This window comes from Cottoperca gobio, chromosome 9, assembly GCF_900634415.1.
Source record: "Cottoperca gobio chromosome 9, fCotGob3.1, whole genome shotgun sequence".
Classification (NCBI taxonomy): domain Eukaryota; kingdom Metazoa; phylum Chordata; class Actinopteri; order Perciformes; family Bovichtidae; genus Cottoperca; species Cottoperca gobio.
In genome coordinates, this window is record NC_041363.1 from 29633458 (window position 1) to 29777636 (window position 144179).

Consider the following 144179-nt stretch of genomic DNA (forward strand, 5'->3'; position numbering starts at 1 on the left):
CAGAAATGTGTATTACCTGATCCTTCCCATGCAACTCTACTGTATAAATGACGTGTGTTTCATTATACTCAGGGTCAGATACTTGTAGCACACGTTGCTGCAGGTTATCTGTCCTTTCAGCTGAAATTGATTTGATTCTGTTGAATACTTTTGACTTTTTCATTAAATAACAACAAAGTTCTTATTTCTATATTTGTTCCTTTCTTAAGGGGATTCGTTTTTGAATTGCCACCACAGTTATCAGTTCATAAACTGCAGAGGACAGGGTGTTAACAACAAAAACATCTCCTACTGCAGAAGAGATTTAATTCAATTCTGTTTTAACTCCCCCGATTATTATCATCTTTTGTCAGTTGGCTGATTTTGTTACAGGTTAATTACAAGTGATCTTGCATCAGATATGTAACAAACACAAATAGTTATCATTATCCTTTTCTCTAATATGTTCAAAGTTTTGTAAACATCCTGAGAAAAGATTGTTGGGTTTGTTTTGTTGTTGTTTTTTTTACAAAGGAGTACAACTGTCAGAACATTTGATGAAATCTACAACTGTCTGTCCTCTCTGTGTTTTCAGCAGGAAACTAAGTTCTGCTTCTGCTCGATGTTTTTTTCTTTTTTAGGATTTCGTCATAAGTATTGCACTTATTGTAACTGCTCAAAAAAAGGAATTTTAAAAGTTTAAACTTCAAATTGAACAGTTTGCTAATCGGCAAATAATTAAAACAGGTGAAAGTACTGAACTACTAAAGTACTAAAGAATAAACATTTATCTGCACGTTTTATAAAAATAAGTCACTTTCTGATAAGAATATTCAAATAGCTAACTTGTGTGGGTTGATGTTGAAGCATCTTTTAAAATAAAACTGAAAGAGGATTTCTGAAGAATGCGCACACTGATAGCTGAGTACACCACAAACTCAACTTCAGTTTAAGAACAGAACATTTTAAGAGAGAAAAAATAATTCAATAAAAATCCATGTAAGACCTTATTTTAGTTTCCATCACCCTGAAGACAAATAGCATTCTGTAAACTATCTGTATTGAATTAAATCTGTAGTAAAAAGTTAGATTTCAGCAGGAGGATTTGAATGAAATACAAATGAGGTTGGTAGAGTTGTTGGCACTTACCTGCTAACATATATGCTGTCTGCTGCCCGTACAGCTACTCAATACATCCTTGAAGATAAAGGCATCCTGCCCCCCTCAAACTTTTGACTCATCTCTTGCTTGACAAACACACCACTTTGCGCTGGCAGGGTGTGACAGTTGATGTATAATCTCAATCAGTGTAAGCAGAAAGAAAGGAGCAGCAGCAAACTGTTCATTCATCAATGCATCCATCCATCCAGCCATCGTCTACCGCTTATCCGGGATCGGGTCGCGGGGGCAGCAGCTCCAGTAAGGAACCCCAATCTTCCCTTCTCCGGGCCACATCCTCCAGCTCCGACTGGGGGATCCTGAGGCGTTCCCAGGCCAGAGAGGAGATATAATCTCTCCACCGAGTCCTGGGTCTTCCCCGGGGTCTCCTTCCAGCTGGACGTGCCTGGAACACCTCCCTAGGGAGGCGCCCAGGTGGCATCCTTACTAGATGCCCGAACCACCTCAACTGGCTCCTTTCAACGTAAAGGAGCAGCGGCTCTACTCCGAGTCTCTCACGGATGGCTGAGCTTCTCACCCTATCTCTAAGGGAGACGCCAGTCACCCGTCTGAGAAAACCCATTTCGGCCGCTTGTACCCGTGATCTCGTTCTTTCGGTCATGACCCAGCCTTCATGACCATAGGTGAGGGTAGGAACGAAGATCGACCGGTAGATTGAAAGCTTTGCCTTCTGGCTCAGCTCTCTTTTCGTCACAACGGTGCGGTAAAGTGACTGTAATACCGCCCCCGCTGCTCCGATTCTCCGGCCAATCTCTCGCTCCATTGTCCCCTCACTCACAAATAAGACCCCGAGGTACTTGAACTCCTTCACTTGGGGTAATGGCTCATTCCCTACCCGGAGTAGGCAATCCACCGGTTTCCTGCTGAGAGCCATGGCCTCAGATTTGGAGGTGCTGATCCTCATCCCAACCGCTTCACACTCGGCTGCGAACCGATCCAGTGACTGTTGAAGGTCACAGACCGATGATGCCATAAGGACCACATCATCTGCAAAGAGCAGCGATGAGATCCTCAGGTCACCGAACTGCAACCCCTCTCCTCCACGACTACGCCTTGATATCCTATCCATGAAAATCTTGAACAGGATTGGTGATAAAGCGCAGCCCTGGCGGAGGCCAACATTCACTGGAAACGAGTCCGACTTACTGCCGAGTATCCGGACACAACTCTCGCTTTGGGCGTACAGGGATTGGATGGCCCTCAAAAGTGACCCCCTCACCCCATACTCCCGCAGCACCTCCCACAGTATCACCCGGGGGACCCGGTCATACGCCTTCTCCAGATCCACAAAACACATGTAGACCGGATGGGCGTACTCCCAGGCCCCCTCCAGGTTCCTTGCGAGAGTGAAGAGTTGGTCCGTTGTTCCACGACCAGGACGGAATCCGCATTGTTCCTCTTCAATCAGAGGTTCGACTACCGGCCGAACCCTCCTTTCCAGTACCTTGGAGTAGACTTTACCAGGGAGGCTGAGAAGTGTGATACCCCTGTAGTTGGCACACACTCTCTGGTCCCCCTTTTTAAATAGGGGAACCACCACCCCGGTCTGCCAACCCCTAGGCACTGTCCTAGACTTCCACGCAATGTTGACGAGGCGTGTCAACCAAGACAGCCCCTCAACACCCAAAGCCTTCAGCATTTCTGGACGGATCTCATCAACCCCTGCAGCTTTGCCACTGTGGAGTTGTTTGACTACCTCAGTGACTTCCATCAGGGAAATTGACGATGATCCCCCATCAGCTTCCAGCTCTGCCTCAACCATAGAGGGCGTGTTAGTCGGATTCAGGAGTTCCTCAAAGTGCTCCTTCCACCGGCCGATAACCTTCTCAGTTGAAGTCAGCAGGGTCCCACCCTTGCTGTACACAGCTTGGATGGTTCCTCGCTTCCCCCTCCTGAGGTGCCGGATGGTTTTCCAGAAGCACCTTGGTGCCGACCGAAAGTCCTTCTCCATAGCTTCTCCGAACTTCTCCCACACCCGCTGCTTTGCCTCTGACACGGCAGAAGCTGCCGCCCTTCTAGTCCTTCGATACCCTGCAACTGTTTCCGGAGTCCTCCCGGATAACATAACCCGGAAGGACTCCTTCTTCAGTCGGACGGCTTCCCTGACCACCGGGGTCCACCACGGTGTTCGAGGGTTACCGCCCCTTGAGGCACCTAAGACCTTGAGACCACAGCTCATCACCGCAGCTTCAGCAATAGAAGTTTTGAACATCGCCCACTCAGGTTCAATGCCCCCAACCTCCACAGGGATGGCTGAAAAGCTCCGCCGGAGGTGTGAGTTAAAGATCCCCAGGACAGGGGCTTCCTCCAGACGTTCCCAGTTCACCCGTTTGGGTTTACCAGGTCTGTCCAGAGTCTTCCCCCACCCCTTGATCCAACTCACCACCAGATGGTGATCAGTCGACAGCTCCGCCCCTCTCTTCACCCGAGTGTCCAAAACATGCGGCCTCAGGTCAGATGATACGATTACGAAATCGATCATTGACCTTTGGCCTAGGGTGCTCTGGTACCACGTGCACTTATGAGCATCCTTATGTTCGAACATGGTGTTTGTTATGGCCATTCCATGGCTAGCACAGAAGTCCAATAACAAACGACCGTTCGGGTTTAGATCAGGGAGGCCCTTCCTCCCAATCACGCCTCTCCAGGTGTCTCCATCGTTTCCCACGTGTGCGTTGAAGTCTCCCAGCAAGACTACGGAGTCCCCTACTGGAGCCCCCTGCAGGGCTCCATTCAGGGTCTCCAAGAAGGCCGAATACTCAGAACTGCGGTTTGGGGCATAGGCACAAACAACAGTCAGAGTTTTCCCCCCCATAACCTGAAGGCGTAGGGAGGCGACCCTCTCGTCCACCGGGATAAACTCCAACATAGCGGTGCTCAGCCGGGGGCTAGTGAGTATCCCCACCCCGGCCCGACGCCTCACACCTTGGGCAACTCCGGAGAAGAATAGAGTCCAACCCCTATCCAGGAGTACGGTTCCAGAGCCAAGACTGTGCGTGGAGGTAAGCCCCACCAGATCCAACTGGTAGCGCTCCACCTCCCGCACTAGTTCCGGCTCCTTCCCCCACAGAGAGGTGACGTTCCACGTCCCCAGAGCCAGCCTCTGCTGCCCGGGTCTGGTCCGTCGAGGTCCCTGACCATCACTGCCACCCATGTGACAGCGCACCTGACCCCAGCGGTTTTTCCCATGAGTGGTGGGCCCACAGGATGGATGGATGGGAGGCACCACGTAGCTTCTTCGGGCTGTGCCCGACTGGGCTCCGTGGCAAACCCGGCCACCAGGCGCTCGCTGTCGGGCCCTCCCTCTGGGCCTGGCTCCAGACGGGGGCCCCGGGCTTCCTCCGGGCAGGGTCTCTCCTTTCCTTTTCCTTTCTTTCATGAAGTCGTTTTTGAACCATTCTTAGTCTGGCCCCTCACCTGAGACCAATTTGCCTTGGGAGACCCTACCAGGAGCACTAGGCTCCAGACAACACAGCTCTCAGGTTCATAGGGACACACAAACCTCTCCACCACGATAAGGTGATGGTTCCCAGAGAGGCACTTACTTCATCAATGCAGTCATTTTGAATGGGTGAGTTTTTATGTTGGTTTTTTCATACAAACTGAACTTGGAATTAATATCATACATTTTAATTTAAGCCTATTAGTGGGAAGAATTAAAACAGCAAGCACCCAGGCACAGTCAAAAACATTAACATTTCTGTTCTTGCTGGTCTTCCTCTTCCTGTTCTTGCAGCTCTACAGAGGAAAGGGGCACAGGGTGACAGAGTTCTTGTAGGCACCAACCACATCACGAGTGATTCATCAAGCTGCTTCGCCCTCAGCCTCCCACTTTACATTTAGTTTTTTAAAGCCGAACTTGCGCCCTCTCTTTACTCCCACACCTTTCCGGTTGATTTACCCTAATGCACTGCTCAGACTTACAGTTGTAATTTCATTTGTTTTGTACGTTTCTAAACCAACAGTTATCAGTACTGTCATAACCCGGCTCTAAAGAAATAACTACACATGTGGAGTTTGTCTACAGTGTGAATGTATGAGCATAATGAAATGTAAGGTGTTGTAATGCTGAGGGGAAACAAAAAGCAGCAAGAAGAGCAAGAAGAGGGACGCTGGGCGGCTGGACAGACTGGTGAGGAGTGCTGGCTCTGTAGTGGGCACAGAGCTGGACTCCCTTGTGACAGTAGCAGAGAGAAGGATCCTTGATAAACTGTCATCCATCCTGGACAACGCCCACCACCCTCTGCACAGCACATTCACCCGGCAGAGGAACGTGTTCAGTGGCAGACTGCTGTCCCTGTCTTGCTCCACAGACAGGCTCAACAACTCTTTTATCCCCCTGGCTATAAGACTGTACAACTCCTCTTGGTGATGGCAGGGGATTCAGATTCAGTACTTTTGAAAATGTTTAATGTCATTTTCTGGCGACGTGAACAATTCCAATGGTCCCTTCCCAGCTTCCTACCCCCCTACTTCCCCTACCCTCCAATTAAACTTAGTTTTACTTAAGGCAAGACACTACAGGGGAAAACTTAATTTTTTCATGCACTGGTCAATTTAGAAAGTTTGGGCTATTCTGCCTCCATTACATGTCTTCTTATAGACTAGTGCAGGGGTCGACAACCTTTACTATCAAAAGAGCCATTTTGCCCTTCTACCACCAAATAAGATTTGTCTGGAGTCGCAAAACATATTTGATAACTCTGCTTATAAGTTTTATATATAGTTATACTATATTTGTTGCATTTATAATATGAGATAATGCCTCATGTGCATATTAAAATATAAAAACCTAACTACAATACAAACAAATGTAAGTAATCAACTGGGGAAGTTTCATGGTGATATCTATTAGTTCAAAATGTTACTGTATGTAAATGTTACCCTATTTACCTGTAGTGTTTTGCAAAAGGATTTTACAGATGGGTTTGTTCATATATCATTAATAACCTGATTTTAATCAAATTTTATAACTGAAAACATGTCAATTTTTATTTTATTTTATGGCTTTCGATGAGCAGCAGATATTTCAGGTGAGAAGTAATAAAATACTGCTCAATGCTAGCAATAATGAGTGGCTTGTTGTAAAAGGAAGTTTGCCCGTGTAGTTTTAACACATGGAACATGCTTATTTATGATTACACACAAGATACCACTTCTGCTTTTTTGTACAACACACAACCAACCGCTAAAGATCAGTTTCTGAGGTCTGCCCACTCTCACTGTTTACCGAAACTGCACAGCTGACTAACACACATGAAATCATACGTCAAATTGTCACTGTATGGTATTTCACATTTGCATGTGGTAACCCATTAACATTGGCAGTCCCAATAATAAAAAAAATTAAAAAACAGCTCAGTGACCTGAAACCATGAAGAGATAAAGTTTTAACTGTTAACCCAGCTCTCCAGGTCCTGATACACTCTGTTGGCTGGTAAACTGGGGAACTGAACACAGATTTGACACAGCCTTTCTCTCCAGTCAGTGTAGGTTTTTATTCTGTGAGTGTGGTGCCACTGGAAGTACTCCTCATAGGCCCACCTGTCTGCAGCCACATGCTTCAGATGGGCAGCCAGGTCTGCTGTGCTCTTGAAATCAGCCACATGGATAAAGGAACCAGGGGGAGCCAGCGCCTCGTAGTCCGCCCTGCTGGGGCCGAGAACAACTGGTATGGCCCCTGCTTGGAAAGCGTTCCTCCAGAGCTTCTCACTGATATAGTCCTTTGCCTCAGAGTTCTCAAAAGACAAGTAAAATATACACTTTGAAATTGTGGGCAACAGCTTCTTGTTTGACAGGGGTTTCTTGTTCCACTTGCCGTACACCTCTATTGGGATATACTTCTTTAGACTTTGGTAAACACCAGCCCGAGCCTGGTGAGGCTGGTATCTGCTGACCACCCAGCTGACAAGGCACGAGCGATTTGGAACAGCCTTGAAACTGAGCTCATCACCTCTGAGCATGGTCTTTCCATAAGGGATGGATATGTCAGCATCACGTCTGTAGCTCATTGTCCAGTTGAAGAGGCCAGTGAGCGGTGTGAGGTTTGCATTGTTGACAGGAGGCTCCATGGACAGCCACACCCAGTGCTGGGAGGCCGGACGATCCAGGTGCAGGGGCAGTGAGGACAGACCTCCTCTCAACTCCTGATGGTGGAAGACAACCACATCAGCAGTGGAGAAGGCGGAGATGTTATCAGTGAGGAAACAGCGACGGATGTTATACATTTCGAGGCATTTGTCTCCATCGAGCCTGTAAGAATGGCCAAATGGCCAGTGCCACAGCAGGATGCTGATGTTTCTCTGAGGAACAGCTGGGTGGTATTTCTGCAGATAGAGAGTCTGGTCCAAGAAGATGTAATAAAGCAGGGATGAGAGGAAGATGAGGAGAAGGAGGAGAAGGAGGAATGCTTGGGATCCAGAAGTCCTCATGACTGCTGAGCATATTCCAGGTCAAAAGGGTACAGATCACTGGTATGGAACTCTTAGAAAGGAAGGAAGGGTAGATCAGAGATATTATTACGCTTCCATATGTTCTTATTGTCGTAGACATTTATCATATAATCTTCTTATACTTTATCTCTATAAAGTTGTTTGGCCTTGCAGTCACTAAGCCTGTGTTTTCTCGCAGTTGTCCTTACACAAGTCTAATATCCCTGTCTGTTAGCATTTGTAAGGCAATCAGCAGATGGATGTTAACAGTTGTAATTAACATGTGTGATGTCTCTGTGCCTTTTGTTTCCATTTGGTAGACAGAAATGTGTATTACCTGATCCTTCCCATGCAACTCTACTGTATAAATGACTTGTGTTTCATTATACTCAGGGTCAGATACTTGTAGCACACGTTGCTGCAGGTTATCTGTCCTTTCAGCTGAAATTGATTTGATTCTGTTGAATACTTTTGACTTTTTCATTAAATAACAACAAAGTTCTTATTTCTATATTTGTTCCTTTCTTAAGGGGATTCGTTTTTGAATTGCCACCACAGTTATCAGTTCATAAACTGCAGAGGACAGGGTGTTAACAACAAAAACATCTCCTACTGCAGAAGAGATTTAATTCAATTCTGTTTTAACTCCCCCGATTATTATCATCTTTTGTCAGTTGGCTGATTTTGTTACAGGTTAATTACAAGTGATCTTGCATCAGATATGTAACAAACGCAAATAGTTATCATTATCCTTTTCTCTAATATGTTCAAAGTTTTGTAAACATCCTGAGAAAAGATTGTTGGGTTTGTTTTGTTGTTGTTTTTTTTACAAAGGAGTACAACTGTCAGAACATTTGATGAAATCTACAACTGTCTGTCCTCTCTGTGTTTTCAGCAGGAAACTAAGTTCTGCTTCTGCTCGATGTTTTTTTCTTTTTTAGGATTTCGTCATAAGTATTGCACTTATTGTAACTGCTCAAAAAAAGGAATTTTAAAAGTTTAAACTTCAAATTGAACAGTTTGCTAATCGGCAAATAATTAAAACAGGTGAAAGTACTGAACTACTAAAGTACTAAAGAATAAACATTTATCTGCACGTTTTATAAAAATAAGTCACTTTCTGATAAGAATATTCAAATAGCTAACTTGTGTGGGTTGATGTTGAAGCATCTTTTAAAATAAAACTGAAAGAGGATTTCTGAAGAATGCGCACACTGATAGCTGAGTACACCACAAACTCAACTTCAGTTTAAGAACAGAACATTTTAAGAGAGAAAAAAATAATTCAATAAAAATCCATGTAAGACCTTATTTTAGTTTCCATCACCCTGAAGACAAGTAGCATTCTGTAAACTATCTGTATTGAATTAAATCTGTAGTAAAAAGTTAGATTTCAGCAGGAGGATTTGAATGAAATACAAATGAGGTTGGTAGAGTTGTTGGCACTTACCTGCTAACATATATGCTGTCTGCTGCCCGTACAGCTACTCAATACATCCTTGAAGATAAAGGAAATCCTGCCCCCCTCAAACTTTTGACTCATCTCTTGCTTGACAAACACACCACTTTGCGCTGGCAGGGTGTGACAGTTGATGTATAATCTCAATCAGTGTAAGCAGAAAGAAAGGAGCAGCAGCAAACTGTTCATTCATCAATGCAGTCATTTTGAATGGGTGAGTTTTTATGTTGGTTTTTTCATACAAACTGAACTTGGAATTAATATCATACATTTTAATTTAAGCCTATTAGTGGGAAGAATTAAAACAGCAAGCACCCAGGCACAGTCAAAAACTTGCTGGTCTTCCTCTTCCTGTTCTTGCAGCTCTACAGAGGAAAGGGGCACAGGGTGACAGAGTTCTTGTGGGCACCAACCACATCACGAGTGATTCATCAAGCTGCTTCGCCCTCAGCCTCCCACTTTACATTTAGTTTTTTAAAGCCGAACTTGCGCCCTCTCTTTACTCCCACACCTTTCCGGTTGATTTACCCTAATGCACTGCTCAGACTTACAGTTGTAATTTCATTTGTTTTGTACGTTTCTAAACCAACAGTTATCAGTACTGTCATAACCCGGCTCTAAAGAAATAACTACACATGTGGAGTTTGTCTACAGTGTGAATGTATGAGCATAATGAAATGTAAGGTGTTGTAATGCTGAGGGGAAACAAAAAGCAAACAAAGGCAAACATGGACACTATTCAAAAGAAAGGGTCCTTCAAAATCTGCAAAAAACTGCTGTTGATGTTCTACCAGTCTGTGGTGGCCAGCGCTCTCTTCTGTGCTGTGGTGTGTTGGAGAGGAAGCAGCAAGAAGAGGGACGCTGGGCGGCTGGACAGACTGGTGAGGAGTGCTGGCTCTGTAGTGGGCACAGAGCTGGACTCCCTGGTGACAGTAGCAGAGAGAAGGACCCTTGATAAACTGTCATCCATCCTGGACAACGCCCCCCACCCTCTGCACAGCACTTTCACCCGGCAGAGGAACGTGTTCAGTGGCAGACTGCTGTCCCTGTCCTGCTCCACAGACAGGCTCAACAACTCTTTTATCCCCCTGGCTATAAGACTGTACAACTCCTCTCAGTGATGGCAGGGGGATTCAGATTCAATTCAATTCAATTTCAAATAACATAACAGCCTGTATTTCTACTTTCACTTTGTATTTATAACAGTTTTATTGTATTTATAACACTTATCACTTTATCACTTATTTATTTTACTTTTTATTTTATTTTAAATCTTATTTGTACTTTACATTTGTAATGGCGGGAGGGGGGGGGGGGGTTAGATGGGTAATGTTGTATTTCATGTTTTAAGCTACTGGATGCCTGAATAAAGTATCTATCTATATATCTATCTAGAAGCGTGCAGATGGCGGATGGGGCAGTGAGAGAGTAGGAGCTGGGTTTTTGTCCTATAGGAGCACAGGCCCAGGTGCTCCGAATCTTGCTGGCTGCCACAAAGCTTTTTTCTGGTAGACCAACACATAGACATATAGGAAAACACAGCAACTCGTACACCACACCTGTATACCAGTAGGTTTGACAGGGGCCATCACAATACACAGTTAAAATGTGTCAACGTTAGATGAACGTTCTTATGGAAGCCAGGTATTCATGTTAAACGCTGTTTTACCTACTATTAGACCCTGCAGTTTGTATCAAGCTGTGCTGTCATAAATCTTCTGAGCCCCATTCTATAACCACTACCAAAATGTACCTTTAACTGCCTTTAAATCCTAATTTCACCTGTAAACTGTAAAATAAGTGGATGTAGAAACCCTGACGTCAGCGTTGGCATCCCTCTAACCATTTCTCTAGCATAATTTCTATCAATTAATATCATATATAAACATTTAATCTTTCCTCATTTCCATTTGCTTTTATAACAATGTGGTAATTTATGTATTTTTTCACCACATTGCATTTACTGGGTTTTAATGAGGTTTATTTTGTAAATAATGTTTTTTGTGGGCCCGCAAAGAATGAGGAATTAAAGGTGATGTAAACCAAACCACATATACAGTAGAGCAGTGGTTCCCAAAAATACATTTATTTAGCCTAGTCCTTGTAAACTAGCTATTATCCTTCACACTAGCAGTGAGCCTTTGATGTGTAAACGCTCTAATATTTCCCACTATGCGTAAATGGCTAAAACGATTGTTTTATTTATATTTAGGACAAAGCATATAAGACCTATTGTTTCTATATTGTGAAATAAGTGTGTGGGACAAAGTACCGATAAAGTACAGTGTTTCCCAACCAATAGAAATTTTGAAAAAACAAATATATAAAAAATAAAAGGGAATTCACATCTCATGCTCCTTCTTGTGTGGAAAGGGGTTAACGCTATACAGATATTTTAAAATATTGTTTCCAAATCGCCCCAAAACTCCCTTTCATACTTTACAATGTAATCTACCGGGCACTAAGAACCTGGGGAAAAGGGTGCCGCCATAGACTGTATGGGTGTAGCACAGCTTTGATATCATGATAGATATCTGTAACTTCTGACGAGTCATGCTGGAAATGAGAGGTTGACATTTTGGAAGATGCACTGTGTGAAATTGTACGAAGTTATTAATATGTGTTAGCTCCTTAACTTTTAATAACTCTAGGAAAGGAAAAGGTGTAGTAACATTAGGTCTTCTATGTTTGTTGGTGTACTGTCAGTAGTCAATAATAACTAGCTAGCTACAGAACAGCTAACGTTTGTTCACTATGGAAAACAATTGTAAGCCGGAAAGGGTGAATAGCTATTCTAACTATCATAATCTGCCAATGTTCATTGATCAGATGGATATAAGAAGAGTCCTAAGGAAAGGTGGCAGCTCTGCCACAGGGAAGCAGCAGCAAAGAACAAGTGATTTTGGAGCCAACAGTGTGATGGAGGTTAGTTCAGGTCTAGGAGTAAATGAGCAATTTTTGAATTAAATTCCTGTAATAGGCCACAGTACTTAATGAAAACACATAGCCCGAAGTTCTAGAGAATAATGCATTTGTTTAAGTGACAGTGAACACACTTACACCATACATGTCACCAGTTTGCATTTTGAACATGATGTTTGGATGTCATGAAATTTACTTTAGTGTCTCGATCAGTTAATAAATCATTGTTTAAATTTATTTTAAAGGGTCATGCAGAAGGAGAGGCAGATATATTTTTCATATTAGTGTTGAGAGTTGTGCCCCCTCCCCTTACCATGACCACAAAGTTCTATTCTAGCATCTTCATTTTGTGCACCAGATGCATACAATTCACTTTAAAATGTTAAAAGAATTTTGCCCGGGGGAGCATGCCCCCGGACCTCCCTAGAGGATGTGAAGTCCACACTACTCCTAAGACATGTCAACATGACTAAGGCCAGGTAACATGGACCTGGTTAACATGACTAATATATTGATGACGCAACCAGCACAAAACACTATGTGTGTGTAGTGGCTTTGCTCAGTGCAAAACTCCCAGACTTACTTCTCCATCATCATGCCATCTGAATTCCTTTAATGGTAAGTGTACTACCGTGCAGGTGCACACAGCTCCACCTCACCTCTGGGCTAAGCCCACCCAAACTTGAAAACCAAGCTACGCCCCTGCTTGACCCCATGACATACTTTTAATAACAGCCCTGTCATTTTCACAATCAAGCAGAAATGCATAAAGAAATTAAAGGGAAATGTAAAAAGAAATGTATGAAGAAAATAATACAGACATAAATAATTTTGGTGTAATATATAAGGTGAGAAATGCAAAAAATTAATAATGCAGAAATAAACAAATAAATACATAAAGACATACATAAATGTAATGATGAATACAAAAGCTACATTTAAAATTAAATGTATAATACATTGAAAAAATGAATGCCAGCTCACATTATTGTATTGTATTATTATAACAGTTAAGACTATCATCAATGTTGAGTCATTTAAATGGGTTGTTTTATTGTTTGTTTTTAAAAGCTTTGCTGTTGTTGGATTCATGTTACTGTAATGTGTCTTTTTCATATTTGAATTTTTTAAAGACTTTCAAAACAGTATCAAACAATAATTTGTTCAGACACAATTATACAAATACTATTACAAAATGTTCTGGATTCTGCCTCACTCGTCCCCATAGCACAAGTCTTCACATCATCAAGGAATGAAAATAGGTGCTCAGAGTATGTCTCAATTAGGAGTTTATGTATTTTAAAACAGCAGAGTGCAGCAAATTGCAGTCCAATTTACAGTAATGTTGTGTTAGATGTTGAATGTAGATTTAGATTGGTAGGTTTTACAATAGACATATTCAAAGCTGACTGCAGATGTGTGGTTGGGCTTGAGTGAGAACACTGTTCATGAAATTTGAAAAATGTGGTAATTGAAAAAGAAAAGTAGCGATACATATTTTAGTCTGTTGTTATGACTGTGTGAAAAGTTTTGAAAAAGTGATCTTGTGAAGGCAAAAACTATAATCAATATTGAGAAAGTCAGAAACAGTCACTAAATATGAAAAATACAAATAATATAGTCAAATAAATTGAGACCTTTTGCCGTCTGAAGGTCTAATCAGTGTATTAGGGGGACTTGGAGTCGAGTTGTTTCAAATATCCTGGGGAAGGCTCTGATCACTGACACAACAGCTTTCTTCATAGAAAGTATTCTGTATCAAGTGCGAATGCTTTTGTTTTTAGAGGCCAGGCCGGAAGTGCACCGTTTCATTACTGTGGTTAGCTTCATCTCAGCTGTCTCCACTTGTTTCCTGCTCAGACTAGTGCGCTACTAAACTGAACGGATGCCGCAGCATCAGCTAGCCGAGGCTCCACCAGAGGATGACAGACGGAACACAAACAGACACGTTTCCACTTGTAACGCTAGTCACTAGCAAATAAGCATTTTTCAACAAACCGAGTAGCTTAATATTATTCATTATTAGCCAAGGTCGACACATTCCAGCACTATTACAGGTTCGGACGGGATGCCTGGGAACGGGATAGGAATTCCCCGGTTATTTAGAACCAGTCATAGGCCACCGACGGTAACGTTAAGCTAATTTGGTCAATTGAATGGCATACTGAAGCAGAAGTGGGAGGCAAAATGGGTTTCCTGCACCAGCTCCATCTTCTTCTGTGGAAGAACATCTCGCTGAAGAGGAGGGGACCGGTAAGACTACACGTTTGTTCACATGACAGTTTGACAGTGACATGATATTAAAAAAGGACAGAACAGCGGTGTCTGGTTGTTCGTGTGTTTGGAAAGCAGACGGGCGTTGATTCTTCTCCCACAGCCAGCACCTGTCTGTGTGTGTGTCTGTCTGTGTGTGTCTGTGTGTGTCTGTGTGTTTATGTCTGTGTGTTTGTGCGTCTGTGTGTTTATGCGTCTGTGTCTGTGCAAATGTTACCATGAGGCATTAGAATAACACCGCAGTGAGCTTAATGTGGAGCACGATGATGATGATGTGCACGCAGCTTCACTGCCAGATGTTGTTGGGTGTTCTCTGTATGTTCTCATAATGTCAAACAGGTTGTTGTTTGTCGATGTACAACAGTTGTGTAATCCCAGTCTATGTTTTAAAAAAGGCCTACATGCACAGGGGGTGTTGTCATGAGGTAATCAAGGTTTTATTTCATCATATACACAACATGCACAAATGGCCTCAATAATGTTGTCATTTCAGGATTACAAGATAAGATATTATCATATGGAATTATCCATGTTATCCTCAAGACATGTGCAACAACCTTTACTGTCAAACTCCACTTTAACTATCACCTGATTAAAGATATTATGGAAACTGCATATGAATACCCTGTAATATTTATGGGAATAGGAACATTATACAACCTTTTATTGTTGCGACTTTAGTTATGACTATGATTTAGGTTATTATCAGAAAGCATAATAATATATTGTTTTTATGGTGTACTCCACTGATTCAGTTTTGCGATTCCATAAAGTTTGGGGACTTTTAAGATACAGATGTAACAGAAATGGTCAGAATTGGAGGCCTAGGTAGTCTGACGTGTAGTTCCTAATATGTGACAAACTCTAAGACCACTGGATCCTACATTTCCCATAATGGAACTTGATAGCGTATTTTCATGAGACCATACCTGTCTCGTATACACCTGTAACTTTCAAGCTCAACACATTCAGTTTGACAAAAAAATTGATTTTCCCGGTCTATTCAACTGCTTCCAGAGAGTGGTGTGAAAGTTTTCAACACGATATAACAGGTGGTGAGTAGGAAGCACTGCTGTTGAAAGCTCTTGAAAAACTGTAGTTGAACTTGAGTAAATATTTTGGCAAACTTCTGTTTCGTGGGTCCAGAACATAGACTGTATATCAGAAGTGGCGTCACCCACTGGTTTGTGAGTGGGTGGTGCTGATTTGAAGCCTCGAGTTTGGCATTTTGACCGTTACCAGCTTGTTTTTTTATAACCAGAACCCAAACACAGAAGTGTACAGTAAAAAAGGGGTTGGCATTTGATTGGGTTTGTTATGGCTGATACTCAGTGTTTCCCCTACCATTGTCTTGGCAGGGCGCTGTGCCCTGTCAACGGAGCCCAGCGCCCTGCCTAAAATTCAAGGTGTTTTTGTTTGTTTTTTTCAAATAAAAAAAATTAATATATTTTCATTATTCACAACTCACTTGTCACATTGACAGGTGCTCTTTTATTAAATTAACTAAACGCTTATGCTATTGATCTAATTTATGTGCACGTTTCAGTTTGTACTGTCTACTTTGCGCATTCACATTCTCTCCTCCGCTCTGTTTTGCGAAGGGCGGGGCTTCGCAGCTGACACACACACGTGCACACACACTTACAGAGTGGAAGAAAGGAGACGGGAGAAATAAATAGAAACAGCGCCACGCACGCGCACGCAATCACGTGCACGGTGAGCGCCCCTCCAAAGCCGTAAACCTAGGGCAAACACTGATACTGATATTAAAAAGAAACCGGATTTACAATTTACACCCTTGTGTATACAAATGGAGTGAACTGCACAACTGTTGAGTAAGGTTATGTGCATGGGCTAGATTTTATGCATTATTCAAAATGTCAATGTGGTTTTGGACTTTTGTTTTTTACAGAATTGGAAAGTTGACTTCAACACTCTGTACTGACATCTTTTTATGTAAATGATTTGCTGATGAAGTTTGAGTGGTGGACACAGGTGTTTCACTGTGTTGGCTATCAATCCTCATCTCAACTACTAACTTTTGCATCTTTTAATAGAAATCAAACCAGAAATTATAAAACCCATCTCTACATGCAGAGCTTGAAATTAGCTTTGTTCTCCAGTGTCTCACTCCTGTTACAAATTCTAATTCCAACTATCCCAGAGTTGTTGTTGTTTCATCCTATACATAATAATTTAATTATAGACAATTTATTAAAAACTTGCCACTCTAGTCCGCCGTGGAAGTTCAGCTAGTGAGTCCCTGCACTTATGTCTGAATAAAAAAATGTAATCCCCCTCTGTGTTTGGCCACAGTCAGTCTCATTATTATTTTAGTCATTAGTTGAGTTACTGTTTCTTGCTTACTTCTAACTGTTTGATCAATAAATGCATCACTGTTAACTGCAGTGCAAAAATATACAGTGTATATAGTATTCTCTCTCTCTCTCTCTCTCTCTCTCTCTCTCTCTCTCTCTCTCTCTCTCTCTCTCTCTCTCTCTCTCTCTCTCTCTCTCTCTCTCTCTCTCTCTATAATATCCCTGTGTCTTTGTGTCCCAGGTGCTATTTATATTGTTCCACGTAAGAGGCGACTTTCTTAATTTCAAGCGCTGACTACATGATCTGCGTACATATCTCATCATTATCGAACCACAGCATCACCATCATAATTCAGAAAAAAAACAGGCAGGCGAATATGCTGAGACTAACGTGATGACCTCCACAACCATGCCATGTGAGTATGCATATGTAATGCCTTTAATCCACCGGGTCTATTATAAGCCATCAGAAATCCTAATGCCTGTCAGCTGCTTTATTTTAGTGATGTCTGTGTTGTTTTTTAAAACCTGAGGCTGGATCTATCCTCCCGTAGCCTGATCTTTATCATCGCCTGATGCCTCTGCGGGTGTCCTGATGGAGGGGTTGGTGTAAGGAGGGTTTGTGTTTGTGGGGGTGGGGTGCAGCTATTTTTAGCCCATCTACCTTTACACAGCAAACTCTGAGGAGGCCAGAGAGATGCATTGGGGAGCCTCTGTAATAATATTAGTAACAGCTGCGTCATTTCTGCCTCTGGATTTCGAATGACGCTGTCCTGGTTTGGCCTCACTAAAGCTGTCCATACGATTGATGATTAGAGCCAAATGATCTAGTCAGCTCTCAGCTGAGATAGCATCAATCCCACATGTTGGTCCCGACTGACTGAGACAAGCTCATGCATAATTTATAGTAGCATCGTGACCAAGTTGCATAAAGTATATATGGATTTTCTTATAAAAAATATAGCACATGATTTCTTTGAATAATGTTTAACATGTACTGTACATAAGGCCATTAAAACTGGCATTTGAGGTACATACCATTTTATGGTGCTTTATGTTTACTAAGTCCAATAGAGGAAGAAATGGTAATTATTGGTACTCCACTTCTTTTATCTGACCAATACTATGCAGATACAGATTGTTGGCACAAAATATGATAAAAGGATCAAATATGATGCATTGTTATAGATTAAACTACCCCGCTGTATATAAAGTAGTTAAAATTAACTGCACCGGCCAGGAAGCGTCGCACAGCATATGGAACTGCTGCATTGGGAAAAAAACACAGTCTATAATTCTTTGTCAACGAAAAGGTTTTTATAAAAAGAATTCAAATCAAATGTATTTATTTATACAGCCCAATATCACAAATGACACATTTGTCTCAGTGTGCTTTACAGACTGTACAGAACACCCTCTGTCTTTAGACCCACGCACCACACAAGGAAAAACTCCCTAAAAGAAACCCACAATTAAAGGGGGAAAATGAGACTGAGGAGGGATCCCTCTCCCAGGACGGACAGACTGTAATAGATGTCGTGTGTACAGGATAAACAATATAGTACAAATACAACATCCATTTGAGAGAAATGATGGTGAAAAAAGAAAGGATGAATCCAGAATGATGCCAAAAAGGCTTGCCGGTGTCAGGCAGGACCAGGGCAGCAGGCGCAGCAGGCGCAGCAGGCGCAGCAGGCGCAGCAGGCGCAGCAGGCGCAGCCACGATTCATGATCCATATGTAAACTTTAACAGTGGCAACCTGCCACATGAGAGACACAGAAACTCCGGGGATGCTGAGTTAGTAACTACATTTACATAAATGCATACAGATAGAGAGGGAGAGGAGGGGGAGGGGAGGAGAGAGGCGTCCCCCGGCAGTCTAAGCCTATAGCAGCATAACTTGGGGCTGGTCCTAGGCAAGCCTGAGACAAATTAATGCCATCCAGAGCTTCTGTGTCATTAGGAAATGCATTTCCGAGGCGTTTGGGGCCAAGTATTATATTATATTATATGCACTTTATATGCTCGTGTTGGATGGTCTTCCCTGACCACCCGTAGCCTGAAACACTGGCACATCCTTATTTATAAAGCTATTCTGGGTACTCTTCCACAATACCTAAGGATCTACATTAGTAGGAAATGTAGTGGACCATATCGGCTTCGCTCCGAGGACTTGTTTCTTTTAACTGTGCCAAAAGTCCGTACAGAACTTGGGAAAAGGGCTTTTAGTTACGCTGCTCCGGCTGCCTGGAACCAGCTGTAGAATGAGCTGAAACTCAGAGAGCTGGTCTCTCTGAACAGACTTAAAGCAACTCTTAAAGACATTGAAGCAGACCGCTGTGTCTCTAAATGTTTAAATGAATGTTGTGATTGTGATTGTGATTGTTTTTTTTTGTCTGTAACTGTGCTGCTGCCTATCTTGGCCAGGACACTCTTGAAAAAGAGATTTTTAATCTCAATGAGATTTAATCTCAATAATTTCGCCCAAAATTTAAATAAACTTTACATGCAAAAAACAACAAACTAATCAAAAATGAGAACCATATTGCATTACCAAAAAGTCACAGTTAGTGTTTAATGACGTCAGTGCCATCCTGTTATCATCTCGTCTTCGTCATGGAAGAAAAGGTCATATTAAGTCATAGTTATCGTTAATGAAACTACGCAGTGTTTGTTTAACTTCTTTGCTCAATCATTCTCAATGCAGATTATACTCAGTCCACTCGGTAAGTAAGTAAGTAAGCTCCCTCCTAATCTTCTTGCGGTGGGTATTTACACACCAACTACCGCTGGATCAGGGTGCTGACTAGCAAGCTAGCAACCCTCCCTGGAACCACGGACATGCTCCCAAGCAAAGCTTCAACCACGTTTTCCACAACACTACAAGAAATCCCCCCGACAAACCCAAGGGGAATGCCGCTACAGCCTACCAGGGAACATCCGCACCACTTTACCAACACTACGCACTGGGAAACATACACCTGTAACCTGGCCCACCTGCTACCAGCATAAACAATAGCTGGCACTAAGACTACAATTATCCACAGTCCAAATAAGAATAACCTACAGCACTTATACATCAAACATAGTCATACCCAAAACAGATCATCCAATTTACCCTGTTCAGCCAAATACAAGCACAGTGTTCATTCCCTTTACACTCACCACCGAACAAACCAATGGTTACCGCAACCAGCAACAGCAAAACAACAGAATCAGCCGGGTCATTAAATCGAGATTCAATACGCCACCGGACTATTCACGATTCGTAACCAAACAACGCTAAACGCGCAACTAGTTATTAAATGCCAGAGAGCTACCCCCTACATTTGAACCACTCATAAATGTTTTTAACTAGATTGCTTGGCAAGCTGACACCTTAAAGATATTCAACACAGTGACTGACACAAGACATTTTAAGCAGGTTAGGCAGGGCCGTCACACCCATGATAAAGACACTCTCAATAAAAACTACATTAAAAAGACTAAAGACCAATGTTAAAAGAGAGAAGAAACGTGTGAGTCTCTTACACTCAGAAAAACATGGAAGACAGTCTCACGTAGATTACAAAACGGACAATTATTAAAAACAGCAGGATTAATAACAGAGATAAAAGCGTTAGAAGCGATAGCACCATGTAAAATCCTCCACTGAAGGTCGGCAGTTCACCTTTTGGGGGGAGGTTTGTATAAAATCCTCCACTTTGGGCGCAGTCCGCTTCCTCCACCCAGTCTGTTGCTCCACACATTGGAGGATCTGCTGCACAGGCCTTGTCTGTTGATGCTTTTTACACAGTTCGCATAAAAAGTTGTTTTGTCTGCTCTGTGCAGCGACAGTTTTGCCGGGTTGAGCAGGGGGCTGGTCAGTTCTCCCAGCCCTGGGCTCAGATAGATTTCTGGAAACGGGTCTGGATCAGTCTTTCCCTGGCTGTATTTGATGAGGAGGCTCCTCTCTTCTCCAGAGAGTCTCTGGTTCCGGAGCTACAGGATCCTCTGAGCCACCCGGATACAGGTTAGACCCAGCAGAGAACCCAGGGCCCGGGCATCGTTCAGTGAAGGCCCCACTGCATCCACCAGATGTTGTAAGCACAGGGTCCTGGACCTGCACAGCGCCACCATAATGGCCGGGTGTGTTGCTGCTGCTGATGTCCAGCCTGGCTCTGTGAATTAGAGGCTCATTTAACAACCAGTGCAGAGATTCAGACTTTGGACACCTTTTTTGGCTATGTTATCCAAAATAAGCCATAAGAAATATACTCTCCTGAATGTACCACAGTTTAATCATACAATCCTTTTACATCATCAGAAGGAATGTTGCAGGCACCAACAAGACAAACAATAACAGCATTCCACATATTCACACACACAGCTGACAGATGCAACAGCATCATTAATTAAGCATATGCTTTGTAAGATTAAAGAGCCTACCTATTGTTATTACTTGGCACTTGTTGAGGAGAAACTTGCACAGGACAAAGTGACTTTCAGCCGAATGCAACCGTAGCAACTTATGTAAATGTTAAGGTGTCAAGATATTTGATTCTTAATTATTTTCCTCCAACCCTGCCTACTTGCACACATCCAAAGAAATATAAACAACACTTAAAACGACGAAGTGCAGCTTACCGGACTGCAACTCAAACACAACATAACACAGTTTGTGTTTGTGTTGGAGGAAAATGTCCGTGTTTGGGCCAAAGAAAATTTAAGACTTCTCTCTTGTGTATTATTAGGTGATGTAACTGCAAGTTGTGCAGCTATTCACTGTAAGTGTTGTCTACTTTTCCAATTAATTGTGACGTGGTGATTCCTGAATGCATTATTTCTGATGAAAAACAAGCTGGACTCGGCTAGTTGTGGAACCTGGCGGCACACACCGCAATACATTACGTCCTTGGATGTGTCATAATATATCCACTTAACTCCTGCTTCCATTCACTCCTACATTTGTGTTGGCATTTCATTCTTTTATTGTCTGCCTTATGTGTTTCTGATTCTTCTGTGAGTAGGGTTAATGAAGCCATACTTCAGTGGCACTGACATATTGGTAGCTAGCCTTCAACAAGTACTGTATTTGTATTCTATTGTTTCTGTATGTTGCACTTGCTTATTTGAAGCTATTGTTCTGCACTTAAATGATTTCACCTATTTGAAGCTAATGTACTTACAAGATTCTTGCTGTTCGTAGTTGTATTCTCATGATTGCTTGCACTTATTGTAAGTCACTTTGGACAAAAGCATCAGCTAAATGAACTGTAATGTAATGTAAAAGCATTAACCATAGTGGTGTTGGATAAGAAAACTAATTATTTGTAATGGTTGTGGAAGGCACTCGTAAACAATGTCCTGCTAATAGCAGCATCAGATCAGAATTTGTTCTTCTGGAGGAACATTTAAAACAATGTTTACTGTCATTTGAATAGAAACGTGACCAGGCTGACACAAAGCAGGCTGGCAGAAAACCTAAAATACCACAGCCTAAATTAATCAACTGAAGCAACACCAACAAATAAAGCATGCAGAGTGCAAGCACTTACATTCTTAAATACCAGCAATTAGACCTATCCCCAGGTTCAAGACACTCAGAGAAACAAAGCAAACTGTAACATCTACTTTTTCCAGCATTAATATAGACATGTCTTGTATCCTGTTACTTGTTCTAATGGTCGAAATATTGATCAAATTCTGTAGCCTGCAAATGCATTGTCTTTGGTCGTTTGTTGTAACAACAGTGAGAACTGTTTAGTGTTTTCTCAGCGGTCAGTTCAGATCATGTCACTAGTGACTCAAGAAGAGACTGGTCAGACAGAAAGCTTCTCTCCCTGTTTTTCTTTTTGTTTGTGCATTGGAGAGCCTTTGCTTGTAAGTTTTGTTACTTTTTCTGTGTTTTGTGCAAATGTCCATCCATCCATCCATCGTCTACCGCTTATCCGGGGTCGGGTCGCGGGGGCAGCAGCTCCAGTAAGGAACCCCAATCTTCCCTTCTCCGGGCCACATCCTCCAGCTCCGACTGGGGGACTGGGTCTTCCCCGGGGTCTCCTCCCAACTGCCTGGAACACCTCCCTAGGGAGGTGCCCAGGTGGCATCCTTACTAGATGCCCGAACCACCTCAACTGGCTCCTTTCAACGTAAAGTAGCAGCGGCTCTACTCCGAGTCTCTAAGGGAGACGCTAGCCACCCGTCTGAGTGTGCATATAAATATTTGGACTACTTAAAAACTACTTTATGATAATTGAATTTGCTAAAAAGAAAGGAAAGAAGAGAAAAAGAGAACTCAGTAAAACATCTTAACTTTACAACTGTGTTCAACTTTCTCTGAATCCTGTTGTTAGCTATCTGTCAGTTTGTGAGTAGATAGGACACGCATCAGGGACAGAATAGTAAAAAAAAAAAAAGCAGCCTCACAGCGGGCACTTAATTTCAAGCAATCCTCGCTCATCCTCACGCTTCATACGCCTAGACAGCATAAGCAATACATGATAGCAGAGAAACACCTAAGATTGAAGATGGAGCAGAGCAAAGCCAAACATTGGAGATAAGATCAATCGTCTCCATTTCAGGAAGTGCATCAAGAAGCTCATCCGCTACCATAGAGTTAGGGATCACGCCAAGCTGGAGGCCGCCCGAGTCAGGGCTGAATTCCTCAAGAAGGAATCTGAAGTTATGATTGAAAATGCTCAATTAATAGTGACAGAGGCACGTATGGAAGCAACTCTAGCATCTCTAAAGCATGAAAGTGAGATAGATGCAGCCATTGCAGAAACAAAAGTCCTGGAGGCAGCAGCAGAAAATGAGCATGGAGAGAAGAACTGGTACGGAGTCATGTGAGGAGTATTCAAGTCGTGCATGTAAGTAATCCTGTTACTGGCCTAGGAAAGGTTTGGGAATGCCTGGAAGACTGCTATGGATCCCTCCCAGGAGGTTGTTGAAAAGTCTCACTTTGACAGGATTGACAACTTTTCAAGGATCGGTAACAGAGATGCCGTAAAACTTTAGGGGCTCGGAGATCTCTTACAGAAGGTTGAGCCTGCTAAATGTGAAGGTTTACCTGGACTTACCTATCTCGACACTGCTTGTGGTGTAGCACCCATTGTAGACAAGTTACCTTACGCTCTGCAGGAGAAGTGGATGGCTCAAGGTTCCCGGTACAAAGCTGTACATCATGAGGCAAGGACACGCAATGATCCAAGCTTTGCTCTATCATCAGGGAACCAAGGTTTGTTGGAACTGGAGCAGCCATCTAAGAGGCAAAGGAAAAGCTCAGTCTTCACCCACAAGACAAAAGTCTTGCCAGATACTGCCAGTCAGGAAAACCATTTAGGTAGTGATTTGGATGATGTTGACAAGAAATGTCCACTTCATAAGAAGCCCCATCCTCTCAAGCGCTGCATGGGTTTTTTGATTGATACAAGCATAGAGACCGCTTTTTTCTAATTCCCTCTGTTCATAGGGAATTTGCTCATATCTTGCAAATGTTCATCATTTCTAATTATGTCCACTTCATAGGGTATGCTCATATCTAGTAAAGTAAAAATGTTATTCTCCAATTAGCTATTGTGTAACACATGTGCCTTCAACACGACACTTTATGCATCATTTACGAAAACAATCTAAGAAGAAGCCCTCTTGCGGTTCACTTTTATTGTGAAACATTCCAACAACATGTGTAATATTTGTGACTTACATTGCTTCATACGGTACCCTTGTAATGTAGTGTCTCCATCTGTGGCATTTGTATGATACTACAACTCAGCTGGCTGAGACATTAACACTCCCAGAGATCAATATATTCAATAATAATTTGAAGGAACATTCAGAAACTCATAATGTTATAAAGCAATATTTTGTTAAATTAACTGATGAAGCAATAAGGAGGCTATACTTATGCCAGCCAGGCATTCATGATATGCACAGGGGTTATTAACCTATTTCTCCAACATTGGGGCTGGCCTTCACTCGAGACGTGGTTCATTTCATCACCATCTCCTGTTGAGAAATGGGTGGTCCAATCACACATCTAGAGTCACAGGTATCTCATTCTACTTCATTCATACGTGACCTAGAATAAATAAAGAAATAAAAAGTTTCTTACAAGATGAGCCGGTACATTTCTCTGTCACAAGTTTCTCACGGATTCTTAGCATCCGTGGGTTCTGGGGAGAAAACGCATATCTTTCTGTCTAGCATTCTTCCCAGTTATTACGGTCCTTGCCCAACAAAGTGGGGAGGAAAAGTAACTGAAATCTTTTGTTTTAAGAAAGCGGGGTCGATTGTGTCCTGGGTAAGACGTTAAACTGCATCCTATTGTGGGCGGATGGGGCTCATAGCCATGTAAGGCAACCTATGTAGGAGAAGGACACTCCGAACAAAAACCAAGGGTGCTGTTCACATCCGGTTCCGAGCCGTATACCATCTGGAGGCATCGGAGTGAAGGGCGGATAAGGGCTTATGCCCAAAACGGCCAGAGTAGGACTGTGAGGAGCTTCGCCCCACAGTTGTTATATTTGCGCATTGTAAGGCCTAAATTATGGAGAACAAAGACATTCCGAATCCTATACTTCCAGCGGCGGGAGTCCGCAGGAACCAAGCAGCGGACGGTGGAGCTGGTCCTCTCCCCGAGGGACAGTATGACGATAGGGCCTCAAACCCAGAAGGGAGGGTTCTATCTGACCACAACTCACGGTCCAAAGCACTCCTGCGTTGCCGGAGACCATTCACCATGGGAACCTTCAACGCAAACACAGTTAGAGAAGAAGGGAGGCTGGAGGAGCTGGCACACTGTGCCGAGGAAAGGGGAGAGGAGATCCTGGGAATCCAAGAGCATAGAAGAGTGCATGCTGAGGATCAGATCGTGTATCACAGAGTGGAGAAATGCTGGTTCATCACCTCATCAGCGTGGCGAAATAAGGAACAAGCACCCACTGGCGGAGTGGGGTTACTAATGAGTTCTCGGGCGCGTAAGGCTCTCCTTAGGGTACACTATCACACCAACAGGATCCTTAGTGCTGACTTTGATGGCAACCCAGTCACAACTGTCATAGTCGTGTACTCACCCATCAATGTGGCAGAAGCTGAGGAGGTGGAGAAGTTCTATGAAGACCTTGCAACAGCGGCCCGTGATATCTCGGCTCACAACTTCCTTGCAATCCTGGGTGACTTCAATGCAAGGCTCGTACCGGAGGACGCACCTCTCACATACCACAACTACACTAATCGCAATGGCAAACATCTTGCAGCCCTACTTATGGAGCATGAGCTACTAGCTGCAAACACCATGTTCCAGAAAAGAATGGGCAAGAGATGGACCTTTCAGGATCGGGCTACCGGTATGCAACGTCAACTGGACTACATACTAATAAGTTGAAGGTGGAGAAACTCCATCTTGAACGCTGAACCTTACAGCACGTTCAACTCTGTGGGCTCTGATCATCGAGTGGTCTCCATAAGGGTGAGACTGAGCCTCAGGGTCCCCAAACCAAGCCTGAAGACCCGGTATAACTGGAAGGCATTCTCGGACAGCCCTGGCCTTCAAACCAGGTATGCAGTGGAGGTGATGAATCGCTTCCAGCTGCTGGGCGAGGACGAGGAGCCTAATGCCAAGTACAGGCGGTTCGTTGCAGCGAACGTGGAGGTGACCAGTATGTGTGTTCCAGTGATGGAGAGGAATGGAGTATCCCAGAGGTCCAGGCATCTGGAGGTCATGGTGGCGCGTGAGGGAGTTGAGGAAGCACACTGAGGCTTTGGGCACGAGCTGACTGCAGAGAATCGTATGGTATTGAATATGGCCAAACAGCTTCTTTTCGATACCTACGATAAGATCAGGGGGGTGGAGCTGATGGAGAAGGTGCAGAGAGTGGAGGCAGCGCATGGTGAACAGCAGTACGGGGAGGCATAGAGGGTCATCAATGAGATGAGTGGGGCGACAGCCCAGAAGAGAGGGTGACCTCCTGGTTCACTCACTTCCGAAATCTCCTGGGAACACACCTGACAGTGGATGGACCTGAGGAAGTGATACCTGTCGTCCTCACGAATCTCGCTATTGACGATGGTTCCTTTACAGTCAGGGAGTTTGCCAAAGTGAAATCCAGAGAGGAGAAAGGTGTAAGTCCCCCGGCAGTCTAAGCCTATAGCAGCATAACTAGGGGCCCGTCCAATTCAAGCCTCAGCCAGCCCTAACTATATAAGCTTTATCAAAAAGGAAAGTCTTAAGCCTGCTCTTAAATTTGGAGAGGGTGTCTGCCTCCCGAACACAAACTGGAAGCTGGTTCCACAGGACAGGAGCTTGATAGCTGAAGCCTCTGGCTCCCATTGTACTTTTAGAGACTTGTACTTTTCATAGTCATCTTATTATTCCTACTATTATTGCTACATTCAATTGCTTACATTCATTGTAACTACTATATTAACATTGCTTCTGCACTTCTCACATTCATTGTATTTTGTAGGTGGCATCATATCCATTTTATCCCGTTAAGTGCTGCAATATGTGCTCATTCAAATCTACGATGATTTACTTCAATTATCCAATCACTATTTATCCCCTGCTACACCTCCTACATTTGCCCTGATATCGGAGCTGTTCTTGCAAATCAAGCTCTTTGAATATCCATTTTCTGATAAATCATGCATATGGTGGTGGTGTTTGTGTTATGGGTGTCACATTTCACCAATTCTGGTCATGCCGACATGAGCATTGCCACATCTATTTCATTTATTCACCATTTCTGGCCATTATTATATATAATATATATATATATATTATATATAATGGCACCACCCTCATTGGGCTCTGTTGGGAGTTTGACCGTCTGGTGACCTGGTGCCAGCACAACAATTTAGCCAGCCTAAATGTGATTTATGAATTTCCAGTTTTGGCAGTGTACTGTGTGTCCAGTTGATACGCTGGCTAATGGAATTCTTAGCTACTGACTGATATTTCCATCACCAGGAATAAGAATGAGAGAGGAAGCCATTTCGACGGCTGTGGCTCAGGAGGTAGAGTGTGTGTCCAGTGGTCGGAGGGTCGGTGGTTCGAGGGCAAGATATTGAACCCCAAATTGCTCCCGATGGCCAATGTGCCATGGTGTGTGAGTGCGTGTGAATGGTTATCACTACCGACGAGCTGATGTGCACCTTGTATGGTAGCCTATGAATGTGTGTGGATGGGTGAATGCTGACATGTGTTGTAAAGCGCTTTGAGTGATCACAAACATCGGATAACCACTATATAAATTCAGTCCATTTACAATTTATGTTTAAATTCACTTTGTGGTATTAAAACCTCATGACCAGGCCCAGTGAGGAGGTGTGTGTATTAGGATGGAAGGTACTGCAAATCAGTGTTAGTTTATGTGAGTGTCTTATATGCTTCATTAATGCTTACTAAGGAGTCAACGGCACACATTTCAAACAGTATAAGATGTGCACTACACATCCTGTTTAAAAAATAAAACAATCTATGCTTTGCAGACTTCTTTTCACACTCCCTCCCAGTTAGTATATTGATATGTGACAGCAGGCATACTCAATCTATGCAACAGTGTGATTCATGAGCAGGAAGATGGGATCTGACAAAGTTTTCATGGTAAAGAACCATGACTGAGGTCCACCTTGCAGGATCACTGTGCTGAAACTGCACTTGTCTTTGGCCAGGTTTCAATGGAAATGCAGCGCAAATAAACTTGTCAATTTTGTCCTTTTCCCCTCCAGTGGGTGCTGGCCTTTGAGATCTTCATCCCGCTGGTGCTCTTCTTCATACTCCTGGGTCTGAGGCAGAAGAAGCCAGCGATTCCTGTCAAGGAAGGTAGGTAGACATAGTAGAACATGGACAGATACAGCAGGGGGATAGATCATATTTATAAAATCTAAGGATAAAAGGATGCCCCAAAAAATTCACTTTTTCCTTGTGGTTGCTGAAAAGCTGAAAACAGGGCTCATGAAAAGTGGACTTTTTAGAGATACAAGGTACTGACATGGCATAGATTATAGATTATGATGCATTTATGTGCTACCCAACAGTATATAAGTATTTAATACAGTTAAAGTTTAATTAGAACAATCTTAAACATTTACACCATCCATCCATCCATCATCTACCGCTTATCCAGGGTCGGGTCGCGGGGGCTCCAGTAAGGAACCCCAAACTTCCCTTCTCTGGGCCACTTCTGCCAGCTCCGATTGGGAATCCCGAGGCGTTCCCAGGCCAGTGAGGAGATATAATCTCTCCACCGAGTCCTGGGTCTTCCCCGGGGTCTCCTCCCAGCTGGAACACCTCCCTAGGGAGGCGCCCAGATGGTATCCGTACTAGATGCCCGAACCACCTCAACTGGCTCCTTTCAACGTAAAGGAGCAGCGGCTCTACTCCGAGTCTCTCACGGATGGCTGAACTTCTCACCCTATCTGAGAAAACCCATTTTGGCCGCTTGCACCCGTGATCTCGTTCTTTCGATCATGACCCAGCCTTCATGACCATAGGTGAGGGTAGGAACGAAGATCGACCGGTAGATCGAGAGCTTCTGGCTCAGCTCTCTTTTCGTCACACCAGTGCGGTAAAGCGACTGCAGTACCGCCTTCTCCAGATCCACAAAACACATGTAGACCGGATGGGCGTACTCCCAGGCCTCCTCCAGGATCCTTGCGAGAGTTGGTTCGTTGTTCCATGACCAGGACGGAATCCGCATTGTTCCTCTTCAATCAGAGGTTCGACTATCAGCCGAACCCTCCTTTCCAGTACCTTGGAGTAGACTTTACCAGGGAGGCTGAGAAATGTGATACCCCTGTAGTTGACACACACTCTCTGGTCCACCTTTTTGAATAGGGGAACATCCACCCCGGTCTGCCCCTGCGGCTTTGCCTCTGTGGAGTTGTTTGACTATCTCAGTGACTTCCATCAGGGAAATTGACGATGATCCCCCATGAGCTTCCTGCTTTGCCTCTACCATAGAGGGCGTGTCAGTCGGATTCAAGAGTACATCAAAGTGCCTTCCACCGCCCGATAACCTTCTCAGTCGAAGTCAGCAGGGTCCCACCCTTACTGTACACAGTTTGGATGGTTCACTGCTTCCCCCTCCTGAGGTGCCGGATGGTTTTCCAGAAGCACCTTGGTGCCGACCGAAAGTCCTCCATAGCTTCTCCGAACTTCTCCCACACCCGCTGCTTTGCCTCTGCCACGGCTGCCGCTCTTCTAGTCCTTTGGTACCCTGCAACTGTTTCCGGAGTCCTCCCGGTTAACATAACTCCTTCTTCAGTCGGAAGGCTTCCCTGACCACCGGGGTCCACCACGGTGTTCAAGGGTTACCGCCCCTTGAGGCACCTAAGACCTTGAGACCACAGCGCATCACCGCAGCTTCAGCAATAGAGGATTTGAACATCGCCCACTCAGGTTCAATGCCCCCAACCTCCACAGGGATGTCTGAAAAGCTCCGCCGGAGGTGTGAGTTGAAGATCTCCAGGACAGGGGCTTCCTCCAGACGTTCCCAGTTCACCTGCACTACCCGTTTGGGCTTACATGGTCTGTCCAGAGTCTTCCCCCACCCCTTGATCCAACTCACCACCAGATGGTGATCAGTTAACAGCTCCGCCCCTCTCTTCACCCGAGTGTCCAAAACATGCAGCCTCAGATCAGATGATACGATCACAAAATCGATCATTGACCTTTGGCCTAGGGTGCTCTGGTACCACGTACACTTATGAGCATCCTTATGTTCGAAGATGGTGTTTGTTATGGCCATTCCATGACTAGCACAGAAGTCCAACAACAAACGACCTTTCATGTTTAGATTAGGGAGGCCGTTCCTCCAGGTGTCTCCATCGTTTCCCATGTGTCGGTTGAAGTCTCCCAGCAAGACTACAGAGTCCCCTACTGGAGCCCCCTGCAGGACTCCATTCAGGGTGTCAAAGAAGGCAGAATACTTCAAACTGGTGGCGACCCTCTCGTCCAACGGGCTGAACTCCAACGTAGCGGCGCTCAGCCGGGGACTTGTGAGTATCCCCACACCCGCCGACGCCTCACACCATGAGTCCAATCCCTATCCAGGAGTACAGTTCCAGAGCCTACTGTGCGTAGATGTAAGCCCCACCAGATCCAACTGGTAGCGCTCCACCTCCCGCACTAGTTCCGGCTCCTTCCCCTACAGAGACGTGACGTTCCACGTCCCCAGAGTCAGTCTCTGCTGCCCGTGTCTAGTCTGTCGAGGTCCCTGATCATCACTGTCACCCTATGTGACAGCGCACTCAACCCCAGCAGTTTTTCCCATGAGTGGTGGGCCCACAGGATGGATGGATGGGAGTTACCACGTAGCTTCTTCGGGCAGGGTCTCTCCTTTTGTTTCCCTCTGTTTCAAGAGGTCGTTTTTCAACCATTCTTAGTCTGGCCCCTCGTCTGAGACCAATTTGTCTTGGGAGACCCTACCAGGAGGACTAGGCTCCAGACAACACAGCTCTTAGGTTCATAGGGACACACAAACCTCTCCACCACGATAAGGTGATGGTTCCCAGAGAGGATTTACACCAGTAAAATGCAACATACACATAACGGCAGCAATAATATTTATCCAAAAACATCATAAGTAATGGTAAAACTCTTTAAATTTAAGTAAATTTAGCCTATAATTATTCCATACCTCTAGAGTATTTTCAGAGTGTGGTATTGCTACTTTTACCTAGGTAAATATATAAATACTTCTTCAACCACTAGCACAAGTGGAAGATATTCACGATTATCCTGTAAAAAGATGAAGGGGTCTATTTTAATTGCACAAGTACAATGACAAACACAAAGTAGTCAGAGCAAGCTCATCTGCTGTTCCTGAGTCGTATGTGTAGCAGCATAAAGGGCAACATTTCTGGGTGAATACGGATACAGGCCACAGGTTGTGGTTATTATTAAAGCTCAGCCAACCAGATAAATCACTGGTCCCGTAGCTCTTTCAGAGTAATAATAATAATAATATATTTCATTTATTGACTCTGGAAACCTCATGTATTTAGAAAAGAACATTTTAAGGTTCAATTAATCAATCTGGTGCAATTTGAGAGCAAAATAAAAATATCTATATAAAACAAGAATAATTGTTAAATCTTGGTTATCTTGTTGATGGAAGCTAAAAACATAATTGAAATTAAAATGACATAATTGCCCAACCCTAATTCAACACCATAGTCCCCGCCAGGCTCATTACCAAGCCCATGCACCTTGGACCCACCTTGTGCAATTGGGTCATGGACTTCTGACAGGCAGATCAATCAACAAGGGAGCACCGCAACAACACCAAACTGACATTAAAGAACTAGTGGCGACAGAGCTGACTGTTGCATCGCATCACGTTGACTGCGTTTTGCCCAAAAAGTTGCAATTGGACACACCGCAAAGACTCCAGCCAATGGCCAGCTGGCGCGTATGTTCTGCGCCTGCCATCCATAACAGCTGATGGCGGTAGTCTGTATTTGTCTTTAGAAAAGGTCAACCGGAAGACCTGACTTTAAATATACAAGCCGTTGTTATGACACACAATAAAACAAAGCAGCATTTGCCGACCATTTTCAAATCACTCTTTATCACCACTTAGCTTCATTCCAGATTACCATGTTGTTCTGAAAATATCCACTTGTGTGAATGATCAGATGAAACAAAGATGAAAAATCTAAAGAGCCTCTCTGTGTGCCCTCTTCATTTTAGTTGTTTTGTTTTCCTCACGTACGTTTCTCTTCTCGTGCACTGATTTGCAGAAGCTGAACAGCCAATCAGAGTGATTTATTTTGCCGACAGTCTCCGCTGCCAATTAACATGCTGAATTGGCGGCAGTGACTGTTGGCAGAGCCTAAAGGTGCGGGACAACAACGGCCCGATATTGACTGATGGCGGATAATCGGCTTGGTGTTACACGGTCTTTACTTTCTGTACATTCATTCATCAAGTTTGCTGACGACACCGCTACAGTATGTTAGGCCGGATGAGGCCTACTGAGTCGAGGTGTAAAATCTGACACGGTGGTGTTATGACAAGTTCTCTTCACTGAATGTCTGCTAAACTAAGGAGCTGATTGCGGATTTTGGGAAGCAGCAGGAGAGAAACTACTCCCCTCTTAAGATCGAAGGAACCAGAGCGGACAGGGGAACCACTTTAAGTACCTCCGGATCCACATCACTGAGGACCTGACATGGTCAGTCCACAAAAACATCCTGGAAAAAGTCCCAGTCACATCCGACTGCTGCAGATATTTAAGACAATCAAAACATTCTAAACCTTCACAGTGGAGAGTATAGCATATTGTCAGGAAACATCTCCGCCTGCTATGTCAGCAGCACCTAGCAGAACCCAAAGGCTCTGCAGAGAGTGGTACGATCGGCCGATTAGGGTTACGGATACCCCTATCACGGTAGTTGACGGTTATCATACCATCTACATTTGCGTATTGGCGGTATTGAAAAGAAAATGCAACCTCAGACCTCAGACTCATCAACTTCCCGCACACATTGCAGCGGAGACGGAGAAATGGCCGTGACACAGAGAGCAGTGAGGCTGATACCAATCTTCATCCCCCGCCAAAAAAGAAATTAAAATCAGCAGTGTGGGACTACTTTGGATATTCCAAAAAACGAACGGGGGGATATCCGACGATAGACATCCGGTTTGCAAAACATATAGCAAAGTAGCTGCCTAAAGATAAAACCCATCAAATACGTTCTCCTATCTTCTGGAACACCATCAGATCAAGATATATGTCCCGTTTATAACTTTGATCCGTATGCGTTTAAAACATAATGTCAATCATAAATTTTGCTCATGAAATTATTTTCCATCAAAATACCACACAGACAGTCAAAGCTCATTTTTGGGTCAGGAAAACAAAAAACTGTCAACAGTGTTTCTTCAGCTGGTGGTTGCACCGCCACAAAGATAGGTCATTTGTTAAGTTTGCTTTTAAGGTACATTATGCTAAGAAGATTGGTACCAATATCCTCTCAGTATCTCCAACAGCGAGGGTCTCAAAAAAGTTATGAGGAAAAGAGTAAATATGTGTTATATGAACAGCTGTTTGAAGGAGTGAGGGGAGGTAGGGTTGAGGGGTTGAATGGTGGCGTACTGCACAGGTATACTGATGTTAGAAAGATGTCTTCTGTCCTTGCATCCACATTAACTTACATTATGTTGTAAATATACAGTAGAAAGTGAACACTAATGCTGACTCAAATTTGCCTAGATCTGCTTGCACACACATACACATAAACACATATTTCTAATCTGCTGCTCTTACAAATATGTGATTTGCCTCTCACCATGAGCTGTAACTTTTGTGTCCTTTCTTCACTTTTTAATATTGTGTTGTTCTGTCCTTAGTTGATTTCTCATATTTTAGTTTGTTGTCGGTCCGCTTACTTTTGCTTGCAGCCATTGTTGCAGACATTTTAAATGTATGCTTTTTGTCTTTGTTTTTCCACCTTTTTCCACCTTGTTTTTTGCTGTTCTGTCTTTGTTTCTCTTTTCCGTCTGTGATTCTATCTGTCCTGTGCATTTGTTGGATGGACCAGTGTGTAAGTTTCATCATTACTTCATTCTATCCTCACAACTGGGCTCTGTACTACGAAGTGAGCTCAACATACTCAGGATATCTTTGTGTCATCTGGCTTCACTAACCCTAACAAACGCGATCCCGCTAAGCGGTTCTACGACAGTGGTTATCACCTCGGTGAGTGAGGGTCTCTCAGTCTGGCTAGTCAGGCTATGAGCGTGTTCACATGAAAGGGCCGGGGTTTGCAGCGTATGACTAATTGCAAACATGGACAAATGTACAATCGGCAGAAAAACATATTTCACAAATGAAGAGCAACCTACAATATTAAGGCCCTGTCACACATATCCATATGGCAAAAACGTAACGTGACTTAACTTCAATCTCCGGAATTTCAAAAACATCTGTAACTCCTGAAATATATCTAGACTGTTTTACTCCAATCAACCTTAACCAACTAACTTCAACAATCTCATCGTCTAAGCCATCAACCTGTCTTTGAGACCCGATTCCAACTAAACTGTTTAAAGAAGTTTTACCCTTAATTAACACCTCGTTATTAAATATGAGCAACCTGTCTCCATACCACAATCCTTTAAAGTAGCTGTAATAAAACCACTTCTTAAAAAGCCTAGTCTTGATTCAGAGGTGTTAGCCAACTATAGACCCATATCTAACCTTCCCTTTCTCACTAAGATCCTTAAGAAAGCAGTTGCAAAACAGTTGTGTAATGTTTTACATAATAATAGTTTATTTGAGGTTTTTCAATCTGGATTTAGAGTTCATCATAGCACAGAGACGGCACTGGTGAAAGTTACCAATGACCTTCTAATGGCATCAGACAAAGGACTTGTCTCTGTTCTTGTCTTGTTAGACCTCAGTGCTGCTTTCGACACTCTTGATCATGACATTCTACTACAGAGACTGGAACATTATATTGGCGCACTACGCTAGTTCAAGTCCTATTTATCTGAGCGATCTCAATTTGTATGTGTTAACGATAAATCCTCCATGACAGCCAAAGTCAGTCTTGGAGTTCCGCAGGGTTCTGTACTTGGACTGATTCTATTCCCCTTATATATGCTTCCTTTGGGCAATATTATAAGGAACCACTCTATAAACTTTCATTGTTATGCGGATGATACCCAATTATATCTATCAATTAAACCAGACGAACCCAATCAATTGTCTAAACTTCAAGCATGCCTTAAGGACATAAAAACTCCGATGTCCTGCAACTTTTTGATGTTAAACACAGACAAAACTGAAGTTATTATACTTGGCCCTAAACACCTCCGAAATGCATTTTTTAATGACACAGAAGCTCTGGATGGCATTAGTTTGGCCTCCAGCACCACAGTAAGGAATCTTGGCGTTATCTTTGATCAGGAACTGGCTTTTAACTCAAATAAATATCAAGGACTGCCTTCTTTCATCTACGTGACATTGCACATCCTGTCTCAAAATGATGCAGAAAAACTAGTCAATGTATTTGTTACTTGAAGGCTGGATTACTGCAAGTCATTGTTATCAGGTTGTCCCAAATAGTCGCTTAAGACTCTTCAGTTGATCCAAAATGCAGCGGCATCATATTACTCCTGTATTAGCTGCTCTGCACTGGCTCCCGGTAAAATACAGAATATAATTCAAAATCCTTCTCCTGATTTACAAAGCAATTAATGGTCAGGCTCCAGCATATCTTAAAGATCTCATAGTACCTTATAAACCAACTAGAGCATTGCGCTCCCAGACTGCAGCGTTACTTGTAGAGTCTCTAAGAGTACAATGGGAGCCAGAGCCTTCAGCTATCAAGCTCCTCTCCAGTGGAACCAGCTTCCAGTTAGCGTTTGGGAGGCAGACACCCACATGAGCAGGCTAAAGACTTTCCTTTTTGATAAAGTTTATAGTTAGGGCTGGCTCAGGTTTGCCTTGGATCAGCCCCTAGTTATGCTGCTATAGGCTTAGACTGCCGGGGGACACCTCCCTGCTCTCCTTCTCTTCCTCTCTCCTCCCCTCCCTCTTCTTCTCCCTCTCTATCTGTATGCATTTATGTAAATGTATGTTACTAACACAGCATCAGGGTTATCATCCTCGGAGTTTCTTTTGTATACGCCATATTTTTGTATACGTTATGCATTCGTTGGGTATTCGTCTGATACATTTTGTATAAATAAGTGATACCCTATCAATAAGTTAGACATGCGTATCTGTATATTATATTTGGACTTATTTTCATATACTCCAGCATACGTTTCTGCCATACAGATATGTGTGACAGGGCCTTTAGACAAATACGAATAAGTTCAACACATAATTTAGCTAAAAGTAACACATATGCAACTGCCAAGTACAGGAAGGACAGCTGTGTATTAAATTAACATTTGTGTTTTATATTATTAATGTGTTGCTTAGATTTACTCTGATGGAATAAGAATATAAGATATTTTATTCATCATTCAAACATGCCGTGAATGTGCAGCAACCTCGATGGTAGGAAACGGATTTAGGAGCAAATAAAAAAAACATTTAAAAAACAAAATTCAAAGCGGTAAACAGGCTTACTTTCATATCTTATAATCAGCTACAGTATACATCACAGTCTCTGTGACTGTAAGCGCACAAATCCGACTTGGAACGGCAACGAACAGCTCAAGAAGTTGTTGCAAATAAGTGAATATTTATTATATGATACGTCGGAGTCGTGTGCTAACAGAGCCACACACTGTATACATTTGCCCTGTGTTACTTTGCTCAGTGTATTTTTATGTATGCTGTGGGTGATATAAGATAGGAAAGTCAACCTATTTACTGCTTTGAATTATGATTTATATTTAGCTTCACACTGCCAGGGCTGCAGCTGAAAGAACAAGGCTAAATATTGTCATACAAGCCATAATTTCCCCAAGGAGGTGAATAAAGTATCTCATATTCTTATTCCATAAGAGTACATCAAAGCAACACATTAACTTAATGGGATACACAAATGTAATTATAGTCAGATCTACTTGTGCCCAGTGGGGCAGTGATATATATAATAAGCCTGTTTATTTGGGTGCTTTTATTGGCGTTGATCTCTTTTCTACCCCGGCAGGAAGTGAACCACCGTCGTAAGACTGAAGACAGGGTTAAATCTAAAGTTACCTTGTAACCCCAAGTCCTGCTTCGTAGTACAATCCTCTGACATGATACACATTTAGATTCCTTAGTTAAATGAATCAGGGTGTGTTTCTCTGTCTGTGTGTTTACTATATGTTCACCTAATACTGAGCCCTAACACATCTAGTCTTTAATATTTATTTTAGCATTTTTTCACAAAAGGCCTTCACTGAATTCTGAATGTGCTGAATTATACAAGGCACTTCTATGGTTGTTGTGACTTTGTCTGTGAAAACAACTGTCTTAATGTAATGAATTGCTGTTCATTCCATGTAATTATTGTTAATTCCATGTAGTTATTGTTCAATACAGCGGCTTGTGCAGCTAATGCTGTCTCTTAAATGAATGATGGATAACCTGTATTCAACACCTTGGCTTGGTGACCTTTATTCGCAGCTTGCTGGTCAGAGAGGACAGATTTCAATGAACTGAATACATTTACCTACTTCATGTCAATAGTTCCCAGTACCTCACAGAGCCACCTCCGTTCCAACACACTGTGAGGTTATATATCATTGAATTATCACTTTGTAATTGATTGCTTGACCACTTTATTGCTATAAAACAACACTGTATTAAAAGCCTAAACCCCAATCTGGGTTTGGATTTGACTAAAGATGAAGGTGTCTCTAACTTCTGCTATACTAACACTCTCTTTAGTCCTCCTGAGGTTTAACAGCAGATGTGTGAGTGCAGCTTCTGTGAGCCATTATTTTACATTGCTCAACTTTAATAACTTGAATGTTGAAACCAACCTGTCACAATGGACTTGAGAGGCAACGGAAAACAGCAGCTCAGTATGGATCAGGTAACTCAGGTAATACAAGGTGCTGTCTGATGCATTGCATCGCTTGTATCTAGGCAACACAGTATGTCTTTAGAGGTACATTTCACAATTTCAACTTTTACAACATGAACAAATCCGCACATGCTGTCTTCAACACGTATGAAAAGCTTGAAGGACAAATATGTCTTAACTAAAGGTCCACTTACTCAATTTCTGCAGGAGCTTTCAACATCGCCATGTCTATTTATATAAAACATAAAGACATACCGTATATCATTACAACTGTGTTTTATACTACTGTCAATCATTAGTTAGTTCTTTATACACCTGTTACGTTTGTAGATGTATTTGTGCACCCGCCTTCCATTTCTCAGAAATGAATAGGTGGATAATATGGATGATATGAGAGAGAGAGTATCCTGGAGGATAATAAGAAGTGTTTATGTGGCCAAATGTACAGGATCCACACACCCAGACAAGCTTCAGCAGCACAGTAACCATGGAAACATTGGGCTACTGGCAAGAGCTGAAGTTTCTCTTTTTTTCTCAGGTTGAGAGCTTGTCCAGCCAGCATTTATAGACTGATGAGGGAAAATGTCATGGGCCATTATTGTGGAAGAAAGTGCTGAAAGGCCTATGTATTCAGAATTGACATGTAGGAGCCTCTCTGGCCAGAAGCTGCTCATCTGACATCTTTCTTTCTTTCCGACTCTAACACAGAATCTCTTCCACTGCTTTTTCATCCTCATTGTCCTGTTTGGTCCTCATTCTCCTATTTTTTTACACCTGTATCCTCTGTATTTTATTGTATACCTCTGACACCTCCTCTTCCTTTGTCTCTGGTTTTGTCTATTCTCTTTTTGTCCGTTCTACCCTGTTATTCTTCCCTCATATCCAGCCTTTTACAGCGCAGCCCCACTCACCTCAGCTGGCATCATTCCCATCATGCAGTCGCTGTGCCCAGATGGACAAAGGGATGAATTTGGTTTCCTGCAGTACAAGAACTCCACGTGAGTAGATTTTTGACAGCAATCACTTATCAGTCTCAACTACTCTCGGAGGGATCGTTGGTTATTCTGGGTGGAATGGCATTGTATGTTGTTCTCTTGCTTTCCAGTGTCGTGCCAGGCTCTTGAGCCCTTAATTGTGTCTCCAGCGACCATGGGAGAGGCTCACTTTGCACCCAGTGAGAATATGCTTAGTCAGTTTTTAGTGTCCACCTAGAAACTTGTTTTTTGTTATCACTTTGTTTTGTATAGGATTATGCATTGTCTCTGCATTTTTATTTCTTTGTGATGAGGATTGTTAGCCATGCTAGCGGAATGGCTTTACGGATGGCAATTTCAGTCTATTGAACGTCCATTAATTCAGTCGAGACAATTCACAACAATCACAACAATTATAATATGGATTCCCATTGAATTAAATGAAATTCCCATGACATTTGTGATCCCCAGAAGATGAATCGTAAATATTTTGATGATCATCATCAGGCCAATTGATGATTGATCAATTCTGGAAACTCATCTCAACATGTACTGCATGGGTAAATATTCCCATTGTGAGACTAATAAAGGATTTCTGATTCTGATTCTGAGAAGAGGTGGAACGTTTCTCCAAATCCACAATTCAATTTGACTTTCGATTTTAAGGTCACGATTCAAATTTTGATTCCATTCAAACGTTTCTTTCCAGCACTGACGGCTCTGCTATTGTTTGTGCCCTGACAACTATCTGTGGGAATGTACCACACTAACACCATATGGTCAAATTTAAATAATTTATTTAAAATGCAATAACAATAAGTTATTTAAACAGGGAACAAACTAAACACAAAAACAAAACAAAAACACGAGATGGCTGAAGGGGTATTTTACAACAACAGCTGGAGTTTCCTCACCTTCCAAACACCACGAGGTCCTGAACTGTAGTTTTTCTGTCAACGTCACTTTGTTTACATAATTCATGGTGAAGGCAAAGTGTTCCCACACGGTGACTTCAGGGAAGCAGGAGGATTCTCCACTTCTGTTGTTCCTCCATCATCTCCAGCAGTGGCCGTGGTAAGCTACACTGTGGTGTCTTTGAGCTGCATGCTCCGGTAAACTGGGTTGTGTTGCTGTGAGTATTGTGTTTTCTTTGAACGCACAAAACTAGGCAGGGTGGAGAGAAATAAATACTGGGAAACTCGAAGATCCTGGTTTTAATTCCGATGATCAAAATTGAAAGCTCATTTTGATACATTTTTATTTAGTATCTAAATCGTGACACCCTTACTAATTTATTAACTTTGGAGGTGCTGATGGATTGTATTCATTTTGTCTATATGCTAAATACTGGTTTTAGTTGTAGTTTAACTTTCAATGTGATTCCTAGGAGGAATTCTGAGAAGCTTCATAAATACATTCATAAATTTTTTCTCCTGTCACACTATTAATATCCTGCCTATCCTCTCTTCTTCCTTTTGCCACCACGTCACTCACTGTGTCACTCCCTCTTTCCTCCGTTAGTGTGACCCAGCTGCTGGCGCGGATCAGTGAAGTGGTTGAACAGAACCGCCTCTTCATGTCTGACCGGCCTGGTTTAGGTCAAGAACTTGAGACCCTGCAGCAGCACCTGGAGAGTCTCAGCTCAACCCCTTTTCCACCGGACCACAACTTCAACACCAGTCAAGGTTTGATATATAGCCACGCTTTACCTAATGTGTTTGTAAGATGTCTACCTCTTCCAGGTTCCTGTCATCTAATGATCATCGGCACAAAAGTGAAATCACTGCTGAAGTGTTGAGAAAATCTGCAATCTGTGGTACACAGTTATACATCACTGGTTTTGCAGCGGTTTGCAATTATTTTTTTTATTATTATTTTTCTGAAGACTATATTTCCCTCTAATGCTGTGCAAAGTGTTGATACAGTCTTTAGGTGAGGTCGGACAAGAATTGGCACTGTTGAAATGTGAGTGGCCCAGGAATTACTACTTTATCATTTTAAGTCATGCATCATATTCCTAAAATATGTTGGGACATAGAACATATCTGCTTTAGTGACCGACGTTATGACTCCTAACTGACCTAATTTCAGTCATGTTGGTTTGTTAAATAAATGGTTTGTATTCCTTTATACAGAGGAGAGTTGGTGGAGAGCTGGTACAGAAGAAAATGCCATTTCATTGGTCCTTCTGCTCTTAAAAATGTCACTCTTTCTTTTTAAATTCTTTTTGAAGAAGTGTTCTTATTGTAAACAAACTCAAACGCTGCACATTTTTTTTTAGATTTAGAAAATGTAGAAAAAAATAGTGAAGTTTGTTATGCAGTATTTAGACATATGGTGTAACAACAGGCTGTGTATTTAAAGGGACAACACAAATAATACATAGATAAAAAACACAAATGTATTCAGGCACAGATGTACATAATGCCCAGAAAAGAATGCATTAAATGTTGTAAGATGTTGTAGTTAGAATCCCAATTGGAACTACAAACCCCGATCTCAGTGCTGCTATGATAAAGGCAGAGTAAAACACCCGGTAGTAGTAAAACTTAGTTTTGTTACTTACTCATCTAGCTTAGTAGAAATAACTGTTTTTATCACTCTCCCTCTTTGCCTTCTTTGCCTCCTCCGTCAACGGGGCATGTACTTTAAGATAAAGCCAAAATGTTGTGTATTGCCACTTTAAGATTATCTTTAAGATAAATGGAAAAGAAGAACATCTATCTCTATGCTCCCTTTCTAATCATCCACTTAAGGGCATATCCAGACTCTAAAACAAAACAGAGATGATAATCCTAATATCCTTCATGAAAGAAACACTTATTTAGACATTTATTTCCAAATATTAAATCAATGGCTACCATATACATTCAATTACTTCAATCTGATCATTCTGAATGTATCGTGTTCCCATTGAACTGAGCAGATCTGTGAGCCACATCAAAGGATAGGTTCACTTTTTTTTTTAAGTCTGTTTTACAGCAATACTCTTATGTCTATGGGGCGGTTTCACAGACAGAGCTTAGTTTAATCCATGAATAGACCTTAATGCGGACTAGTTAATCTAAAACATTCAAGTCTCTTGCATAAAAGAACCACAATACAATGAAATGAAACCACAATACAAACCAAGGATCCAGACACAACCTACATCCACACGTTCCTTTAGGAAGTGGTCTCCGGAGGCAGAGGAGGCTCTGAGAGACTGTTTTGAGTCTACTGACTGGAGCGTCCTGCAAGAGCCACATGGTGAGGACATTGAGGGAGTGTCGCACTGTATCACTGACTACCTGAACTTCTGTATGGATGTTGTGGTTCCCATAAAAACTGTACGCTGCTTCCCTAACAACAAACCTTGGATCACCAGCAATGTCAAGGACATTCTTAACAGGAAGAAGAGTGTGTCCAAGGATGCTAAAGGCCTGTTCTGCTGAACTCGGGAAGCCCCATCAGTGTATGTTCAACCTGAGCTTGCGGCTGGGGAGGGTCCCAGTTCTCTGGAAGACTTCATGTTTCATCCCTGTCCCCAAAAAGAAACACCCTAGGGAACCAGATGACTTGCACTGACTTCACACATGATGAAGACCATGCAGCGGCTGTTGCTCCATCACCTCAGACCCCAGGTCCGCCATGCACAAGATCCTCTGCAGTTCGTTTACCAGGCGAAGGTGGGTGTGGATGACTCCATCCTCAATCTGTTGCACAGTGCTTACTCTCATCTGGACAAGGGGAGTGGCGCGGTGAGAATGATGTTCTTTGATTTCTCCAGCGCCTTTAACACCATCCAGCCCCTACTCCAGAGAGCTAAGCTAACAGAGATGAGGGTGGACTCACATCTGGTGAGATGGATCACAGACTACCTCACAGAGAGACCACAGTACGTCAGGCTGAAAGGCTGCACGTCCGACACTGTGGTCAGCAGCACTCGAGCGTCACAGGGGACGGTACTCTCCCCTGTCTTGTTCACCATCTACACCTCTGACTTCCAGCACAACTCTGAGCTCTGCCACATGCAGAAATACTCAGATGACACTGTGATCTTTGGCTGTGTCAGGAATGGACAAGAGGGGGAGTACAGGAGCCTGGTGGAGGATTTTGTGAGGTGGTCCAAGTCGAACCATCTGCAGCTGAACACCTCCAAGACCAAGGAGATGATGGTAGATTTCCGAAGGATCAGGCCACACCTGCAACCTGTGTCCATCGAGGGGGTCGACGTGGAGGTGGTCAGGTCCTACAAATATCTGGGCCTGCAGCTGGATGACAAGCTCGACTGGACGGCAAATATGGACACTCTTCATAAGAAAGGGCAGAGTCGTCTGTACTTCCTGAGAAGGCTGAGGTCCTTCAAAATCTGCAAAAAACTACTGTTGATATTCTACCAGTCTGTGGTGGCCAGCGCTCTCTTCTATGCTGTGGTGTGTTGGGGAGGAAGCAGTAAGAAGAGTGATGCTGGGCGGCTGGACAGACTAGTGAGGAGGGCTGGCTCTGTAGTGGGCACAGAGCTGGACTCCCTAGTGACAGTAGCAGAGAGAAGGACCCTTGATAAACTGTCATCCATCCTGGACAACGCCCACCACCCTCTGCACAGCACATTCACCCAGCAGAGGAGCGTGTTCAGCGGCAGACTGCTGTCCCTATCCTGCTCCACAGACAGGCTCACAAACTCTTTTGTCCCCCTGGCCATAAGACTATACAACTCCTCTCAGTGATGGCCGGGGGATTCAGATTCAGATTCAGATTCAATTCAATTTCAAATCACAACAGCCTGTACTTTCACTTTCACTTTGTATTTATAACCGTTTTATTTCTAACAGTTTTATTGTATTTCTAGCATTTATCACTTTATCACTTAATTTTACTTTTTATTTTATCTTAAGTCTTATTTGAAATGTACATTTGTAATGGCGGGAGGGGGGGGGGGTAGATGGGTAATTGTTTAATTGTGTAAATGTTTTAAGCTACTGGATGCCTGAATTTCCCGCAGACTATAGAGTCTGTTGGTGTAATGGTGCTCATGAAAACCCGGAATGGATTCAAAAACATCAATTCTGATGTAACAGAAGACTGGCAGATGCAAAAAGAATACGTTCCAAAAACTACTAAAGCAAATTGTGTCCAACCATCCAACTATAGAAAGTAAAAACCATACTATAATTATTTCATATTTTTCAAATTTATATTTTCCAAAATCACATGTAGAATTATATCTGCCATTATAGACTCTGGAAGAACCTTAAACTGGCTTTAAAAAGCTTGAACTCAGAGGCCAGAAGAGAGCGATGTAAGACTGGTGGAGGACCACCAGGAACTAACAAAACCAATGAATTCAGTGACTTGCTGTCTGGAATTATAGAGCACCAGAACCTCTAGGTGGTAAACCAGACGATGACCATGTAGAACGTTCAGATGAAGACCTGAGCACTAATGGTAAATACACCACAGAAAGTGAATTAGTTACGTTGTCAGGTAATTATAGTCCCCTGTCAGTCTATCTTTTCCCACAGCTTTCATGTTGCTGATCTGTGAAGCACAGTGGCTGGCGCTGTTCTATTCCCAGAGGAAAGGAATCTGAACAGGCTGGAAGAGCCAGGGCACAGGGAGTGTGTGCCATCCACATCTGCTGGAGAATCGCTGAGAGAAGATGATGCCATCACCTATCAGCAGAGAACAACAAAGATGACCATGCAAGAAAAGTTTAAATGAAACTCTAAATTAGGATTGTATACACCCTGGACCTTGATGGAAAACCAGTTATTACGGTTCCTGTACTCCTCAGCATCAGGAGTTGATGGACACTTGATGGGAACATGACATCCATCTATGCAGCCAGTCACTCCTGGGAAGTGGCCATATTCATAGAACTGCACTTTATAGTTGGCTTGGGCAGCAGCATTAGGGAACTTTATATAAATACTCCTCAATTCGCAAATGGCCTTGCAGACTTTGTGAACTATTCTACAAACAGTTGCTTCACTGACGCCACACAAATCACCAGTTTCCCCATGAAAAGTTCCAGTTGCCAAAAACCTGAAAGTGAGCAAAACTTGGTGCGAAGTGGGTAAAGGCCTTCCTCTTTGAGACGAGGAGGAAAGGCTAGGCTTAAGCAAAGATATTATTTTGTACATTCTAAAGCGGTCTCAAAAGGTTATTTCATCATAGTAATTTAATGGATTAAATGCTGCCCATAAAGGTCCATGCTGCCTCACAAACAAACAGTTGGATTAATTTAAGATTCAATTTAGTCCTAGAGTAGCTCTAATCCTCCCTCTTGCAACCAGTTTAGTTTAATCCAGAACAAGCTAAATCCAGAACTATTTTAAAATGAGTCTGTGCAGGTCGCTTAGAGCTAGAACAGCCTAAATGGGCATTTTAGTCTGGGATTAGGCTTAAACCTTGAACGTGAAACCGCCCCTATATGTTCACTGAAATACTTCTGGTTGTTCTTCTGCATACTGACCATGAGATCCCTTCATACACAGTTCTCCTCCTCTGTAAAAAATACATGCTTAAATTCTGACTTAGAATTTGTGAACCTATCCTTTTATGTTATTTTCTTTCCTAAAATCATAGCAAATGTTTTTAGCAGATGTAAGACTGACCATTGTTAGAGGTTGTTTAGTGAATAAAGTATGTTTACTTTCAGAAAACTGAATTTGTGTGTGTGTGTGTGTGTATTTGTGTGTGTGTGTTTGTGTGTGTGTGTGTGTGTGTGTGTGTGTGTGTGTGTGTGTGTGTGTGTGTGTGTGTAGGCTTCACCCTGGCCAGTGTGTTGAAGAATCAGTCTGTTTTCCAGCAGTTCCTGGTCACAAACCTTTCCCTGTCCAGCTCCACGTCGGGCCTGCTGCTCAACACTCCAGTCAGCCTCAAACAGGTGATTCACTCGTACTTTACTTTAGTAGTCGGCGCTTATGGAAAGCTGATCAGAAAAGTGACACTCTCTCGCTGCTTATCAAATCAAATCAAATCAAATGTATTTGTATAGCCCAATATCACAAATTATACATTTGTCTCAGTGTGCTTTACAGACTGTACAGGTTACGACACCCTCTGTCCTTAGACCCTCGCATCGCACAAGGAAAAACTTCCTAAAAGAAACCCCAAAATTAAAGGGGGAAAAATGGAAGAAACCTCAGGGAGAGCAACTGAGGAGGGATCCCTCTCCCAGGACGGGCAGACGTGCAATAGATGTCGTGTGTACAGGATAAACAACATAGTACAAATACAACATTTGACAGAAATGATGTTGTGTTGAAAAAAAAAAGAGAAAGTATGGATGAATCCAGGAAAATGTCAAAAAGGCTTCCCGGTGTCCAGCAGGACCAGGGCAGCAGGCGCAGCCACAATTCATGATCCTGACGTAAACTTTATCAGTGGTAACCTGCCACATGAGAGACAGACACTCCGGGGATGATACCCCGGATGATGAGTTAGTAACATACATTTACATAAATGCATACAGATAGAGAGGGAGAAGAAGAGAGGGGAGGGAGGGGAGGAGAGAGGAAGAGAAGTAAGAGAGCAGGGAGGTGTCCCCCGGCAGTCTAAGCCTATAGCAGCATAACTAGGGGCTGATCCAGGGCAAACCTGAGCCAGCCCTAACTATAAGCTTTATCAAAAAGGAAAGTCTTTAGCCTACTCTTAAATGTGGAGAGTGTGTCTGCCTCCCGAACACAAACTGGAAGCTGGTTCCACTGGAGAGGAGCTTGATAGCTGAAGGCTCTGGCTCCCATTGTACTCTTAGGGACTCTAGGAACCACAAGTAACCCTGCAGTCTGGGAGCGTAATGCTCTAGTTGGTTTATAAGGTACTATGAGATCTTTAAGATATGCTGGAGCCTGACCATTAATTGCTTTGTAAGTCAGGAGAAGGATTTTGAATTCTATTGTGTATTTTACCGGGAGCCAGTGCAGAGCAGCTAATACAGGAGTAATATGATCCCGTTTCCTTGTTCTTGTCAATACACGTGCCACTGCATTTTGGATCAACTGAAGAGTCTTAAGCGACTTTTTGGGACAACCTGATAACAATGAGTTGCAGTAATCCAGCCTTGAAGTAACAAATGCATGGACTAGTTTTTCTGCATCATTTTGAGACAGGATGTGTCTTATTTTTGCAATGTTACGTAGATGAAAGAAGGCAGTCCTTGAGATTTGTTTTATGTGGGAGTTAAACGACAGATCTTGATCAAAGATAACGCCAAGATTTCTTCAAAGATGACGCCAAGATAATCCATGTGTTATAGGGCCAAACAGACCTATCAGATATAAGTAAAACATATTATTTTGATCTGGAATTGTTCTAATTATACAGTTGCATGTATTGAAAGCAATCAATTATTTGTCTCAAACATAGTTTATATCATATGTCATATGATATCTGTTTTAATAAAAGTGGTTGTGACATTTCCCATGTGACTTATATCGTGTATCGCCATTCAGCCTAAAAATACCGAGATATGATTTTTGGTCCAAATTGGCCAGCCCGACCAGAGTGCTTAGTCAGGCATGAGACGACGTGTTAGATTCATGTCAAATTAATGTAAAGAGTCTGATAGAGCTTCAATGTATTCTGATCATGTGTTCCGCACATTGATAAAACAAAATCTTTAAATAAACATTGACACTTCCCTGGCTAAACTACAGCTGAGCTAATTCCAATCATCAGTGTTGTTAAATTACTAAACTGAAACCATGCTTCAACACTGAATTTGGCAGGAATGATGGTAATTGCAGTATGTTTAGTAAATCAACCAAAGGATGACCTTTAAAATAATCTGTGCAGCAGTCATTTCAGGCTGCTGTAACTCAGTAACATCTGTGCCAGAGAGACAAACCCCTACATCCACTACAAACTACAAAAAGGATGTACAGGAAAGTCTAATTACGGTACAAATATTTTTCAGCAGGAGGCTGTTAATATGCTTGAAATGTTCTCTGCCATTCCATATCTCAGTCAGATCTGATTGAGTTAGGTTTACACATTCAGTAGTGCTGCTCACACTGCTCACACTGTGTAGTAACATGGAATGCCTAAGTAATCACCAGTATTACAAGCAACCAGTAATGAAGTCGTAAAGTGTCAGAGGTCACCCTGAAACATTATAGATTTATAAACAATGAATATATGAATGCTCTTTCTATTCTCTTCATTTTACTATGGAAGTCAGTGAGAAAGAATTAACAGGAAATGTGTGCTGCAAAGAATAAAAACATTTCTGTAAATACATATACCTTAATTATCTTAGTCGTGTCTTTATTTCCCTTTCACTGAGTATTAAGGGCTAGATTTTGGTACATACTTGTGGCATAACATGCAGCTCTGCACTACAAACTACCATTTTCCTCGGACACACTGAGGTCCCTTGTGCCAAACCAATCATCTTTGCGCCAAGAATGACCATGTTTTGCATTGAGCTTTTGACTTGCTCCATGTGTGTTCTAAAAGGTTTTGATCATTTATTTTGAGAAGGCACACTGCATCGACTTCTTTAAAACCTCACAAACCTTTATTGATGTTTTTCTTCATGTATCACTTTTACTTTACATTCTGACAGAACACACAATTTTATTCTGATGATGTCATTGATCCCAGCAAGACAGAATCAAGATGAATGAACATCTGCCACCCAAAGAAACTAGCATTCTGGTCAGCATTCGTTGTTGTTACATTCATGTGTGTGTGTGTGTGTGTCTGTGTCTGTGTCTGTGTCTGTGTGTGTGTGTTGTAGGTGTACAGTCTTATCTTTGGTACATCTGTCAGAGATGGAGGAGGGGCCCTACGTTGGATTCAGGGGGCAAAAGACAGCAGACACAAACCTAGCAGCAAAGTTCATGACCTGGAGGTAAGATCATACACCCAGACTCACACTTAAACACACACATAGAACACAGTGCCACATATCAGAAGACCAAAGTCCAGTTCTTGGTAGTAGTGAGGTTTATTTGCTGGCCCACTGCTGTTAACTGCAGTTAGTTACATCACAAATTGCAGCAATCATGGTGACTTCATAGAGGTCATGTGAAGAATAGTCTGGATTGAGTTTGTTCAATTGTATTATTCTAAGTGAGATTAGATGCGGATTCCGTCCTGGTCGTGGAACAACGGACCAACTCTTCACTCTCTCAAGGATCCTGGAGGGGGCCTGGGAGTACGCCCATCCAGTCTACATGTGTTTTGTGGATCTGGAGAAGGCGTATGACCGGGTCCCCCGGGTAATACTGTGAGAGGTGCTGCGGGAGTATGGGGTGAGGGGGTCACTTCTGATGGCCATCCAATCCCTGTAAGCCCAAAGCGAGAGTTGTGTCCGGATACCCGGCAGTAAGTCGGACTCGTTTCCAGTGAATGTTGGCCTCCGCCACGGCTGCGCTTTATCACCAATCCTGTTCGTGATTTTCATGGACAGGATATCGAGGTGTGGAGGAGAGGGGTTGCAGTTCGGTGGCCTGAGGATCTCATCGCTGCTCTTTGCAGATGATGTGGTCCTTATGGCATCATCGGTCTGTGACCTTCAACAGTCACTGGATCGGTTCGCAGCTGAGTGTAAAGCGGTTGGGATGAGGATCAGCACCTCAAAATCTGAGGCCATGGCTCTCAGCAGGAAAACGGTGGATTGCCTACTCCGGATAGGGATTAAGCCCTTACCCCAAGTGAAGGAGTTCAAGTACCTCGGGGTCTTGTTCTCGAGTGAGGGGACGATGGAGCGAGAGATTGGCCGGAGAATCGGAGCAGTGGGGGCGGTACTGCAGTCGCTTTACCGCACCATTGTGACGAAAAGAGAGCTGAGCCAGAAGGCAAAGCTCTCGATCTACCGGTCGATCTTCGTTCCTACCCTCACCTATGGTCATGAAGGCTGGGTCATGATCGAAAAGAACGAGATCACGGGTACAAGTGGCCGAAATGGGTTTTCGTTGAAAGGAGCCAGTTGAGGTGGTTCGGGCATCTAGTAAGGATGCCACCTGGGCGCCTCCCTAGGGAGGTGTTCCAGGCACGTCCAGCTGGGAGGAGACCCCGGGGAAGACCCAGGACTCGGTGGAGAGATTATATCTCCTCACTGGCCTGGGAATGCCTCGGGATCCCCCAATCCGGAGCTGGAGCATGTGGCCCGGAGAAGGGAAGATTGCGGTTCCTAACTGGAGCTGCTGCCCCCGCGACACGACCCCGGATAAGCGGTAGACGATGGCTGGATGGATAAGTGAGATTAGAATAAGTTCAATTGATTTATCTGCAGTGTATACAAGCAGAAAGAAACTGCTAAAAAACACTGCACACACATTTTTACATGAAACTAATATTGTGCCTCTGGAAACCTTTTACATACAAGCTTCACAAACATCCACTTGGACTTGATGAACTGATTAGAATGTGGTGGTCAAAGGCCAAGGTCACTGTGACCTCACAAAACATCTTTGTTTGGCCAGAACTCAAGAATTAATTAGCTAATTATTACAATTTCACACAAATGTCTTATAAGATCAAATGATGAAGTGATGGCATTTTGGACAGACATGATTGAAAACAGCAACTTGAGTGGGTGGTGGAGGCAGTAATTATTTTCTTTTTGTAACATTTTAAAGTTTGCAGGGAACATACCATGCAGAAGGAAACACTGCGATGAGGTCTTACAAAGGCAGTTATTTTACACAGGAATTCACACACAGTCACTCTTTAGCATTACAACTAAAAGGAATAAAAGACATCCTGATGATCGTGTTGAATCATCTGTTTCCTGGACAACAATCTAGTTTTGTCCAGTATTTTTCACTCATTTCTCACTCAAGTCATCTTCTCCATGGAGCGAGGGTACTACTAAATAAATATTTTGGAGAATAAACATCCCGTTGATATGGTGGCAATGCACTCCAAATTTAGAAAAGACATACAATACTGTACATGCTGACATTAATTAACAGAAAGTCTAACAAAGGTAATGTGAAGGATACCTTTTATGGCTTTTGCATGTTTCTTTCACTATTGCTGATTAAATGACCTAATTATATGCCAAACAACAGGCATACGACTTTTCATTATTTCAGCTTTTAACTGGTATTTTATTGCAATGTGTTTTAGTGAACACACTTCACATCACGTAACAGTAATGTCCTTATTGCCTGTCCTCTCCTTCTCCCCTAGGAGAAGCTGCTGGGAGATGTACACAGTCTGGATGGAGGTCTGATACACAAAGCTTTACGTGACCCTACAAAAGCAGCCCACAGGCAGGCTCTGCTCCAGCTGATGTCCCAGGCTTTAGGCCTCACTGAAGTCACAGGAAACCAGAGAAATAACCAACAGGCCCTGAAAGAGGTGGAGGTATATCTGCTGATTTAGGCTATGTCGAGCCATGGTGTACATGTGCAACCTCACAAGCAGCCTAAGAGAGCAAAGGGGTGGACCAGCCCTGCACACCCACACACTTGTTTGATTGATTGATTGATTGATTAGACCTCTGCTATACCTTGGGACTGTATGAGGTCATTAAACTCCCCCTGTAACATTTGCAACAAAACTAACAGGAGAGTCTGGCAGCAAAAACACCAATGTGACTGAAAAAATACTGAATTGAGGATTTAAACTGATGTTTTTTTTTACTTAGGGCTGGATTAAAAATATTGTTTCTTTTAGAATTGCAGTTGGCCAAAGTGTCCCTTTGTTCATTCAGGTCCCAGCCTACTGCAAGAGAGCAGAAGCAGGTTACCACCACCACCTTATATCATGTGACGGAAGGTTTTTGTTTATTAGATACCAAAGTGATATATAAATATGGACAAGAGTTTGTCATACTGTTGTCAAGACAATATTTAATATTAATTATATAATTAAATTTCTCCAGCAGTTGAACATTGCAACACTTCCCTGCTCACAAACAGGACAACGACAGAGGGGAGAGGAGGGATGAGGTCAAATAATACTTTATTAATAATTTACGTTCCGCCTTGTTCCGCAAACAATGTCCTCTCTGGGTAGGCACGGCCCAACTCTGTTTTGCTAGATCTGATGAGATCGGGCCGATAATCTGGAGTGGTGTGTAGAGGTGTGAACTTCTCTCTCAAACTGGTGTCCAGCCCCTCTCTATAACAGAAAGCTTTTCAACCTACTTTCGACTTTTGCCTTCCAACATGGTCGCACAACGTCTACGTTTATTTTAAGAATACCCTTGCATATCAAAACTACCAAGTTATAAAGTTAAAAACAGGAAAGGCATTACATAAGATCAAATGTTAAATTACAAAGACAGCAACTCCAAAGAATTGACTATATAATTAATGCATTTCACTAGTAAAGTCACTTTACTACCTGTGAAAACAGTTTCATCATGTGTTCTGTGGCTGGCTCTGTGTAGTATGTAGGTTATTATACTGACAGAAAATATGCGCTAATCTGAAACCTGAGCTCAAATTATATTTATAGGGGACAATAATAATCATAATAATAATAATAATGATAAGTGAGAATTAGAGTAAAGGGTAATTAGATGCTGACATCGTCAAATGAACTGCTTCAATCTTCCACAGGGGGTCCTGCTGACTGGAGCCATGCTGGAGAGCCTCACCTGTGGGGAGGGCGAGGCCAGTGAGCTCAGTAAGATCCTGTTGGTGCCTGAGAAACAGCGACCCGAGCTGCAGGCCTATCTCAGCGCAGTGTGCAGTGGAGGGGAGGGTCAAAGGTCAGAGCGCTTCAGGCTGATGAGCCTCGAGCTGAGAGAGCAGATCAACACACAGAGTGTCACTGAGAAGGTACACAAGACACATTTGCTATAGATCTACTGCTTTCATCAGCTACAAAGAAAAACAATTGCTGCAGATCGCTGCAACCGCGACACGGGCTGCAATGTGATCGCTCGGAGGAATTCCTCACCTTCAATGTACGTAGACTAAAAGCTCTTATTTTTGCCACTGACCAGCTCTAAATGCCGAGAAATCCTTTAGCTTGATCCGATCTTTATGTTATTGTAAATATTCAGCCATGACATTGAGCAACACTGACATTTGGATAACACTAAACTACTTTTTGTGTACTCCAACACAACAAACTTTGACAACACAATAAAAACAGAGGGGATGAAAGGAAAGGTAAATAAAAAAGTTGTATGTCTCTGTAAGGTCCTTTCCATAATGTTGTCAGACACTTATAGTAACAATCTGAGCCTGGACGTACGCTGATGTTGCGGAATTGCCCCGAGCAATAACATTGCAATCTGTTTCTGCCTGTCAGATGCAGCGCTCTTGGTCACTCCCTTGTTCACTATTTCACGATAAAAGATAGCACTGTAGTTTCCTCTATAGTGAGCAGTAAATTTAGATTTCAATCATCAAGTTTTCTTGAGTAGTTGTGTACACCTGATGTGATGTAAAGATGCATAGTAGAGACAATTAAATGAACTTGTACCCACAACATATTGATCTTGTTCACACAAGATATAACAAAAGAAATGTATCTTTTTAGACTTTCAAGACTAATAGTTCTAGTATAAAACTTGAATTAAAATGTTTAAAGAAAACTGTGAATACATTTATTCATCTAACTAACATCAGCTAGTTTGGATTATATTATATTTGCTAACTAGCTCCCTCCCTCCACCATTGCTTCCTCTATACCACTCTCATCCCACCAGCTTCACCTGGAACAGCCCAACTCCTTGGCTCCGCTTTCTCAGTCCAACCTCCGGGCCTTATTGAAGGACCTGGCTGAAGTAGAGAGGCTTCTTAAGGACGTGGACCTGCTCTCTGGCCTGGCCCGCCTGCTTCCCAAAGGAGCCTGTACTGGTCGAACTTCAGCCTCCCCCACAAACATGACTTGGCCCCTTAACATTACCACCTGGGGCCCCAACACGACTGACATCCCTGGAGAAGAGGGGGAGGAAGAAGCAGAGGGAGATGGAGGAGCAGGAGAAGGGAAAGTGAAGGAGGAAGCAGAGAACCCTCACTCTCAGTTCTCAGCCTTTGTACAACTGTGGGCCGGATTGCAGCCAATTCTGTGTGGGCACAACAGGTGGGTGAGGCAAACGAGGGGATGAAATCTAAAATGACAAAATGATAGCTCTGTTTGAAGAGCGTTTTTTTTATGTTGTTGTGGAATGAATGCTCCGAAGTACAGATATCTGTCTTTACAATTTAAAGGATAATTCCATTTTACTGCAACTTTGATCCCAGTTCTTTTTTGTTTTGACCATAATTTCTAGCTATAAGATTAACATTGTACTCACAGTAATAACTGCTGAGAGCTACGATATCGCTTAAAACATAAGTCTTTAACAGGGGTTCCGAGGTACTGCAGGGGGGTCGCAAAATTGTTGTAGATAAAGCAATTAAAAAAACGTTTTATGTTTTTTTTACAGTTTTTTGTTTTTGCTTTGCCATTCACATTCCCTCCTCTGCTGTACTTCGCAAAGGGCGGTGACACACCTACAGTCAGAGACAGAGTGGAGGAAAGGAGAGGGGTGAACTAAAATAAATCCCCCCCCCCCCCCCTGTCGCACAGACCTCCTCAAGCCTCTTGTGTACATATATACAGTAGGGCGTCCCTGCACCACACTACACCAGTTTGGGGGTCCTTGGCCCGAAAAACATTGAAGACCCCTGGCTTAAAAGACATCCAAAAGGACAAAAAACACGAGCACTCAGAAGATCCAGCCCCTGCATTAATCAATCATTTCAAATGAACGTTGAATGGTCAAAGGCAGACCGTATCTGAGTTTCATGTCGATTCAAGTTAGACGAGGTCACATATCCCTAGCCTGGCGTCTTTGTGGAAGTGATAAATGGTGCCCTACAATATTAATGCTAATATCAGCAGCAATAATAACAGGATAACACACTAATCAACATCAAACATTTTACTCATAGCAGCATCATTTTGATGTAACAGTGCTCACATAATTGAAACATGACTTTGTAAATGGACTTTCTACATATATATATACATATATATATATATATATATATATATATATATATATATACATATATATATATACATTTTTAGATTTTATGAAACTATTAGCTAGCATTAAACAAGGTAGACTAAACAAATAAGAAAAAGTGGGTGTCAGAGGTTCAACAGGAATTACATTTGCTCATCCTCGACATATATCGTCAGCTGTGTGTAGTCAATCACGTTGTGGGGATTTCTAACAGTAAATACTGTTGCCTATATTACAATGGGGGTATTTATGGCTCTGGATAGCTAGCTGACGTTATTAATATACAATAACGTTAGAGTAACGCAACATTAACCAAAAGCAAAAGGAAATAGGATTACTTTAGTAATAATGCATGATTATTGCGGCGTTAAACAAACTGTCAAACTTGTTGCCAAAATTTTTTGTAATTACAACTGATGAAATGATTGCTTATATTTTATACAAAAATAAGTCCTTAGTTGTAATAAACTGGAATTATCCTCAAAACTAGACTGATGTGTAAGCACTGCATTGATGTGTCTTTAACAATGCTTAATCCTCACTTTCTTTGGTGTTTGTATCAAGTTCCCAAGTACTGTGACTCGGCAGTAAAGTTAATGGCCTTTAATCTGTGGCTCTTGTTGCAGGATCATTGAGCCAGAGGCTTTGAAGCAGGGCAATATGAGTTCTCTGGGATTCACTAGCAAAGAACAGAGGAATCTGGGACTGCTGGTTCACTTGATGACAACAAATCCCAAGATCCTCTACTCCCCCATTGGATCCCAGGTGGATAAAGTGATTCAAAAGGCAAGTAGTCTGCACTGCCTTTGGTGTCTCTCTGACAAAGCTGTGCTCCAAACTGAAGAATTCCAGAACTATGGTTACAGCTGCTATGGTTTTTCTCAGCTTGGGGAGGGAAACAAGCTTTAAGTACAGCACTGAAATGGTATCACCTTATACAATTGTTATGGTGAATTTTTTTAAGTGTCTTATTCACACATCCAGCAGGGAAAATGAGCTTTCATTTGTGTTTTCTCACTGTGTTCACTGTTAATTTAGTCTGTGTGCATTTGGTGTTTTACAGGTTCTGTAATGTAGAGTTTGTCAGAGCTGAAAACCCCAAACAATGAGCTAAAAAGGGGAATCGCAGAGTGAAAAGGATGTGTTCATTCATCACTATGAGAGGTCTTTTCTACTACTTCAAAAAAACGTTTTACTAAAGGAAATAATTTACAATTGTTGGAAAAATATTCCTAATAACACCACACAGTCAGGATCCAAATCAAATAAAAGGGTTTAATCTATATTCTTGCAAGAAGGAGCGAGTTATATATACCAAGATGATCAAACTCACAAAATCTGCTGTGTTGCTCAGAGAAACAACTGTCTCTACTTCTACATATATACACAAACATCAAAGGACAAACTTATTCAGATTGGAGGGGTCAAAAGGTATGAATTTACAGAGATAAAAAGGAACACATCTATTCAGAGAGGTTGTCTTTGATGTTTATTACTTGTTTACAGTAGATAACAGATGTGCTGATCCATCACCTGATGACTGTTCTTTTATTGATCTACAGTGCCTCAGCAGTTTGTCTCCTGTCCCCTGCTGTGTTTAGCCCCCAGTTTAACCTCTTGCCTTTTGCTGTGTTAATTACTTAGTTACTGAATTTTTCCCATCAACAATCCTTAAAAGAAAATGACAGGAGGAGCTAACAGCACCGCACAGAGAAAACATTTCACAAAGACACATGGATGAATTGTGCTGTGATCAAAGCTGGTTACATTTGTGTATGTATCCAGAGCGGATATATCTTATTCCTCTGTGACATGGAGCTCCATTGTTGGTCCAAACACTATTTATTCGGTCCTCCTTTACAATACAATACTATTAAAAACATGTTCCTTTATTACCATGAACACACACACTGTAGTTCATTTTTGACTGAATCCCACACACACACACCATCCTGCTGCCACACATACTACAAACAGTGGACAACTGTTTAAGGAAATGATTGAGCCTTCTCTTTAAATAAATTATATATTTTTCAGCTGTTTTTAAAAATGTGTGTTTATTCCAATCGGGGGTGTTGGGGTGAGCAGGTATGGGGAGACAGACAAACAAATTGGTCTTTTCATGGGATTTCTTCACAGCAATAAAAATATAGAATAACACCAGCTTTGTTCTTTAAGGTGCGTTCTGTTTTATTCCCTACTGACACTGAAAGACGCTGCATCCAGAACCAGAGACTCCTAGAATAAACAACAAGCAAACTGGGAATGATTTTATAATTTGTCTTCCACTCAAAAGACATTTAACATGCACTGTCCAACATGCTGATTAATCTGGCTTTGACATGTTGCTGCTGGCCTCTCTTAGCCTCAACAATAACACACAAGTCTACTTATTATCTGTGGATGGCCACAGACTGAGTATTGGCATCAGCTCTGTAGATAAAGAAGATGGTAGAGATAGTAGTGAGTGTGGGAGGGAGGGAGAGAGATTGAGAGAGGAGGTGGAGGAAGAAAGGAGTGGAAACCAACGGACATTCATACAAAATGTAATGAAAAAATAAAAACTTATTTTAACTTTTTGCACTTAGGCCAATGAGACATTTGCATTCATCGGTAACGTGACACACTATACCTGGGTTTGGCTCAACATCTCCGCAAAGCTCAGGACATTTCTGGAGGAGGGCCGGTTGCACAACCACCTAGTGTGGCTACAGCAGGTAAACTGATCTTTTGACATTATTAATGATACAGTACTATCAGGGTGTGAAAAAAACATCTGTGCATTGATATTTTCCCATTGAGTTCATCTTTCTCATTCTATCCTCCTTCTCCTCTCCCTCCAGCTGTCCTCAGAGCTTCAGGAGCACCCTGAGTTGTTAAATGGCACAGACAGTGAGCTGATGCAGGGTCTGATGGAGGGAAACTACAGTCTTCCTAACATCTCCACCCTGCTGGAGCAGCTGGACACCATTGACAACGCTGCCTGCGGCTGGACGCGCTTCATGTCTAAGGTTGGTATAGTGTAAAACAGTGGCTCCCAACTTGCTCAGAGCAAACATGCAAATGCTGCAGAAATCAAGTATGATGGTTTAACCTTTGTGCTCAGTTCTAACAATACTTCTTGATTAATGTATTTCTGCTGTAAAATTATTTGTGTCCTTGCCCTGTACTTCCAGGTCAGTGTTGATGTCTTCAAGGGCTTTCCTGACGAGGACAGCATCGTCAACTACACCCTAAACCAGGCCTACCAGGACAACGTGTCTGTGTTTGCCAGTGAGTCCTCCCTCTGTGTCAGTGTGATCATGGTACCTCAGTTTATAGTAAACAAATGCTTGTAGACAGTCCTAACTCTGTTTGCTTTAACGCGAACCATGTTGTTGGGTTTTTTTTTTTAGATTAGATTCAATTTTATTGTCATTGTGCAGAGTACAGGTACAAGCCAATGAAATGCATTTAGTATCCAACCAGGAGTGCAAAAAGTGCTATATTAAATACAGAAAGTGCATTGAATGGTGCTTTAAAATACTATAAATATGTAACTTAATGCAAATGCAGGTTGTGTGTGTGTGATAAGAGTGCATGTAAGTGCAGTGATGCGTTCAGCAGAGTCACTGCCTCAGGGAAGAAGCTCTTCCTGAGTCTTGTGGTGTGAGAGCGGAGGCTTCTTAAGGCCCTGTAGGAAGTAGAGGCGCTGTTGCGCCTTTTTGACCAGGATGGAGGAGTTCAGAGACCAGATGAGGTCATCGGAGATGTGAATACCAAGGAACTTGAAGCTGGACACAAGCTCGGGGGGGGGGGGGGGGACAGTGCATGGCTGCTAGCCCGCCTGAAGTCCACTATGATGTCCTTGGTTTTCTTGGTGTTAAGAGTCAGGTTGTTATCAGCACACCACGTGGCCAGGTGCTGTACCTCATCCCTGTAGGCCGTCTCGTCATCACCTCTGATCAGGCCTACCACCATGGTGTCATCTGCAAACTTGATTATGGTGTAGGAGTCATGGGTGAACAGGGAATACAGGAGAGGGCTCAGCACACAGCCTTGTAGCATGCCGGTGTTCAGGGTAATAGTGGAGGAGAAGAGGTTGTCTAACTTCACAGACTGGGGTCTGTTAGTCAAAAAGTCCAGAGTCCAGTTGCAGAGTGATGTGTTGATACCAAGCTGGCAAGGCACCTCCAACACCTCCAAGACCAAGGAGATGGTGGTGGACTTCTGATGGATCAGGCCAGACCTGCAACCGGTGTCCATCGAGGGGGTCAACGTGGAGGTGGTCAGGACCTATAACCTATAAGAGCCAGCGCTCTCTTCTATGCTGTAGTGTGTTGGAGAGGAAGCAGCAAGAAGAGGGACGCTGGGCGGCTGGACAGACTGGTGAGGAGGGCTGGCTCTGTAGTGGGCACAGAGCTGGACTCCCTGGTGACAGTAGCAGAGAGAAGGACCCTTGATAAACTGTCATCCATCCTAGACAACGCCCTCTGCACAGCACATTCACCCGGCAGAGGAGCGTGTTCAGCGGCACCGACAGACAGGCTCAAGAACTCTTTTATCCCAGATTCAATTCAATTTCAAATCATAACAGCCTGTACTTTTACTTTCACTTAGTATTTATAACAGTTTTATTGTATTTATAACACTTATCACTTTATCACTTATTTATTTTACTTTTTATTTTATTTTAAATGTTATTTGTACTGTACATTTGTAATGGTGTGAGCTTGGAGGAATCACCGTGTTGAATGCTGAACTGAAGTCTATGAACAGCATTGTGACGTAAGAGTTGGGACTGTCCAGGTGGGTCAGGGCAGAGTGGAGTACCGTGGAGATGGCGTCCTCTGTTGCAGCGGTATGCAAACTGGTGAGGGTCCAGTGTAGCAGGCAAACAGGATTTTATATTTGAGAGAACCGGTCTCTCATAGCACTTGGCGATAATGGGGGTGAGTGCGACAGGACGGAAGTCATTAAGAGCCGTAGCGGTGGAGTTCTTAAAAGTGGTGAGAACAACTGCCAGGGACAGGTTGAAAATGTCCTCAAAGACCCCGGCTAGCTGCTCTGAGCACACGTCCAGGTATTCCATCAGGGCCAGCTGCCTTCCGAGCGTTCACCTTACTCAGGGTGGAGCAGACATCGGAGATGGAGAGTGTGAGAGGCGGTTCATCAGGTGGCTACATCTCTTCCTTTGAGCGAACCTCTCTGTTCATCCAGGTCTTCTGAAGTTTTTTTTGTGTGATGTCACCTTGTCCACACACCTGTTAATGTGATCCAGGACATAGTTGGTGAAAATGTCAACGTTTGTCAGAGAGTCTATGCTGGCTTGGGCAGAAAAAAATGACCAATCTGTTTGTTGGAATTGGTGCTGTAGAGTGGAGTCAGCATCCTCAGACCAGATCTTGACTATCCTCGTTGTGGGTTTCACACGTTTGATGACCGGCTTGAATCCAAAACCCCTTGAATTAAGAATTTCTTCATTTTTGTAGAATGAAAAAAAAGGTACCGTCACTCCACCTTGTTGAATGTCTTCTCTGCATTTTCATTTCATTTAATTTCCTCTGGAAATTTAGAGCTGGGAGAATTAAGAACATTAAGAAGCCTCCCTTTAGTATGGAATGAGTCCTTTTAAGCCTGGAAATGCCTGCTGAAGACGTTAAGTTAGTATCTTTGATAGAATCCTCAGCCACAGAGGAGATGGGATTTATAATTTTTGACTCAGACAGGGTCAATTTCTAAAATTTAACAGTAAACCCATCTAGGCCCGAAGTCTTACTGTTCTGTAGTGACTTGATTGTCTCCTGTACTTCTGTGATGGACACTGGATCACCCAGCCCATCGTCAGACAGGGAATAGAGGCTTCCACCTATGCTTCTGACACCTGTTCTGAGCAGACTAGAAGTGGGTCAAAGGTAGCCTCAGAGACTGCCCAAGCCACAGTTAGTTGGCTAGGGTTCAATCCCCTGGCAGGATACATTTGGGTGGGGAAAGTGAAAGAGTTGTGCTTTCCCATCTCTCATTACCACCAATATGCCCTTGAGCAAAGCCCTTAACACCACCCACTGCAGTGGAGCTGCTCAGTGGGGCAGCACATGTACTGTGGTTGTACTGGGCAGCTTAAGGTGTGAATGTGTAACTGTGAATGTGATCAGGGAATTCCTAAAAAAGGAACATTTCTTTAATACAGAAAATTAAGTGTATAAAATATGACATGGGAAATGTTCTATCAAAATAGTTATTAGCAAATAGACCACACAAGCAAATTAAGAAAATATTGTGTTTTTCCCAAGCAGTAGGTTTAGTTCTTTGGGCCAGTGTATTAAAAGCCTAATTTCTAATGCTATAGTCTATATAGAATTTAAACCGATGGGGTTAAGGCAAGGGGTCTTTTTAAGGGTCATCTATTGTCTATATACATTTTCAATTAAAGACAATGTATATTTAATGTTTGTACAACAAAAATGCCAGCAAAACTACAAAGCACTTAACAGTATACCGTATTTGGTGAGCAGTTGAAGCAGAATAATCAAATTAAAATGAACAAAACATGACAAAATGTGGCTGTTGAAGAACTGATTTAAAATGCAATGGACATTATGACGCAAAGTGGTGTAAAAACAGAAACTGGCAATGAACCTACAGTATGATATTAAAATGTTTGCTGAGCCACCAGGACACTACTGACCTCTTATTTAAGTTCTTATTTCTTCAGGTGTGATTGTCCAGACCAACAAAGATGGCTCCCTGCCCCCCCACGTTCTGTACAAAATTAGACAAAACTCCAGTTTTACAGAGAAGACCAATGAAATCAGACGGGCCTACTGGCGTCCTGGGCCCAACACCGGGGGGAAGTTCTACTTCCTCTACGGTTTTGTTTGGATCCAAGGTAAGTGATCGAAATGATCGAAGTGATCCCCCACCTCTGCAAGAGAGGAAGAAGTGTAACTCTCTGACTTTATTTGTCTCACTCTCACTCTCCGTGCAGATATGATAGAGAGAGCCATCATCAACACGTTTGTGGGACATGATGTGGTGGAGCCTGGGAACTATGTTCAGATGTTCCCCTACCCATGTTACACCAGAGACGAGTAACAAATGCACTTTGTCATCTTCTCTTTTTTAGTTGTTTTGTTTAGGACATAATGTTGAGCATGGCAATGACAAGTAATCATCAGGCAGAGATAGAACAAATATTTTTGTCATAAAAATGTTGTATGGAATGTGTATTTTGAAAAGTTTACCTTAATTGTGCTTAATCTGATAATTATATTTTATACATATTACTTGTAGATGTTAGAAATTCTAGAGACCCCATGCATTTGAAATGCAGTATTGGATTATAAATTATCATATTTGGTCTTTACTCTGTGTTCTTTTTGTTCTTTTTCAGTTTCCTGTTTGTGATTGAGCATGTGATGCCTCTGTGCATGGTGATCTCCTGGGTTTACTCAGTTGCCATGATGATACAGCACATTGTGGCTGAGAAGGAGCACCGGCTTAAAGAGGTAAGACTGTCTGATCATATATCTGTCATCAGTCTGATTAATGGGTTAATATCGCAGACTGATATTGGTATGTTGTATCCCAGTGTTTCATCCCTGGACGTAGTTATTTATAACTATATTATTATTATATATTTAAAGAATTAGTCTGGCAATGTTTTATATTTTTATTATCAATAAATCCATTTGTTGGTAATGAAGGAACATGTCATCCAGTGCAACAATATGATACATTGATGTTTTTAATAACAACATCAATATATATTATATATTGATTAATATTAGGTTTTGGATATAAATCAAATCAAATGTATTTGTATAGCCCAATATCACAAATTATACATTTGTCTCAGTGTGCTTTACAGACTGTACAGGTTACGACACCCTCTGTCCTTAGACCCTCGCATCGCACAAGGAAAAACTTCCTAAAAGAAACCCCATAATTAAAGGGGGAAAAATGGAAGAAACCTCAGGGAGGGCAACTGAGGCGGGATCCCTCTCCCAGGACGGACAGACGTGCAATAGATGTCGTGTGTACAGGATAAACAACATAGTACAAATACAACATTTGACAGAAAATGATGTTGTGTTGAAAAAGAGAAAGTTTGGATGAATCCAGGAAAATGTCAAAAAGGCTTCCGGTGCCCAGCTGGACCAGGGCAATTCTTGATCCTGACGTATAATACTTTAGTTAGTAGGATAAATATATCCTACTAACAAAAGTATGTAAAGGCCCAGTCACACATGGTGGAAACGTATACGAAAAATAGCTCACAATTTGTCAGAGTCCAAATACGTCCAACTTTTCATCGGATCGGATTGGAAAAGTGACGTATACAGATATGCATGTCTAACCTATTGATAGCATATCGCTTACTTATACGAAACGTATCAGACGAATGCCCAACGAATGCATAACGTATACAAAAATATGGTGTATACTAAATATCGGCAATACGCTGGTGTACGTTGATATAAGGTAAGGCATAAGTAGTATTCATTAAGAGCACACAGTGTTACGCTGGTGTACGTTGATATAAGGTAAGGCATAAGTAGTATTCATTAAGAGCACACAGTGTTACGCTGGGGTACGTTGTATGCAGCCGTTACACATAAGTTACGTTACGTTAGATATACGTGAATATTAAATACCTACGTAAATACAGTACATGAATACAGTACGTGAATACTTACGTGAATACGTTAGAGGTACGTTAGATATAGGCTACGTCGGCTGACGGTGAACCCTACAGCCAACTTATTGATAACGAGTGGATACCCTATTCGTAACCTATGTTGAGGACGGATTAACTTGTTAAACGCGTTTCTATAGTACAGCTAGCGTTCAGCTAGCGTTTTGGGAGCTTATTGGGGTTTGAATATAATATATAGGGTCCCTGTGAGTAGCTCATCCTCACTTCTTCACAGCACGTCTTGATGAATACATCAACCCATCATCAGAGAGCATGGAGGATGCTGAGAGGCTGCGACAAGAGTACATTCTAGCCGTTCTCCAGCATCAGCATGATGTGAATCAAATGGCACTTTTCCAGCTCCGTTGGCCAGACGCTCTGATACGTTTTGTATAAGTAAGTGATACGCTATCAATAGGTTTGAAATACGTATAATAATGTGTTATGTATTTGTCATGTATACGTCAGATACAACACCGCTGTGGAAAAGTTGGACGTATTTGGACTCGGACAAATTTTGAGCTCATTTTCATATACGCCGACATATGTTTCTGCTATACGGAACTGTGTGACAGGGCCGTATGTCTGCCGTGTTCGGCGTATCATCTGCGTCCTTCAAACGATCACAATTTACCCTTAATTTATATCAACGTATTGCTAATATTTCGTATGTGCCGGCATACGTTTCTGCCATACGGATATGTGTGACAGGGCCTTAAAGTATCACAGCCAGTGGCAGAGTTCTCATACCACCTGCATGCTCAATGGCTTTTAGCCAAATGTCCTTCCTTCTCCGAGATTTAAGATTCAACCCTGTTCTTGCTTAACTCTCCTGTCAGTGCCAGCTCTATTAAGATATTAAAGTTGGAAAGCTATATGTACCTTAGGACTATGCACATGGAAATAAACAGTATATTATATCCTTCATGAATTAAAATACAGAGCTGGTGTGTTACGGTTCTGAACAATGCGTAAACCTTATATTAATGGGCTACTCTACTCGTTGTACACATCACACATCAGGTTCAGTTTACTTGACCTTTTGTTTTTAAGTGGAATGTGACACAATCTTGGCATAGATGGAAACTTAGTGGAGAACAGAACTGCGGAAGCCCTTAAAGGCAAGTGAGGAAAAAACAAGTTTTGCTGGGATAATTTTTCTAATTTACTTTTAGATGGTGAAATTAGAAGTCACCTGGAAGAAATATGTGGTAATGGTGCACTTCAGCCCCTTGTGGTCAAAATGAGTATTACAACAACAAATAGAAATACAAAATGTTCTCCATAATAAAAAACTAAATCACTTACCAAAAAACAGAAAAACTTTGAAAAATTATCTTGGCCAATTGATTTTATTTTCAAGTATCTTTGAAACACAGGAGAGTATTTTATTTAGAGCAGACTTTTTTTTCTCCACAGAACAGACATCAAGACAAAACAATTTAAGTGATATATATACGTGCGTGCATTCGCATGTCATGTGAGAGAGGGAGACAGAGCTCCAAAGATAGGTATATATATGTTGGGAAATGTCCAGGGCAATGTACAGAGTATGAGAGAGATAGAAGAGGTAAGAAGAAAACGATAACACAGAATATGGTTAATACGATGACAGAAATTAATGGTGGTAATAACGGGATAGGAATGGGAAGGGAGGCTACATTGAGTCACCAGGATAGCAACTAATGAAAGTCCTGCTAGGCTGCAGCCCGACAGTCAGGCAAGCAGGCAGTTAGCAGAGTGTATCTACTCCATCAGATCGCTCTTAATTAGTTCATAATGATGTATAATAGCAATCTATAATGTATAAAAATGAAATGAATAATAATAATCATTGACGTCACTGTCAACACCGCACTAATAACAGCAATATTAGTAGCATGTGAAGTTATTTTCTAAATGTGCAGCTTCCCTACTTGAAAGGGATGGAAACATCTACCCAAAGTTTTTTAACTGGATTTCACTCCAAAAGACCAAACTGCTCTTTTCCTTTTTTCCTCCTTTTATTTTTTTGCAATTTCAGCAAAAGTCAGACAAGGTATTTAGAGGTGAAAAACCTTTTGAATAGAAACAAACAGAAAAGAGAATTAATACATATTACAAGGCAACTCAAATAAATAGCAAGATGCACACATTTGTAATTTCCAACTATTTCTATTTCAACCTTAAATTAATTTACAAATGCACTCTCACTAAATGAACATAACACATGCACAGCTGCTGTCATCATTTTAACAGGAAATGCATTTCAGTTTACAGAGTAAATATGTACTTCTAACAGCATTTTAACTTTAAGTACTACTCATTTTTAATTAAATACAATTATGCAGTCAGTTTCTAAATCACAAACGATATAAGAAATATAATATATTATAATATAATTTCATATAAATAGATTATCTCCACTTTGGCTTAAAAACTGCAAATGTAATATTTGTTTAAAAGACTTAAGCATTTAGAGTGTTTGGAACTCATCAAGAGACACTATCATTATCAAGTTGCATTATAGGAAGTGTAGGATCCAGTGTTTTTAGAATGTGACCCATACTGGGGATTTAAAGTCTGGATAATTGTCTTTCACAAGTCCTCCTACTTTATGTAAATGAAAACCTAAATGGCCGCACCCCTTTAATTCACATTATTTTAGTTTGTGTCTCAAATGCTGAGACACGGAACTGAAGAGTAAGAATGTCTTTACCACCACTGAACGAGCGAACAAACAATCCGACCGTGGCCCAGTTTTAAATAGGAGTGTAAGACAAGACATGTAACCATCATGCTTCTTCCTCAGGTGATGAAGATGATGGGTCTGAACAACGCTGTCCACTGGGTGGCTTGGTTCATCACCGGCTTCGTCCAGCTGTCCATCTCCGTCACCGCTCTGACAGCCATCTTGAAGTATGGCAGGGTGTTGCTCCACAGCGACCCCTTCATCATCTGGCTCTTCCTCACCATCTACGCTGTGGCGACCATCATGTTCTGGTGAGATCTCCGAGGGGGGGGGGGGGTACACATATCAAAAGGGGAGTCTGGGGCCTCGTGCAATTTCCTGCATTCTGAGGATTTGAGATAAACTTTTCTCATTTAATATTATCCCTGCTAAGTCAACACACATGTCTCTTTTGTGCAGTGGTGGGTCATCAGGGCCAGCAAGGCCTTCTCTGCTGCCCTAAACATCATCAGAATATAAACATTTTTTCCACAAATATGTATTCAATTATTCCCCATAGTCTATTCTCTTCATTTCATAGCTTTCCTCTTGGTTGCGCTGCTTCCAGCCTCAGATTGAGATTTGGAGGTTTGGCCTCCAGATTTAGAGCTTTTATCCAATCATATTTCAGCCATAATGTGTTGCCAGGGTCCAAGAGATCTGCCCTGAGGCCTTCAGAATCAACAGTGCGGGCGCCTGTCGAAACGGAAACAAAACTGTGGCGTTAACCAATCACATTGCACTGCACATTGTACTGCTGGGAATGCCTGCTATTTACAACTGATCGATTTGATGTTTGGAGCCACACTAGGTTTGGAAATTTGAGTTGTCTAACCAAGGCAGCAACGAGACACCAAAGAACGGCTGGGCACTTACAAGCAACGGTGCTTTTGAAAACCTTTGGGACACCCGAGTGGATCTACAGCTCAACGAACAAGTGCGCAGGGAAACGGATCTCCACAACGAACGGGTGAACAAAAATAGGGAAATGCGAATTTATTGATTATAAATGCTTCGGAAATATTAATATAACTCTGTTGTACTTGACTATGTTAGGGTGATGCAACGCCCGGTTATACTGCGTTTCTGTCTAAATGTATAGTTTCTAGAGCCATGGCGTCATAATGATGGTATTAAGAGGTGGAATAATTCAGGTAGGACTGTGTAGGACATCACTGAAGGCCTAGGTGGGAAATGCACGGCCCGCCACTGCTTTTGTGTCTCTTTAGTGTCTTTTGTTTGGGGAAGTAACATATTTAAATATGCATGTGGCACCTATTCACATCAATGATAAATGAATTCATTTTAATTCATTTATAAACCTCTGAATTTAAATAGCTCATATGTGTTATGGCAAGGTTTCTGTTCAAGAATAAAGTCACAATATTTCAAGAAGCAAAATTGTTAATCATTACAGTAGTACTGCTATGTAGATAAACATTATGCTGTCTGTGTCAACACAACTAAATGGGATTTTAAGCAGGGTTAGTACATATACGTATACCAGCAATTGTCATTCATAATAATTTTTTCACAACCTATTTATAGGACAATAACCAATTTTATCATAGTCTGTTATTGCTATGTTGATGTGAATATATATACACACAGAAAATAGTATAAACATAGATTTCTAGTGTATGTTTGTGTGCGTGTGTGTTTGTAACATCGCTTTATTTTCCAGTTTTTTGGTGTCAGTAATCTACTCCAAGGCCAAACTGGCTTCAGCCTGTGGAGGAATTATCTACTTCCTCAGCTACGTGCCCTACATGTATGTGGCCATTAGGGAGGAGGTGGCCCATGATAAGATCACAGCCTTTGAGAAGTGCATCGCTGTAAGGCCTTTTCCCTTTTTCCCTCATCTTTTCATTTAAATCTAACTACATTTGGGGTATGTTTGAAAAAGTTGCTCCTTGTTGTAACTGTAAAGTATTACTAAATAATCCAGAAAATACTATATATACCTGTCCCCTCCAGTCTCTGATGTCCACCACAGCCTTCGGCCTGGGCTCCAAGTATTTTGCGTTGTATGAGGTAGCAGGTGTTGGAATCCAGTGGCGGACAATCAGCCAGTCACCGGTAGAAGGTGATGACTTTAACCTGGGTCTGTCCATGATGATGCTTATCATCGATGCCGCTGTGTATGGTGTGCTCACTTGGTACATAGAAGCCGTGCATCCAGGTATGAAATGATTGCCCTATGAATCCTCATCCTGTTCTCAATGTTTAATATATATTTTCAGATAGATTAGATCAAACGTGCTTTTCCTCTATTATAGGAATGTACGGGCTTCCCCGCCCATGGTACTTCCCCCTGCAGAGGTCCTATTGGTCAGGCAGTGGGCGTGTTGAGACCTGGGATTGGCCGTGGTGGGGAGGAGGTCCTGCCAGACTCAGTGTGATGGAAGAGGATCAGGCTTGTGCTATGGACCAGCGGAGATCTGGTATGGACAAATGATTATTTGGTGCTGACGAGGACAGCTTGTAAATTAGATTCTTATGTTCTATAGATCAATCAAATCAAATTTCAAATCAAATTAATTTATATAGCCCAATATCACAAATTATACATTTGTCTCAGTGTGCTTTACAGACTGTACAGGTTACGACACCCTCTGTCCTTAGACCCTTGCATCGCACAAGGATAAACTTCCTAAAAGAAACCCCATAATTAAAGGGGGGAAAATGAAAGAAACGTCAGGGAGAGACTGAGGAGGGATCCCTCTCCCAGGACAGACAGACTGTAATAGATGTCGTGTGTACAGAATAAACAACATGGTAAAAATACAACATTTGACAGAAATTATGTTGGGTTGAAAAAAGAGAAAGTATGGATGAATCCAGGAAAATGTCAAAAAGGCTTCCCGGTGTCCAGCAGGACCAGGGCAACAGGCGCAGCCACGATTCATGATCCTGAATGATCAATTTAGTGGTTCAATGTGTAAGATCTGCCAGAAATGATCCTTAAAACATGAAAAAAATGAACTAACATTATCAACAGAGTGTGAAGAAGTAACAGTGTTGACGTCAAAGACGTCTCTGTGTTGTGTTGCAGAGATATCTCCTGAAGTTAGCATGCTAACTGACTAGCGCAGGCCCGTCATGTCTAGGAGGCGATAGTGAGTCAGTGTAGCTCCAGTCTGCCCTCAGTGCAGAGGGAGAAGAAGAACAGCTGCCTGACTCAGCAGACTCAGGGTCAACATCACATCCATGATCCCTGCAGAAAACGTCTGCAGCCTCGCCTCGTTCTCATCCGCAGGACGCTGCTTCTCCGGCAGTAGAGCGTGCAGCGGCTGGGAGACGGACAGATCTTTTGTTAGCAGTTAGCAGACAGCACTGATTCAGCCGACTCCCCAACGGATCGTCAAACTTTCTGTTGCTGCCTTTACACAGGTTAGACCCAGAACTCCATCAGCCCGCTGTGACTACAGGTGCTGTGATATACGCCGCCGAATCCGAGTCTCAGCACGCTCCCCTCCAGGGTATATATATATATATATATTGCCGTGGAGGACAAAACAAAAACACGAGTCGTTCCTTCGTCTCTGCCGCCCGGAGCAACATACACGGAGCGGACAGCCCCCAGAGACACAGTAACACACACATATCTGAGCTCCACCTGGAGATTATAAGATAGCAGAGATATTTAGACTCTTAGAGTTTCAGCAGTCTGCTCTAATGAACTGACAGACAGACAGACGGACAGAGAGGCATAAAGACAGGCAGGCAGACAGACAGACAGACAGACAGAGAGGCATACTGCAGACAGACAGACAGACAGACAGACAGACAAACAGACAGGCAGACAGACAGACAGACAGACAGACAGACAGACAGACAGAGAGGCAGACAGACAGACAGATAGAGAGGCAGACAGACAGACAGACAGAGAGGCAGACAGACAAGGCAGGCAGATCTTCTTTATATTCAAGCAATATCTCTTGTACAACACTTACTTCTTCCTTTTTCATTGTGACCCTAGAGGAGATGCGCGGCATAGAGGAGGAGCCAAGCCACCTCTCGTTGGTGGTGTGTATAGACAAACTGACCAAAGTGTACAAAACCGGCAGCAAACTGGCCCTCAACAAACTGAGCCTCAACCTCCATGAAAACCAGGTAGTCTCCTTCCTGGGACATAACGGCGCTGGCAAGACCACAACCATGTGAGGGGGACTAGTGTGTGTGTGCTTGTTGATGTGTGTGAGGATAAAAGTCAACACTGAAGATCAGTTATCAACTAAAATACTGGTATATAAAAAAGACTATTAATGTCATCCAACTTTCATAAGTTTATATTCTCCTGCTGTGGCACTCTGTATAACCTGCCTTCTTCTGGCTTAAGGACATGCCATCCCACCTACAGTAATTACACCAGTATACCTTTTCTTAGTGTTCAAAGTTAGTGTCACATATTGGTATATAGAAACAGCTGGACACATTTCACATTTAAAGCCCCTGAAAACTTTGTTTCAAGTATTTCTCTAAATGTTAAATATTCATGACAAAATATGTAACATTCGAAGTTGAAGTTCAGATAAATATGTGAATGTTTATATTTAGAAAATTACTATAGAATACTCAAAAAAGTATAAGTACAAAAAAAGAAACTAATACTTCCACCAACTTCTATACTTGAATCCCTGAGGGATGTTTGGTCTACTCCAGCTGCACCATATGCATGAAAACATGGAGCAACTATCAGCAGTTTATGAATAAAAAAACAAGTATTAAATGAATAGTTATATTTTAATAAAGTTATCTTACTAGACCAATTAATGCCAACAACTCCAAATAAGCAGCCCAAGATCCAATATATAGAGGTGTATAACATAACAATCTTGTTTGAATTGCCTGACTGTTACTGCTACTTCTACTGACTGCCTACACTGAATTGTCATAGGTCCATCCTGACAGGCTTGTTCCCGCCCACCTCCGGTTCTGCTACCATATATGGTCATGATATCCGCACGGAGATGGAGCGGATTCGTCAGAACTTGGGCATGTGTCCACAGCACAATGTCCTGTTTGACAAGCTAAGTGTGGAGGAGCACCTGTGGTTCTACTCCAGACTCAAAGGCATGGCTGAAGAAGACATACGCAAGGAGATGGACAAGTCAGTGCAAGTCTGCTGTTAGTTAGTTTAGTTTATGGAAATGCCTTTGTTAACACGGCTTGTCTATAATGCATTGTAAACAAACTTAAAATGTGTTACAATCTGCTTATAACGCAGTATAGTCATAGTTATAACTATTATAAATGCTTTGTAATAATAATCATAACACATTATAAGGACTTATAGTCAAGTATTATAATACTTTATAATTGCTCGTCATTCAAAAATAATTTAAAATATATTTTACAACGTTTTGTATGTTGTTTGTGCATAGATTTATTAAGCTTAAGCAAAAAAATGACCTAGAACTGAGTGGCTTATAATCACATTTCAATTCAACAGTGATAATAATGCATTATAAAATTATTAAAATGTATTACAGCTATGGGAATTATACACTATGGTACTTGCAGGAAAGAAATGCAGTGAGTGAACAGCAATTATGAAGTATTATGATACTTGACCTTATAAGTCATTATAAAATACTTTATAAAGTTTTTATAAATATTTATGAGTGCTTTTAATTATAATTGTGCAGTGCTATAACAAATGATAACGCATTATATGTATGTTTATAATGCAATATAGACATGGACTCCATATAAAGAGTTTCCATTCAATCTTTGCCCGGGGCATTCTGATACAATATAGCATTACAAATAAGGTCTGTCAAATCAAATAGCTAAGTATACAATGATTACAAAATGCAAACCTGTAGTCTGACTACACACATTCATGATCTAATTTACTTAGTTTTTTATTAGTTACAGACATTAAAAAAAAGACTAAACAATAAAAAAAAAAAAATCAAATGAACAATAGAAGACTGTCGGATCTCTGTGTTGAGGCTTATGTGAAAAGTATAATAGTTATAGTTATTTCCTGTAAATGACACCTGTGTTTGAGTCCTATGACAGTTACACATCATGTACCTAGGTAGATATCCATTCAATGAATGTACCGTAACTAACAGCAATTGAAAAACAGCAAAGAGGATTCATTTATTATTAATGATTTAGATTAATTAGTGAATGAGAATATTTCTGTTAAACAGAAGAACAGGATGCATCACAGTGGTGAGTATGAAATGACTTGAAATTATAGGTTAAGTGCAGTGGAAATGTACATTATACTGAATTTCTTTGTGTTAGCTGTCAGCCACTGTATAACTAGCGATACAGTGGCTGCTATAATACTGTAAAACTGACAGTTAGAAAAGAAAGTGATGGAGATAGTTGAATCACCTACAGCAAGGAACAAATTGCTTTACTGTGTGTGGGTGTGTGTCCAGGATGATTGTTGACCTGGAGTTATCCAACAAGCGCCACAGCTTGGTGCAGACTTTGTCCGGTGGGATGAAGAGGAAACTGTCTGTGGCCATCGCCTTCGTTGGCGGCTCCAGGGCTGTCATCCTGGACGAACCCACAGCAGGAGTGGACCCCTACGCTCGCAGGGCCATCTGGGACCTGATCCTCAAGTACAAACAGGGTGAGTGGAGACTCAGGGCATCCTTGCGTTATGTGCTAACAACTATTTGTGTTTGTGAAGAGTTGTCATTGCATTCTAGGTATTTTTTAAGAAAAGAAAGTAGTGGCACTCTTTCACATGCTAATCTTAAAGATAATATGAAACATTTCCGCATTAGAATGTCATAAAGCTACGACATCTACGAGATATGTTGTTGAGTTGTGTACATAATTCTAAATATTTCCAGCAGTTTTTCAAACTCCTGTCCGTTTCATCGTAACGTAATGGTGTTGTATCCCCTTTATGTGTGCATCAGTGTTGTGGTTGTTTGCCAGAAGCTGTCATAAATTAACTTTTCATCCAATGTTAAGGTACATTTTTACACTTTTTAAAGCTTGGTCTTTTTTATTTTGATATTTGGATGAAAGATTTGTCTGGATCTTAAGTTATCAGAGAAACCATTTGAGCAAACCCAACAGCATCAGAAAACACTATTTACACTTTATTCAGTGTTTTTAGCAGTTTCACTCAGTAGGTTTGTTTGTTTGGGAGAGGAGCAAACCTCTGTAGATAATTCGGCTCCCGGTGAAAAATCTCAATGAAGGAATTCTAACCGGGAGAAGCTGACTGCAGTGATAAACTCCCATGATTCCACGCTGCTTCACTCCCATTTTTTGTTATTGTTTTGTTTAGAGATCCCTGGTGACAGAAACATTCTTGAAATGTAATGATCTCCTTTTATATTCAGTTTTCACATTATGGTTTAGATCCTGTCACAAACCAGCTGCTGTATGTGTGTAAGGGTGTGTTCTACCTCTGCCCCAGGCCGTACAATTCTGCTGTCCACCCACCATATGGATGAAGCAGACCTTCTGGGAGATCGCATTGCCATCATCTCACATGGGAAACTCAAGTGCTGTGGCTCGCCACTCTTCCTGAAGAGCACATACGGAGACGGATACAAACTGACACTGGTCAAAAAGCAGAGTGAAGGCAGAGGTGTGTGCGGTTTCTCTGCATGAGTTCTAGATTGCTCCTGTTTTGTAGTTTCCCCACCTGTTATGTTGTCATACTGGAAATCATCGATGTTTCTCAGGTTTTGCTCCCGTTACTACTTATTTATTAGTCACTACGTGTAGACATGACTTACATTGTTTTTGTACTGTATATGTTGGGATACTCAGAAAGGCAATCAGTTTGCATGTGAGTGGTACATACATGTTCTGTAAAAGAAAATGTATCGACAGTCTAAATTTTGGATTTTGGATTTTGCCACTAAGCAGGAAATGTTTGTGTGGGGCCAGTCAATAAGCTGTGGAATGCACTCGAACCTTGTTTGTTTTATCATTTAGTTGTTCTACAGTTTGTTGAATGTGCACCATGAAGTCATTGTGTATTAGCTGATTGCAGTTCCTGTTTTCACTCGAACTGTGAATGTACACACAGAAATCTCCTGGATGACTTTTGACAGTGAAGAAAAAGTCTTAATTTGATGTTTATGGGGCAAGACCTTATTTATAAGGAACACCTGTTGTCTATTATTTGTGAGCAGCTTTGTAAAAGTGTATCCTTAAGAAGTCCTTCTTACTGGATTGTAAAACTAAGTGACTAAGTGATTTTAACATTCTGTGCATTCCAATTTGACTAAGTTATGACAATGAGAATGTGTATATTGTGTTGAAATTGTTATTGAGACAAAAAGGCACATTAACACTCTGTTAATAACTTCAAATGAATACATGTTGTTGTACTTGTGGTTGTGTGAGTGCTGACAGTCACCTGTTGGACTGTTTGTCTTAGCTTGTTACTAATTATGTCATAAGTTGATGAAGTGCCTCCAACCTCTTCTCAATTCATCTACACTGTTGCCTGTTTTTTTTAACTGACGGCACTATGTTTTCTTTGTCTTTATCTTACCTGTCTGACTCTTCTCTATTTCCCTTTACCCATCCTGTCCTCCCTCTTACATCCATCCATCATGTTGTGTGTTCCTTTCATCCTTAAGGACAGGGCAGCCAGCTGCAGCCTCCTTCGTCTCTGTCTCCATCCTCCTCTCTGTCACCTTGCTCAGAAGCTCGAGTCACTCAGTTTATTCGCCAGTTTGTGGCGTCCTGCCTGCTGGTGTTGGACTCCAACACTGAGCTGTCCTACGTCCTGCCCTCCGAGGCTGTCAAGAAGGGCTGCTTCGAGAGGCTGTTCCAGGTACAAGATTTACTGTACCTTAACAAAGTCATACATTTTTTACCAACCTGTTTTAAGTTATATGAACTTAATCCCTAGAAAAAGGATGTCATTTGTAGCCAACCCCTTTAAAAAAAAAAACTTAGACTTCACTCAGCCAGCTGTGGGTCAGTTAGTGCAAACTCCTGCTATCCAGGCAATCGTCGTTCAAACTTAAAAAACCTTTGATATTCTCGTAGGGATCCCAAAGTTTCCAAAGACACTAATTATAGCAAAACTAAGCACACTTTTATACAAATGCAGTTGGAAGTGCTATTTATATGACTATAAAACAAAAGGGGTATAAACAATATTAACATTTACATCCTATTTTTCAAATTTGCAAATATGCACTGCATCTGTAATGTATGGTCCCAACTGCACAGAGAATAGAGTTAGGGGTTATGGTCTTCTCATATACTATATGTGTATGTATATATATATATATATATGTATATGTATATGTATATATATATTCATATCCATATCCATCCATCCATCCATCCATCCATCCATCTTCTACCTCTTATACTGGGGGATCCCGAGGCGCTCCCTAGGGAGGTGACCAGGTGGCTCCTTACTAGGTGAACCACCTCAACTGGCTCCTTTCAACGCAAAGGAGCAGCGGCTCCACTCCGAGTCTCTCACGGATGGCTGTGCTTCTATATATATATGTATATGTATATAAGGGGGATACCACATATAAAATGTGTTGTAATTCCTCCTCCATTCACTTGATTTGGATGTACATAACCTCAAACTAAAGCTGAAAGTCTGCACTTAATGTACATATTGATTGTTTAATTTCAAGTCCATTGTGGTCGTGTACAGAGCCAAAATGATGAAAATTGTGTCAATGTCCAAATATTTATGGACCTAACTGTATATATATATATATATATATAATTTATTTGTAAATATATACCAAGGTATATGTGACAATGAATCATGATATAAATAACAGGCCATATTGCCCAGCCATGTAGTGTTAGTGGGGATCTTGGCAAATGAATGAATACACTCCACAGAAATTTGACTCTCTTCTGTTGTATGTGCCTCCAGGCTTTAGAGCAGAGCTTGGACAGCCTTGCCCTGACCAGCTTTGGGGTGATGGACACCACCCTAGAGGAGGTTTTCCTCAAAGTGTCTGAGGAGGACCAGTCTCTGGAGAACAGTGACGCTGGTGAGACCATGTTTCTCTCCTGTGTCTCCAGACAGCTCACGTTTCCACATGTTTTTAGCTTTTATGAATTAGTCATGAATTTCCCAACAATAATTGGTGTTTGCTAAATGTGTTGTGAATTAAAGCTCCGACTTATTTGAGTTCATTCTTTGATCCAGTTGAAGTTGATCATCTTCTCCCACTGTCTCTCCGTCCCTTGGCAGACATGAAGGGTTCCCCAGGGGGCAGCTCAGTGAGAAAACCCTCTGTTGGTTCAGGAGGCCTGAGGGCGCCACATTGTGATACTGGCCCTTCAGTGGAGACTGAGAAGCCGGAGGTGGAGCTGAGTAATCTGGTGACGTGCTCCAGGCTGAGCCAGAGCCAGTCCTCCCTGAAATCCTCCTCGTCCATTGGTTCAGTGAGGGGGGATGAAGGGGGACTCTACGCAGACTTTTATGGAGATTACTGTCCACTCTTTGACAACGGCCAAGAGCTTGACTCTGCCAGCCTGAGGGGTAAGACAACAAGATAGCAGCAGACAACCAAGAGATGTTGGTTAATATATCATATCATGTGTTTTTCTTTAACTGATCACATTGGGCCTTGCAATAACTACTCTTATGAACAGATGTGTGCTTCAGAGGCATGTACAAGTGAGAACATCAAAATCAATCATTTTCTTGCATTTCTAGAATTTTCTCTTAGGTTTCAAACTGCATTTACAAGTTATCTACACTTGTGGTACAAGTAAAAGTAGAGGGTAATGTAAAATAAATGTTCTGTGCTCTATACAACCATATACGTGTGATGGGGTTCTTTTCGTACTTTGTTGACGTGATTTCTTTAGCATCTAACTTCATATCTATAACAAGCCCTCTGCTATTAACTCTAAACATAGATTTGTATTGTCCAACTGCAATGTATATATTTGTATGCTGACAATCCCATTTTGTATGCCATCAACTCTACTGCAAACCAGGTCTTCTCTAGCTTGTTCTAAAGTTTAAAAAATACATAAATCTTCATATACCCACAATCATCTCTGTCCTCACTGGTGATTTAATCAATACAGTACAGTACAGTATATACATAGGAATTGGTTTGAGCCAATTGTCCAAAAAAATCACCTATTCAACGTGAACTCACACAAAAGGCAAAACACTCAAATTGGATTGTAACTCTAGAACAGAGCTTGTTTCTCCTTAACAAACGGGAAAAAACCATTATGCAGTTCAGTGTATCTCCACGGTAGGGAGATGTCCTGTTCATGCTTAAACCACTGGATGCAATATACCACAGTTCCATTATTCATTACTCAAGGCAGTTATATGAAAGTTATATGAAGTCGCTGACATGGAGAAGGCATTAGCATACCTTTGTTTTCATTTGTAAGGCCTTGTTGAGATATTTAACATCCTTAGTTGAGCTCAAAGTGAACAATTGTAACATCGATCACTTTAGCTTCAAAAGTTCCTCATAACTCTGGACTGGGGAAGACTGGTTTAAAGTACTATGCACTTTACTACATGAATGACCTGCAAAACAAACAGAAGTATGAGGAACTTATATATTTGAGGGTATTTTAAGTTTTAGTTACTCATATTTTTATTATTTCTGAAAATATGCTCATGTTTGTGTCTGTGATTGCTTTCTGTTACTGAACCGTCTTGTTGCATTATTGAATGTGTAATTTGTTGTCAGGTCTCTGTTGTAAAAGAGAACTTTTCTCAATCAGACTTCCTGAATAAATAAAGCTATAGTGATGAGAAAAGCACTGTATGTGTTGCACTACAAAATGTGTTTTGTCAAGTCTGTAGAATCATCCAGATAGGGAGTCATGAATTGCAATTGCTATTCATCTCAACTCATTTATTTTTCCATTATGTTTTTTTCATCTGATTTCTTCTTTACCTCCAGGGGATGCAGAGAATTCCTCGTCACCAGAGCCAGAGGTCCTGGAGGGGCAGGGCAGCTTCAAGTTGGAGGGTTGGTGGTTAAAGCTGAGTCAGTTTCATGGCCTCATCGTCAAGAGGTTCCACTGTGCCAAGAGGAACACCAAAGGCCTCTTCTCTCAGATCCTCCTACCTGCCTTCTTCGTATGTGTGGCCATGACCGTGGCCCTATCTGTGCCTGAAATTGGTGAGATTTCATAGAAGTATGAAAGTAATAGAAAATGAAATACTCAAGTAAAGTACCTTAATATTGTATTTAACTAAAGAACTTTAGTAAATGTACTTTGTTACTATCACCACTGGGTATTGCTGAGTACATCAGATTAAGTAAATGATGAAAATACATATTCTGCACAAGTTTAATTGTGTGGAATATCTCTTTTTTTGAATGATGGTGATCGGAGATCACTTAAACCAGGGGTATCAAACATGCGGCCCGCGAGCCAAAACCGGCCCACCAGAGGGTCCAATCCGGCCCGGGGGATGACTTTGCAAAGTGTAAAAATTGTTGTTGTTTTGATCTTAAAGTAAAAGCCTTTGTAGATACACTGTGATCTGTAAGTTGTAACACACATGTGTAAATGATAAACTAATACTATTGTTGAAATTGCACCTTTTTTTCTTAAGAAATTTCAGGTTGTTCATTATGTTTTTTAAAAAGATTAAGTTTGAACATTTTTAGAATGTACTTGTCCATTTTTTGCACTAAAACTACTACTACTACTACTAGGTCGTCCTTAGACGGGCCCTCCATCGGTGCTTCCAGTCATCCCGATCCTCCATGCATCTGGTTAGCTCGGCAGTATTTTCTGCTCCCCCATCTTTCCTGAGTACATCCACGTATGTTATTGTGGGACGCCCTCGTGATCGTGCCCGTGTGTTGGCTCCCACAGCACAAGTTTGCTGGCTGGCAGCTCTTGGTGTCTCTGGCAGTGACCTGCCAGCCTCATTCTCCTGACCACTGTTTTCTTGCCCACCCTTAGCACCCCCCCATACAAGTGCGTGTTGGTGACATGCTCACCCTTGTTGATGCCAAGTACCACATGCAGCATTCTCGTGTAGCACCCATCTAGGGATTTCTGCAGGGTGGGCTTCAGGGTCTAGCATTCACTGCCATACAGGAGAACAGACTCCACTGTTGCATGGAAGAAGCTGAGTTTCATTTGTCGGGAGAGGTTGGAGTTCCACACACAGGTAATGCCGTTCAGGGCCCTCCATGCAAGCGCCTTCCTCACTTTAAGGTCTTGCTCGGACGAGTTGACCCACGAGCCCAGGTATTTGAAATCATTGACTTCCTTTAGAGCAGTGCCTCCTGTTGTTTTTAGAGGTGGATGGTCCGGGGGGATGTTATATGTTATGAACTCAGTTTTCTTGGCATTTAGCTGAAGGCCAACCTTGGCGCACTCTGTCTCCACTCTGCCCAGGAGTTCCTGTGCTTGCTCTACACGGTCAGAGAGCAGACTGATGTCATTCGCATAGTCCAGGTCCGTTAGGACTAGAGCGGGGTGTCGTCTCGACCTCTTAGGTGTTATTGTGAGACCGAGTTCTAGCTCCCGTCCACTGATGGCCTTCCTGAGCGCATAGTCTAGGACTATGATGAAGAGGAAGGGGGCAAGGGTGTCCCCTTGCAACACCCCAGCCAGGATGTCAAACTCTTCACTGTTGCCATCTGGGGTTACCACCTTTCCTCTTGTACCCTTCTACATGGTTCCTATGGCCCGGAGTAAATTAGAAGGGACACCGTAGGCCTTGAGTATCTTCATCATCACGCCTCTGTGTATCGTGTCAAATCCCTTTTTGAAATCGATGAAGCACACTACTGCTGTCAGGTTGTTCTTCTTAACCTCCTCGATGATTCTCCTCAAGGCCAAGATCTGGGTCACAGTGGTCCTCTTCTCTCGGAAACCGTTTTAGTTCTCTCTCAGGTGGGGGTCGATGGCGCTCCGTATCCAGTTCAGTACCATGCGGTTGTACATTTTTGCAATGACTCAAGTCAGACTTATGCCACGGTAGTTGTCTGGCTTCGAGAGATCTCCGGACTTAGGCACTGGGATGATGTTAGAGAGAGACCACATATCAGGCTGGCTGTTTGTCATAAGGGCGCGGTTGCAGAACTCCAGGATGATGTCGTCAAAATCACAGTTCTTACAGACCTCTGGAGGGATGCCGTCCGGCCCAGTACTTTTTCCCTGCTTCAGTGTGGATTTCACTTTGGCAAACTCCCTGACTGTAAAGGGACCATCGTCAATAGCGAGATTCGTGAGGACGACAGGTATCACTTCCTCAGGTCCATCCACTGACAGGTGTGTTCCCAGGAGATTTCGGAAGTGAGTGAACCAGGAGGTCACCCTCTCTTCTGGGCTGTCGTCCGCCACTTGTCCCTCCTTCGACCTTTTCTTCCCACTCATCTCATTGATGACCCTCCATGCCTCCCTGTACTGCTGTTCACCATTTGTTTGGCCATATGCAATACCATGCAATTCTCTGCAGTCGGCTCGTGCCCAAAGCCTCACTGTGCTTCTTCCACTCCCTCACGCGCCACCATGACCTCCAGATGCCTGGACCTCTGGGATACTCCATTCCTCTCCATCACTGGAACACACATACTGGTCACCTCCCCGTTCACAGCAACGAACCGCCTGTACTTGGCATTAGGCTCCTCCTCCTCGCCCAGCAGCTGGAAGCAATTCCTCACCTCCCCTGCGTACCTGGTTTGAAGGCCAGGGCTGTCCGAGAATGCCTTCCAGTCATACCGGGACCCTGAGGCTCAGTCTCACCCTTATGGAGACCACTCGATGATCAGAGCCCACAGAGTTGAACGTGCTGTAAGGTTCAGTGTTCAAGATCGAGTTTCTCCACCTTTAGCCTTACTAGTATGTAGTCCAGTTGACGTTGCATACCGGTAGCCCGATCCTGAAAGGTCCATCTCTTGCCCATTCTTTTCTGGAACATGGTGTTCGCAGCTAGCTGCAAGATGTTTGCCATTGCGGTTAGTGTAGTTGTGGTATGTGAGAGGTGCGTCCTCCGGTACGAGCCTTGCATTGAAGTCACCCAGGATTGCAAGGAAGTTGTGAGCCGGGATATCATGGACCTCTGTTGCAAGGTCCTCATAGAACTTCTCCACCTCCTCAGCTTGTGCCATATTGGTGGTGAGTACACGACTATGACAGTTGTGACTGGGTTGCCATCAAAGTCAGCTCTAAGGATCCTGTTGGTGTGTACCCTAAGGAGAGCCTTATGTGCCCGAGAACTCAGTAGTAACCCCACTCCGTGGCAGCTTGTGCCTCGTTTCGCCACGCTGATGAGGTGATGAACCAGCATTTCTCCACTCTGTGATACACGATCTGATCCTCAGCATGCATTCTTCTATTCTCTTGGATTCCCAGGATCTCCACTCCCCTTTCCTCAGCACAGTGTGCCAGCTCCTCCAACCTCCCTTCTTCTCTAACTGTGTTTGCGTTGAAGATTCCCATGGTGAATGGTCTCCGGCAACGCAGGAGTGCTTTGGACCGTGTGCTGTGGTCGGATAGAACCCTCCCTTCCGGGTTTGAGGTCCTATCGTCATACTGTCCTCCGGGGAGAGGACCAGCCCCACCATCCGCTGCTTGGTTCCTGCGGACTCCCGCCGTTGGAAGTATATGATATGGAATGACTTTGTTCTCCATAATTTAGGCCTTACAATGCGCAAATATAAGAACTGTGGGGCGCAGCTCCTCACAGTCCTACTCTGGCCGTTTTGGGCATAAGCCCTTATCCGCCCTTCACTCTGATGCCTCCAGATGGTATACGGCTCGGAGCCGGGTGCGAACAGCACCCTTGGTTTTTGTTCGGAGTGTCCTTCTCCTAGATGGGTTGCCTTACATGGCTATGCCTTACATGGCTATGAGCTCGATCCGCCCACAATAGGATGCAGTTTAACGTCTTACCCAGGATGTAAAACGAAGGGAAGAATTTGGGGTTGTCGTTATTTATGCTGTGATTTTACTGGTCCGGCCCACTTGAGATCAAATTGAGCTGCATGTGGCCCCTGAACTATAATGAGTTTGACACCCCTGACTTAAACGTTTGGTGAAATCATCTCGTAAGAAATCAACAGTAGATCTCAGGGCTATGTTTAATAGTGAAAGTAAAAATATTACCACACGCACAATGTGAAGGGAACTCAAGGGATTGGGACTAAACAGCTGTGTAGCCATAAGAAAACCACTGATCAGTGAGGCTAATCGGGGAAAAAAGGCTTCAATTTGCTAAGCAGCATAGAGATTGGACTCTGGAGCAAGAATAAGGTCATGTGGTCTGATGAATCCAGATTTAGCCTGTTCCAGAGTGATGGGTGCGACGAGGGTAAGACGAGAGGCGAATGAAGTGATGCACCATCATGCTTCGTGCCTCTCTCTCATCAATACAAGATCTTGGTGGAAATTTAATGCAACTCTGGACGGAAATAAATGTTGTGACATTGCAGAAGCTCATCAAAACGATGCCACAGCGAATCCTGTTATACTCAAAGCTAAATGCGGTCCAACGAAATATTAGAGTGTGCGACTTCTTTTATGTGCGACTTCTTTTTTGGACGGGCAGTGTATATGTCACGGGTGGTGTAAAGGGGAGGACTCAAACGCAGTACACAGGACGAGAGTGTTAACAGAAAGAGCATTTATTAAGCTTAAATATTCAAAAAGGTACAATGCAAAACTGAGAGTAGGCCATGAAAAGCTGAAAAACAAAAGGTATAATGTAAAACTGAAAGAACAAACCAGGAAGTACCGATGACACAAGGGAACACCACGATACAGCAAGGAACAATGGGACAGACAGGTGTATATATACACACAGACACTAATCACCAGAACGAGACACAGTTGGAGTAGGCAGGCAAAGACACAAGGGCAGAGTGATTGCACACAGGAGGATTAAATCAGAGAGGAGCAAACAATCATAGGAAGTAAAACTAAACATGACAAAAGTGGAGTGAACTTTTCAAAATAAAACAGGAAGCAGGAAACCCAGGATCATAACAGTATAAGTTTTGGCTAGTACATCTAGCAGACACGGTGCAATATTAGCATTCATTTGGAATCCTGTTTGTCTAAGTCTAATAGTTTCAATCCTTTCAGCTTTAATTGGGCCTCAACCACCTCCTGAGGGAAATATCTGTAGGATCCAGGATCTGTAAAATCCTTTGACTCTTAATATGTCAACAAATGAAACGATACATTTCAAACCTGGCTTTATCCAATGTTCAGATTTCTGTTCTGGAAATGTATGTAAATTAGCACATATTTAATAGGATAATACGTAATTTTTAAACATAAAATTACCTATTTAACTCAATTTAATGTTTTAATAACTTTTAATTTCCCGCAGTACGGGCTCTTAGCAATAATAACATGCTTGGTGATCTTCATTGTAAATGTTGATGCTTTGCACTACTTTTAAAATAAATCAAGCCCTAACAGGTGGATGAACATTCTGTTTGTATTGTGTTACAGGAGATTTGCCCCCCCTGATCTTGTCTCCATCTCAGTATCATAACTATACTCAACCTAGAGGCAACTTCATCCCCTACGCTAACGAAGACAGATCCCAGTACAGGTAAGATTACACTTATTTTATTCACAGTGATAGTGCCGTACAAACTGAGATGTCATTGTGCAGCCTATAGCTGAGGATAGATTTTGTAAAGAAGACCAAAAGGTTGGTCGTACCTTTTGGGGAAAGGTCATAACAACATGTCAACAGAATCTCCAAACAGGACTGCTTCAAATGAAGGAAGACGGAAAGTATGACTCTCAACCTGGTCAGCTGAATACTTACACCAGCATGCTAATATGCTCACAATGACCATTCTAAAATAATAGCTGAGCACAATATCCAGTATTATTCGTATTACAGCGGAGAGAACAACATAGATTGTGCTCTGGAAGCAAAGTACATCCACTGCTACACTCACAGTATGATGCTAACTTTACTCTACTCTGGTCGCCAGCCTCTGCTTGCTCTGAGTGCTGCCACACCGTCACTTTCTGTTGCTACACACACACTACGCACTGAGCTTATTCCTTAAAGGAGCTGCACTACACCTACAGACCGTTTTAACCAAATTGCATTGCTAGGCAACAGTTTGGGTCCATGACTACTTCCTGTCAGCTGATGTCATTCACATACACTGCACTATACAAGGCGCCACCTTCTCATCAGGAGCGATAAACATTCACACACACTAACACACAAGTGGCTGTGCCATCAGAAGCAATTTGGAGTTTAGTATCTTGCCCAAGGACACTTCGACTGCAGGGGCCGGTCGGTCGAACTACCGACCTTCAAATTAGTATACAAGCACTAAGCCACAGTTTCCTAATTGAGTCTTCAGTGGTCCAAGAGGATATCTTCCAAACTTAGTCTTTTTAGTACCAATTTCCAGTGGTTCCTTGCTGATCTGCAGTGGAGGGAAAGAGAAAATTTGGTTCTCAAAAGACTAACTTTGGAAGATAATCACTTGATTTTTCTAACTCAGATAATAATAATAATCGAGAACTTTGAAACATATTTTACACAGATCACTTATATTGAAATCCCTTTAGAGAGGTATGTATTTGTGGCCAGTATGAACAGGAAGAACCATGTGATTGTAATATCTACTCTATATTATTAATCCATGCTTTTGTTCAATGGCTATAAATAACAAATGGCATTGCCTTAAAACTATCCAACTCCCTATCCGCTTACTCTAAAGGGCATAAGTCCACATGGGAAGTCTTATCTGGAGTATAAACTGTAAGGCATTAAAACAAGTATGTATTTATCTGTTTGGTTTATCAAGCCATTCACACAGATTCCCATATTGACATTTTTTTTTCTTTTTACTTATGACCCTCCTTAAAGGAGAAACTGAAGAGATAAATATCCAGCAAAACCAAGCAACTGATTGTTTTGCTTCTTCAAAGACTGATTACATGTGGAAATAAGATACTTCAGTAATTTGGTTTTTTCTTATAATAAAAACAAGAATTCTGCAATACTGTATATCCATTGGCAGCCAAAACAGTTTGATTGTACAAACCGCTTGCAGACAGGATGAAAATGCTAAATGTTTTCACTTACTTTGGCTGATTTGACAGCTTTACTGTGTCGGCTTGCACAGAATGTGATTGACATCTGCCTGACTCTTCTGTTAGCTTAATCCTTCTAATGTAAAACATAGTCCTGTGACTTCAATCTCCAGTATAGTTACTGTATATCCAACTGCAGCAGAGGAATGATTAGACCAGCTGAAAACAGCTGTGAGGATTTGCAGGGCCTTAAACACTGAAATAACCTATTATCAAAAAATAATCATTATAAAATAAATACAATGTAAGTACACAGCAGTGGTTTTGTTAGAGTCAAAATTTAAAAATTACATTTTGGAAATGCTGTCTTTGTGACTCTCAATAACCTGTTCAGAATCTAATTTTAGCATATTTGGCCTCCGCTCTCAGGATTAGGATGTCACCAGACTCCAGCCCACAGAAGATTACCAACACCCTTCGTCTGCCCTCGGGTGTGGGTGCCACCTGTGTCCTTAAAACCCCCTTCAACAGCACCCTGGACCAACTGGCCCAGACCCTAAACCCCAGCGCCAACAACTCCAAGACCTTGGCTTCACGCTACTTTGACTCTATGTGTCTGGACTCCTTCACACAGGGGGTCCCACTCTCCAACTTTGTACCTCCACCTCCTCTACCAGCACCCTCCGATGACCCAGATCCTCGCTTTGAGGACGGACTGTGGAACTTCACAGTCGCCCCTCCCACCACAGTCCATGGTAAGTCCATCTCAAAAAGCTTGTGAAGACTTTCATAGGTGCAAATATATCTTACACTAAAAATATATGTTTGCTTATTTATATTTTATTAATTTCATAACAAACATGCAAAATAAATAAAATAAGAGCCCCACTTCCCAACACCACCACTGCAGATAACATGGTCACCAACAACAGGTCATCTAGTTACAGACAGTGTTGTGCAAGTTCACACGTCACCAGAGCGAGCTCAAAGCTCAGTTCACACAGATTTAAATCAACTAGTACACGGTCATAGTTCACATTTTGAACTAAGCTCACAGTCCCAATAACTGAACTAGTTCACATTTATTTCTTTTGTTTGTTTGTTTTTTAAACTGGTCGGATGCTTTTTTATTTATTGATAGAATAATCAATGAATAAAAATAATGTGATAAGAAATCCTTTCATTTTCTATTAGCCCTGCTAGTGCCAGGCTGCTATTAAAATATATGAACAAGTAGATGAATCTACAGAAAATATGTTATCATAGTCTCTGTTACACAATTAGAAACCAATGCAGTTTGAGGGAAGCACAGTGATCTGTTGTCTCTGTGACAACGGCAACAACAGTAATAACACTTGGAAACACTAGGGGGAAAGAAGTGGTCTGTTGCAACTTTAATGTGACAAGTCAAAATGTGAAAAAAATAATAATATTGAGTTAAAGACACCTCTTTGATGTTTGCTCAGAGCCTGTGACTTCTCCTCCCACCCTCCCCCTGTCCATCCATGAGCCGGTGCGTTGTACCTGTTCGATGCAGGGGACAGGCTTCTCCTGCTCCAGTGGGGTGGGAGGACGCCCCCCCCCTCATGAAGGTGGTGACAGGTGACATCCTGGTGGACATCACAGGCCGGAACGTCTCTGAGTATCTGCTCTTCACATCAGACAGACTGCGCCTGCACAGGTAGGACTGCTGTGGGAGCATTTCACTAACTCAGACAATAACTGAAGTTTTGAACCATTTTTAATGACAAAATTATACTTTTGTCTTTACCTTAAATACAATATTAACAGTATGGAAATATGAACATGTTTCTTACAGTTTTTTTAAGTTGCTTTGGCTCAGATATTATCAGAACATATTTTCAGTATACAAACCTAATAACACAAAATGAATGTGAATGTGCAAAAAAAAATATATATTTTTGTTTTATAAAACAAACATATTTTATAAAGAAATATTTGCTTTATCTACAATCAATGTTGCGACCCCCCTGCACTACTTCCACGGACCCCCTGTTGAAGACCTATGATTTAGAGGAAGAATTTCATTTGAATTGATTTGGTTTTAATAGTTGAATATGTGATGTTGCTCTAAAGATGAGGTCCAGAGACTGAGTTTAGACTGCAGCAAATAATACATTCATACACACTTTCTAACACAAAGTTTGTATTTTTATTTAACCTGTACATTTCTTCATCGAATTTAGGTTTACATGCTATTTAAATAAAGAGAATTGATGCCACCTACTTCTTATCTCGATTAACAAACTCCTAATAATCGCATAACGGTAAAGGATATAAACTACCATTCATTCACATTTGCAGATTTTCACAAAATTTGCAACTAATTTGGATGGAAACCTGGCTAGAGGTTCTGACATTCATCATGAATAGTGTGTTTCAGGGGAACCACATTTCTCACTATGTGGTTTTCCTAAGACTTAATGGTGTGCACAAACTCGTTGTCAGGTGTCAGCAAGTGTTCCAATTTAAAATGTATATGTTTCCAACCTAGCTTAAAGACCTTAGGTAGTGATTGGCCAGCCACAGTTCTCTCTTGGATAATCTGGCTGCACTTGCAATTTAGGTGAACAGACTATCAGCAGGTATGATTAGCCTGACTGGCTAGCCACTTGTTTTTTGGTTGTATTTGTGATAATATGTCTGCTAGAGGTTCTGATTGACAGCCTTAGGCCTAGTCACAGTTTACGCTCAGATTTACTAGCCTTACACCTATCTGAATTGCTGGTATGCTGGTCTGTGCCTCTTGTGGAGTTTAACTTCAGGTTGAAGGCCTCCTGTTTGAAGGACCTTTCACCCACTAAGCTTACTCATAGAAGTCCTGGTACCGTGCATACAGCGGGAGGAGCACAGTATCCCAGAATGCAAAAAGGTCATGGAGCAAGCTCCCTCTCACCACGAGATGGAGGTTTTACAAGCTGATATAGAGCTGCTAAAGCATTGGAGTGAGCTTCATGTCCCCCATCCAATCCTCAGGTATATGCCTGGGATTAGGTTAGGATGGGGATGATGTAATTCAACGAGGACCTCAAACTTTCCGTTTCAAGTCCGTAAAGGTGCATTTAGCCCCAGCGAGGATCCATCCCCCGTACTGTATTTTCAGGTGGCTGAGTCTGCAATGCAAGTGTAGAGGCTAAGGATGGCTCAGAGGTTTCCCTTCTGGTGGTGCTGGATGACACACCAGCTGCTCATCTTGTTGGCAACCCAGTTCTTCGACTTGCTCTTCCAGGCCCACATGCAAGTCCCACACACCTGCTTTTTTTGTGAGCTGTCTGTGTTACGCAGCATAACTGCTCAAACCCAAATGCAGAACACTGAGTCAGGGAGCTGGTGCAATGAAGAATTTATTGTATAATACTAAATGTGCAAGAAGTCCAGGGAGTCACTTGGTCAGGGAGAGCAGGTACTTGATTAGTGAGCCAGAGGATTGAGCAGAGCAAGCCAGCTAGAGTGAGTCCATAGGAGGGTGTCATTGGTCCAGCATGGGATCCAGGAGGGGACAGAGGCAGGATGAAGCAGAGAGAATGACAGCCTGGTTTAAGATGGGTATGTTGCTGCGTTGTTGTAATTTTAATAAACCTTTCATGAGTGTTCAATGAGTTGTTTGTCAAATTAAAATTTTCACCAGTAAACAAAAATAAACATTTATAGATAACACACAGATATGAATACAGGTGTGACTTGAGACTTTGGCTTGGTGTAGGCTAAATAAGTTAGAAAACCACTGGCGTAGTTCACGTGCCTCCTGTGGACCAGAGTACTGCTCACTAATTATCTCACAAGATGTCCAAGGCCACAATGCTGGACACAGTAACTGACAGCTTTTTTCAAGGGCTTATGCCGTTGCTACACTGATGGCTGGTATTGGAAACTCCCTCTCTGTGTTTATCCTTGCCCAGTCCACACTGTCCCAGCCAGACCGTGAAGGGAGAGAGTTTGCTGATACAAACGGTGTAGCACTTCATGCCTTCGGATTTGACACAACGTTAGGTGTGGCTTGAATGGCGCTGATGTCTGACGAGTGTAGACGGACGCTGCAAAAGCTCCCCGTTGTGCACGGCCAGTGGTTTGGGCCGGATGCGAAAAGGGCATTGGAGCAGAGGAAACAGTGGAGCAAGGCTTCAGAACCCTGGGGTCATCGGGGTCAGCCTGTATTACGGAATAGTCAGCACAACACGGCCTATTAAATTGCAATACAAAATAACTGAAGTACATCTGTACTGCAACAGTTTTTAATATAATAGTCTACATACAGTGGGCATGTACAAAATGAGTTTGGTGGTGGTTGAGTTTAGAGAAAGAAAACAATTCCTGGACATTGAAAGATGTGGTCATTAAATATATTATGTTTAAGCAATGAAAGGTTATTCACAGTTTAGTCTACACTAACACAAGCAGCCGAACAAAGTCTTGTCTAAATACTGTAAACTACAGTTTAAATGTTGCAAAGTTGTTTTTTTTAAATTAAAAGCCTAATTAAGTCAATTAAACAGACTAAAGAAGATTAAAGAAAGGAAAATTAAATAAAATACAATTATGCATAATTAATAATAAACCAAAAATGCAGCTATAGTGCATTAGTAAATGTAGTATCAGTTGTTCATTGTTCAATCCACCAAAATATATACCGAATATGTAGGCTTCATACTTATAAATACATACTCACACATCCATGTTCATACTGTCAATGTGCTGCACTCTATCTACATTTAGCCTTGAATACATAGTGATGCAGTAGACATGCAAAACCATAATACCTAAGCAAAACATTCAAATGTATATTCTTTTGACAGTTTAGTTGTTGTTTTTTGTTTTTGTTCACTGACTTTGTTCTCAATAGATATGGTGGTTTAACAGTGGGGAACATCCAGAAATCAATCCCATCATCCTTTGGGAGAAAGATACCTCCAATGGTTCGTAAGATAGCAGTTCGCAGATCAGCTCAGGTAAAGCGGCACGCTGAACTGGACAAGAAGTTCACAAATGCATTAACAAAAACCACTGACAGAGCAATCGCTTGTGTCCAGGTCCTGTACAACAACAAAGGTTACCACAGCATGCCAACATATCTGAATGTCCTCAACAACGCCATCCTGCGTGCCAACCTGCCGGCATCCAAGGGCAACCCTGCTGCCTATGGTAATTACATAGGATACAACATGGAAAGAGATTTTTTTATTTATTTAAAGAAATGTTTATTAAAAGTTTTGCCCCAGTTAAATGTCATATAATTGACAGTGTTGTTAAATAAAGGTGTGTAATTTTGGGCCAGCTCGTGGTTTAGTTCTTATCATCTGCACAAATGAAGTTGTGTTATGTATTTGTGTTTTGCAGGCTTCACCCTGACAAACCACCCAATGAATCGAACCAGTGCCAGCCTCTCTTTAGACTACTTGTAAGTTGCCCAGCAGCACTTTTATTTAGTGCCTTAAAGGATCAATTAAAGGACCTTATTTGGGGCTTATTTTGTACTTTTTGTGCTTAGAAAAGTTCCATAATTAAGTTAACTGTTGGCTTCCAATAAAAACAGATATTTAATTGGATTGTTTCTCCTCTCTCTCCTCTCTCTCCTCTCCTCTCCTCACTTTCTTCTCCTCTCGCTCTTCTCTCTCTGCCCACCTCTCCTCACTCTCTTCTCCTCTCTCTCTTCTGCTCTCCGCTCTTCTCTCTCTGCCCACCTCTCCTCACTCTCTTCTCCTCTCTCTTCTCCTCTCGCTCTTCTCTCTCTGCCCACCTCTCCTCACTCTCTTCTCCTCTCTCTCCCCACCTCTCCTCTCTCTCTCTTCTCCTCTCTCTCCCCCACTTCTCCCTTTCTTCTCCCACCTCTAATCACTCTCCACTCCTCTCTGACCCCACCTCTCCTCTCTCTCTTCTCCTCTCTCTCCCGGCCTCTCTTCCCACTTCTCCTCTCTTCCGCACCTCTCCTCTCTCTCTTGACCTCTCCTCTCTCTCTTGATCTCTCTCCCTTCTCATCTCTCTCTTCTCTCTCTCTCTCTCTCTTCACACCTCTCCTCTTTCTCTCTTGAGTCTCTCTCTCCACCATCTCCTCTCTCTCTCTCCCCCCGCTCTTCTCTCTCTTCTCCTCTCTCTCTCTCCTCATCCGCACTCTCTTCTCTCTCTTCTCCTCCTCTCTGCCTGCACCAAATGCTGCCCACCTCTCTTCTCTCTCTTCTCCTCTTCTCTCGCCCACCTCTCTCCTCTCTCTCTTCTCCTCCTCTCTCCTCACCTCTCTCTCTCTTCCCTACCACCTCTCCTCTCTTCTCTTCTCCTCTCTCTCCGCACCTATCTCCCTCATCCCCACCGTCTCACTCTCTCCCCTCTTCTCCTCTCTCTCTCCCCACCTGCTAATCTCCCAACCAACTCTCCTCTCTCTCCCCACTTCTCCTCTTCTCTCTTCTCCTCTTCTTCTCCTTCTCTCTGCTCTCTTCTCTTCCTCCTCTCTCTCTCTCTCTCTCTCTTCTCCCCCCACCTCTCCGCTCTCTCTGCCACCTGTCATCTCCCCAACTCTCCTCTCCTCTCTCCCCCTCTTCTCCTCCTCCTCTCTTCTCCTCTTCACTCCCACCTCTCCTCTCTCTCCCCACCCTCTCCTCTCTCTCTTGATCTCTCTCTCCCCACCTCTCCTCTCTCTCTCTTGATCTCTCTCTCCACCTCTCCTCTCTCTCCCCACCTCTCGTCTCTCTCTTCTCCTCTCTCTCCCCACCTCTCCTCTCTCTCTTCTCCTCTCTCTCCCCACCTCTTGTCTCTCTCCCTACCTCTCCTCTCTCTCTTCTCCTCTCTCTCCCCACCTCTCCACTCTCTCCCCTCTTCTCCTCTCTCTCCCCACTCTCCTCTCTCTCTTCTCCTTTGCTTCCCTCTCTCTCCCATCTCCCGCCTCTCCTCTCTCTCCCTTTACCTCTCTCTCCCTCCCCAACTTCGCCTGTCTCGCTCTATCCTCTCCTCTCTCCTCTCTATCTCTCGCTCCTCTCTCTCTTCTCCGCCTCTTCTCCTATCTCCACTCTCTCATCACCAACCTCTCTTCTTTCTTCTCTCTCACTTCCTCCCTCTCTTTTCCCACCTCTCATCTCCCCCAACTCTCCTCTCTTTCCCCACTTCCTCTCTCTCCCCCCTCCTCCTCTCTCTCGAGGTCCCCCCACTCCCTACTCTCTTCTCTCACTCTCCCCCACTCTCCCCTTTCTCTCCTCCTCTCTTTCTCCTCTCGCCCCAACTCTGCTCCCCTCTTCTCTTCTTCTCGCTCTTCCCTACTCTCTTCTCTCCTCTACCTCATTCTCTCTCCCTCCCCTCTCTCTCTCTCTCTCTCTCTCTCTTCCTCTCTCCTCTCTCTCTCTCCTCTCTCTTCTCTCTCTCTCTCTCCTCTCTCTCTCTTCTCCTCTCCTCTATTCTCCACTCTCTCCCCACCTCTCCTCTCTTTCCCTACCTCTCCTCTCTCTCTTCTCCACTCTCTCCCCACCTATCTTCTCCTCTCTCTCTTCTCCTCTCTTCTCTTCTCCACTCTCTCATCACCTCTCTTCTCCTCTCTTCTCTTCTCCACTCTCTCATCACCTCTCTTCTCCTCTCTTTTCCCACCCTCGCTCCCCCCCCAACTCTCCTCCTCCTTTTCCCCACTTCCTCTCTCTCCCCTCCCCACCTCTCCTCTCTCTCCCCACCTGTCCTCTCCCCCAACTCTCTCTCTTGATCTCTCTCTCTCATCCCCACCTCTCCTCTCTCTCTCTTGATCTCTCTCGCTACCTCTCCTCTCTCTCCCAACCTCTACTCTCTCTCTTCTCCTCTCTCTACACCCGTCTCTCTTCTCCTCTCTCTTCCCCACCTCTCTTCTCTCTCTGCTCCTCTCTCTCCTCACCTCTCCTCTCTCTCTTCTCCTCTCTCTCCCCACTTCTCTTCTCCTCTCTCTCCTCTCCTCTCCTCTCTCCTCTTCTCCTCTCTCTCCCCACTTCTCTTCTCCTCTCTCTCTCCTTACCTATCTTCTCTCTCTTCTCCTCTCTCTGCCCACCTCTCTTCTCTCTCTTCTCCTCTCTCTCCCCACCTCTCTTTTCTCTCTTCTCCTCTCTCTCTCCCCACCTCTCCTCTCTCTCCCTTGTATCTGCAGGCTCCAGGGGACAGATGTGGTGATTGCCATCTTCATTATTGTGGCCATGTCCTTTGTGCCAGCCAGTTTTGTGGTTTTCTTGGTTGCAGAGAAGTCCACAAAGGCCAAACACCTGCAGTTTGTCAGTGGATGTGACCCTGTTATCTACTGGCTGGCTAACTACATATGGGACATGGTGAGGATATTACAATGTGTGTCACTGATTCTGTCAGAAAGAGGGCAGTGGATGGGTTTTGTTATCCTGTAAATACATCTGGACAATAGTGTGTGTGTCCAGGTCTGAACATGTTTCCTCTCCTCCTCAGCTGAACTACCTGGTGCCTGCCACATGCTGTGTCATTATTCTGTTTGTGTTCGACCTGCCGGCCTACACCTCCCCAACTAACTTCCCTGCTGTCCTCTCCCTCTTTCTTCTCTACGGGTGAGACATTTGACTACACACACACACACACACACACACACACACACACACACACACACACACACACACACACACACACACACACACACACACACACACACACACACATTTAAAACAGCAGTTTGTCTCTCCAAAGAGTTTCTGTTACTCTCTAGAAATCCACAAACTTTCACCAGAATGACTACAGTATATTTTTTTAATACTCAAATGTTTATCCCATATAGATAGGTCCTCCACAGAGTCAATAAATGGCGAACCAAAGGGATTTTGAAGTGATTAATTGAAAGTGAATCTCAGATCCTACGTTTAAAAAACAAATAGCATAACCTTCTTAAACCATTGTATAAAAGGAGGACAGTCAGCCTTCCATGAAATGATGATGATGAACTACGTTCTACTCAGACCAGAAGAACACTGCACACATTTATTTCAAGAGACAGGGGCGAGACGAGTGGATCAAAAGTTTTTCTAGCTCCATATACTGTATAATATCGGTGATTGTCATAGAGTAAATTGCTTGGTATTTACGACTTCCTATTGCACCTGGAGAATGAGGTCGACTGGATGCAGATTTACAGCCACTCTATTGTTCAGATGGCTTCTTATTGTCACAAACCATGTGCCCGATGAAGGTCAAGCACCAAAACATTGCTAATAAATTGGGTTTTCTGCAAGTTAGACAGTGTGCATGAGTTTATTTGTAATTTTTGAACTACTTTCTTCTGAAATAATATTCCCTGTGAAAGCAGTGTTTACAGTGTATTCATTGGATTATCCATAGTAACAAAGACCATGTTAAGACTTATTGCTGTTATAGTAGTTTAACTATATATAGTTATAGTAATAGTAAGTTCAGCTCACTATCATGTTTTTGCTGACATAAATACAGTGTGTGCCCATAATGTTGTTAGTTTCAAGTTGCACAGATGGTGAAAACGAAAAGGGAGCGCAGCTTCATACCACCATAGTTTCATTGTGTATAAACACCCATGGGTGCAGCAGTTTTGATTCCTAGATCATCAAATTGGCAACCAGCTAATAAATAGATATGAAAGCTGAAAGGCCTTTGACCAAAGAACGCCTTTGACCAAAGAACGAGAGCAAGAGAACGAAAGACAGGGAGCAAGGCGCATCTGTAATTGACATTAATTGTGGTATGAATTAGGATACTTGTTTTGACTCTTAAAAAACAGGTTTTTAATGTTCTTATCGGAAAAAATGAACAGCGACTGTTTAAGCGTGTTTTAGCACAAAAACACACACAATGCACAAAAAAGGGAGCCCTTTTCTATTTGCTCTAAATCATAATCGGATCATAATTGACTAAATGAACATCATGCTATATTGAAGAAGACTTGAAACTAGAGATTGAAACCATACACTCGCTAGGGAAATGTTTTTACTGAGGTAATAAATCAAGTGAGAAGTAGAGTCATTTTCTGATAGACTTCTATACAATCAGACTTCTTTTTCCAACCAGTTGATTCGCCCCTGCTGATTGTTAGAAAACAATGCAGGTTAAAGGCACTTTCTCGATCTTCACTTTTTAGACTGGGCGGTTGTCACTTAATGTAAATTGAATTATTGCCTCTTCATGTTTCTGAAAAAAACATTAGCAAGTGGCTTTGGATTTGGACGTCTTCAGTAATTTTGCTCAGGATAAGTGCTCTTCGTTCCAGGTGGTCAATCACTCCTATCATGTACCCAGCATCCTTCTGGTTCGAGGTGCCCAGTACAGCCTACGTGTTCCTCATAGTCATCAACCTCTTCATAGGCATCACTGCAACTGTTGCCACCTTCCTACTCCAGCTCTTTGAGCATGATAAGGTCAGTTTGACTCTCTTTATTCTGAGGAAACGCCCTTATGTCAAATGTCAACTACTGATTCTCCCACTACAGTTGGAGTCAAGATTAGAGATTAGATTTTATGGTCAGACTCATCATATCTGCCACATATTTAGAACATAATAAATTGAAAAATAAATCCTTCTGAATTGATAAAGAGCATTGTGCAATAGACCGGTTTTCTTTTGTTCTGCAGCAGTATCAGACGTGGCCTTTGGACATTTTTGTATTTATTCCTTCACTATCTTCATCTCCAGGATCTGAAAAAAGTCAACAGTTACTTGAAGTCCTGTTTCCTCATCTTCCCCAACTACAACCTAGGCCATGGCCTGATGGAGATGGCTTACAATGAGTACATCAATGAATACTACGCTAAAATAGGTAAACTCATCACAAATCAATTATTTAGTTTCTCTCCCCACAGCAGTGCGGACAGTTTCACAATTAAAGTATGTGGTGGTTCCTCTCCGGAAACATCACCTTACCGCGGTGGAGAGGTTTGTGTGTCCCTATGAACCTGAGAGGTGTGTTGTCTGAAGCCTAGTGTTCCTGGTAGGGTCTCTCAAGATAAATTGGTCTCAGGCGAGGGGCCAGACTAAGAATGGTTCAAAACGACTTCATGAAAAAGAGGGAAAGGAAAGGAGAGACCCTGCCCGGAGGAAGCCCGGGGCCCCCGTCTGGAGCCAGGCCCAGACGGGGGGCCCGACAGCGAGCGCCTGGTGGCCGGGTTTGCCACGGAGCCCCACAGCCCGAAGAAGCTACGTGGTGCCTCCCATCCATCCATCCTGTTGGCCCACCACTCACGGGAAAAAACGCTGGGGTCGGGTGCGCTGTCACCCGGGTGGCAGTGATGGTCAGGGACCTCGATGGACCAGACCCGGGCAGCAGAAACTGGTGGAGCGCTACCAGTTGGATCTGGGGGAACCATCCAAGCTGTATACAGCAAGGGTGGGACCCTGCTGACTTCGACTGAGAAGGTTATCAGTCGGTGGAAGAAGCACTTTGAGGAACTCATGAATCCGACTGACCTCTACCTCTATGGTAGAGGAAGAGCTGGAAGCTGATGGGGAATCATCGTCAATTTCCCTAATGGAAGTCACTAAGGTAGTCAAACACATGGCACACCAAACCACAGTGGCAAAGCCGCAGGGGTTGATGAGATCTGTCCAAAAATGCTGAAGGCTTTGGGTGTCGAGGGGCTGTCTTGGTTGACACGCCTCATCAACATTGTGTGGAAGTCTGGGACAGTGCCTAGGGGGTGGCAGACCGGTGGTGGTGGTTCCCCTATTCAAAAAGGGGGACCAGAGAGTGTGTGCCAACTACTGGGGTATCACACTTCTCAGTCTCCCTGGTAAAGTCTACTCCAAGATACTGGAAAGGAGGGTTCGGCCGATAGTCGAACCTCTGATTGAAGAGGAACAATGCGGATTCCGTCCTGGTCGTGGAACGGACCAACTATTCACTCTCGCAAGGATCCTGGAGGGGGCCTGGGAGTACACCCATCCAGTCTACATGTGTTATGTGGATCTGGAGAGGGCGTATGACTGGGTCCCACGGGTGATACTGTGGGAGGTGCTGCGGAAGTATGGGGTGAGGGGGTCACTTCTGAGGGCCATCCAATCCCTGTACGCCCAAAGCGAGAGTTGTGTCTGGATACTCGGCAGTAAGTCGGACTCGTTCCCAGTGAATGTTGGCCTCCGCCAAGGCTGCGCTTTATCACCAATCCTGTTTGTGATTTTCATGGACAGGATATCGAGGCGTAGTCATGGAGGAAAGGTGTTGCAGTTCGGTGGCCTGAGGATCTCATCGCTGCTCTTTGCAGATGTGGTCCTTATGGTATCATCGGTCTGTGACCTTCAACAGTCACTGGATCGGTTCGCAGCCGAGTGTGAAGCGGTTGGGATGAGGATCAGCACCTCAAAATCTGAGGCCATGGCTCTCAGCAGGAAACCGGTGGATTGCCTACTCCGGGTAGGGAATGAGCCCTTACCCCAAGTGAAGGAGTTCAAGTACTTCAGGGTCTTGTTTGCGAGTGAGTGGACGATGATCTTCGTTCCTACCCTCACCTATGGTCATGAAGGCTTGGTCATGACCAGAAGAACGAGATCACGGGTACAAGCAGCTGAAATGTGTTTTCTCAGACGGGTGGCTGGCGTCTCCCTTAGAGATAGGGTGAGAAGTTCAGCCATCCGTGAGAGACTCGGAGTAGAGCCGCTGCTCCTTTTGCATTGAAAGGAGCCAGTTGAGGTGGTTCGGGCATCTAGTAAGGAAGTAGTAACACCTCCCTAAAGAGGTGTTCTGGGCACGTCCAGCTGGGAGGAGACCCCGGAGAAGACCCAGGACTCGGTGGAGAGATTATATCTCCTCACTGGCCCGGGAACGCCTCGGGATCCCCCAGTCGGAGCTGGCGGATGTGGCCCGGAGAAGGGAAGTTTGGGGTTCCTTACTGGAGCTGCTGCCCCCGCGACCCGACCCCGGATAAGCGGTAGACGATGGATAGATGGATGGAACTATGAATCATTGAACATCAATCATTAAACATCAATCATTAAACACCAATCATTAAACACCAATCATTAAACACCAATCATTAAACATCAATCATTAAACACCAATCAGTAAACGCCTATCATTAAACACCTATCATTAAACATAAATCAGTAAACGCCTATCATTAAACATCAATCATTAAACATCCATCACTAACTTCTTTAGTTGTATACTTTCATTGCTGGTTTGCATCTTTTTACAAGATGTTTTGACAGTAAAAAATAAAAATAGATTGCCTTAGGATGACCTGTAATTCTTTTACTTTTGACTCAGACAACTGTTTTTGAAAGAATCTTGAGAGTTAAGTAAAAAAATATAAGTTGGTGTAAATGGTGTGTTTCAGGCCAGTTTGACAAGATGAAGTCTCCATTTGAGTGGGACATTGTCACTCGAGGGCTCGTTGCCATGACAATCGAAGGCTTTGTTGGCTTCCTTATCACCATCCTCTGCCAGTACAACTTCCTCAGGAAACCCCCGTGAGTGATTTGTGTTTACGTCTGAGTGTGTGAGCTGTAAGAATAAAAGAGTGCCTTCCTCTCTAGAGCTGCCATTTTACAATCAACAATTATACATCAAAGATGCTATACCAGTATATACTATACTATACTATAAAATGATGCAATGGAATCACAAGAAAGTTGTGTTTGCAGTTGTAGTAATGATTGACTGATGATTGATTGATGACTTTATCTCAAAATGTAAAAAAGGTGTTTTATTCCTCTTACTTTAAGTATCCTCATCCTCATCCATCATGTTTACATCCTCATTTGGGTATAGGTTAGGGTTAGGGTTATACAATGGAATCATTAAAAAACAATTTAACAAAGAAAAAGGGGCAGGCTAAATTATTTCTAACAGGCCCACCCACCGAATGTAATACAAATACTATATTTTGTTGTAATATATACAGATAGTGAAAGTAGCTTTCCATTACACCCTTATCACCTACCTGTGAACTCCACAGTAAGGTGCAACCAACTATGATTATACCTGCTCTCTGGTGTTTGTTAAAAGACATTTTAGGAAATGTAGGTATTATATCACTATCTGAATTGGAGGTACAGTGGACATGCTGAGTGTAAGAAGGAACACCAAAGACATAACTGAAAATAATGTGTGCGTTAACCTGTCCTTCCATTCAGGAGGGTGCCAGTCAGCTGCCAGCCTATAGACGATGATGATGTAGACGTGGCCAGTGAGAGACGAAGAGTGCTGCGAGGAGACGCCGACAACGACAAGCTGAAGATTGACAATCTCACAAAGGTTTAACCATTCAGCATCAACATTTAGAAAATCCATAGCGGCTACAATTTTGTTTTCACATAAATGTGTATACCATTGCACATTTTACTCGAACATCACTAATGTTTAAGTTGTGTGTCCAGCTATGCCTGTACAGCAAACTAAAGGAATAGTTATGATTGTTTAAAGTGGGGACAGGAAGCTAAGCAATGTACTGCTGTGGATGGGCAGCAAAACATATTTTAAAATATTTAATAAACTAACCGAGCAAGGCAGCAGTACACCAGCAACCCCCATGTTTTACATGGTAAAATGACTTGTTTTGTCAATAGAGTCTGGTGGCTTAGAAGTGAGCATAGATAACTGCTTCAGTTGGAAAGAGCTGTCTGACAGCAAGGTTAAGTGGTGTAAATATTCTGTAAATTAAACTGATAAAGATAGTTTTAGCCTTTCTTTTAGTTATAATCAGTTTTGCTGATGCCCCCGCACACATTAGTACATTTCTTTACTTACGTGCCGTACTTTTGTCTGTTTTCAAACTGATACAACAACACCCCCCTTCATAACCAACCAACTACAAACTATCCCTTTAAGTTTAAACAACCATTATACATAATACACAATAAATGATTTGTTGTTAAGGAGCTAAAACTTACTAAAACAGTGGCATGGTCCTTTAATATCTTCATGTTTTCAGGTCTATAAATCCAGGAAGATGGGTGATATCCTGGCAGTGGACCGACTGTGTCTGGGCGTCCGGCCTGGTGAGTGTTTTGGACTGCTGGGAGTGAATGGAGCCGGGAAGACCACCACCTTCAAGATGCTAACAGGAGACGAGTCCACCACTGGAGGAGAGGCCTTTATTAACGGAAACAGGTCGGTGCCAGAAAAACAACTTTTAATGTTCATGTGTTCTTCTGTATTCTTTACTTTTCAGCTGTACAGAATACAAACTAGAAACACACATCAGTTAGAAAAAGCACAGTCTGTGGGCCAATGTTCGTATGCAGACACTCCTTTATTTGCCTAATTAGGTGTATAAAATCAAGCAGACATTCATACAATCTCCACTGATAAACATCTGCAGTTCAAGACTTCATGGACATGATTGTTGGTACTAAGGAGCTCAGCGACTCAATGTGGCACCATCATGGAATGCTTTGCAGTACAGTATTTGACCGGTCACCTGTCAGTGCTGATATTGTGCAGCAGAAACATCATCAGTTCAGCAGAGTGTTGAGGTGTATACAGCATACAATTTATGGTCTAGGTTGCAACAATCACTCACGAACATTTCTATTGCTTACATAGGTAAGCAATAGAAATGTTCGTCACAAGCGTCATGGAATGGATTTCCATTTCTGATTGCGACAACATGCCTCAGATTAGCTAGCTGCCAGCTGCGACCGTAGCCCTTCCTGACAAGAGGGTTGCAAGTGATGCACAATTCATAGAGCGGTCAGCAGCTGCAGTCCATTGTCTGTTAATTCTCCCCTAAGTGTGCTTCAAACTTCGTGTTTACACTTTGTGTTTGTCCCTTCCCTGTTTCAACATAACAATGCCTCTCTGACCTCAAGCCCATCCAACATCTTTGGGATGAACTGGTGAATGTTCTTTTCACCCAAATTCAGTATTGGACCCCACTAATTATTTTATGGCTGAATGGAAGCAAATTTGAAAGAGTGGAACCAGAAAAGCTTTTTAGTATCGACATACGTTTGAGTAATACAGTTAGCAAGCGTTTTGTGACACAAAACAGAAATTTCAGTGTGTGTGTGTGTGCGTGTGTGTGTGTGTGTGTGTGTGTGTGTAGTATCCTGAAGGACCTGTTATGTGTGCAGCAGAGTATCGGCTACTGTCCACAGTTTGATGCTCTGTTTGACGACCTGACAGCCAGAGAACATCTGGAGCTCTACACTCGCCTCCGTGGGATTCCCTGGAAAGACCAGGAGAGGGTCGGTCTCACACAGACTCATACACACACACACACACACACACACACACACGTATTTTAAGTTTAATTTAAAGTTACCACGTTTGTCTTTCCACATTTAGGACGCCCCCCCCCCCCCCCCCCACACACACACACACACAGTTCTACCTAACCCACTATTTGTTCAGTTGTGGGAAATCTTCACACAACTTCATTATTACAGATCATTTAGCTGACGCTTTTGTCCAAAGCACACAATCGGTGCAAACAATCATGAGGATACAACAGAACAGCAAGATTAGCTTCAAATAAGCGAAACCAATGTAAGTGCTACATACAGAAATAAATTCAGATTTAGGCAGCTACTGGTAACCAGTGAAGGGACTTCTGTCCCTTCCACACCCTAAGCCGGGTGAATTGTCCTCACAGACTGACATTACCCTTTACCTCCTTTAGGTGGTGCAGTGGGCATTAGAAAAACTGGAGTTGTCAAAGTATGCAGACAAGCCTGCCAGCACTTACAGTGGAGGTAACAAGCGTAAGCTTTCCACTGCCATCGCTCTGATTGGATACCCCTCACTCATCTTCCTGGTGAGAACTTTGAATGGATGTTTTATATGCTGTACACTCTGAGTTAGCATTAGTACAAAAACTAAATGTAAAAGGAGAAATTGTTTAATTTCACCAATCTTTCATTTTCTACAACCTAAGTCTTTGTACTTTGTAATCAGCACCTCTTCACCAACACCGTAACTTCAGTACAGTTGAGAAGTCTCACTTGAGACGATTAGTGTCTGATGCAAAATAGAACATTTCTTTCAGCACGTTTATAATGGTGTCACGTGTAAGATGATCCCTTTGGCCAGGCTTCTTACAACTCCAATATATCTGGGATGTTAGTAACCTTTCCACAGTGAGCTCACCCCTGACTCCCTTATTTCTGAGGTCCTTCAGACTTTCTTTTAAAAAAGAAATCCTTTCAAAGAAATCCTTTCAAAGAAATCCTTTCAAAGAAATCCTTCAAAGAAATCCTTTCAAAGAAAGCAGCTAGATCCTCCTGGAGGAGAGCTTCGAGAGTAGGAGGAGCTAGGGGCTGAAGCAGGAAGGAGAAGGTTTTCTTAGGAACACAGCTAATAGAAACCTATTCAGACGAGCATCTACTCAGTCAGGTAACAAAAAAAAGAAAGGCCTTATCTAGAGCCAGCGTTTAGTTTGTCTGTTATGTGGGTGGGTCAGGAGGTAGAGTGGTCGTCCATCAGTAGGAGGGTCAGCGGTTCAACCCAAGGCCCCTGTGGTCAACATGTGTCCTTGAACACCATTGCTCCCAATGGCTTGACCACGGTGTGTGTGAATGTTTAGCACTCCTGAGCATGTGTGGTGTATGGTGGTATGGTGGTAGCCTCTGCCTCTGTGTGAAAGCACTTTGAGTGGTTAATTTACCATTTACTGTAGAAACATGCGGAGCCGCACAGTGGAAGACCTATGTAGATATGAAGGGCTCATTCTTAGCTCAAGAAAACACCGTTTTTATTGTCAGGTTACATTAATGGAAACATAGTTTTCTTTCCAATAGTTTCGCAGGCTCAGTCACAAAACACCAAAACAGTTTAAACATGTCTTAAGGTTAATTAACAAACTTACAGCTGTTCAGTCACTTATACAATGTTCATTGTATAAATATTATGTTTAAATTCTGCCAATAAAGCCCCTAAATTCTGCACGCTGGACCTTTTAATAACCAAGTTACTTATGTTCCATGCAAATAATATGTGCATCATGGACCACTGTGGGCAGCTGCCTCCTCAAATCCTCTTGTGTAAGTAAGTAAGCCGGTTTAAAACAGCAGTGTGTAGGATTTAGGAGGATTTATTGGCAAAAATGGAATATAAATATATGAAAAAATAAATGATGGCAAACAGTAAAATTGTTACCAAACAATCCGTAAACATCAATCGCAGTTTGTAGACCAACGGTTTTCCTGTCAATAAGGGATTATTACCACCACTGTGTTCACTTTAAGCTTGACCTCCAAGCTGTACTACTTTTTAGTAATGTCATCGTGTTACCAGAAATCTGCCATTACTTTGTTGAGTAACATATTGTACATGTGTACATGGTAGAATGGCAACAGCAGCTACAATAAGAGTAAACTGTAACTACGGTACGGTTTAGTTAACCTTTAGTTTAGTTTAGCTTCTTGACTGTACTTTGTGGGTTTTCTAGGATGAGCCCACCACTGGCATGGACCCAAAGGGCCGCAGATTCCTCTGGAATTTAATCCTGGACATAATCAAGACTGGACGTTCTGTCGTGCTGACATCACACAGGTGAGAAGCCTCAGTCCTCACATTCAGTGGAATTCTGCTGGAAATGTCTTTACTGTTGTGACTTATTGTAACAATCTGCCTGTTCATTAGATGTTTTGTGTTGTGTTTGTACTTCCTGTTTTATTTTGTTAATTACCTGTTCTCTGTTGTTTCTACTTCCTGCCCTTGTGTTTTTGCCTTTCACCCCCAGGTGTGTCTCGTTACATTCATTAGTTTCCTCCTGTGTGTTTGCCTTTTCTCTCCCAGCTGTGTCTCGTTCCCTCATTTAGTGTCTGTGTATATATCTCTGTCTGTCTCAGTGTTCTTTGTGGGTTCGTTGTTCATGTTACGTGTCCTGTTCGTGTCCTGTTCGTGTCCTGTTCGTGTCCTGTTCGTGTCCTGTTCGTGTCCTGTTCGTGTCCTGTTCGTGTCCTGTTCGTGTCCTGTTCGTGTCCTGTTCGTGTCCTGTTCGTGTCCTGTTCGTGTCCTGCTCAGCCTGTTCGTGTCCTGCTCAGCCTGTTCGTGTCCTGCTCAGCCTGTTCGTGTCCTGCTCAGCCTGTTCGTGTCCTGCTCGGTTTATGTTTGTTTGTTATTTTGGATTCAGCTTTTGTTTATATTAAAGGCTTGCTTTTCGTTATATCGTCTGCTAAACTGCTTTCGGGTCCTCTCCTACACCACACCGTGACACTTATTTTGACTTCTTTTTCACCACAGTAAGAAAGTCCTGAAAGGCAAGCAACAACAAACTCTGGAGATCTAAATTGTTTTCTTTCCTGTATTTATGATTTCCATTTTTGCCAGGATAGTCTTTCTAAGTTGCTTAATTAATAATCTGTTCATCTGTGAAAACAAGTGGTAAAAAAAACAACGAAGTTTTGGCATGTGAATTAATTTATTGTATTATTCTTGTTGTAATACTAATTTCGGCCACAAGAGTTCACCACTACCACTGTTGTGCATGAACGCGCTAAAAGAGCGCATTAGTTGAATTTGCTCATGTTTTGGTGAACTGACAAAGCCTTCTTCAGGGTGTAACCCTAAGCACATAGTTTCCCCTTTTGTGGATACAAGCTGATCGTAAACATCTCAACCAAAAGCCAGTAAACTCACCGTTGTAAATGCAAATTGAGACCACTAACTCATCCAAAAACGCGTAGAAGGTAACGATATAATGTGTACAGAATAAGACAACATGAATACATATCAAGACAAAAAACAAGAGAGATGAATATAATATAAATATAATATAAATACAGTATATCGTCATTATCAGCAACAGCAGAATGCCACATGTTTCAGAGCAATTACAATGACTGAAGTCACTTCTTCATTTAGTCCTGGATAAGCTGTGGCCTGCGTTTTGTGTACAAACGCACCTCATTAGTCTTAAAGTCACTGAATTGCTTACATTGCTTTACATCAGGACAATGGTTGCAAAAGCCACATTTGTAAGTATCCTTTAATGGTTAATGAAGCCGTTTTAATCTCACCAGGCACTAACTTTTCTCGTAGTGTGCTAATTTAACTATGCTAACCTCTTTTTAGGTTTTTTCCCCATAATTGCTCTGAAGAATATGAATATATTTTGGTTATTATGATTTTGAACTGCTGCATAATTTAGTTCATGCAGGCTAAATACAATGTCAATTGCATCTACAGTATACTTTAACTGCACCTCTTGTATTCACTTTCTGCATAATATAAAACATTGTTTTTGAATTGGTAAAACATATTGTAGTGATGGTCAATGTGATTCCAATGTTCCAACAGTAGGTGAAAAATGTTGACCCGTATCCAGTGAGTGAATGTCCAAACCATAATTATATTTGGGTGATGTTCCCTTTTATTGATGCACAATGTTATAGACAGAAATGTTTAACTTGATGAGATGAAAATGAGCGTTAAGTAATCCAGGGTTATTTGCTGTTTGACAGTTTCTTGATTATTATTCCAGTCGGGGCCTGTTCACCTGGGACCTTAAAACAGCTGGACAGTGTTACTTCACAGACTGGCATGCACGACCCTCTTGCTGTAGTAGCTGTAGCTGTAATTATTGACATACATTAGAAGACATATGGATATACATGCTCAATGGCTACTACACATATATTTAGTATATATAGTATACAATAATTAATTGAGTTTAGGAAGTGGGCAGTGGTTTGGGTAAGGGGGTGGATGGGTAGGAGGACGAAGTTCTACTAAAAAATGATTTAAGCAACTTAGAAAGATTATCCTTGCAAAAAAAAACATTCTTGAGTCATAAACACAGGAGAGAAAACTATTTAGATCAGACTTACACAATAGATCATTAGAACTTTTTTTTTTCTCGATTTCCTTTTAAGTATTTTCAAGTATTAAGTAGCTTAATATAATATTTCATGCTGTTCTCTGTAGCATGGAGGAGTGTGAGGCTCTGTGCACCAGACTTGGCATTATGGTGAACGGCAGGTTTAAATGCCTGGGCAGCATCCAACATCTCAAGAACAGGTCAGGATAAAGCTCCTCCTTCCTTTTGTGATTTAATGACTACTATTTGTTATATGTTATATTATAGTTGCTACTGGTGCTTATCATACAAGAAAATGTTTTCTTTGTTTGAAAACAACTTTGGCAATCATGTTTCTATGATCATGTTCCAGGTTTGGGGATGGCTACATGATCACAGTGCGGACCAAGAGCAGTTCCAATGTGAAGGAGGTGGTTCGGTTCTTTAACAGAAACTTCCCTGAGGCTGTACTGAAGGTAGATTACTGCAGCTGCCTCTGTGCTTTGTACCAGTGAATCCAGTGAGCCACAGAAAAAGGATTGATTTCCCTCAGGTGCCCAGTATTTTTTACTTTTATTTTCTACAAAGTCTAGAAAGTCTTATAGACAGGTGCTTTGGATCAAAAACGTCATTGTGAAAGAAGGAGTTTCCCTTTGGTAATGACAAGACTTGAGTGAACATCCAGTAAGGTTAGCGCAGCATTCTTCACATATTAGATTAACTTATTGATGTGTTAAAGTGAGAAATATTGCAAATCATTTGTTTGTCACACTGTTTAGTTTGTAGTGCATGTTATCACAGAAGATCTTTACGTCTTTACATACTAAGTTGTTTTTCTGGTTCTACAGCCCATAGCTTTACTTCTGTGGTTTAGTCTCATCACTCTTACCAATCTGTTTTTCAGCAGCAGCAGTAAGTGAACTACACGACCTGCTACGCACCAAGCAACAGATCAAGTTTAAGCCACCCCACCCTGATTGTTCAAATGTCAGCCCTAAGAAACGAACGGGTTGAGAATGGACAAATCGTCTACTTGTTTTTGAAATGTTATTATTTAAACACTTTAATTGACATACAAAAAAGTAAACAAACCATGAAGCAAACAAACCACAACACACAAGTATAGAATGACACATTATACAACAATATAAAACATAAGAAGGGGATTAACAGTAGTATTAGTAATCATAGTGTGTGCTCTGTTTAGGGGGAACCAAGCTTTTAAAATATACTCGCATACTGTAGTGCTGCTTAGTCTGTAATAACTGAAGATACGCGGGGCTGAAATGGATTCCCAAATTTGATCCCAATTAATTCCAGAATTGTATTTAGTATCGCTGATCATATCATCTATTTGTTCCATACTAATAAAATAAAAATCAAAGAACCATGTTTCCATTAAGAAACATTTTTGGCTTACGGAATCTTCACATTTAACAAAATCATTCTTTTAGCAAAATCATTCTTTCAGCAGCCAAAAAGGCCAAGCCTACAACTTTCCTGTCTTTTACTGACCTTAGCTGTGCAGCCCTTTGCCCGAGCAAGCAAACAACAGGACAAGGTGAAAGGTTTATATTCATTATTTCTGAAATCGTATGAAACACTTCTGTCCAAAAGGACTTGACTGCAGGACAGTGCCACAGCATATGAATCAGGGTCCCACAACCATCCCAGCAGAGGAGGAGGAGCTTTGATCAAAGGTCACTGTGACATCACAAAAAACATTTTTGGCCAAGAATCAAGAATTCTTATCACAACTTTAAACAAATATCTGATAGGATATGATGAAGTGATGACATCATGGATGGACTTGGACGTAAACTTGACTGGTTAATGAAGGCAAACAACTGCGGGGCAGTTATTCTAGTTTGTTTTTTTCCTGTTCAATAGTTTCCATTTCATATTTTTATTTTTTTTCTAAATGCCTCAAAGTTTATTGTATCCTTCTTTTTGGAGAGTGTTCAGACATTAAGCCTGTTGTTATATTTGCAGGAGCGTCACCACACCAAGGTCCAGTACCAGTTGAAATCTGAGAGGATCTCCCTGGCTCAGATCTTCAGTAAGATGGAGCAGGTGGTGGAGGTGCTGGGCATTGAGGACTACTCTGTCAGTCAGACTACTCTGGACAATGTGAGTCAACGTGTCTCTCTGGCTCGACTTCTTGCAGGACTTCAACACGGAAAGAATTAATTCAAATGAATTAATAAAATAAATTTCCTTTTTTTCTGCTCAGGTGTTTGTCAACTTTGCCAAGAAGCAGAGTGACAACCTGGAGCAGCAGGAAGTGTCTCCCCCGGGTGGTGGTCAATCCCCCCTTCAGCGCATCCTCAACCTGCTGAAGTCTCGGCCGGCCAACACGGAGCTCAACGCTCTGATCAGCGAGGCGCCCGAGGAGCTGGAGAGTGACGATGATGAAGGACTCATCAGCTTTGAAGAGGAGAGGGTGGGTGGATTATTATTATTTATTTATTTTATTAAAATCTTGTAGGAAACATGAGCGACAGAAAAAGCACACATGTACATGTACACAGGATTTTAGGTGCAGCAGCCAAAAAGGAAAAATTGCAAACGTGCATTTAACACTGTCTGTTTTCCTGAGAATATAGCAGTATGTAAATGTACATAAATATATTAGGGTGTCACCATTTTGTGTCACTTTCAATTTCGATCATCGAAATCAAAAGCGGATGAGAAAAAAAATTCAAATCACAATGAAGTTTATAAACTACTAAAAATAGAACATGCGGCCTTACCCTAATTGCGTGGTACGGTACTGCACAGCACGGCTCTACTCAACATGACTGACTCACTTTTTTTGTATTTCAAGTTATCTGTTATCTGGTACTTTTTAGTACCACCTCATGCAAGGTTCCAAGCGAGCTGAGAAGATAATAGAAGGTGGAGTTAAACACTGCAGACCACTGATTGGTCAGAGAACCGTCACCAACGTGACACAGGACTTCCTGCACAAACCTGGCAGAGAAGTAGTTTCAGTCAGGGCACGTCTCTCTTGCACTTTTCAGGTCTAGTCAAGTATGGAGCCCGAGCAAAATGTCCATTATCCTAACATTATACAACCGTTTTCACATGCTAAACATGACGAGTAAATTAACTTTGACATGTAAAAATAGTTGGTTGCACCTTTTTTTGCATGATTCTTATTTTATTATTGCTTGCTGCTGCACAAGATAACCTACAGTATATATGGATGTGTGTTTGGCAGGTGCAGCTCTCCTTCAACACAGACACTCTTTGTTGAAATGAGCACCTTAAAGATCAGAGACGTGGCGAGTAACAGAGGAAGAAAACCCCCACCCGTCTTTCTGAGCTCTGAGGTCTGGAGGAAGAACAGATCTGCTGATTTAACCCTGAAGAGGACCAAAACTCTCTGTACCATGGAACAGTTCAGTATTTCAGCCTCAAATGTTTAATCCCTGCAGGAGTAATGTGGTTTAGGTCAGATCATACAGACAGAGGCCACCTGCAGAGTCCAGCCTGAAGGTGGAGACAAGGCAGCAGGGGCACTTGTATTGGGTTTGAAGACTTTATCCTGGAATGTTTCCATATTTATTTTTGTTTGAGAATGTATCTCACTAAATGGCTGATGAATACAGCAGGTTAGCTAACTTTGTTAGTGAATGAACACATCATTGGTTAGTGATTGTTAAACTCAGCACTGCAGTATTTGGCAGCACAGGTTACTTTGAGTTGGTTATACCCGCTTCTTACCTTATGTAACCAAAGTGGGCCCTTGTGAAATGCACCTTGGGAAGTGCCAGGTGTGGACAGGAGCTGTTGTCAGACATGTAGAGAATGTACATGGCATGGTTATTGCCCTGATGGTGCCTCCCTTCTATCTACTTGTTTTGACTGTACATTTGGTTTCTTTCTACTGAATGCTCTTTTGTGCTTTTTACATATCATTGTTGTAGAAGATCGTCTACAAACCGGACATAGTGTAAAATAATAATATAATGATAATAACTATCTCCAGTGAAGGTAATCAGCAATGTAACAGTCTGAAAGGGCAGTGAACTCTGCTTATATTCCCTGACAATAAATGCACTGCCATCACTGTGATACTAAGGGAAACTCTCAGATCAGAACAATCTATTGTTTTTACTTGGGTACAACACATTTATGTTTTATGATTTATGACGTATTTGTAATTCTTTATCGAATTTGGAGAACTCAAAATGTGCAAATTATCCACATTTACAAAAACATGGATGTTTCTCTGACGTACGTTGGCATGTGGTTTTTAACTGGTCTTTCATGAGTTGTAACCTGTCCTGTCAAAAAATAATAACTTTCACTAATTCTTTCACAGCTAATTGCATCTTTGGTGATTATTATGGCGCTGGTTTCCTACTTGAAGGGGTTATCATTAAAAGGGAAAAATGACTTGTCATTTCTTTCTTAACTGAGAATGTAAAGCTGGAGGTAAGTTTATGGCTGAAATATATTTAAATTAATTATATTAGTCGAAAACAAAAAACTCATTAAACCTATTTAACACTGATTTTATTTTTTTTACTTAAACTTTAGTGGGATGACTCAAACAAGGAAGCAGTAAATCATGTCACCAGCAACCACTGGAGTTATGTGTAATCATAACACAATATTTCAAAAATGTCTTAACTTTTGCTCTATAATTAATGTGGATTATTTATGATATATTTTTGGAATGTAAACATCAGATTCTCATTTGGACAAAACATCTGACATTGAAGCTCATGTATGATTAAACAGTCGTTTATGAACAGCTTTGTGCTTGATGGTTATGCTTTTATTTTGTTGTATGACAGGGCACATATTATGAAAACTCACTTTTAAGTGTTGGTGCACATACATTTAAGTACCGGAGCGCCTACCAACCCACAAACTGTGAAGTAAGTCAACCAAGTCAGAAAACATAGAAACCATTCAGATGTGGCTCCCCTTCCTATGTCACATGCATGCTCTTTACAATATAACGCTGCCCATCTGAAGATCTCCACCCAAGGCTTGAGAACTACCCTTTACACATATTTCACAAGCCAATCAGAGCAGACGGGGCTTTTTGGGGAGGTGGGCTTTAAGAGACCGGCGCTAAAACAAAGTCTATTCAGGCGGACAGTATGAGAAAAATTATTAGATTTTTGAACATTAAAGCATGTTCTAGTAGAAAGTATCAACCTGAAAATGAACTTAATATGTCCCCATTAAAGTAAAGATGGGTGTAAATGTCTAAATCAAATCATATTTATTTATATAGCCCAATATCACAAATGACACATTTGTCTCAGTGGTAGTACGACCGCCTCTGTCCTTAGACCCTCACACCACACAAGGAAAAGTTAAATCTAGTCTGCAAATACCTGAATATGTACAAATGTTCCAAATCTTCTTCTTCTACTACTTTTACTAAATGTTGTGTTAGTGGATTCAAAGAATATTCATCTTTGGTTGTGCAGCAGTGAGAACATTGAGGAGAAAAAGGATCAGTCTTCATCTACATCATCAAAGGCCACGCCAGTCGCCTGTCGCTTTCTGCAAAACAGGATGAACACACAGGATGGTTCACACATATCTAAATAATGTGGGTACCGTTAGAGGTTTATGGATGACACATTGTACCTTTTAGTTCCTGGGTTGATGAGAGAAGCCCCTGGAAATAGTTTCTTCATCGCCACTGATGGAGCACAATTCTGCTGCTGGGGTTCAAACTCTGAGGAGAAACATATCATCACTGTAAGCTGGTGGGACAAACATCAAACAACCACAAGCCTGTTCCTGTATTCCTCAGGTCAACTCTGCAGATAACAAGCAAAATACAAACAATACTAAATCTTAATATGAAATATCCACAAGTGTTCAGAAGTTTCAATATCAAACACTGATCCTAATTAATGCATATCATTTCTCAATGAGTTTTCCTACCGGATTATTAACATGTAGGGAATTATTGTAAAGGAGAATTAGGCTTCTTGTGTGCTTTATCCCACAGTCTGACAATAGCTATTACTGTTTAAAACTATTCCTGACTGCTAAAAACATTTGGAATTCACACACACACACTTCTTTTATTATTATTATTTTTTTATTGACACCTTTATTCCATGTTCTTCTCTGTTAATATACTCCACATATAGTGATCAGGTATTATTTAAGAATGAACATAGACTGTCATAACCAAATTCTTCAACTCAGAGCGTGGGCATCCAATTGAATTAAACATACACAATAACTACATAAAATGACATTTTGTTATATTTCCATCTTTAGTCAGCAGAGCACTTCACGGTCTTTGACGGCTATGAGAGGAATATTATCATCAATACTGAGAACATAATTGCACAATACAGCCACAGCCCAGCTTAGTGTAGCTTGAGAGCCAAAATCAATGTCAACGAAGCACAGTATACAATAATAATTGAAGGCACCCAAGATAAGCGTATCAACATTTTTCTCTGAACTCCTCTCTTTGGGATTTTAGCAGCTGGACAGTCAAAGGATATTGTTAAAGTAGATTTTAGTAAGCAAATCAAACTGAAACTGTAAAACTGGGAAACAAAAAATGGATTTTGCTTAACTTTAAACTTGTTCCAAAACACACACTCTCCCTGCAATAAGAAAGATTCATCACCTGCCATCAGTGCCTCCTAAAGTTTCACACCCTAAGGACTGCGAGGTGCGACAGACGGAATTGTGCTAAATGCTTATGTTTGTCTGAGAAAGATTCAGTGTGAACAATGGACAGATGAAGAAACACTCATTTGAATTATTATTTGGAATGTTTGTTAAACTATCCTAATTTGTTCATTTGTTTCACATAATAAAATAGATCATTGTGAGACAGCCTGAAGATGACATTATAAGTAGCCATGTGTGGACACACAGACTCTTAGCGTCAGTAGCCTCTCACCCTTCACTCTAACAGTCACCATCGCACAGTGGCTTATATCTTCTTCCTCTTTCTCACCGAGTCTTTTACCCTTAATTAACACCTCGTTATTAAATATGATCAACCTGTATCTAATATCTTTAAAGTAGCTGTAATAAAACCACTTCTTAAAAAGCCCAGTCTTGATCCAGATGTTTTAGCCAACTATAGGCCGATATCTAACCTACCCTTTCTCGCTAAGATCCTTGAGAAAGCAGTCGCAAAACAGTTGTGTGATTTTTTTACATAATAATAGTTTATTTTAAGTTTTTCAATCTGGATTTAAAGTTCATCATAGCACAGAGACGGCACTGGTGAAAGTTACCAATGACCTTCTATTGGCATCAGACAAAGGACTTGTCTCTGTTCTTGTCTTGTTAGACCTCAGTGCTGCTTTCGACACTGTTGATCATGACATTCTACTACAGAGACTGGAACATTGTGTTGGCATAAAAGGAACCGCACTAAGCTGGTTCAAGTCCTATTTATCTGAGCGATCTCAATTTGTATGTGTTAACGATAAATCCTCCATGATAGCCAAAGTCAATCATGGAGTCCCGCAAGGTTCTGTACTTGGACCTATTCTATTAACCTTATATATGCTTCCTTTGGGCAATATTATAAGGAACCACTCTATAAACTTTCATTGTTATGCGGATGATACCCAATTATATCTATCCATCAAGCTAGACACAGGACACTTTGTCCGCCTCCTTCAGTGACAGGCTGCTTCACCCGCGGTGTCTCACGGAGAGATACTGTAGGTCCTTTCTCCCTGCAGCGATCAGACTGTACAATCACCACGGCCCCTGGTAGACCACCACACCAAGAACACACTATTCCACCACTGTTGTGAAATTATCACTGCAATGTTCAATATTTACTTTTACAACTCTTTATCAGCAACTTTGTACTTATATTACTTTTACTCTATTTTATTCTATTTAATTATTGTGTACTCGTCACTTTACTTAATTGTTCTGCTGTAAACAAGGTAAATTTCCCCATCGTGGGACTAATAAAGGATTTCTGATTCTGATTCTGAGATGAAACCAATCAATTAGCTAAACTTCAAGCATGCCTTAAGGACATAAAAACGTGGATGTCTAGCAACTTTTTGATGTTTGATGTTCTAATAACATAGAACGTCTTTGATGGCATTAATTTGGCCTCCAGCACCACCGTATGGAATCTCGGCGTTATCTTTGATCAGGATCTGTCTTTTAACTCCCACATAAAACAAATCTCAAGGACTGCCTTCTTTCATCTACGTAACATTGCAAACATAAGACACATCCTGTCTCAAAATGATGCAGAAAAACTAGTCCATGTATTTGTTACTTCAAGGCTGGATTACTGCAACTCATTATAATAATAATAATAATAATAATAATAATAATAATAATAATAATAATAATAATAATAATAATACATTTTATTTGGAGGTGCCTTTCAAGACACCCAAGGACACCGTACAAAATACAAATTATTATCAGGTTGTCCCAAAAAGTCGATAAAAGCTTATAGGGCTGGCTAAGGCTTGCCAGTGTGACAGCCCTAAGCCCTCAAAGTCTGTGAGTCTGTACATTGGGACTTTGTTGTGCTTTCTGTCTTCATTAGTTGGCAGTGAGAAGGAAACATGCATGTGTTCCAAACATCCTATTGCAATGTGTTTCATAAAAAGAAACATTTATTCGCATGCAGAAAACAAAACGACACCCCATCCCCAGTGAAAATTACACCCTTTGGTATACAGCTTTAGAAACATACCTGCGGGCCGCCTTTGGTGATTTTGGTGACTGACAGAGGGGGATCCACCTGGGGGAAATTAAAAAACACAGTCAGCATTGAATCCAAAGTCACAATGAGTTTAACTCCTACTCCAATGGGACTAAATATTTAATTATTATAAGATCAAACCTCGTAATCTATGTAAAACAAATGCAATGAGTCACAAAAATAAAAGTACATTTACTGTCAGCCTGAGTAAGGCTGTCAGCCATCCTAAACAGCAGCTCCTTCAGTTCCTTTGCAGCCTGGTGGCCTTCCAGCCTGGATAAGGTAACCTGGACTGGACTGGAGCTCACATGGAGCTCTGCACTGGAGTCCTGCACCACAACAGACACATCTCCACTACCACAGGCCGACCTGAGGGACAGACAGAATAATATTTAGCCTGAATTATGACACACACACACACACACACACACACACAGGCTGTGCAGCTTTACTGGCACCACTGAATTTCCGCGTCTTGCTAGAAATAATTCATATTATACAAAGTGGTTTTAAAGGACAACATATTATATCTCACCTGAGTTTTAGGATATAGTCCTCAGTAGATTTCAAGGCAAAAGTTTGTCCCTAAACAAACAAGTATAGTTAACCAATTACCATAAAGGGGAAACTGATGCACTGAGTGTAAAAATCCCAGCGGTCTGCAGGTGAAACTCACAAACTGGTGCAATGTGTCCTTGGTGTACTCTGAGCTCCAAACATTAGCAGCATCTGTCAAACTCCATAGGATTAACAAGAATGTGATGATGAAAACAGTTGCATTACATCACACTAACAACGTCCTTACAAAGGGAAGACAACTGATATAAATGTACAAACAATTCATTACAGTCTCATAATAAATGTGTGAATAAACACCTTACTGACAATGTCTAAAAGTGAACAACAGGCCTTTGGAAAAGGATCATCTCTTGGATATCATATCGGACTTGATTCATTGCCCTGTATTGCATTTGTTCATAATGGTGTACACCCTTGTACCTACAGGAAGACCTACCAAACTTGATGCACTCTTTTAAAGGAGAGAATTGTATATGAATGCAGTTTCAGTTTTGTGAAACATGTTTCCTAATTTACAGGTAAATTGACATTACTTTGAGAGTACAATTAAAGATTACATGATCGATTTTGGAGGATTATGTCTACATACTAAGAATCTTCGAGCCTCACGTTGTATTCCGTTAGTTATTACCGTGTTGACCGGTTTGAGCTCTATAAACGACCCTAACTTTTAACATTGTGTGAAATGTCCACGGTTTAGAGTTTACCAACAATTCTATTTTGTTTTATGTTCTAACACAAACATAATTTCCCTGATAGGCAGCCGAATATTAGACTGTTCGATGTGTTAGCATTCTCTCCGTTCTGAAACACTAATGAGGTCACATTTGCGTTCATTTTTAACACAAACTTCGACTCACCAAATATTACATATTCCGTTGTTCGTGCGTGTGTAAAAAATAAATTTAGACCGGTTATTTTTATCCAACACAGTGCAGTATGACGTTTGGAACACATCCATGTTTCCTTCTGGAGTTTACTGACAACTAGCGAAGACCTTACTCAGACAGGAAGCACAACAAAGTAACGTCTATGGATCCCGTCTTCTTCTTCTCTCACTTATTGTGCCTTGTCTTCTTCTTTGGGTTTAATTTGCGGTTGGCAGTGCATTACGGCCACCTGCTGGATTGGACTGTAGAGCAGAAAAATAATAGAAAAGAAAAACGAAACAAAATTCTCTCTGCTATAACAGATTATTTTAGTTCGGTTTTGTTTTGTTTATGTTCATGTTCATTATATTTAAGAAAGGACAATGCAAATTGTGAACAGATTTAGCCAGACAGGCTAAATTCCATCTGCAAGCCCCAGCAGGTTGATAGCATAAACAAAACACACACACAAGAGCACATAAGCACAGACGAAAACACATAACCATAATGAAAAGCAAATGGGGCGTCTAAGGCTCAGGAGGTACAGTAGTCAAGTTTTCAAGTTGTTGTTACTTAGTGAGCCTTATTTTGAAACCTGCATTCAACTGGGCTGTGTGATTTTCTTAGGGTGGCATTGTTATGTATCAGTTATAACTGGTGTACCAACTGTTTGGGTGCTTTTCAGTGAACACAAAATATTGCCATAGTCTAGATCAGGGGTGGGGAACCTTTTTTATATCATAACTTCTTTATATCATAATATAACTAATTATTGAACTCATAATCTCTGCAAAAAGAATTTTAGACACAGCCCATACATTGAACTTTTTTGTGCAAAAAAGCAACTTTTTTATCCTTGTATCTTTCTGTTTTATCAGAAAACAATCCTGTATTAGTCCCACAACAGGGAAATGTATCTTGTCACAGCAAAAGAACATATGAAGTAAAAAGGCAGTACACAATAATTAAATAGAATAAAAAATAATATAAATCAAATCAAATCAAATCAAATTTGAGTACCAAGTGGTACTTGGTGATAGAAAATAAAGTGAATATTGCACATGGCAATGATAATTGCACAAATGATAAAAAAGTGAGTATTGTAAATGGCAGTGATAATTGCACAGCAGTGGTGGAATAGTCTGTTCTTGGTGTGGTGGTCTACTGATCTACCTTTCCATGTTTTTATAGGAAAAACAGTCAATTTCCCGTCTATTGCTCTCTAGATATTTATTCTAGTTCTATTCTAGTCTTTGTTTTGCGTGTGTTTATGAATTACCTCGAGAGCCGGATCAAATGGTCTCGCGGGACGTATACGGCCCGGAGGCCTGAGGTTCCCCACCCCTGGTCTAGATCATACACTGTTTTGATTAATTAATCCATTGTTTCCTTGTCTAGTGATCCATCCATCCATCTATCGTCTACCGCTTATCCGGGATCGGGTCGCGGGGGCAGCAGCTCCAGCAAGGAACCCCAATCTTCCCTTCTCCAGGCCCCATCCTCCAGCTCCGACTGGGGGATCCTGAGGCGTTCCCAGGCCAGTGAGGAGATATAATCTCTCCACCGAGTCCTGGGTCTTCCCCGGGGTCTCCTCCCAGCTGGACGTGCCTGGAACACCTCCCTAGGGAGGCGCCCAAGTGGCATCCTTACTAGATGCCCGAACCACCTCAACTGGCTCCTTTCAACGTAAAGGAGCAGCGGCTCTACTCCGAGTCTCTCACGGATGGCTGAGCTTCTCACCCTATCTCTAAGGGAGACGCCAGCCACCCGTCTGAGAAAACCCATTTCGGCCGCTTGTACCCGTGATCTCGTTCTTTTGGTCATGACCCAGCCTTCATGACCATAGGTGAGGGTAGGAACGAAGATCGACCGGTATATTGAGAGCTTTGCCTTCTGGCTCAGCTCTCTTTTCGTCACAACGGTGCGGTAAAGTGACTGTAATACCGCCCCCGCTGCTCCGATTCTCCGGCCAATCTCTCGCTCCATTGTCCCCTCACTCGCGAACAAGACCCCGAGGTACTTGAACTCCTTCACTTGGGGTAATGGCTCATTCCCTACCCGGAGTAGGCAATCCACCGGTTTCCTGCTGAGAGCCATGGCCTCAGATTTGGAGGTGCTGATCCTCATCCCAACCGCTGCACACTCGGCTGCGAACCGATCCAGTGACTGTTGAAGGTCACAGACCGATGATGCCATAAGGACCACATCATCTGCAAAGAGCAGCGATGAGATCGTCAGGTCACCGAACTGCAACCCCTCTCCTCCACGACTACGCCTCGATATCCTATCCATGAAAATCACGAACAGGATTGGTGATAAAGCGCAGCCCTGGCGAAGGCCAACATTCACTGGGAACGAGTCCGACTTACTGCCGAGTATCCGGACACAACTCCCTCACCCCATACACCCGCAGCACCTCCCACAGTATCACCCGGGGGACCCGGTCATACGCCTTCTCCAGATCCACAAAACCGGATGGGCGTACTCCCAGGCCCCCTCCAGGATCCTTGCGAGAGTAAAGAGTTGGTCTGTTGTTCCACGACCAGGACGGAATCCGCATTGTTCCTCTTCAATCAGAGGTTCGACTACTGGCCGAACCCTCCTTTCCAGTACCTTGGAGTAGACTTTACCAGCGAGGCTGAGAAGTGTGATACCCCTGTAGTTGGCACACACTCTCTGGTCCCCCTTTTTAAATAGGGAAACCACCACCCCGGTCTGCCAACCCCTAGGCACTGTCCCAGACTTCCACGCAATGTTGACGAGGCGTGTCAACCAAGACAGCCCTTCAACACCCAAAGCCTTCAGCATTTCTGGACGGATCTCATCAACCCCTGCGGCTTTGCCACTGTGGAGTTGTTTGACTACCTCAGTGACTTCCATCAGGGAAATTGACGATGATCCCCCATCAGCTTCCAGCTCTGCCTCTACCATAGAAGGCATGTTAGTCGGATTCAGGAGTTACTCAAAGTGCTCCTTCCACCGGCCGATAACCTTCTCAGTCGAAGTCAGCAGGGTCCCACCCTTGCTGTACACAGCTTGGATGGTTCCTCACTTCCCCCTCCTGAGGTACCGGATGGTTTTCCAGAAGCACCTTGGTGCCGACCGAAAGTCCTTCTCCATAGCTTCTCCGAACTTCTCCCACAACCGCTGCTTTGCCTCTGACACGGCAGAAGCTGCCGCCCTTCTAGTCCTTCGATACCCTGTAACTGTTTCCGGAGTCCTCCCGGATAACATAACCCGGAAGGACTCCTTCTTCAGTCGGACGGCTTCCCTGACCACCGGGGTCAACCACGGTGTTCGAGGGTGACCGCCCCTTGAGGCACCTAAGACCTTGAGACCACAGCTCCTCACCGCAGCTTCAGCAATAGAGGTTTTGAACATCGCCCACTCAGGTTCAATGCCCCCAACCTCCACAAGGATGTCTGAAAAGCTCCGCTGGAGGTGTGAGTTAAAGATCCCCAGGACAGGGGCTTCCTCCAGACGTTCCCAGTTCACCCGCACTACCCGTTTGGGCTTACCAGGTCTGTCCAGAGTCTTCCCCCACCCCTTGATCTAACTCACCACCAGATGGTGATCAGTCGACAGCTCCGCCCCTCTCTTCACCCGAGTGTCCAAAACATGTGGCCTCAGATCAGATGATACAATTACAAAATCGATCATTGACCTTTGGCCTAGGGTGCTCTGGTACCACGTGCACTTATGAGCATCCTTATGTTCGAACATGGTGTTTGTTATGGCCATTCCATGACTAGCACAGAAGTCCAACAACAAACGACCGTTCGGGTTTAGATAAGGGAGGCCCTTCCTCCCAATCACGCCTCTGCAGGTTTCTCCATCGTTTTCCACATGCGTTGAAGTCTCCCAGAATGAGTACGGAGTCTCCTACTGGAGCCCCCTTGCAGGGCTCCATTCAGGGTCTCTAAGAAGGCCGAATACTCCGAACTGCGGTTTGGGGCATAGGCACAAACAACAGTCAGAGTTTCCCCCCCCATAACCTGAAGGCGTAGAGAGGCGACCCTCTCGTCCACCAGGGTAAACTCCAACGTAGCGGCGCTCAGCCGGGGGCTAGTGAGTATCCCCACCCCGGCCCGATGCCTCACACCTTGGGCAACTCCGGAGAAGAATAGAGTCCAACCCCTATCCAGGAGTACGGTTCCAGAGCCAAGACTGTGCGTGGAGGTAAGCCCCACCAGATCCAACTGGTAGCGATCCACCTCCCGCACTAGTTCCGGCTCCTTCCCCCACAGAGAGGTGACGTTCCACGTCCCCAGAGCCAGCCTCTGCTGCCCGGCTCTGGTCCGTCGAGGTCCCTGACCATCACTGCCACCCGTGTGACAGCGCACCCGACCCCAGCGGTTTTTCCCATGAGTGGTGGGCCCACAGGATGGATGGATGGATGGGAGGCTTGTCTAGACTTGTCTAGTGATGTGTGAGTGAAATGGCAGCTGGACTGTTTTTTCAGCCTTTGACTAATATGTGTGTGGAGATGTTCGGTAAATAAAACAGTTTAATGGGGTGCCAGGATGGCCTTTTCAGGCAAAACAAAAACACCATTCAAACACATTTTCTCCAAAGTGTTCACACCTGAACACTCTCTCTGCCGGTTCTGGCTCCTCAACAGCCATATGGACTCAGCATACTGCAAGAGAACAGAAGCAGGTGAGCACCACCTTATATTATGTGACTGATTACCTGATTGTGTCCAGCTGTCTGATCTCCAGCTAACGCACTCACATCTCTCCCCGAGCAGCCATAACCACCCCCGCTACCACTGGGGGACATCATTAGAGAACACAATGTGTGCTTCCATAGCTACGTGGATGACACACAACTGTACATCTCTGCTGAACCAAATGATACTACAGCTATTAACTCCATCACCACCTGTCTGTCAACAATAAATAAATGGATGAGCAATAATTTCTTAAAATTAAATGAGAACAAAACTGAAATCCTACTAGTAGGTCCTGTAACAAAAAGAGAGATGATGCTGAATAACATGGGGAAACTTACTCCTTTGATTAAACCTGAAGTTACAAGTCTTGGTGTTATCATAGACTCAGATCTAAGCTTTAAATCCCACATAAACAAGGTGACAAAAACATAATTCTTCCACCTTAGAAATATAGCTAAAATCAGACAATTTATAAATCAAAAGGATGCTGAAAAACTAATCCATGCTTTTATCTCAAGCCGATTCGATTACTGTAATGCACTCTTTACCGTCCTTCCAAAAACAACAACGGAGAGACTTCAGCTCATCCAAAACGCTGCAGCGAGGCTGCTGACTAGAACCAAGAGGAGAGACCACATCAATCCAGTGTTAGCCGCTCTACACTGGCTTCCAGTAACTTTTAGAATTGATTTTAAGGTCCTCCTTCTTGTATACAAAGCCCTAAATGGAACCGCACCAAGTTACACTGCCAACTCTCTTATAAACTATGTACTATGACTCATCTACATCTACACAGTACTTATTGTACTGTAAATGCTCTTATTCTGTCCTTGTACTAATTGTTATGTTTTTGCTGTGAAGCACTTTGGGCTGTAATTCTTGTATGAAAGGTGCTATACAAATAAAGCTTATTATTATTATTATTATTATTATTATTATTATTATTATTATTATTATTATTATTATTATTCGACATTCAACTGATTCTGTCTTTTCCCAGATCTGAAACCCAGGTGGAGGCACGGATCGCTACTTGTCTGGCTGATATCTCTCGGTGGATGGCACATCACTTGAAACTCAACCTTGACAAGAGCAAGCTCCTTTTCCTTCCGGGAAAGGGCTCTCCCATCCAAGACCTTACTATCAACATCGGCACCTCTGAGTCGGCACCACGACTCGGACTGCAAGGAGTCTGGGTGTGACACTGGACGACCAACTGTCCTTCAGTGCCAACATCGCTGCAACAACCTGCTCCTGCAGACACAATCTATACAACATCAGGAGGATAAGTCCCCTATTGACTCAGAAGGCGATGCATGTTCTTGTCATCTCACACCTTGACTACTGCAACTCCCTCCTCGGTGGACTGCCTACATGCGTCTACAGCTCATCCAGAATGCAGCAGCCTGACTACACTATGAAGGCCCCCATAACCTACCCAACTTCCCCCACACTCAGATTCCCCTCCCCTGTTTGCTATCCTGGCTCCAAAATGGTGGAACGACCTCCCCATTGATGTCAGGTCAGCAGACAGTCTTCACACGTTCCGTCGCAGACTGAAAACTCACCTGTTTCAACTGCACCTCGGCCAATGAAGACAAAAAAGAAAACAAAATTCTGTTCTTTGTAGTTCTTTGTATTGTAGCACTTATATTGGTTTGGCTTATTTGTAGCTAATAGTTGAATTCATATTCTATTGTTTCTGTATGTTGCCCTTTTGTTTGGCTTAATTGAAGCTATTGTTCTGCACATAAAGGATTGTAACTATTTGAAGATAATGTACTTACAAGATTCTTGCTGTTTGGAGTTATATCCTCATGATTGTTTGCACTTATTGTAAATCGCTTTGGACAAAAGCTTCAGCTAAATTAACTGTAATGTGAGGTAATGTACAAATGTAGAGTAGAACTCTGGTTACTGATTATTACTTCATGCTATTTGCACAGGCGCTGTGATGTTAACAAAAAGCATCCGGCAATGTGAGATGAGAGCGACTTACAAACTGAAACCTATACTTTATTTGAACACCACTGTACTTTACAATCTGAAATAGTTTTCACACTGTCCATTTGAACATGTTTCATCATTACACTACATTTATTAAAAATACAACATTTAATTGACGGTAAACATGTCAAATTCAACTAATAATACAGTAAACAGTGGACTCAATTTTATTATGTTTGTCACCAGTGAGAATATCACCAGGCTCCATTAAAAATCCCGTCATTGTGTGAGTTAGGGAAAGTTTGTAAAGTTTCAGTCAAGTACCTGACAATGCACAGCAGGGGTCTGTCACTGATGCCAACATAGGGGAGGGGACATTCTAGGTGGCTGTGTCTGTACTTACCTGGTGTATATCTATATCTATGTTATTATGATGACAGTAATTAAAAAATCATATCTATACTAATACTAATAATACTAATACTAATAATACTAATAATACTAATAATACAAAAAATACTAATAATAATAATAATAATAATAATAATAATAATAATAATAATAATAATAATAATAATAATAATAATATGTTTTATTTGTAAAGCGCCTTTCATGGCTAAAAGCCATCCCAAGGTGCTACAGAGTAGAAAACAACAACAAAAACACAAGGTTAAGAAAAGGCTCTTCTCATACCTGTCAACCCCATCCCGTATTTTTACTTCTATCCCGTTTTCCTCCCGTTTAAATATTTTCCCGTAATTATCCCATATTTTTAACCTTTCAAAAAAAAAAGAAGGCCTAATTTAAAAAAGTGTACAGTGGTAAAGTGGCCTCCAGTAGAGCAGGTGGCAGTATTATGTTTAACATGAGCTGAAAAACGTTATCCGCCAGTAAACACACAGAAGAAGAAAACAGGAACAATAACAAAGAAGAAGACGAGAACATATGGATGAGTCACAGTGAACGGGAGATAGATGGAGACGCAGTTGTACCTGCCAAACAAGTTAAAACTTTTTGCAAGTACCAAATGGGAGGAGACCTTCCCTTATTTAATAAAAAGCAGAGTCGGGCAAACTCATGCTTTTTGTAAAGTGTGCCATTCAGATTTTAGCTTTGCACACGGCGGAATAAGCGATGTTCGCCAGCATGAAAAAGCGTCAAAGCACAAGCACGCCAAGAGGCACAAAAACATTCACTGTCAATGACTTCATGTGTGACAAGAACTGTGTCAGAGGCAGACCAAGTGACCAAAGCTGAGGGAAAGATGTCGATGCTTTGCATCAAAAATAATGTAGCCTTCAGCTTCTGCGATGATTTCAGTCGCAGTGTAGCGGACATGTTTCCCGACTCTGCTATCGCAAGGAAGTCCTCGTCGGGAAAACAAAAGCCACACAACTCAAATCAAATCAAAATAAATTGATGATAATAACTAATAAATAAAATACATACATTTTATAAACATGTCTGTACAAGTAATACATACTTTAAATAAACATGTATTTCCTGAATGTATATACCCGTCCCTTATGTGTTTACATTTACATTACATGGTTAGGGGCTGGGTGGCTGAGAGCTGTTAAAATATGGGCGATAAATATGTTGAAATTTTTTTCCCTTATTTTGAAATTCCAATGTTGACAGGTATGGTCCTTCTTGAAGGAGTCCGTGGGAATTCCACAGGTGAGGAGTGGCTGAACAGAAGGCCCGATCCCCCATGGTGCGAAGCTTGGTCCTGGAGGGGTGGAGCAAGGTTTTATTAGAGGAGCGGAGGTTGCGTGTGGAGGTTTGTGGTGAGAGGGCATTTCCATGTATGCACTGATGGGTGAGTAGGGAGATTTTGTATTTGATTCTGAATGAGACAGGAAGCCAGTGGAGCGAGTGGAGAATGGGTGTGATGTGATTATATTTTTGCACCCTCATCAGGATCCTAGCGGCGCTGTTCTGGATATATTTGAGCTTATGAAGGCTCCCGCTTGGAGTCCCGATGAGGAGAGCGTTGCAGTAGTCCAACCTTAAGGAGGCAAAGGCGTGGACGAGTTGTTCAGCATCTGACAGGGAGAGTGTGGGGCGGAGTTTTGCAATGCTCCTGAGGTGGTAGAAGGAGGTCTTGCAAAAATGTTTGATGTGGGTGTCAAAGGTCAGATGAGGGTCAAATCTTACACCCAGGTTGGTAACTGATGGTGATAGGATGATGTCTTGGCCAGAAAAGGTGATGTGGGTTATGGGGGAAGACTGGACCTGGTGTGGTGTGCCAACTAAAATATCCTCTGTTTTGGAGCCATTTAATTGCCGGTTGGTTAAACATCACTGCTGAGGAGGAGGACATCTCTAGGAATGTATTATCCCTGCGGAAATAAGACCCTTAAAGAGCACATACCTATAACTGGGGAGCATAAGACCCTAGGAACAAATGATTAGTGTAGTGTGTAATTGATTATAATTCACTATGAAGGCCCCCATAACATAATAGATGTGGTCGTCATAGAAAAAAAGTTATTTAAACATTGATTAATGTCTGATTGGGTCTCTAAGAGCACAATGGGAGCCAGAGCCTTCAGCTATCAAGCTCCGCGCCAGTGGAACCAGCTTCCAGTTTGTGTTCAGGAGGCAGACACCCTCTCCACATTTAAGAGCAGGCTAAAGACTTTCTTTTTTGATAAAGCTTATAGTTAGGGCTGGCTCAGGTTTGCCTTGGATCAGCCCCTAGTTATGCTGCTATAGGCTTAGACTGCCGGGGGACACCTCCATGCACTCCTCCTTCTCTTCCTCTCTCCTCCGCTCCCTCTCTCTTCTTCTCCCTCTCTATCTGTATGCATTTATGTAAATGTCTGTTACTAACTCATCATCCGGGGCATCATCCCTGGAGTTTCTGTGTCTTTCATGTGGCAGGTTGCCACTGATAAAGTTTACGTCTGGATCAGGAATCGTGGCTGCGCCTGCTGCCCTGGTCCTGCTGGACAGTGGGAAGCCTTTTTGAAATGTTCCTGGACTACTTTCTCTTTTTTCAACACAACATAATTTCTGTCAAATGTTGTATTTGCACTATGTTTATCCTGTACACACGACATCTATTGCACGTCTGTCCGTCCTGGGAGAGGGATCCCTCATTAACAAATGTAATGTACAATTGTAATTATTATTATCATATTATCAGCAGTGATATCACTGCTGATAATATGATAATAATAATTACATTTGTAATATTATTGTTGTTATTATTATTATTATTATTATTATTATTATTATTATTATTATTATTAGTAGTAGTAGTAGTAGTATTATTAGTATTATTATTATAGCTAGACGCAGAGCTCCAGGCAACCATTCCTGCCTTTTTTCCACTTGTCTTTGCTCGAGCACTCCTAAACCAGCTCAAGCCCTGATCCAACAGTGAGGGATGCTGAGTTGCATCAGGTGGGTTCAAAACATAATGCAATGAGTGTGTTTATAACTACCATTTTTGTGTTATTGATTTATTTTCCACTGCTCGGGGCGAATACAATAATGGCGATAACGTGGTGTGGACAGTGGATGGACTACTGCAAAGAAACTGTCTTGTTGTATATTCAGTGTACAGAAAATTAACATTAGAGACTTCCGGTTGGGCGAACATGTGAGGGCAGCGTTGTCTCGTACTCCCACGACTCTACTTTATGAACATTTCATTTATAACCACCGATGTTGAGCTAAAACAGTATTTGTGAACATAATTTGGACTCTAAATTAGTACAGGCCGATGTGATGTCGAAAACTGCATCGAAAACTGCAACGAATAAGGCAAAAAAGGCCGAAACTGCTGTCTCAGCTGCGAGTACAGTTGCTGGCCCGGACATGGCTAGCATAATTAGCCTGCTTGAAGAGCACAGAGCTAGCATTTCAGCTGATTTTAAAGCTACCTTTGCGGTACTGGAGGTGAAACTGAACATAACGCAGACCACGGTAGCGAAACATAGTGAATGTGAAGTAAATTACTCCTGATTGTATTAATCCACACTGGAAAGACTATCATATGTATTTGTCTACCTCAATCAATATGTATTTCTGCACTATTATGCATTTTCTGCACTGTATGTATTACAAGCACAATACTGTATGTACAAGAATAATATTGACTGTAAACACAATAGGAACACTTCCCCTTTAAGAGAACAGGTCAACAAACCATCACTTCCTGACTGCTGACGGAGGAGCGTGATGGCGCCAACGGGGACCAATGAGGAGAAGGTCAACGCCTCCTCCATGTATCAGATGCGATGTTTTACAACTCTCTACACACTTGAGCGGAGCCGTGAGACAGCAAGATGGGGGTCTTTGAGCCATGCAGTCTGTGGAAACGGCGATGCGAATTGTGTCCTCAGCTGAGAGTATGTTTGACTTATCACGTTAATAAATATATCGATTGAACTAGAAGATTGCTGTTTTGATTCAACATTCAAGCTCCGAGTTCTTCAACTTTTCACACCATTATGAACGAATTGACTCTCTTGAGTCCAATGCCAACCTGCAAGACCAGCGATTAAATTCACTCAAGGAGAAGTGTGCATTGCTAGCGGATAGCAATGCCAAACTAGCTGCGAAGACCGCAGATCTGGAAGATCGGAGCCGCAGAAATAATATCAGAATCATTGGACTTACTGAGTCTATTGAGGAACCCCGGCCTACAACTTTCTTTTCAGAACTTTTGGTCGAGCTGAGACTCGCCAATCCCATCCCGAGCTGCACCGTGCACACAGAGCGCTAACCGCTAAGCTGCAGCCGGGGTGAGGCCGCGACCTGTGATAATGCATCGATAATGCATCGCTACCAGGTCAATGATTTGATTGTCCGGGAGGCCCGCAAGAGACGAGGGGATCTCCGCTACCGCGGGACACCAGTGCAGATCTACTAAGACTTCACACAGGAGGTCCTCGAACAGCGGGCTAAGTACCGGGACATCATGTCAAAGCTGTACATCCTAGGCCTCAGACCGGCTCTTCTGTTCCCTGCTCGCCTCCAGATTACACTGGGAAACGGGACGAAGAAAAGGTTTCCCTCGCCCCTGGAAGCTGTAGCCTTTGCAGCTAGCCATGAACGTGAGCCGGCTAGCTAACCACTGATGTTGTGATAGGCTAGTGGTGGCTGGGCTAGGCTAAGCTAAACCGCGCTAGCGCTGCATTGATGGTGGACTGGGTACGTTACAACCGTTATGTTGGGACATAAATTTAATTTAATAAATCTAACGTTACCTAGTCAAGACAGCGCATAAGGAGACATGTTGTTTACATTTATTTTTTGTACAATTATATTTTTATATTACCAGGTTAACATATGCTGTTCATAATTGTTTCTATGCACGTTGCAACGGGCGTATAACTAACGTTAAACAGCACGTAGTGTGCACCTTTGCAATGTTCTTATTAACACATGCTGTTCACAATTATCCACACTTATTAAGGAGGTTGTATTAGCATGATGTGGGTACTGAGACGCTTTGAAGAAGGAGAGATGATTCAGCCAATGTTATTGGCAGGCACGTTTTTGGATGGAGCTGGGGGGTGGTGAGGGAGGGGGGCTGGGATATGGGAGGAAGTGAGAGAGAGGGGGAGTAGGGGATGGGAGGGAGAGGGCGGGAAAGGGTGGGACATTGATCTTGATGGGGCTATGGGTTTCCATTTGTTGGAGGCAGCTATTTCATTTGCATTCTGTTTTGTCATTTTTATGTACACTGTTCTCTCCATTTTTAGTTGTGGATGTTCTAGGGCTGACCTGTCACTTTCAATGCTATATGTAGTGTCATGGCTAATGTAACTGGTACAGGGACTGGTGGTGGACAGGGGGTCAGGATACTATCTCTGAATACTGGTGGGTTGAATGCTCTGGTGAAATGCACAAAGATTATGACACATCTTAAAAACTTGAATGCAGATATAATGTTTATACAGGAGACACATCTTTGTAACTCTGATCAGCGAAAGCTGAATAGGCCGTGGATTGGACAAATGTTTCATTCGCAATTCAACCTAAAGACAAGGGGCACAGCCATTTTAATTAGGAAAAATATAAATTTCACCCCTACTGATACAATTTTAGATCCAAATGGACGTTATGTCATAATTTATGGCACACTCTATCAGAAGCCGGTCATTTTAGTATCTGTGTATGCTCCCAATTGGGATGATCATCATTTTGTGAAATCGCTATTCTCCACCATTCCAGATTTGAATTCCCATCTATTAATATTGGGAGGAGATATGAATTGTGTTATAGACCCAACACTAGACAGATCTAGTTCCAGATCCGTTGCGCCCTCTAAAACGGCACAGACTATCTCTGCTTTTATGGATCACTATGGCTACGTCAACCCGTGGAGATTTTTACACCCCTCGGTTAGGCAATACTCTTTCTTTTCCCATGCACATCGTTAATACTCGCGCATAGATTATTTCATTGTCGATAAAACATTTATTTCGTCGATTGTCTCAGTTCATTACTCACCGATAACTGTATCAGATCATTCATCTGTAATCTTGGACCTTCACTTTGATCATAAGCCTAAGGAATTTAGATTCTGGTGTCTCGACCCTCTTTTACTATCTGATGCAGGCTTTTGTGAGTGTATTTTGGAATCAATTGCATTCTTCTGTGAGACCAACCAAAATGAAGAGACCATACTCTGGGAAACCCTTAAAGCTTTTCTTAGGGGTAAGATCATCTCGCATACGTCTCATGTTAATAAAACTCGTAGAGCACGCCAAAGAGAGCTTGAGGAGGCTATCATTAATCTAGACCAGGGGTTCCCAAACTTTGCCATGCCAAGGACCCCCATATAGCATTATCCTCTAGCATGGACCCCCCTGTTGCAATTTTTTTGTAATGATGTGTACATTATGATGGCAAATGTAAGAAATTAAACATACAGCTTAAATATTCTTAATATATTTTTGTATTAATAATTAATAATCAGATATTGTTTTTCATTCATTACATTCATTGTGTCTTCTGTTACAAATATTCTTAACAAAATATAAAAAAGTAATATCAACAGTACATATTTTTTAAGGGATTTCTGTCTGTATAATATTCAACAGTAATATGAACAATAAACATATATTTTGAGCATTTTTTAAAGTGATTTCTGTCTTAATAATATATATATATATATATATATATATATATATATATTATACATACTATTCAACAGTAATATCAATAGTTAACATGTACAGTATTTTTTGTTTGTTTTGCCATTTATTCATTACATTCAGTGTGTCTTCAGTTATAAACAGTACTTGTCATTTCCCTATGTGTGTCTTTATGTATACCTGTTCCCTCACTAGTGGGAGGGGTGGGCTTGGTGGCTCCTGCACAGTTTATCAATCCTAGGTTTTAGGCCAGATTGAATGTCATTGTCCACTTGCAAACGTGCTCTGTGCAATAGCAATTTAAATGTCTACTGTTTAAATAATGTTCTAATAATGTTACAAGTGATGATCTGCCTATTTCTCTTTTCATGCATTTGCACAACTTCACAAGTTCCCTTATCAAGCCAGGGTCAACTGCCTTTTCTTGTCGTAATGGGGGAGGCATTGTAAGAGGACACAGATGGTCCTCTCTTTAGATTTACATACTGATTAACTCTCTGAGAAAGAATCTTGGGTGTGTCATTTGTTTTAGTGTTTACATAACAGTTATCAAGGAGACAGTCAGGATACTATGTTGCTCCAAGAAACAAATGTCTATATACCCAAAGATAAAAGGATTGAGTTTCCCAGGACTGGGTTCATCAGATTGGAGGGAACGACCTTACAAACATCAAAAGGAACTAATCTAACAGATCATCTTTGGTTTATTGCTTGTTTACAGTGAATAACAGATGTGCTGATCAATCACCTATTGACTGATGTTTTATTGTTCTATAGGTCATCATCAGTTTGTCCCCTGTCCCCTGCTGTGTTTATGACTCAGTCACTAAAAAGTCAAGGAAACAAGTGTGTGTATAAATTGTCTATGTATCTTCATTCAAACTGTGCCCTCCTACAAACTACGTTGCATTCTGTAGAACTGGTGCCTTTGAGATCTCAAATAAATGCACAAAGACGACTCTATGTCTCTATCACCATTTATTTGACTTTATATACATCTCTCCAGAGAAAACTTCCACAACAATACTTTCAATGTAGAAAAGCCAGACTCGCAGAGGTATGTGGCGGCAAATGGAAGCAGGGATTTGAGAGCTCTCCCAGCCAGTGCAGGATAGTCACCAAATTTCACATTCAACTCCCATTCATTCGCCATGTCTATGAGTCTCTCTTGGGACATAAGATCCAGACTCTCACCTACTCCTGGGGCAAATGGGTTTCTTATTGTGAAGTAAATAAACTCCTGATTGTATTGTGTCACATTTAATGATTATCACATGTACTCGTCCACCTCAATCAAAATATATTATTACACAACATGTATTTCTGCACAAATGTATAATGAGCACTATATTAGTTATGAATGTGAAGCACTGTAGGTTCTCTTCAAAGAGTTTCAGGTCTACCTCCATCTTGTCACAACAAGACTGCCCACCAAGGGGCATAACCGCGCCAACATGGACCAATGAGGGACGACGACACCCTTCTGTAGAGAATATAGCAAAATGTTTATGATGTTTTTGTACTACTTTCACTTTTACCAACAGACAGCTAACTGGCTCTTTATTGATTCGGACTGTGGACTTGGTGTGTGAAAGTGTCCTCGGCTGAGGGTATTTTTGAAATGCTGTCATCATCACTTTAAATAAATAAGTATCTTGATCAACTAGAAGTTTACTGGATTCATTTGAAAGACAATCACAGCGCCCTTTGGGCTTCAAAACCCAACAAAACCTGGTGACCCCGACGTGATGATCTGAAAGTTCTGGACACGAGGGCGACTGGAAGAGAAGCCAGAGGAGTGCGTTGATATGATATGATGATATAATGATATTTACAACAGGCCTGACAAACGATAAGGTGAGCAAACCTGTTTTAAATTAAATTAAATTAGATTACTGTAGGATAATAGTACTTGTAAGTATCAAAGAACACACTCTGAACGCTGTCTCATAAAATATACTATCCATGCTAAGTTTGCATATGATAAAGTGATGGTGACAGAGTTTTGAAAAATACTACATGAAACTGTGCACAGAAAAGGTTTTAAAAGTGACACCGGTGTAAGAAATAAGGTTTTCGAGTAGCGCTCAATTTAATAGTGTAAGTTAAAATATCAAGTCTTTGGGAGAAAGCGCAGTCTGAGCGACTGGTGGGAGTCTGTGGAGGAAAAGACCAAAGCGGCCTGTTCTGGCTGAAAAGAGAGAGCCTTAACAGTGAATATTTTGATGTGACTGCGTGGTGGAGGTTGACGAATTCCCCATTGTCTCACTATATATTTATTCATCTTCCGTAGACGACCATAGACACATAATTAAAGTAAGTAAAGCATTTTGAAGTGAGTGTGTTCGCGGAATTCAGCTGTGTGAGAGAAGAGTGAGCTTCTCTTAGCGGGGGCTATAAAAACCCTATTTAATCCAACAATAACGGCATAAAAAGTCAAGCTATTTTAGAGCTAACGACTATACAGCTCTGGGCGCCCGCCTGAAGCTACTGTGGAGCTAACGCTTGTTTGGTGATACATTTACGTTTGTAGCGGAAGAATTAACCGTGCAAACTGACTGTTTGACTATCGATAGATAAAGGGGAATCACGGGAAGGTGTTGGTGTTATTAAAAGTTGAAAAAGTCTCACCAGAAGGAACTAGTTGGTACGAGTGCTTAACAAGGCCAGCAACTCGAGCGTGTAAAAACGGCAAGAAGCTGTTGGACTGTGGAAAGTACCTCGGAACAAACAGAACCTTGAGTCTCACGCTGAAAACATTTGGGGGTGGGAATTAAAACGAAGAATTTGTGTATTGATAAAAAGTAACGAATACAAAACTCCAGCTCCAGGGAATATACTCATACTAAGGAATGTGCTCCCTGCAAAAGTAGCTTCATTGATTTGATTCCATTTCCTGTTTTTGTAATACAGTAAGTTCTCCACTAGGAGTTCCAAAGGGACAAAGCCGCAAGAAAAATTTGTAGTTTCATTGATTTGACTTGTAGTCCATTTCCTGTTTTTGTAATTCCGTAAGTTCTCCACAAGGAGTAAAAAGTTTTTTGGTTTCCTGTACCATTGACCTTTGACCGAGTAAACTTAAGTTGAACTTTGAATCTCTTGTTGTGGATATATGCATCCATCTGGTGGACAAAATTGAATTTACACCCAAAATTCAAATAACTACTAAGAGTTATAATTATAATAATTGTCATAAATTGCCCATTAGAGAAAAAGTTTGAATAAGTCCTGCCTTTGATTTACCTTTGATTATACTTATATTTCAGATTTACATTTTATGGTTTTGATTTCCATGTTTTCTTTTTATTTCTGATTTCAGATTTAAATTTAGGAGATTTACACTTCCAATTTTTATTTTCTATTTTAGATTTAAAATGTAAATTTGTTTTGATTTTTTATTTTATTTATCACTCAATTAATTTTGAACTTTAAACATTTTTTGATTTCTAATTTTTATTTTCATTTTGCGCTCAATTTATTTGAATTTTGAGTATCTTCACTGACTGAACAACATTTGAGGAATTTCAAATTTTCAACATGATGGATCCATCTGAAAGCTCAAAGCAATTCAAGGTTGTGTCCACAGCATGGTACAAAGAACAAATGTACCAACGATTGGATGCCTGCACCAAACCGAGTGAAAGAAAGAAGGTTCGCGCAAAGACAGAAAAGCTACTACTCGCATGGCAAGAAAGAGGATTGTTTCCAACTGATGATCAACCAGGTCCAAGTGAGGACCAAAGAAGGGCAGTTTACGACTTTGAAAATGGCGAATATCAACAAAAGATGGCAGCATGGGAGAAGACAGGAGAAAAACAAAGATTTGGAGCTGCAAAGAAAGCCGCATTGAAAGCTGCAAACAGAAAATCCAGAGCTATGCATCTCCTACTCTTCAAGAACATACCTCAGACCGCACCTGAGACAATTTGTGTAATCAGGGAAGCAAAAGAAGAAGAAAAAGTCACCAAACATGAAGAAACTACACCTATCCAGCCTACACCTCAACTCTACCCAGATTTGACACAAGCCTCTGCCCCTCCAGCATATGCACCCAGTCACAATCCTGTTAATCCCACTCCAATACAGGCACCCATGATGGGCATAAAGGGAGGATGTCTGGAAGTAGAGGAGGGAGAAACAGAGAAACGACTAGAGCACCTGATGAAACATGTCCAACTACTCGAGGAAAAATTAGAGGAAAAGCTACTCAACGCCCACTCTCCCTCTCATTTTGCTGCTCACCCTGCTCCAAATCCACATAAAGAGGTACTACGCACCCCAGATTCATACTCAGTTTCCCATGATTACACCATTTCAAACAAACAGCAAATACTGGTAGCTGAAGCAGTACGAATGGATGAAAGACGCAAAGAAGATGCAATAAAAAGGGGAGAAATCATCAAACATGATGGTACACGCCAAAGAACGGGCTATGACAGCCTGGAAAAACTGGAGGAAGAAGCAACAAGCGAGGAAGGACCAGAGTATGAAGAAGATAAAACTGATGAGGATGAAGAAGAATTTGAACAAGCTGGAAGAAGCTCAAGGAATTCTGAAAGGAGTCCCAGCACGATTTCCCCAGAAGAAAAGAGTGACTTCAAGACATACTTTGTAGAAGGACGACTGAAGATGAAAGAACAGTCAATTTCGACTAGAACCAGAAATAAGATGGAAGAGCAAAGAGCAGCACAACAGATGCCACTCATGGCAACACCAGGAGGACCCATGATATACCACGCTTGGAGTCATCGTGATTTGGAGAGTTTGGCGGCCAAATTGCCTCCCCTCACCTCAGGAGGACAGAAATGGATTAATGAATTTGAGAAATACACAGCAGGAGACCGTGTGTGTGTGGGAGATTTGAGGACTCTCATGGGCAGACTGGAAGGAAAAAAGAGGATGCTAGACATGGATCTCACCGCTGGATGCAATAACGAGGACGATGAGAAATCCTTCAATCCTCACAGGAATCATTACTGGGATGCTATGAGAGACGCTTTTCCCACCACCCGCAGCATAACAGCAGTGACAGGCCTAAAGAAAGAAAATGATGAAGAAATGCATGCTTTCCTGAAAAGAAGCGAAGGCGTCTGGTTAGACAACACTGGAGAAAGACATGACTCCTCTGCATCAGCTACCATGTTGTGGAGAAATGCAGTGATAAAGGCCCTATCTACTCATGTCCAAAACTGTCTGAACAGTGTGGTGGGACTAGACACAATGCCTAATGCACTTTGGAGAGAGCACCTTGTGCATCATGACGAGCAACACAGGCAAACAGAAGTGCAGAAGGAAGAAGAACATCTGACAATCACCAGAAGATTGGCAAAGGCTCAAATGGCTGAGAAAGACACTGAGGCTTCAAGAAATAAGAAAGATAAGAGACAGATGTTAATGGAACAGTACGATGCTGGAGAATTCCCAGAAACAACAATACAGACTCATACACAGCAACAAGTTCCTCAGAATGGACCTCCATGGCAAGTACCAAACAGAGGAGCATGGAGAGGGGGTAACAACCGCTACAGAAATTATGAAAGAGCTCCGCCACAGGGATGCTTTAATTGTGGAAGCGCATCTCACTGGGTCAAAGATTGCCACCAGTATGGGCAACAAGGAGGAGGAAACTCCTACCAAGGAAGAGGAGGATTCCCTAACAGTAGAGGAGGAGGATATCCCACCTATGGAAGAGGAGGAAGAGGACAGCAAGATCCTGCAGGAGAAAGAGGACAGCAAAGTTTTGGTAGAGGAAGAGGAAGAAATCCTCCCAACACTCACCAAATGCCACTTTCTGCATGGGAATATTCCCAGGAATGGGATGGCTCCTCACAATGAAGATGCCCAGAGGATCCAACTGCAGGTGAAGCTATTCCAGCTCAGAATGAACCAATGGTCACCTGTACGATAGAAGGAGAAAAAATGGAACTGATGGTGGACACAGGAGCAACAGCGTCCTGTATAACTTCCTTGAAAGGAAAAACACCACCTCTCTCTACAAAGACCCTTCGAACCGTTGGATACTCGGGAAGAACAGAAGAACAAAAGTATACCATGCCATTGGTCACTGTACTTGGTAAACAATCCCTGCTACACCCTTTCCTCTTCTCCCCAAAGTGTCCTGTAAACCTGATGGGTAGAGACCTGCTGGTTAAAACTGGAGCACGAATTCTATGTTCCAGTGATGGACTGATTCTACAGTTTCCTGGACAAATACCTCTGCATGGACAGTATCAAACAGATGAAAGGATCTTGGTGATGACATCAAGCCCTACCCAAGACATTGAAGAAACTACCACAACAGCGTATTGGAGCCGCCTGTTGACAGAAGGTCAAGACACTCCAGGAGTCCAGAAGACTTACATGGAATGGAAGCCTTGGATCAACACATTAGCTCCATATGGACCTCCACTTGATCCTTTACACTGCACCTATAACTACTTGCGTCAACCTGACGAAGAGTGTCAACAAGCCTGGGAGGAAGAAAGAAACATGACAAAGGAGCAAATAGAAGTCAAGGACATCTACGTGGGACCTCAAGGTGTAGCTGCATTCTGTGCTCTCACTAAAGAACAACTGCAATGGTATACATTATCAGCTGAAGCAGTGCCACATATCACACTGGTATTGGCAGTAGGATCTGAAGCAAGGTCCCTAGGTCCCATGATAAAGAGAGCCTTGTCAATCAACTGGCTCCCAACCATATTGCCTGCGTATGGAGAGCAGAAGATGAGACGATGTGGAAAATCACTCACCACAGTATGGATGTTGGCATCTTGGAAGAACAAGAATTGGAAAGAGACCATGGAAGAGAACACACCAACCATCCTGACACAGAAGAAACACTCAAAGATATCCCATCATATTTGTGGACAACTGGAGACTATGATGTAGGTTTTGTGCCTCATCATGAGGTCTCAGTGACTCTCAAAACAGAACAATCATCATGTTGGTTACCGCAATATAACCTAAAAAGAGAGCAGGTTGAAGGAATAGGAGCAACAATCAATGGACTCCTAGAAGCTGGTGTAATCAGACACTCAAACTCCATCTGGAACACACCCATTTTACCAGTCCCAAAAACTGGCAACAAAGGCTGGAGAATGGTTCATGATCTAAGAAAAATCAACTCTGCTACGGTGTCACAAAATATATCTGTTCCAGACCCAGATGTGGCACTTCAAAATCTGAATCCTGAACACAGTCATAGATCTGGCTAATGCTTTCTTTTGTCTACCATTGGACCCTGAAGTACAAGACATATTTTCTTTCACATATAAAGGACAGAAATACACCTACAACAGAATGCCACAAGGCTACAAAGACAGCCCAGGACTGTTCAATCAAGCTCTGAAAAAAGACTTAAGCAGCTTACAACTGCCACCAGGTGTAACTCTGATACAGTACGTTGATAATATGCTGCTCGCAGGCACTAGTGCTGAATCCTGCCTGGAAGCCACAGCAAATCTCCTTACACTACTTGCAGAAGCAGGATACAAAGTCAAGAAAGAAAAAACTCAAGTTGCAAGAAGATCAGTCACTTTCTTGGGAAGACTCATTTCTGCAAACAGCCTGACTCTAACCAATGCACAAAGGACCTCAATCCTATCACATGGAAAACCAAACGCAGTACAACACATGTTGGCATTTCTTGGATTGACGGGTTACAGTAGGACTCATGTACCAGATTATGGAAATCTGACTCAACCACTCAGAGACATGCTCTCAGAAGCAGGAAACAGAAACCTCACTGCTGAGCTCATCTGGACTACAGAAGGCGAAGAAGCTTTCACTAAGACTAAACAAGCCTTGGGACAAGCTGCACATCTATGCTCCCCAGACTACAATGATGATTTTCATTTGGATGTTTCTGAAACAGGAGGGATGGTAAATGGAGTCCTGTTTCAGAAAAAAGAGGGAGAAAGACATATACTGATGTACCACAGCTCAAAATTGGACAATGTTGAACAAGGACAAACAGGTTGTGCAAGACACCTGGCTGCTCTAGCAAAGACAATTCAAAAGTCTGCACACGTGGTGATGTGCCACCCTCTCAAAGTAAACACTACACATGGTGTAGTGGCGTTTCTAAACTCACAAGCGTAAAGATAGAAGAAACACTAACTAAGCCCCACATCACATATGTGGCAGGGTCAATCAACATGGTAACAGGACTGAATTCAGAAAACGATGACCCACATGACTGTGCATTTGTCTCACAACAAGATCTTAAAATTAGATCAGATTTGGAAACCGAACCATTGAATAATCCAGATAAAATTCTATACAGTGATGGCTGCTGCTACAAAGGAGATGAAGGAAATGTAGCTTCCTATGCTGTAGTGCAACAAAGTGGAGAAAACACACAAACTTTGGAAGCACACATCATTCCACAGCCAGCCTCTGCACAACTTGCAGAAATAGTCGCGTTAACACAAGCATTGAAACACGGAGAAGGCCAGAGAATAAATGTATACACAGACTCTGCTTATGCATATGGCGCTGTCCATATTGACGGCCCCCAGTGGATGAGAAGAGGTTTCCTGACTTCATCCAAAAATCCTGTCAAACATGCTGAAGCATTAAGAGCCCTACTGAAAGCGGCACTGCTGCCATCACATGTTGCTATAATGAAATGCAAAGGTCATCAGAAAACTGATACAGCAGTGGCAAAAGGAAATGATGCAGCAGACAAGGCAGCTAAAGTAGCAGGCGGCTACACTCAGCAAATGATTTGTTTGAACAGTGAAAATCAAGAGCAACTCACTTTGGAGAGCATCAAAGAAATGCAAGCACAAGCAGGAGTCTATGAGCATAATCAATGGGCTCATAAGGGAGCCACCAAGACTGAAGGAATCTGGAGAGCTCATGATGGCAGACTCGTGGCACCAGCTAAACTATGTCACCTGTTGATCAAACAAGCCCATGGCCCCACGCATGTTGGAAAACTAAGAACAACAAGGGACATAGAGGTAGAATGGTGGCACCCATTTATGAAAGAGATGGTTGAAAACTTTGTAACAGAATGTGATACCTGTTGTAAATGTAACAATAAAAGAACATACAAGTGTCCTATGGGTCGTTTTCCAGTGCCAGATGCACCATTCAAAGAGATATGTATTGACTATACAGACATGGGAGCAGAAAATGTGGTAAGAGGGTACAGATATGTTTTGGTAATGGTCGGGATATCAAAGAATCTCAAAGACCCACTGTTCATCTTTTGGTTGAAGGTAATAGAGCCAAGCTTAATCCCTCTTGAGAAAAAGACCCAGAAAACGTACACCGGACTAGCAAGGAAGAAAATGAGTGTGACTTATCTGAACATCACTAATCTTAAAGAAACAATGGCAGTGGAGACAGGATATCAGGACAGAAATGCATGGATGGATTGGGTGAGATACTCCGTTGAACAGAGTAGTCAAGCAAACTGTGTTGCATGCGCCGCTGCTAGACCTAGTTTAGCTACTATTCCATTTCCATTGAATCTGAGTAATGACCCAGCAGGTCTCCAGTGTATGTATGCTTTGTACACTCTTGTCAGTCCCGCAGGATGCACCTCTCTGGCCCTGTTGTATCCAGTGACCAGAATTGACTTCATTCCACCTCATTTTTCGGCCTATGAAGGCGATTATGAGTGTATCACCAAGACCAGTGGCGCAGGCACTCAGGTAGGACATTTGAAATGGTGTAATTCCACTCTAAGGGTTTCCCACGGAGGGATGTTGTTTGGAGCAAAGATGTCTGTCATGGAATTTGCCAGAGCTGACGTATGGTGGTACTGTGGTACAAACACTTTGTATCCAGCCCTACCGCCAGACTGGGTAGGTACCTGTGCATTGGTACAGTTGGTAATGCCTTTCTACATCCTGCCAATCTCTGCTGAAGAACTCTCCGGTCTGTCTAGTGGGAATGAGCTCCTGAGTCGAGCTAAACGTTCTATTCCCAGTGGAAGTTTCAGCTCCTCAATTTACATGGACTCCACGAGTGACTGTCAACAAAAATGTAGCTTGGATTAATTACCTTTATTACAACCAGCAGAGATTCGTAAACAACACCGTAGATGCTTTCACTGGAGTGCATGAGCAATTAGGGATGACTAGCCTGATGTCATATCAGAACAGAATTGCATTAGACATGTTGATGGCTGAAAAAGGGGGTGTCTGCAAATTGTTTGGATCTATGTGTTGTACTTTCATCCCAAATAACACAGCCCCTGATGGATCCATTACCAGAGCCTTGGAAGGACTCAGTGCACTCAGCAAAGAGCTAGCCTCCAACAGTGGGGTAGAGAATTACTTCACAAGCTCCATGGAACATTGGTTTGGTCAGTATAAGATGATGGTGTTGAGCATTCTGTTGATCGTACCGATAATGATAGGTATACTAATCTTGTGTGGATGTTGCTGCATCCCATGCATCCGCACCCTAACCACTAAGCTGATCACCACCGCCCTGACCAAAGAGAGAGCTGAAGCAGGTCAGTTTTTGATGCACGGAGAAGGCGAGTTCCTCTTAGATCATCTCACAGAGGAGGAACTACAAAGCCTGCAGGTAGATGCTTTCGTGTGAATAAATTCCACTAAATGATCACTCCTGCCATGCCTCAGCTATTGATTTTACTGTAGTTAGTCTCACACTGTAGGTACAGTCTAATACAGCTACCTCAGTCTTACATAGACATTGCAAGTTACCTATATTTACAGTCTTTTACTGATGTTCCAGGTATACTGAGATTTACTGTTTTTCTACTGTTTTTTATTGATGTTATAAGTGTACTGAAATTTACAGTCTTATACCAAAAGTGTTTCTATAAAAAATGAAGCTAAAAGGAATTTTTATACTGGAATAAAAGGTGAAGCTAAAAGAGATTTTTATACTAGAATACAAAGCTATTACTAAAGGTATTCTTTATTAAAGACAAAGCTGCTACTAAAGGTATTTTTTATCAAAGACAAAGTCACATTACCGAAGGTATTTTTTATTCTTATTTTTATAAGTCATTGTTCTCTAAATTCAGGTATGTTATTTGATTGAGGTATTCTCTATTTTATAGTCATTGTTGTCTAATTCTGGTACGTTTTTGATTGAAATAAAAACCAAACAACTAAGAATGTATTATTTCATACCATATGCTGTATTCTTGCACCAATTGGTGCTTTATATTTACTGAATGATATACACACCATAAATGGTGTGTACGGAGGGAATTTGTGAAGTAAATAAACTCCTGATTGTATTGTGTCACATTTAATGATTATCACATGTACTCGTCCACCTCAATCAAAATGTATTATTACACAACATGTATTTCTGCACAAATGTATAATGAGCACTATATTAGTTATGAATGTGAAGCACTGTAGGTTCTCTTCAAAGAGTTTCAGGTCTACCTCCATCTCGTCACAACAAGACTGCCCACCAAGGGGCATAACCGCGCCAACATGGACCAATGAGGGACGACGACACCCTTCTGTAGAGAATATAGCAAAATGTTTATGATGTTTTTGTACCACTTTCACTTTTACCAACAGACAGCTAACTGGCTCTTTATTGATTCGGACTGTGGAATTGGTGTGTGAAAGTGGCCTCGGCTGAGGGTATTTTTGAAATGCTGTCATCATCACTTTAAATAAATAAGTATCTTGATCAACTAGAAGTTTACTGGATTCATTTGAAAGACAATCACAGCGCCATTTGGGCTTCAAAACCCAACATTATCCAGATTTGAGTTGTCTTCCAGGTCAGGGAAATATTCTTTGAAATATCCCTGCAGGTGTGCTAGGTGCGACTGGATCAGTGGTGAAATGGTGCCTGGATCAGCACCAGATGACAGAAGCGCTTGGTGAAGCTGTGGGAACATCTCTGTCACTCCCTCCTTGAGTTTGGTCGACCACAGGGCGATTTTCTTTGTAAAAGCCTGCACTTTGTCCTGCACATGTAATATGTACGTCTCACGCCCCTGCATGCTCTTATTCAGGACATTTAGATGCTGGAATATGTCCGACATGTATGCAAGTTTCCGGAGCCATGAGGCATCTGAAAAACGGCCTGTCAGTTGAGGATTTTCAGAAGAGAGGAATTCACCGATCTCCCTTCACAGTTCAAAAACACGATTCAGCACCACCCCACGGGAAAGCCAGCGCACGTTGGAATGAAGCAGTAACCCCTCAAACTTTGCGCCCATCTCGTTACACAAAATAGCGAACAGTCTGTGTTTTAAGGGCCGAGCTTTTATGAAATTCACTACTTGTATAACTTCCTGTAGTATCTGATGTAGTTCATCATCCATTTGTTTAGCAACAAGTGCCTCGCAATGGAGCATGCAGTGTGTTGCCACTACATTTGGGGCCTTCTGCTTTATCAAAGCTGTCACTCCGCTTTTTTTGCCTGTCATAGCCGCTGCCCCATCTGAGCACACACCCACACAACGAGACCAGTCAAGTCCGTTTGACATGATGCACTCATCTAAAACTTGGAAAATGTCTCTTCCTGTGGTCCTACCTTCCAGTGCTTTGCAAAATAATATTTCCTCAACAAAGTTATCTTCTGAAATAAATCTGATGTATGCAAGCAATTCTGCGACATTTGCCACATCCGTGCTCTCATCCAGGTGCAGTGCGAAATATTCGCTAGCTCTCACTTGCTCCAAAAGCTGAGCAGACACGTCTTGAGCCATGTCACCAATCCGTCGGCTCACAGAATTATCCGAGAGTGGTACTGCGTTGCTTTTTCTGGCAGCATCCTCACCTAGCATTTCCCGAACAATATCAATGGTAGCTGGTAGAATTAAATCCTCTCCTATTGTGTGCGGTTTTTTTGCACGGGCGATGTGGTATGATGCTAAAAATTATGCCTTCAAGGCCCGCTTAGGGACGCCGGCTTGCTGCATAAAAGTAGCCGATTGCATCACTAAGTGCTCTTCTTTTCTTTTAAAAAAGTGTATTGATTTATTAGCTTCAGCTGGGTGCTTTTGTTTGAGATGTCGATCAAGTTTCGATGGCTTTAGACACTCGTTGGCGAGGATCTCGAGCCAGAGAACACATTTAGGTACATCACAGCCGTTCTTACTTGCCGCGGTAAAGCCAAACTTTATGTATGATGGCTCATACCTCCGAGTTTTAGACGGCCAGGTATTCCGTGGCTGTGAATCTTTTGCAGCGGGGGCAGTCTCAGTTTGCAGAAGTCAGATGGTGTTTTTCTTTTAATTAATTCAATTGCTATCGAGCCATTGTCAATTGCTCTAAAAGCAGAGAGAGGAATTAAGGGGATTCAGAGGGGGGATATCGAACATAGGGTCTCGTTATATGCTGACGACCTGCTTCTGTATGTGCGTGGTCCTATAGCTAGTAATCCACACATACTCTCACTTTTGACTATATTTGGTTCATTTTCAGGATACAAATTAAAGTGAATGTTTCCCTATCAATCAATCGGCTACAGAGTTACCTCCGTTGTCGTTGCCTTTTAGAATATCCAACTCAGGGTTTAGATATCTAGGCATTGCAATCACACAGTCTTTTAGTGCGTTACGAGAACAAAATCTTACTGTCCTGACGGCAACAGTCAAATCTGACCTACAAAGGTGGGGTCACCTGTCACTCTCTCTAGCAGGAAGAGTTTAGATGATAAAAATGAACATACTGCCCAGATACCTATACATCTTCCAATGCCTACCTATTTTTTTGCCTAAATCTTTTTTCACTGCTATTAATAATATTATTTCCTCATTTATTTGGGCTGGTAAACATGCTAGAGCTAGTAGACCATTACTGCAGAGGGACAGGTCCCTAGGTAGGCTTGGTTTACCTAACTTTATGGGCTACTACTGGGCCACAAACACACATCAGATCATGCTCTGGTTCACTTCGCCCCAGAGTGACTGGTGTCTTGTGGAGGCCAACTCATGTAGATCCATGTCACTTCAAGCCCTCGCGTGTAGCACTCTGCCCCTTTCCTCCTCACAGTTCACATCTAACCCTGTTGTAATTAACACTCTAAAGATCTGGGCACAAGTTAGACGTCAGTTTGGTTGGCTCACTCTTCCTCAAGCAACTCCTGTCTGTAATAACCATCTATTTCTACCAGCCACAATTGACCCCGGATTCTCTTACTTGGAGAGGGAAGGCCTCCGCTGCATAGGGGAGTTATACATTGATGGCCTGTTTGCCAGTTTTGACCAACTACCGTTTGCCTTTCATTTAAAAGGATCTGATTTTATCAGATTCTTTCAACTAAGGGATTTTGTTAAGACCCACTCTCCACAATTCCCCCAAACTCTGCCTCCCAGTGGAGTGGTACTTAAAGCAAGAACTTTATCTAGGCGCCATGTTTCTTATTTTTATG

At 42.3% G+C, this 144179-nt stretch overlaps 4 protein-coding genes across 6 annotated transcripts in view; 1 reads left to right on the plus strand and 3 right to left on the minus strand.

The window, feature by feature from the left end:
• The window catches only part of LOC115013702 (alpha-(1,3)-fucosyltransferase 7-like), a 2722-nt gene extending 1435 nt beyond the window's left edge, over positions 1-1287 (minus strand). The window contains exon 1 of the mRNA XM_029440161.1: positions 1129-1287. The gene's annotated coding sequence lies outside the window, so the exon portion shown is untranslated. The remainder of the gene's footprint in view (positions 1-1128) is intronic.
• Positions 1288-6262: 4975 nt separating this feature from the next.
• LOC115013694 (alpha-(1,3)-fucosyltransferase 7-like) lies at positions 6263-9148 on the minus strand. Its single transcript, XM_029440153.1, has 2 exons — positions 9040-9148; positions 6263-7641 (listed from the first exon to the last, which is right to left on the minus strand). Exon 2 carries the CDS (start codon positions 7587-7589, stop codon positions 6549-6551), a length of 1041 nt encoding a protein of 346 aa, XP_029296013.1. The 5' UTR covers positions 7590-7641; positions 9040-9148; the 3' UTR covers positions 6263-6548.
• A 4706-nt stretch (positions 9149-13854) lies between these two features.
• Positions 13855-110706, plus strand: abca2 (ATP-binding cassette, sub-family A (ABC1), member 2). Its single transcript, XM_029440234.1, is given in 50 exon segments — positions 13855-14223; positions 28273-28366; positions 38915-39026; positions 40524-40687; positions 45752-45873; positions 48730-48843; positions 51132-51308; positions 52511-52732; positions 53611-53987; positions 55545-55704; positions 57507-57635; positions 57762-57929; positions 58095-58191; positions 61613-61786; positions 61886-61988; positions 62291-62405; positions 66387-66577; positions 67990-68140; positions 68283-68487; positions 68585-68749; positions 70288-70468; positions 71206-71418; positions 72710-72906; positions 73711-73884; positions 74891-75087; positions 76168-76288; positions 76492-76782; positions 78185-78406; positions 83712-83814; positions 85701-86026; positions 86738-86856; positions 86858-86952; positions 90133-90238; positions 90320-90431; positions 90627-90687; positions 93376-93550; positions 93681-93796; positions 95476-95623; positions 95899-96022; positions 98535-98667; positions 99334-99454; positions 100131-100309; positions 101247-101388; positions 101823-101957; positions 103590-103693; positions 106070-106162; positions 106315-106417; positions 107934-108071; positions 108175-108384; positions 109165-110706. Coding segments are annotated over 50 exon segments (7581 nt in total). The 5' UTR covers positions 13855-14157; the 3' UTR covers positions 109201-110706.
• A 2-nt stretch (positions 110707-110708) lies between these two features.
• On the minus strand, positions 110709-116271 carry paxx (PAXX non-homologous end joining factor). 3 transcript variants are annotated; one of them, XM_029440236.1, is made up of 7 exons: positions 116085-116271; positions 115322-115374; positions 115181-115230; positions 114836-115014; positions 114637-114684; positions 111561-111651; positions 110709-111473 (listed from the first exon to the last, which is right to left on the minus strand). In XM_029440236.1, exons 1-7 carry the CDS (start codon positions 116179-116181, stop codon positions 111425-111427), a joined length of 567 nt encoding a protein of 188 aa, XP_029296096.1. In that variant the 5' UTR covers positions 116182-116271; the 3' UTR covers positions 110709-111424. The 3 variants fall into 3 exon arrangements, with proteins under 3 accessions (XP_029296096.1, XP_029296095.1, XP_029296097.1); XM_029440235.1 differs by having other exon boundaries at positions 115322-115382; positions 116085-116270; XM_029440237.1 differs by lacking the exons at positions 115181-115230; positions 115322-115374 and having other exon boundaries at positions 116085-116270.
• Between the last annotated feature and the right edge of the window lie 27908 nt (positions 116272-144179).

Excerpts from the sequence above, each read along its gene's own strand:
- LOC115013694 (XM_029440153.1), bottom strand. The coding sequence starts at position 7,589 with ATGAGGACTTCTGGATCCCAAGCATTCCTCCTTCTCCTCCTTCTCCTC.
- paxx (XM_029440235.1), bottom strand. The coding sequence starts at position 116,185 with ATGGATGTGTTCCAAACGTCATACTGCACTGTGTTGGATAAAAATAAC. Across the intron at positions 115,231-115,321 it reads AGGACACATTGCACCAGTTT|GGACAAACTTTTGCCTTGAA; the intron begins GTGAGTTTCACC and ends TTGTTTGTTTAG. Across the intron at positions 111,474-111,560 it reads ATCAACCCAGGAACTAAAAG|AAAGCGACAGGCGACTGGCG; the intron begins GTACAATGTGTC and ends CCTGTTTTGCAG.